This window comes from Balaenoptera borealis (assembly GCF_965194805.1).
Source record: "Balaenoptera borealis genome assembly, chromosome: 1".
NCBI lineage: Eukaryota > Metazoa > Chordata > Mammalia > Artiodactyla > Balaenopteridae > Balaenoptera > Balaenoptera borealis.
Window position 1 is genome coordinate 24,084,871 of NC_138860.1, and position 144,179 is coordinate 24,229,049.

The 144,179-nt window shown below is 46.4% G+C and overlaps 1 protein-coding gene and 2 pseudogenes across 3 annotated transcripts; all 3 read right to left on the reverse strand.

The window, feature by feature from the left end:
* Positions 1 to 367: 367 nt before the first annotated feature.
* LOC309629341 (isopentenyl-diphosphate Delta-isomerase 1 pseudogene) lies at positions 368 to 18,133 on the reverse strand (annotated as a pseudogene). Its single transcript, XR_014249515.1, has 2 exons — positions 16,347 to 18,133; positions 368 to 16,037 (listed from the first exon to the last, which is right to left on the reverse strand). The product of XR_014249515.1 is annotated as an isopentenyl-diphosphate Delta-isomerase 1 pseudogene (transcript).
* A 12,136-nt stretch (positions 18,134 to 30,269) lies between these two features.
* Positions 30,270 to 72,365, reverse strand: PARP1 (poly(ADP-ribose) polymerase 1). Its single transcript, XM_082391197.1, has 23 exons — positions 72,064 to 72,365; positions 67,460 to 67,625; positions 59,714 to 59,829; positions 58,188 to 58,402; positions 56,480 to 56,579; positions 54,509 to 54,625; positions 53,702 to 53,878; positions 51,109 to 51,253; positions 49,321 to 49,461; positions 48,389 to 48,631; positions 48,017 to 48,085; positions 47,695 to 47,827; positions 45,619 to 45,814; positions 41,422 to 41,550; positions 38,298 to 38,381; positions 36,707 to 36,829; positions 36,020 to 36,148; positions 34,426 to 34,524; positions 33,774 to 33,926; positions 32,675 to 32,802; positions 31,830 to 31,891; positions 31,136 to 31,250; positions 30,270 to 30,835 (listed from the first exon to the last, which is right to left on the reverse strand). Exons 1-23 carry the CDS (start codon positions 72,181 to 72,183, stop codon positions 30,754 to 30,756), a joined length of 3,042 nt encoding a protein of 1,013 aa, XP_082247323.1. The 5' UTR covers positions 72,184 to 72,365; the 3' UTR covers positions 30,270 to 30,753.
* Positions 72,366 to 132,485: 60,120 nt separating this feature from the next.
* LOC309629349 (cytochrome c oxidase subunit NDUFA4 pseudogene) lies at positions 132,486 to 136,691 on the reverse strand (annotated as a pseudogene). Its single transcript has one exon. The product of its transcript is annotated as a cytochrome c oxidase subunit NDUFA4 pseudogene (transcript).
* Positions 136,692 to 144,179: the final 7,488 nt, after the last annotated feature.

The window sequence follows — 144,179 nt, forward strand, 5'->3', positions numbered from 1 at the left end:
ACCACTCTGGTGGGGGATGTTGATAAAAGGGGAAGCCATGCCGTGGGATGCGAGTATATAAGAAACCTCCTTCCCTCCCATTCAATTTCGCTACTAAAATTGTTCTAAAAAAATAAAGTCTAAAAACACACAAACAAAAAACTATGAGTATAAACCGCTGGAGTCCTGTGAGTCCTTTCAGCAATCAAACATGTAAGGTGTTTAAAGCATAATTAGCCCAGCCTCCCCACTGGCCTGGCCAAGATATCCTCAGAGCTGCAGTGCAGTTGGAAGCTCCTCCTATGAGATGCTCCTTCCCTTCCCTTCCCTTGCCTTCCTTCCCTTCCCTTCCTTTCCCTTCCCTTCCCTTCCCTTCCCTTCCCTTCCCTTCCCTTCCCTTCCCTTGCCTTCCCTTGCCTTCCCTTGCCTTCCCTTGCCTTCCCTTGCCTTCCCTTGCCTTCCCTTGCCTTCCCTTCCCTTGCCTTCCCTTCCCTTGCCTTCCCTTCCTTTCCCTTCTCTTTTATAAGTGTCAGACCTGCAATCTGGTCTGAGGCTCTCCCCACATCCTCATGATCCCTCTCTGCTATATCTTTCAAAAGTGTTTCCCCAAATAAATCTTCTGCATATCTGATTCTATCCTGGCATCTACTTCTCAGAGAGCCTGAACTGGAACAGTAGGTATTAGGAAATGGTCTGGAAAAGCAGGTGGTACAATGGATTTTGAACTGGATAACTCATCACCCGGCTGGCAGGGACTATCCCAAGCCAAGTGGAAGGTGGAGCATAATGCCTGCCACGTGGTGACTGAAGATTCCACCTGTGGTGTCCTGGCAAATATCCCGGGGCAGGGGAACACACCTTTGCTGGTGCCATGATTCAGGCATTGAAAGAAAAGGGGAAAATAGTGCTTATGAGGACAGTGGAGTTGGCTGGTTATTACTAAACTGCACTGATGTCCTGTATAGGAATAATGAAAAAAAAAAAGAGTTATCAAACACCTAAACACTAAGTGGAGAGCCAGAGGGCCTCTTTGGTAGCTTATAAGGAGGCCTTTATCACCTCCTTGAAGCGTGAACACAGCTAAGGGGTAAGAGCAGGACTTAATAGCTTGAGCTCCAGAGACATTTAATCTCTCAGCCAAGGCAGGTTTGTTACGCCAAGGTTAGAGTCCTAGCTGAGAAAACCTGAGGTCCTTTGACAGTGACACATGGAAAGGAGACTTTTAGGGGCATGCCCCTTAGGATCCGGCTCTGCAGACTCTCCGGAGCCCTCAGAGTTGCAGAGGTGCCCAGCCCTCCTTTAAGAGCTAGCACTCCTCCCATGCAGGAAGACACTGCAGAATCTTCTCTCTGACAAAGCATAAGTTTCCCACTCAGGAGTGATGGGAATGATGCATGGCCTATTGAAAATAACAGAGGCCAGATGGCAGTGCTTAATCATGGGAGAGCAGGGGGCTGCATTTGCCATAAAAACTGGCAAGGTTGAAGGGACAGCCAAGGGGAGCTGACCCACAGGGACATGTGGAAATGGAAATAATTAATAGGACATGGTGTCTCTAGGGGCAAAATAGATGGGTAGCCAACAAAGCAGGTAATTAATATCTACGATCAAGACAAGATTGGAGGAGTAGGAGCGGGAGGGCAGTCACCCTAATGAAAAGCCTTGATGCCTTGCTCATTTCCCAGACCTGAGCCAAATTTCAGATCTGGAACTCATTGATTGAAGAGCTGGCCAGGTCCCTAGGAGGGAGCGCCCTGGAGCAGTGTGGCAAGTGTACACTGCAATGATTCCTAGTTGTTCCTCAAAGGGACCTATATATTCAGGTGACTGTACACTGAGGAAAGGAAACCCAGATGTTTCAAGGACTATCGAACACATATCTGAGTTTGATAGTCATAGGCCTGAAGTCATCATCAACCTCCTTTAAAGTTGGGGTATATGGGGTAGAGGCAGGAAGTCATAAACGGAGTCCTGGCTTCCAGTAAGTCCAGTGGGTCTGTGGACTCACTTGGTGATCATTTCCTCAGTCCCTGAGAGTAGAACTTGGCAGTTAGAGGATCCCCCTCATTGGGTCCTCGGCCTGTGGGATAAGAAGAGCTACTGTAGTGGGGAAGGTTAAAAGGGTAAGTGGAGCCTCTGAAACTACCCTCTGTTTCCCCCCACAGGATATGAAATCAAAACCAAAATCAAATCCTGGGGGAGAGGATGGTGAAGATTGTGCCACCATCAAAGATCTGAAAGATCTTAAGGATGTCAAGTCTCAGATTTGATTCTTTTTAATCTAAGTTTAATAGAGACCGGTTTTTCAGTACTTGTAAAATCATTCAGCCACACTTTCATGTCCATGTCAGTTCAACAAACTGATTCAAAAAAATTACCTCAACATGTAAGGAGAAAAGTCTGTGTGATCATTTTAAACCACGAAGTTATCTTGATTACACCATTGGCTCCTTTTCTCAAGAGTCCTCTAGTTCTTCCTTGGACACATAACAATAGCTCTTAATCCCACAGGGATAGGAATCCAAAGCTACATTCTTCCTCACAAACAAAATGTACCCAATTTCACCCCAAATATCATCAGATTGAGCCTTGTAGTGAATTTGCATTAAAAAATTATCGTGTTCTGGGGAAATCTGTGCCATGGGAATTGTTAATTCAGCTTTTAAAGACCTCTGTGCTGCCCTTCTTAGTCCAATTGCATCATTTTCTTCAAGTTCTCCTTTATGACTTAATGGATAACTACAAGTGTTGGTAAAACAACCTGGAAAGGAAATTTTAGCATCTGACCTCTGCTGTAGCAGTAGCTTATTTTCTGTGTTGAAGACGATGACACTTAAGGCTCAATGCAATAGTCTTTTCTCAATGTTTTCATTCAAGTCACAATTCATTTTGGTTCTAGGTCCAATTTTGTTGTAATTTTCATGGATAAGAACATACATCGCTGCCAGAAATGAAAACTGTTGCTCATCAAAATTGTCAATATTTATTTCAGGCATTGTTAGCACATGTCTGTTCTGTCCTGAATATCCTTGCTCCTCCAGGACCTGCAGGTCACTGTTGATTGGCTCAAAGGTAACTCCTACCCAAGATTTTCTTTCTCGCACTTTGCCGCAGGTGATTGGTTCAAGGATGGGAAACTGAATCAGTGATTCTCTCCTGTAGGGATTGCTGAATGGGATCCATAAGAGTGGACTTAGTCACTTTCCAAATGGTTACACAGTAGAGCACAAATTTGTCCTTTTCTCTGTCTATGTTTTCTGTCTTGTGGCTAGAAAAAGCCTGTCCACAGAGAAAAGAAAGTGGTGGACTCACAGGAGGCTCAGAGAGAAGAGAGGGATTGAACACCAGCAGTGTTCCCAGGCCACTTTCCACTGCTTTGCTTCTGAGGCCTGGCTGCACTCCCGCCCTGGGGTTCTTCGCAACCCAATGCCTCACTATCCTGTATTTCTATGCTGTAGTTAAACTAAACTGCATATGAGCGAAGGATGAGAGGCAAAGAAGGAAAATGAGAACAGCTTAATTTATTTGATGGGTGAATGTTGGCCTTTATTTTTATGTCTGTGAATAATTTGCACCACAACAAATTTTTAGATTTTTTTTTAAAAATTGAAGCATGACATACATTTACTAAAATGCACATCTTAAATATATAACATCTTGACAATTTTTTTCTTTTTAAATCAACTTTATTGAAGTAAAGTTTATATATAATAATATGTACCCATTTTAAGTGTATAGTTTGAGTTTTGACACCTGTGTATACATCATCAAAGTTAAGATGCACAACATTTTCTTTTTTTTTTCAGCTGTGCTGCTCACATGCAGGATCTTAGTTCCCCGACCAGGGATTGAACCCATGCCCCCTGCAGTAGAAGCGTGGAGCCCTAACCACTGCACCGCCAGGGAATTCCCAAGATACACAACATTTTCATCATTAAAAAGTTCCCTCATACTCCTTTGCAGTCAATCCCACCCCTTCCAATGCTAGGCAACCACTGATCTGCTTTCTGTCACTATATAGTTGTTTTACCTGTTCTAGAATTTTATATAAAAAGATATGTATATATATAATAGATATATAAATATAAATATATGAATACTTTTGGGAGCCCAGATTATTTAGCTCAGCAATAATGTTTCTGAAATTCATCCATGTTGTTGCATGTATTGGTAATTTGCTCCTTTTTATTGCTGAGTAGTATTCCATTGTATGGATATACCACAGTTTGCTTATCTATTTGCATATAGATACACATTTGGATTGTTTCCAGTTTTGGAGTATTATGAATAAAGCTGCCATAAATATGTCTGTTCAAGTCTTTTTTGTGGTCATGTGTTTTCATTTCTCTTGGGTAAATACCTAGGAGTAGAGTGTCTGATAGGTGTGCATTTAACTTTATAAGAACCTGCCAAATAATTTTCCAAAGTGATTATGCCATTTGATGTTCCTACCAGCAATGTATGAGGGTTCCAATTGCTCTGTATCCTTGTCAGCACTTGGTATTGTCATTTTTTTCTAGCTAATTTTGTTTTTTTTTTTTTTACAGAGGTATAGTTGATTTACAGTACTGTGTTAGTTTTAGGAGTACAGCACAGTGACTCAGTATTTTTGCAGATTATATTCCATTATAGTTTACCGTATTTTATTTTATTTTTAAAAATTATTTATTTTTATTTATTTTCTTTTTGGCTGCGTGGGGGCTTTCTCTAGTTGTGGCGAGCAGGGGATACTCTTCGTTGCAGTGCACGGGTTTCTCATTGCAGTGGCTTCTCCTGTTGCGGAGCATGGGCTCTAGGCATGTGAGCTTCAGTAGTTGTGGCTCGTGGGCTAAGTAGTTGTGGCTCATGGGCTCTAGCACACAGCCTCAGTAGTTGCAGTGCATGGGCTTAGTTGCTCTGTGACCGGAGCAACTTCCTGGACCAGGGCTCAAACCCGTGTCCCCTGCATTGGTAGGCGGATTCTTAACCATTGCACCACCAGGGAAGCTCTACAGTATTTTCTTAATTTCATTTTAGAGTCAGTGCTTTATCAAAAATAAAAGGATTAGATGAGGTTGACTATGGAATAAGGATTCCATATGTGTTTCTGTACATAAAATATCAACATTATATTTATTGCATGGTACATATTCATACTTATATACAAACATTCACACCAAACACAGTGCAGGCAAAAGAGATAGAATGGTTAGTTCTACCTGGTGATCTAAACTACGGAAATGCTTCAAACTAGTGAGGTTGCCTGAACTGAGGTGAGATAGAAAAGGCCACATGAGCATCTAATTGGATGAGATTTACCCTGGAAGGTGAGGGTATTGTCATTTTTTTGATTTGCTGTTGTTGCCGTTCTGCTTCTTTTGGGGTCAAAGAACATACTCTATATTGTTTCATGTGAGACTTGTTTTACGCCCAGGATATGGACTATCTTGGTGAATGTTACATTTGCACTTGAGCAGAATGTATATTTTGCAATTGTTAGGTGGAGTGTTCTATAAATAACAGTTAGGTCAAGTTGACTGATAATGTTCAAATCTGTGCCTGTTGATTTTCTCTCTACTTAATCTATCAGTTGCTGAGAGAGAATTGTTGAAATGTGCAACTGTAATTGTGGATTTGTTTATTTCTCATTTCAGTTGTGTAATTTTTGGTTTCCTGCATTTTGAACCTCATTTACTAAGTATACACATACTTAGGATTCTTCTTGATGAATCGTCCTTTTTGTCATTATGAAAATTTAAAAAAAATCTCTGGTAGTACTCCTTATTCTGGAGTTTACTTTATCTGATATTAATTTAGATTGCTTATGATTAGTGTTTGTATTTTTTCATTCATTTATTCTTAATCTGTGTCAAAGTACATTTCTTTAGACAGTGTACAGTTTGCTCTTGCTCTTTCATTTTATTATTTTTTTAATTAATTAATTAATTAATTAATTTTAAAATGTATTTTTGGCTGCTTTGGGTCTTCGCTGCTGCATGCGGGCTTTCCCTAGTTGCATCAAGCGGGGGCTACTCCTTGTTGCAGTGGGCGGGCTTCTCACTGTGGTGGCTTCTCTTGTTGTGGAGCACGGGCTCTAGGCATGCAGGCTTCAGTAGTTGTGGCTCGTGGGCTCTAGAGTGCGGGCTCAGTAGTTGTGGCACATGGGCTTATTTGCTCCGTGGAATGTGGAATATTCCCAGACCAGGGATCGAACCCATGTCCCCTGCATTGGCAGGTGGATTCTTAACCACTGTGCCACCAGGGAAGTCCTTGGTCTTGCTCTTTTAATCAGTCTGCCTTTAGTTGAAATGTTTAGATTATTTGTATTAATGTAATTATCAGTACGGTTGAATTTTAGTCTGCCACTTGCTAGTTCTTTTTCGTCACTTATTCTTTGTTTTTGTTTTCTTTTTCTGTTGCCTTCTTTTGATTATTTTTAGGGTTCCATTTTTTTCTTCTCTATTGACTTATTAGCTATACCTCTTTTTTATTTCTTTTTCTTCTTTTCTAAAAAACTTCACGCTAGGATTTATAATATGAAACTTTAATTTACCTCATATCTTTAAATATTGATAGCCTACTTTACATATAGTAACTTTTAATAGTATACCTCCACTTTCCCCTACAACCTTTATCCTACTGCTGTAATACATTTTATTTCTGTATATCTTTTAAAGCCCAAAATATATGTTGATTTTTCTTTAAATAATCAATTGTCTTTTAAAGAGTTTAAAAAGTATTTTGTATTTATCCATGTATTTACCATTTCAGCCACTCTTTTTTTAAAAATTTATTTATTTTATTTTTTGGCTGTGTTGGGTCTTCATTGACACGCAGGCTTTTCTCTGGTTGCAGTGAGCGGGGAGCTACTCTTTCTTGTGATGCACGGGCTTCTCATTGTGGTGGCTTCTCTTGTTGCGGAGCACGGGCTCTAGTCACATGGGCTTCAGTAGTTGTGGCTCACGGGCTCAGTAGTTGTGGCTCACGGGCTCTAGAGCGCAGGCTCAGTAGTTGTGGCGCATGGGCTTAGTTGCTTCACTGCATGTGGGATCTTCCTGGACCAGGGATTGAACCTGTGACCCCTGCATTGGCAGACGGATTCTTAACCACTGCACCACCAGGGAAGCCCAGCAGCTCTTAATTTCTTTGTGCAGCTCTGATTTTTCTATTTGGTATCATTTTCCTTCACCCTGAGGCACTCTTTTGAAAACATTTCTTAATAATGCAGTTCTGCTGGAAATGACCCTCTCAGCTTTTGCTTATCTGAAAATATCTTTATTTCATTAGACTGGGAAGTATTTTTCATTTAGCACTTTCAAGACGGCATTCTTTTTTTTTTTTTTTAACATCTTTATTGGAGTATAATTGCTTTACAATGGTGTGTTAGTTTCTGCTTTATAACAAAGTGAATCAGTTATACAAGATGGCATTCTTTTTTTTCTAGCTTGCTTTGTTGCTGATAAAAACTGTTTGTTCCCCTATATGTAACATGTCTTTTTTCTTCTTGTCTGCTTTTAAGATCTTTATCACTAGTTTTCAGCAATTTGATTATAATGTCCTTTGGCATGTTGTTTGTTTGTGTTTTTCCTGCTTCAGGTTCATTGAGCCTTTTGGATCTCTGGGTTTATGGTTTACCAAATTTGGAAAAGTTTTGGCTACTATTTTTAAAAATATTTTATGTTTCCTGCCCTCCACCTCAGACTCCAATTATACATATATTAGACTGTGTGATATTGGGACAGAGGCCACTAAGTTTCTGTTCATGTTTTCAGTTATTTCTCTCTCTGTGTTTTAATTTGGATAGTTTTATTGGGTAGTGTCTTCAAGTGAACTGATATTTTCTTCAGCAGACATTGCATTTTTGAGCTCTAGAAATTCAGTTTGGTTGCTTTTTATGTTTCCCATTTTTCTCTGCATTATGTCTCTGTTTTTCATTAAATCTTTACACATATTTGTAATAGCTTTTTAAATGTCCTTGTTTAATTCATTTGCCTCTGTCATTTGTGGGTCTATTTCTACTGACTGATTTTTCTCCAGGGATTATGAGTCACATATTCTTGTCTCTTTGCATGTCCAGTAATTTTTATTGGATGCCGGTCATTGTAAATATTATATTGTTGAATGTATGGGTTTTTGTTTTCCTTTAAAAAATGCTGAATTTTGTTTCAATAAGCAGTTATATAACTTGTGGGTTCGTCTGATCCTTTCAAGTCTTATTTTTAAGCTCCATTAGGGTGGCTCTAGAGAAATCTTTACTTTAGGGCAGGGTTTTTCAACCTTGGTAATTTTGACATTTTGGATTAAATAATTCTTTGTTATGGGACTGCCCTGTGTATTGTAGGATGTTTAGTAGCATCCCTGGCCTCTACCTTCCAGATACCAGTAGAAACTTCCTAGTCATGACAACAAAAGTTTTCTCCAGATATTGTGAAACGTCCACTGGGGAGCAAAATTACTCCTGGGTGAGAATCACTGCTCTAGGGCTATTTTAGCTCTACTCTTTTTTTTTTTTTAATTTTATTTATTTATTTTTGGCTGCATTGGGTCTTCATTGCTGCGTGTGGGCTTTCTCTAGTAGCGGTGAGTGGGGACTACTCTTTGTTGCAGTGCACGGGCGTCTCATTGTGGTGGCTTCTCTTGTGGAGCACGGGCTCTAGGCATGCGGGCTTCAGTAGTTGCAGCACACAAGCCCTAGTGTGCACAGGCTTCAGTAGCTGTGGCTCATGGGCTCAGTAGTTGCAGCCTGCAGGCTCTAGTGTGAGTGGGCTTCAGTAGTTATGGTGTTTGGGCTCAGTAGTTGTGGCTTGCAGGCTCTAGAGCTCAGGCTCAGTAATTGTGGCGCACAGGCTTAGTTGTTCCGCAGCATGTGGGATCCTCCTAGACCAGGGATCGAACCCATGTCCTCTGCATTGGCAGGCGGATTCTTAACCACTGCACCACCAGGGAAGTCCTAGCTCTACTCTTAAGGTGTGACCTTTTGGGGATCTCTATTAAATATCTCAGGTGTTTAATCAATACTTTTCACTCTGATTGGTTGGAAGTTGACATAAACTGAATGTTTGCTTCTCCCCCAAATTCAAATGTTGAAACTGAATCCCCAGTGTGATAGTATTTGGAGGTGGGGCCTTTGGGGGGTGATATGCTCATGAGGGTGGAGCTCTCATGAATGGGATTGGTGCCCTTGTAAAAGAGACCCTAGAGAGCTCTCCTGCCCCTTCTACCATGTGAGGATATAGAGAGAATTCAGCCATCTGTGAACCAGGAAGCAGGCTCTCACCAGATACTGAATCTGCTGGCACATTGACCTTGGACTTCCCATCTTCTAGCACTGTGAAAAACAAATTTCTGTTGTTTATAAGCCACCAAATCTATGACATTTTGTTATAGCAGCATGAACAGACTAAGACAGAACTCAAGCATCTCTCAGCTGAGTGTGAGCTCTGGTAATTGTCCAACTTACATTTCCTCATGGTTATTTTTTGCCTGACTTTGTAGAATTTCATGTTAGATATACACAGCTTAGTCTCCCACACGAGATTCAAAGGGATCCTGTGCAGATTTATTGGGCTCTTTCTCTGGGCTCCTTTCTCTCTGTTACTCTGCCTTGCAAATTCCAGCCATCATAGCCTCCTGAAACCAATCCGTCCTTCAGCTCAATGAAACTCTCTTCTTCCACGACAACAGTCTGGGAAATATCCCCAGGCAGAAAGCCTACATGATCCTTGTACTCATTTCATTCCTTTCCCTTCTCAAGGATCACAGTTTTGTGTTGCGCAATGTCTAAGAACATTTGTTTAGTTTGTTTTTCCCAGTTTCCTTACAGCAAGAGAGCATGTATGGTATCTGTTACTCTGTCATGGCTGGAAACAGAAATCTTCCTCAATAATTACAATTTTAAACATTTCATCTACTTAACATGCCTTGCAGATGTTAACCTTCCTTCCTTTGGCTCTTTAGTACTTATGTTTTCTAAACACTCAGTTAGTGAATCATACAAAGTGGACAACTCAAGGAAACATACTTTGTTTTCTTTGAGACCACCTTTTACAAAATGTGTTAGATCTCTATTTTGCTTTTGGGTAATCACAGTCATCCTTGAATAAATACTGACCATATCCATTATTCACTGTGCCCAAGGTAGATACACCTGCTTTCAAATCAGCAGGTAAGCTGGACAGTCTCAGTTTATCAATATAGTAAAATGATGATCTTCCATCTGGGTTCCTTTGTAATTCAGAACTGAAGCTTTTAAGTGGACATTCGTAGTAGAATTAAGTAAATTATGTATTATTTTGTAATACATTTGATTATCAAATTATGAGAACCCTTCTCTCATTCTCCATGCAGGCTTAGGGCCTCTCCTCCTTCAGGTAGCCTTCTCAGCCAGCCTCTCCAGGAGACTAGCCAGGTTTCTTACACGGTGCCTCAGGGCTTCCAAGAACACAGAAGCAGAAGCTACCGGTCTCTTCAGGCTCAGGTCCAGAACTGGTCCAGCATCACTTTTGCAGTATTCTATTTGTTAAAGCAAGCCATGGGTCAAGTCAGATGCAAGATAAAGGGCGTACATACTGGGAGGCATGTTTCACTGGGAGCCATCAATACAACAGCCTACTACTACCACCTTGGACAAGTGACTTTACCTCCATGCACCTCATTTCCTCATGCTAAATGATGGTTACAATTTAACCCACCTTATTGGATTGTAATGAAAGTGGAAAATTAAGAAACTTAAGGCATCTCACACAGCACTGGGCTTAAACCTGCTATAAATGGTGGCTGATTGTGTTATTCAGTGTACAGGACTCCTCTATGGTCTCATATGTTTTAGATAATCACCTGACACTCTTGCCCCCTGAATAAATACTACTGAGGGAAAGATAGTAATTTTGGATCCAGATGATGCTGGTACATTGTCACAGAAGCTCTTGATTTTTCTATTTTACATTAAGCCAATTTACATTTTACATTAAATACACTTACATCCATCATCTTACTATTATCACCACTTTATAGATAAAAGTGAAAGGTTTAGTAACTTGCCCCAAATCACATCCATTTTCACTCACGGAGCATTTACTGAGCATCTGCTAATTACAAGGCACTGAGAATAACTCAGTCCCTGCCTGCTAGAGGTTTTCAATCTAGTGAGGGAGTTAGGCAGAACGTGATAAACGTAGGAGACAATGGGTGTAGTGCAGGGTTGGGGGTGTATTTGGGGTCAGGAAAGGCTCCCAGAGAGGATGATGCTTGGGCTGAGTTTTAAAGGATAATTTACCCAGTCAGTGCAAGTGGGAAGTTCACTCCAGCCTAAGGAAAGAGGTGTGAAACGGCACGGCTCATAAGTGCTGGCCCAGGATGTCAGGTCAGGGCTTCTGATCTCTAGCGTGTATCTGTGTGCCACACCAAATGTCAATTTTTGGGAAAAGAGCCAAGGTCGTGTAAAAATGAGTGTCATAATCTAGAAATGATTCTGTTTTGCCACATGTGCATAGCATCTGGAGAGTGAGAAAGCGAGAGAGAGAGAGAGAGAGAGAGAGAGAGAAAGAGAGAGGGAGTACGAGGGAAAGAGGGAGAGAGAATATCCAATTCAGAATAAAACTGGCTGAACTTAAAATGGTCTCTTAGTCTTAAATAAGCTTCAAGTAACCTATATCCTTGTTAACTCATTTACTCATTCATTCATTCAGCCAGAGTGTCCTCAGTCCTGCCTTGATGTCGGGCACTTATTTGCTTAGAGCTGAGAGTGCAAAGTTGAATCAGACGGTGGCCACTACTCTCAAGAATCATAGAACAGGGTGAAGAGCATCATTGCCTGAGGCAGATTGACACTTCAGAGTCCCCAACAATGTGGGCATTTCTGTCAATCCAAAAGCGTTATAAAAAAAAAAAAGAGCTCAGAAGACTACGTGAACAGACTTCAAAATATATTGTAGGTTGATTTGAAGGTGGTGGATTTTAAGAAATTCCTCCCAGAAAAGTAGGATGCAAAATTGTATATACAGTAGGGTTACAACTCAAACATTGTCTATGGGGACTTCCTTGGTGGTCCCAGTGATTAAGACTCTGTGCTTCCTCTGCAGCGGGCAGATCCCTGGTTGGGGAAATAAGATCCCACATGCCGCTTGGCACGGCCAAAAATAAATAAATAAATAAAATAATAAATAAATAAATAAAGTAAAGCTAACTTGGTATGGATGATGTCTCAAATGTATTAAATAATATTATTAAAAATTTTTATATAGAAAAAAGACAGGAAAGAAATATACGGAAATGTCAATAGTAGGTAACTTTGGTTATTTGGTTATTATTTGATAATTATTGGTTATTACTTTGTTCTTTTTTCTGGCTTACCTGATTTTAGGCCTTAGACTATTTTGCATGCTTGTGATAATTGTTAATTTGCATTTATATAATAACTAGTAGTTACCATTTAAGAATACCCACTACATACCAGTCACTGGTTAACACTACCTGAATTTTTCTCAGGTAATTCTCACAACCTACTGAGAGAAGCACCATTATTATCATCATTTTGCTTATGTACCAAGAGTTTACAAAACTTTCCAGGATCACATTGCTAGCAAGTGGCAGTTAGGCAGCTTATGCTCTTCATCACTGAGCGACTATGACAGCTTCAATTTCTCAGCGACAGGAGCACCTAGCTTCAGAAAGGCTCTCTTTCAGCTAAGCTTCTGCGTGGTGCCTGTTACTAATTAAAAAATATAAGAACTGCTAACTTTGAAAAGAGTGGCACAGAGATTGTATTAGTCACTCTCAAGCTTTTTCATACATTTTTTTTTCTGTTTGAATGAAATACTTCTTATTTTTCAAATGAAAAACAATTAGTCACCCATCAAATGCTACTGCGTCGATAATGTGCTTGTCTCTGGATCATAATAATAGGAATTATTTAGACTGCAGCAACTGCCAGGCATCTATGACTGAGAATTTAATGACCCACCACAATGTCATTAAATCCCTCCGCATTTTCTATGCCCAAATAAATTCTCTGTAAATTTCAAGATCCAAATCCTATATTTCCACGGTCCCTTCCAGAATCACTCCAGCCACTCTGTTCATTTTCCTTTCTCTGTGCTCCAAAGACACAATAGCCCTGACCTAACAATTTGCTTCTTGATCATATATAGTCCCTAATTTATTCAGCCAGTATTCACTGTATGCATCTTATGCGCACCCAATAGAGTGCTCTCAATTGTTTTTTTTGAGAGCAAACCTTGTACTTTGGTTGCAAGTGTTCTTGGATTTATTGTGTCACCTCCATGAGCAAACATGGAGTGGGTATTTAATAACTCTTTTTGCATTCACTGCCTCCAGCCCCGGTCCTAGAACAGGTTCTTTCTCCTACTACCTTAGCTCTTTAATTCTAGTCCTTCCCCTGGGCCTCTGTGTTCAGCAAACCATATTACCTCTCTGTTAATCATCAGCATTTTTAAGTTCTCAAAGTTATTCAGCACCTCCTCTTAATTTCTTCCTGTATCATTCTAATTCCTCTTCCAAAGCATAATCTCCTACCGAACGATGTATATGGGTTTTGTCTACATTTAGCTCTTGGTTTTTATTCGCCTTTCTTCCTCTGCCTTCCTGTTCTGTTTCGTTGGTTCCTTAGATGTTGCTGTTCCTTTAGGGGAAACACACACACACACACACACACACACACACACACACACACACACTAAGCTTTCCCTCCAATGAGGAAAATCTTTTCAAAGTCCTTTATGTATTGAGTCCTTTATATATTGAGAATTCTTAACTGTATCAGTTATGATCTTTGTAACAGCCTCACTCGAATGGCTTTAAACAATAAAGAAATGGTATTGTCTCAGGCAGTGAGACTCCTGGAGGAGGGGCAGCCTCAGGCTGGTGGGTGTGCAGTTTGGCGAGGTTAGCAGGGCCTGGGGCCCTTCTCTCTCCTTGCTCTGCCTTCCTCAGCATATCACCTTGTACTCGAGAGGGCTCTTCTCGTGGGGACTGATGATTACATCACATCTAGGCATCCAGACATCAGAGTGCCCAGGGGGAGGAGCCCCCTCTTCTACTTCTTAACAGTGAGGACGTCTTTTCCAAAAGCTCTTGGCAGACTTCTTCTTATGCCTCATTGCCCCGAATTGGGTCACATGCTCCTTCCTTGATGTGCCAGCAAGGGGAACGGGACCCCCGTAGTTGGCTTAGACCAGTGGTGTCAGTTATCAGCCAGGTGCCACGTGTATGTGGAATACCCTGGGGAGCTTTAAAAATCACTGATCCCTGATGCCCAGCCCCTCACTGTCCACTTTAATTGTTCTGGGCTGTATCCTTGGCATAGGGATTTTTAAACATCTTCCGAGGTGGTACTAATGTGTAGCCAAGATTGAGGACCACTGGCTTAGACTCCTCAGGATTTACCCTGAGCTAAGTGGGGAGAGTTGGGGAGAAGTAGATATCAGAAAAAAAAAATGGGCCAGGAAGGAGGGGAATGATTGTTGGGCTGGCAAAAAATAGTGTCTGCCTTGCCCATTCACCTCCTTTGAAAGCAAAGTATGTCCATTCATTCTTTCATTGATTTATTTCTTCTTTCAACAAACATTTATTGGGCTCCCACAATGATCAGGAGATGAGAAATCAAAGGGCACTGTTGAAGAATGAGAAAAAGTTATATATCAAATAAAATAGGAAAGTATACCTCCTCTGGGTGGATACAACCCCACAAGGCATGGAGCTTGATTCAGGAAGAGCAGGCTGGATTTCAGCCCTCCATTACCCACTTAGCTGGGCATCCTTGTGCAGTGTACAAACTCATTAACTGCACATGGAGGACTGAAGAAGCCAAAGATAAACCAGACTTAGGTCCTACCTGCCAGGACCTCAGACTAGAAGAGTGAAACACACAAGTAAATATACCAACTGCTTTTGATAGTTTATCAAGTTTATAAGGAGTGGCCAAACAAGGTAGAAGGCATCTAAAAGTTCTATCATTAGATTACATTTTTATGGCTTTTCAGGAGACGCATGCTTTTAATTTGGTCTATTTTCTTTAATTTTTAAAATTTTTATTTTATTTATTTTTGGCTGTGTTGGGTCTTCGTTGCTGCATGCGGGCTTTCTCTAGTTGCGGCGAGCGGGGCTACTCTTCGTTGAGGTGCACGGGCTTCTCATTGTGGTGGCTTCTCTTGTTGCGGAGCACGGGCTCTAGGCACGCGGGCTTCAGTAGTTGTGGCTCGCGGGCTCTAGAGCACAGGCTCAGTAGTTGTGGCGCACGGGCTTAGTTGCTCCGCGGCACGTGGGATCTTCCCGGACCAGGGCTCTAACCTGTGTCCCCTGCATTGGCAGGCGGATTCTTAACCACTGCGCCACCAGGGGAGCCCTGGTTTATTTTCTAAGTAGGAGAGTGACTATAGGTGCACACCCTAATATAAGGCCATCTTGCATGGCAGTAATTCATTATGAGGTTATTTGTCTTTAGAAACATTTTTCTTAAAAAAAAAAAAAAAAAGCCAGCACAATTCTTCACATAACTTTCCTCTGTTCTGAGAGTACCGTGCGTGCATTTTTAGCCAATGAGAGCAGACTGTGCTGTGCACCCTGAGCCTATGAGCACGAGCCTCCTGTAGCACAAGCTCTCAGCAGTGAGTATCTCTGCATTCTCTTTGGTTGGGTGAGTTCTGCAAAGGGTGATGTCATTCCTCTGTGGCCTTTCTTTTTGCATCAATTTTGTTTCTGGCAAGTAATCCTGACCCACAATGGCTGGCTTTAGAAGTAACAGGGCTGGACCCGTTTCAAAGTAGCAAAGGAAAAGTGTCATATTGGATTTCAGTAAGGACTAAAGGGGCCTTCAAGGCAGCAGTCCAGGAAAGGAGGACCAACAGGTGAGAAAGGATTGGTGGGAGTCCTCTGACTTGATGAAGGAAACCATAAACATCGCTGCAGACCAAGGCGATTGGCTGACAGGAGGAAACTATGGCTGAAGAAAGTCCATGATGTCAGGGAATTTGGAGAGAAAGGACCAGCAATTCACAGTTGCTAATGCCCTAAACACAAGCGGGGACTTCCACCAGCAGGGACCACTCTTAGAACTGATTTGCCTGGCATTCTTTTTTTTAATTTTATTTATTTATTTATTTATGGCTGTGTTGGGTCTTCGTTTCTGTGCGAGGGCTTTCTCCAGTTGCGGCAAGCAGGGGCCACTCTTCATCGTGGTGCACGGGCCTCTCACTATCGCGGCCTCTCTTGTTGTGGAGCACAGGCTCCAGACGCGCAGGCTCAGTAATTGTGGCTCATGGGCCCAGTTGCTCCGCGGCATGTGGGATCCTCCCAGACCAGGGCCCGAACCCGTGTCCCCTGCATTGGCAGGCAGATTCTCAACCACTGCGCCACCAGGGAAGCCCCCTTGCCTGGCATTCTTATTTCCAGAAGTGCTACACGTAATATACACTGGAGCTGATACTTTCAGCGCAGCAAGAAATAGTTCACTAGTTAACAGGGGTCTTAAAAAAAAAAAAAGAAAAGAGGCAGGGCATAGACAAGCTAAGTTTTGATAGGGACTGAGGAGCTGGGAAGGAAATCTGAAAAAACGCAGGCCACCAGCCACATAGGCGGAAGCTCAGGTAGCAGATTTTGGCTCAGTACAAGTCAATGTTTAAAAAAATGAACTGAGTGAGCTTATGAGGTAGGAATACTGGAAGTATTCAAGTAGTGTTGGTTTGACCAACACTCAAGGATGTTGTGGAAAGGATTTCTACCTAGGTTAGGAGGCTGGGCTAGATCCGGGGTTCTTAAACCTTTTATGGTCAGGTGCCTCCGAGAACCTGAAGAAAGGTAAGGACCTTTGTTTTCCTCTGAAAATTCACATGTCCATTGAACTGATTATGTACAGCTGCATTATAAATCACTCCCAAGAACTTAGTGGCTTATTATCTCACAGCTTCTGTGGGTCAGGGATTCAGAAGCAGCTTAGCTGGGTGATTCTGGCTCATGAGGTTAAAGTCGAGAGGTCGACCAGAGCTGCAATCATCTAACACAGTGGCTCTCACCTGGGGGTGACTTTGCCCCCCGGGGACATTTGGCAATGTCTGGAGACATCTTTGATTATCACTAAGAGCGTGTTGTGTGTGCTATTGGCATCTAGTGAGTGGAGGTCAGAGATGTTGTTAAACCTCGCATAGCACACAAGAGAGCTCTCCACACAGAAATGATCCCCAAATGTCAATAGTGTTGAAGCTGAGAAGCCCTGGTCCACAGGCCTGACTGGGTTTGGAGGAGCCCCTTCTGAGGTTGTGTCACTCTTGTGTCTGGTGAGGGCTGCGCTGTCTGAACAACATGGCGGCTGGCTTCCCCCAGGCGAACAGAGAGATGTCAAGGAGGGCCTGTATGAAGCGCCTTTATGACTGTTTTTCTGGAAGTCTCTGAATACAGCCTACAAGGAAGGGGAGAGTAGTTAACTTTCACTGTTTGAGGGGAGAATTATCAAAGAATTTGTGGGCATATCTTAAAATCAACACACCCACATACAACAAAATTTTACATGTCAAAGTTGAGGTTTCACACATTCCGCAGCCCCTCCACGGGAATCCCTAAAGTTAAAAACCCCTCAGACTCCTTCCAACTCCAACACATACAATCTAACAACCCGTGATCAGGAAATCTGCAAGGACAGGTGAAACTGGCAAAACAACAAAACAAAACAAAACAAAAAAACCCTCAGTATTCTACACCCCCCAGCCATAGTTCAAGCTCCTGTTTTCACATTATGCCTTTTCTTACCTCCTTCTGGGTTTTCAGTCCAAGGTCCTTAAAATTTACTGTGTTACCGTCCATTTCATTCTAAATATACTGTCACTCGATTTCATTCTAAAGCAGAACAGAGGTGCTGGGCCACTGGCATTTACAGATAGGAGAGTTGAGACTCCATTTCAAGAGAAAGCTGGGCTGGGATTTCAAGACCTTCCTCCCATGAGACATAAAACAAGTAGGACTATTAACGTTGCAAGTAAAGGTAGCTCTCATTGTCTATCAGAGAAAGTGAAGGACAGCGGGTTAAGTGATGCACTCAGGTCCATTCACGGATTTCCTGACACCTTAATTCCAGTCCATTAATTTATTTGCTTTCCATTAAATATGAGCAACTTCCAAGAGAGTGGTTCCAAGAGAATAAGAAAGATTCCTTCGAATAAGAAAGAACAGAATAAAAAAAAAAAAAAAAAGAAAGAACAGAATATATATATTTTTTACTAGATTTTTAAAAGATTTTCTGCAAAATCATTTCTTGGTAACAATTTTCTGTTTTCAGAACGGAGAGGCTTACAGGCTTCTGGATATAAAATGGCATTCTCAACCCAGTGCTTTGATAGATCAAAGGGGGGAAAACTCTAATATACTTGGTTGCCTGCCCTTGAAATACCTCAGCTGAGCCCCTTGGGGCAAAATATCAGTGGAGCAAAGGGGTTTTAACAACAGGGTCCAGGTGTTGTTCCTGGCCTGGAAATGCTGCCGATTTTGCTTCTTGCTGCCCCTTTGATCACCTTTGGAACAGTCAGGCTCAGGCACTGCGGTTTCCTCAGAGATCTGAGTTTTAATGGGAGGTGCTGGCAAAACCAGATCTGTGGGAGGGGGCCTCCCTTTGTTGCAGGAAGGGGACCCCTTCCAGGGCCCGAGGGTGGGCTCTTGTCTAACGTTCAGAGAGGAATTGTCCGAGGAGACACACGTGCTGACAAAGCGAGAGACTTTATTGGGAAGGGGCGCCCGGGCGGAGAGCAGCAGGGTGAGGGACCGCAGGAGACCTGTTCTGCCACGTGGCTTGCAGCCTTGGGTTTCATGGTGATGGGATTAGTTTCGGGTTGTCTCTGGCCAATCACTCTGACTCAGGGTCCTTTCCGGTGGGGCGCACAACCGCTCAGCCAAGATGGATTCCAGCGAGGAGGATTCTGGGAGGCTGGTAAGACATGTGGACAGGTGTCTCCTCTCTCCTTTTGACCTTTCCCGATTCTTCTGGTTGGTAGTGGCTTGTTAGTTCTGTGTTCCTAACCAGGATCTCCTGTTGTAAAATAACTCATGCAAATTGTTGCTGTCTTTGCCTGGCCCGGGTGGGCGGTTTCAGTCAGTGTTTCCCCTAACACCTTCACAGGCCCTCTTGGGATGGAAGTGGACAGCGTTTGTGGCATGAAGCACCATGGAAAATGGACAAGGAGCCCACTCCTCGGGCACCAGATCCCACCTGTTGATCTCTTGTACACGGGAAGTTAAGCCTCTGTGTGTCCTCGCCACGGGGGCACCCGCTGCTCCCCAACTGAATTGCGGGCACAATTCATCACCAAGCCCTGCAGGGCCCGGCAGGTTAACCGGACACACAGCATGGTAAAGGGGGCGGTCCCCATTGTTTCATATACTTCCTGAAATCTGTAGGATGATTGATAGATAAGTTGGCAGTGTTTCATGCATGCCGTAAAGAAATGACAACTACAAAGAGACACTGTCAACCTAGTTGAAAGTACCTATGGTCTTGAGTTTTGTATAAAAGCCAATCAGAAAGAAATATTTAGTTTTTTCTCTTAAAAGTTACAAAAAAAATATGGAGTGAGATTTTAAAAAATTAATTCTTTTCCTCTATTTTTAAATGAAAGACAGTTGTTTCAACGTGTTGATTTTTTCTTTGAAGCACTTAGAATAGAACCAGGCAAATAAAACATACTACATTGTGTTTGTTAAATAAATGAGTAAACAATGAAGGCAACATAGACAAAAGATGACGTACTAGGAAGAAGTATCTTTGACCTCTAAAAATTCAACAAGTTACTATCTGGGTTTTAAACCAGCCTTCCTGAGCTTCACTTAGGACGTGGGATTTATAATGTGAAGGGGAGTTTTGCTGGGGACTCCACTCTGGACTTGCCGCTGCTCAGGTCCAGAGTCCTCTGGGTCAGGACCACCGGCCCCCCCACCCGGCAGTCTTCCCCCCTCTGCAGGAGGCCTTGACCGGCCGCCCCCTTCTACCCCTTAGAGGGCTGAGGGGGGTCATCCAGACCTCCCTGCTTCCCTCTTTCTTGCTGCTATCAAAGGCAAGCATGCAGACCGGTTTCCATTTCAAGAGTTTTCCTGCTAATCATTACGGGAGCAGGTAACTGCTAACAGTCAGGGCCGATGTGGGGAAGTTCCCGAGGTTCCAGAACCTTACCAAGGGCTTACCTCCCCTCCACAGTTCCTCTCTCCCTTATCCTTTTTTTTTTTTTTAATTTATTTATTTTATTTATTTATTTTTGGCTGTGTTGGGTCTTTGTTGCTGCGTGCAGGCTTTCTCTAGTTGTGGCGAGCGGGGGCTACTCTTTGTTGTGGTGCGTGGGCTTCTCATTGTGGTGGCTTCTCTTGTTGCGGAGCACGGGCTCTAGGCACATGGGCTTCAGTAGTTGTGGCATGCGGGCTTCAGTAGCTGTGGCTCGCGGGCTCTAGAGCACAGGCTCGGTAGTTGTGGCGCACGGGCTTAGTTGCTCCGTGGCATGTGGGATCTTCCCGGACCAGGGCTCAAACCCGTGTCCCCTGTATTGGCAGGAGGATTCTTAACCACTGTGCCACCAGGGAAGCCCTCTCCCTTATCCTTAATCAGCCGGCAGAGCTCACCGATCCTCTCCCCTTGGAGTCCACCTTTGACCACGTGGACATTTTCCTCTGTAAAACGCAACTTCCCAGCCAGAAAAGTGCAGAAAAAGGAGTGCCCCTTTGTCTCTCCCCAGTGGGCAGTTATAACCCACCCGGGGGGGTGAGGCCTGGAAAACGTTTTCTTAGAAAACAAGGCCTGCGGGCAGTCCTGCAGGCCTGTGCTCTGGGAGTGAAGGCCCGAGCATCTTGGAGGTGAACAGCCCTGGCTGGGTGCCTGAGGAGCTGGCCTTGTAGGGGAGGCACCAGAAAGCCACCCACAGGTGCCCGCACACCTCAGCCACAGTGCCTGCTGTCTCGGGCTGAGGGCACCCAGGCTCTGTCAAGGGGAAAACGTAGAAAAGACTTAGGGGACCCAGGACCAGTGCTTATCTGTGGTAAAGAGCAGGGGTAATGAGAGTGTGACAGGAAGGTTGACTTCCCAACTATATTAAAAAGATTTATTGTTTTTATTACCTGATTATAAAGGCTTATTTTGGGAAAATGTGAAAAACCCCAAAGATAAAAATTACCTGTAAGTCTACCACGTAGAGACTGCTACTTTTACATTTTGGGGTTTTCTTCTCAATCCTTTTTTTTCTAGGCATGCATATTTTCATTTTTTCTTATAGAACTGCATCATGTTGTAGAATATAGCTTTAAAAAATTTAATTTGTGAATTAAATTTTAAATCTAATTTCAATTTTAATGAGATGAATATATGTAGATAGTGTGATAAGCAAGTGAAATGTTTAAAGGCAAGTTTGTTTTAAAGTGAAATGTCTTTAAGCAAGTTGAAATGTTTAAAATTGGCAGAGGTGGCTGAGAGGAGGGAGTGTTGGGGGCTGGGGGGATGGGAAGTGCTCACTGTTGACTCTCAGGGGACTTTCCGAAGCCATGTGGTCCCTGCTGCTGTGGTTACACAAGTCACAACTATATCAGGCACTGATGTAAGTACGCCACACCTCTAACTCGTAGAAACTAAAGAGATAAAAATTACCCCAAGCCCTGAGAACAACTCCATGAGTAGGTACCGTGATCCCTACCTACAGATGAGGAATATGAGGCCCAGAGAGGTTTAGTAACCTGTCCGAGGTCACTTCAAGCCCAGGCAGTGTGGCTGGAGACCATGCTCTCCTCCCCTGGGCTTGGGCTGTGGGCTCACCACGCCAGGCCCCCTGCCCTTCAAGCTACAGGGGTTCAGAACAGTCACAGTAACCTCCTACGTTTGGGCAAATCCAGTGCTTGCTTCATTTCAGGCATCAGTGGCTCCATCCCTCTTGTCCCCTCATGCAGAGAGCAGGCTCAGATGCTCCCTTTGCCTAACCTGCTTCGTTAGTCTCTATGGCTTCTCTCTGCCTCATTTCTCCAAGCAGGAGCCACACCAGCAGGGAGCAGACTGTGTCTGGCCTCACACAATCATCATACATTTCACTGTTCATTGGCCCTTTTCCCAGAGAGGCCCTGGTGGCACTCTGTAGGGATGTGAGGGTGAGCTTGTCAGATATCAGGGTACCTGGATGAGTACGCAAGCCCCAGAAGGAGAGGGCCAGCCCAGCAGAAACGTGACAGTCGGGAACACAGGCAGGGAATTCGGGCCCAAGAGCCTGCACTTGGGTCCCCTTGGTGCACATGCTGGGGTGGGGAACAGTCGTCCACTTGTCTGGCTCACGAAAAGAGGAAGGCTTACGATAAAGTTACAGAGGCCTTGGGAGTCCAAAGGAAGGAAACAGAGGGGATCTGGATCTGTGGGAAACAGGAAGTGGGAAGTAGAAAGTCAGGAGCTGAGGTCTTCTCTTCCCTTTTAGGTGTGGGTCCTGTGACTCCTCTGGAACTCTGCTGGGCACCTACCTTCCCTTTCATAACTTCCACTAGCTCTTCATGCAGAGTCCAAGTTTGTTCCCAGATCCACGTCTGCATGATGACATCTCAGCTCTAGTTTTCACCACTGAGGGGCAAGAGGTTATCATTATTATTTAATCGACTGCTATTTCAAAATCAACTTCACTAAGGTGTAACTTAATAACAATAAGATACATCTGTTTAAAGTGTGCAACTCAGTGACTTTGACACCGCAGTCAAGATACATAACATTTCCATCACCTGAAAAGGATCCCGTGGAGGAGCAATCATTTTTTCCTTTGTACAAATTACTGAACACATTGGGCATCAGTTGCTGGCCTTGGGTTAGGTGAAGGGGGTTGTCACTTGGTCCACCCATTCAGCAGGATTTGTGTAGGGGTCAGGCAATGAAAGGCATGTGTAGAATAGTCATCTACTAGCGGTATGACCTTGGACAAGTCACTTAGCCTCACTCTGCCTGTTTCCCATCTGTAGACCATGGATAATATCTACCTCACAGGGTTGGCATGAGGATGAAATTAAACAGTGTGCAAGAGGATGTTAGGATTGAAGTTCAGGTGGAGATTCCAAAATACAAAGTGCAAAGGAAACAGTCTGAGAAGAGTTTTATGACTCTTAGAACCTTCAGCCAGGTCGGGGATATAAAGGAAATCAGCGTGTGGAAGGGGAGCATCTTGTAAGAAGGCTATCTTAGAAGAAAGCTGTGCCGAGAGCCCATCCTCCTCCCCCAGGAAGGGGAAGTGGGTGGCTTGTCTCCTCGGAAGGTTTATCTGGAACCCCTCTGCTGGGGGCTTGGCGGACTGGGGTCCGTCTCCCACCAGGTAAAGATAGGACAGATTGAGTGCTTTGCAGGAGAGGTTGGGGAGTGCCACTGCAGTGGGATTGGCCAAGCTCCTAGAGACGGTCAGGGCAGGGGATGGTGGGGGACCGGGCAAGTGCAGCGGGGGGTCCTCTCGGGGCCTGTCCAGTGGGGCTGCCTGTGTGTGGGGAGGAGCCTGGCAGCAGGAAGCTGGAGGTGAGCGTCTGATTGCTAAGCCTGCCCAGGCGACCACAATAGACACGCACCCGGGGACCCCCTGCAAAGACAAAGAATGCACCCTAAGAAAGAGCCAGTGTCACATACCTGCCAGAGCCAGACTAAGCAGGTGCCAGCTTAGGGGAGACCTTTCCCAGCCCTCAGCCTTTGCTCCCCTTCACCTCCCTGGGGCCCTGAAACTGGCCAGAAACTCAGACAGGAAGAGGAGAGGCCGACAAATAGAGAACAACTGTGTCCCTTTCCCGCCACAGGCCTCCAGGCTGAAGTAGGCCCAATGGAGCCAAGGAAGGGAGAAATGGTAACGCGAAACCAAGTCCGGAGATTTGATTCTTATCTTGGACTCGGCATTCCAATTGCTGAGTTGAAACGGTTTGAATCTTGGAGTCACCATGGGGTGTAAAAGACCATCTGTCTTTATAGAGGGAAGCGTCAGAGGGCCTGCCTGCAGAATTTTCTTCCGGTGGCAGCAGAAAGCTTCCTTCACTGAACAATTTTAAAAGGGCAGTGGGAGAAAAAGAAATGGTTCTGATCACAAGCTGTGCTTGTTCAGTGTAATGTAGATAAGGTGTGTTTTGTTTGGCAGGGGCGTTAGGTGTGTTTTTGCAGTAGTTGCCACAAGCCAGGGCCTGCCAGGAGAAGGTCCCTGCACTGGGGATAATTTGGGGGTTAACCAAGGAGACCAGGCTGCAGTTCACCGGGTTCAATGCAGCTCTTGGTGCCTGTGGCCCACAGGCCCTTGTCCCTAGGGAGTCACTAACCCTTCCCTGGGAGATCTCCTCAGATTGTCACAGCCAGTTGGAGCTGTTTCCAGTGGCTGCCCCACCCCAAGAAGGAATGGAATCACCACTAGTACAATTGAAATCCAGTATCTGCTCAGATGAAGGATTTCAGCTCCAGACGAGCAGGGCAGGACCATCCTCTGGGCAAGGACACTGGGGTTCACAGCAAAAACAAAAATAAAGCTAAGGAGGAAAAGAAAAACTTGGTGGTCCCAGGGGTTTCTAACCATGACCTCCGTAGTGTCATCGAAGCCTGTCTTTGTCTGTGAGATGAACACTAAGTACTGCCATTTAAACTATTCTGGGCAACTGTGTCTATTTTCATGATGGTCTGCATCTTTCTTCACGAAAATCACAGAATGTTAGAGCAGCTGAGTGAGCCTTAGTGATTCTCCACAGCTGCAGTTCTGGAAAAGCCTTGCGTTCACAGACTGCTGAGAATCTGGTGGGTTCTATGGACCCACTGCCCAGAAAAAAGTGTGCCTGGGCCTCAACTCCCTTCCCATATACTTCCCAGGGACGGACATGCGCTCGGCCACCATTCTTGACCCCCTTGGTCCTTGCTGGTAGAGCCCACTTCCCTCTAAACAGGCTGAAAATACCAGATATTCCGTGTCTAACCTCCCTTATAGCTGTGTCCCAACCCTTGCCAATGAGACTGGTCTACTAGGAGCAACGGAGAAAAGTCTGTCTTTCTGGTAAAAAGAGAAGGATGAGGGGGCAACCCTCTCCTTTGGATGTTGATGTTAGGAGCCCAGCTGCCATCCTGCAACCGTGAAGGGAAAGCCAAGAGAAATACAGAGCGGAATTACCCAGTCCTGCCACTGACCGCTTCTTGACAGAGATTACATATGTCCTTATGGTTGGAGCAGCTGTTAGTTGGGCTTTCCTTTTCTTGTCGCTGAAAGCAGCCGTTGACACAGAGGATTTCCTGATGACCATCCAGCATCTTCTAAGAGTTCACAGGCCCAGCTTAGGAAGCCATGAACTAGAGTCTGGTCTCATCATTCTAGCAATGTCTTCTCAGGTCCTCAACTTCCTCCAGTGACCAAGCATCAGCCCACAGAGAGGCAAAGGCAGGCCGGATCACAGATCTCCAAGCCACACTGGGCTGTCTCTTAATTTTCTGAGGGAATTTGTATGCAAGGCAGTCTTCGTATATGGGGGATGATGCGTAAGAAACATCGGGCTGGAAAATACAGGTTCTCAACCTGCTCGATTCCAACCTTTGTTGGGAACTTGGGACAGTCTCACCTCTCTGACACTGTTTCCACATCTGCTACTTCAGGCTACCTTGTCTTAAGGGACTGTATGTGAAATTGCCAAAGTAGGTTCTTGTTTGCATCTGTGGTTAATTTCTTCCTGATCAGTCCATCCACGGCATCAAAATGCAGCCCATCAACCAGAAGTGGTTCCAGAGATGAACCAGGAAGCTAAGGCTTTCTTCTTTCATTTGGACCAAGAGAGCAGCCAGGGGTAAGTGTGCCCAGGGCAGGAGCTGGTGTCATCACCTGCTTCTCACCGTCCTCCTGGCTTGTCCCCAGCACCTCGCAGGCTGGACTGCCTGCTGGCTCTACAGTTTGGGGTCTTGTTGGTTTTCAGAGAAACAAAATCCTTTAAAAATTATATTTCTGGAATGCCTGTAAAGCGCTAGGCAGACACACAGATCACAACAACTCAAAGCTTTGTTATTGGCTCCAAACCAAAGTTGCACACTGGCTTATTCAAATCTAAAAAGCCTAGCCTGGTCTCTGGGTGAGCACCACACGGCTAAAATTAGCCTGGCCATCTGCTGAGACAGCAGCTGGGCTATTCTGAGCCCCAGCAGGCCTGGCTGGAAGTGGGGCTGGGCCTGGGGGGAACACTGTTGGAGAGTCTGTCCCTTTACAGTTAAGGTGGGTGACGGGGAGGGACGGGAAGATGAAGCCACACTGAGGGGAGGCCAGTGTCACTGCGAGGTTTCACAGGAGATTGAAAACGTGGGCATAAGGTCACCTTTACAGTCTTGGGCTCTTCCTCCTGACTGTCCCACGGCTCCCAACGAGCACAGGATTTGTTTTCTTTGTCCTGGTCCCTGGTTTCTCATGTTTTACCTGGAGCTTCCTGTTTTGACTCATACCCCAGCAAAGGCATTCTCTAGGATTTCAGCAATAATGGCCAAGATTTACTGAGGGCATATCAAGGTCAGGAAGCACGCTAAATACTTTACAGGAATTAGCACACATTCTCAGAGCAACTCAGAGGTAGGTACCAAAAGATTGCAGGGATTCAGAATGGCTTGATTCATCTTTCTGCGGTGAAGAGAAAGAGCCCTGGTTGAAAGGGCTCAGATGACCCTGGGAATACAGGGGCTCTCTCCTTTGGGCCCTTCCCCAAAGCTGAGCCCAACATCGGTTCTCTAGAGGGGGCAACAGTATCCCTCAGAGTTCAGGATCCACTGAACTACGTGCGGGGTGGGGAGCTTGGGGTTACAAATGTAACCTATACTGACATTTATAGACACTTCATAAACAAGAGTCCAGTTTTATATTTATAGCCATTCTAACCCAACATCTCAAATCCTGGACTCAGGCCAGTTAGGCCAGTTGTCTCCAGCCCCCTATCCGGTTGCTTCAACCATTTCTATACTTGGCCATAAAGCCACAGTTGTTACCTGTAGCTTCCTTCTTCAACTGTCCATTGCCTATTTCTTCTGCCCTCAGCCAGAACTGTAGCTGATCAGTTTTTGACCTGGTGAAGTGCCCAAACCTTCGTTCCTGCGGGTCTGAGTCCTCAAAAGCCCTGCCACTGTCATGAGCTGCTGACTTCCACTGACCAGCCCCCATGGACGCGGTGATGCTGAAAAGCACCTGGGTTGCAGACACCGTCCTCCCGCCTCTACGGTCCAGCATCCCGATTTCCCACTTGGTAATCAGTCACTCCAGCCAGTAGAGGAACCCCTTTCTCTGCTTGTGGGGATGGTGGCCTTTCAGGAGCCCCAAACAGCCAGGTGGCGGCCTTATCTTCCAATTCATTGGAACCACTGTTGTGGCCCCCAGGGAAGCATGTCTCCCTCAGGACCTTGGACTTCCAAACCAGCAGAGCTCCAGGGGAAGTCATATGTGCCAAGAGCCAGGAGCTACTCCCACGCCACCCCTTGCTTCCCAGACCATAGACTGGTCTCTGATCTTAAGCATATACTGGGATTGGGATTGACACATACACATGACTATATAGAAAATAGATAACGAAGGACCTACTGTATAGCACAGGGAACTCTACTCAATATTCTGTAATGGCCTATATGGGAAAAGAATCTAAAAAGAGTGGATATATGTATAACAGATTCACTGCACTGTACACGTGAAAACTAATACAGTGTTGTAAGTCAACTCTACCCCAATAAAAATTATAAAGAAGAAAAAAAGCATATTCTGGGGCCTAGAAGCTCGAGCCCCATCCCCTCAGGGTGCTGCCTCACAGCCGAAACGTCAGAAGCCATTCCGCCTTCAGTCAGGCCGCTTCCGAGGGACGGCGACTGTGGCAAAACACGGGGACTCACGGGCACGAGGCCACTGCTGCACGCACCACCTGTGCTGGGATGAGCCCCTCGCCCAGAAGCAAGGCTGTGCACACAGCATGGTGGTGGAGCGGGGCTAAAGTCCGGGTGTCCCCATCGCCAGCACCGCCCACCAGTCGGCAACCTCATACCTGAGGAAAACGTTTGCAGGCCCTGTTTTCTTTTTACTTTTCAAAACGAGTCTCCCCAAATCTACCGGCTTATAACCTAGATCCTGGCTTGGCTCTGCTCTCTTAAGCCAGAGAAACGGGCAAACTGAGGCTGCTGTCCCATCTTCCAGGCAGAGGTTCAAAAATGGCTATTAACCCCCAGTAAGTCACAATATAAAAGGCCTTGTCTGAAGTGGTAGAAACACTATTCCTTAAAAAAAACAACTCCCGATCTTTGGGGAGTTGAAACACAGAATTGAAGGGGAAGGGAAGTGAGGCCCCTTTGGAAATGTGAAATCCTTAAAGTAGCCGGGTGACAAGGAGCCCAACAGGTTGGAGATAACCGCTCCTGATATTCAGATCTCCGTGGAGAGAAGACACGAGGTGCCTGGAGCACCTTACACGAGGTCTAAGGGCTTTCAGCGTGAACACTGAACACACGGAGCACACGCTCTGCACACGCCACGGGCTTCACTCAGGGGACTCCCTAAAAGCACAGTGCTTTGGGGTTCACCCCAGAGCAAAGTTCCAGTCATGCCACTACAGCAGCTTCACAGGAGTCCTCCGGGCTGTCGGAGGAACTGTTCTCAGTCTCCAAGAGAGAGCGGCAAGAGAGAAGAGCCAATGCCAAACCCACTGGCTAACACATCGGATCAGTGGAGGGGTGCTTCTGCTCAGAAAGTTTATAAACCTCGGGCGTGCACTACACGGTGTGGAACGGTGTGGACTGAAACGTGAGCCACGTGCTGCCTTGGGCAGACGCGGCTGTCGTGCAAGGGCATTTCCAAGCCAAGGCAGGAGGGCTGGCAGCTCCCAGGAGAGGCCAATGGCAGTACCTCGTCTGACCGGGCACCCTGTGCTTCTGTATGATTTAGATTTTAAACTAACTGCGCACATTTTCGCTGCTACCCGGAATTTTTACAAAGTGAAGAAAGAAAACCAAAATATGAATACTGAATCATAACATGGCAGGTTCCCTCTTTTACAAGAAAAATACGGCATCAGAGATGTGAATCTCTCTTTAAGAAAGAAATCAGTTTTGATTACAGAGAACCTATTAAGCAATCACTCCAACCTAAAAATACTGTCTAATCAGGTGGGGGTAATTGCCTTTCTCTGTGCTGATAAAAAAGGCGAAGAATACAGAATATTCAGGATCTATGGAGCCTGAGAGAATTACTGAATGGCTGGCTGATCGGGAGAGGGGCCCTCAGGTCAATGGTGCTAAGGATTTTCATCAAAATTTAAGGACACTGAAAAAACACAGAGACTGTTATCAAGTTGATTTGTCCGTATCTGAAATCTGACACCCTAACTTGGGTTTGTGTGGCCCTCAAAGTTTGCTGACTGCAGAAAGTCACAAACATGCCTATGACGGGACACAGCCACAGTTCATAAACTGCACCTGCCATTATAATCACTAAAATGTAGCTCAGCTCAGAGAAAATGTGTTTTTCTTCTTTCCTGTCTAGAATGATGTCTGTCTTTTGTTTCTCTGACCAAAGATTCCGGTGCAACTTTGGGTTTGAGACAACAGCTCATTCTGCTGCCTTCTCTTGCCTGTGACTCTACCTTCTGGCCCACACTTCCTGTTCTCCTCTGTAAAAGGTCAAAAGTGTCATAAGATACCATCCTGGCTTTCAGGGAACTTAAATGTAAATATTTAATAAGCACCACACTCAAATATACAGTAGTAGTATGAGGCAATATAGTATATGTAAAATAGTATCCCACAGAATAGAACAACATGCTGATATGTGTTTTATCACCACTAAGTATCTGATAAACTGAAGAAAAAGAAGAATGCCCTCCTATGCTTGGTCTTCTGTCACTCAGACAGGGCATTCCTACTGGGCACTGCCATTTGTTGCCTGGCACATTCTGTGGTTTCATAGATACGGGTACAAACAATCCCCCTACAGTCTTTGTGGACCTTGCACTGTGAAGATGAAAAGATCTGCACTCAGAATGAGACCAGACACACAATACACAAGTACAGAAGCCATTTCAATTTTAATTCAGAATTACTATTAGCCCTTTGGTATTTTGGTGATATAGTTTTAAGTTAGAAGACAAAATTGTTGAGAGGGAAGTTGAGAATTTCAAATGCAACTTAAAATTACTACACTACATATTCTGAGAGCTGCCACGTTCCAGCGTCTCTAGAAAAGGAAAGCACTTTTCGTTTCTAAGTATGAGAAATTGTTCATGTTCCTCCCTTTGGTCTCCTCACACTCCTCACCAAACACCACCAACAAAAAGCTAAAAGGATGACAACAAATGCAAAATAAAAAAGGAAATTTAAATAGTATGAAATTAGTTTTTATTTTAACCTCAAAATAAATGCTTAACATTTTTCCAAAACTAAAGATGAACACTTAGAAATAAGGGTGGAAGATTATTTTTTCCTTCCCTGGGGAAACCAGTAAGGCAGACGTTCTAACGTGGCTTGCAAGGTTCTTTCATTGGACTAGTCTAGACACACAGAAAAACCCTCCCCAACTTTTCCTCTATTGTTAGGTGTACCTACCAGGGTTATGGCTGGCAGGAGAAAAACCCAAAGCAACCCCCCGCCCCGCGCCCCACCCCCCCCAGCAACACAAACAAGGGATTTGAAAAGTTGGGAGAATCATTTAACATGTGACCTAGTGTCGTATAAAATCCCTTCTAAGGAGGTTTAGTGAAGGTACTATCCCTCGGCAACTCAGCTGAAGTTTCTGCCTGGTCAGTCGGTGCAAAGCACGTCAGGCGAATTCACACCGCAGTCTCTGGGCTGCCACGCCTCACAGCTCACCACAGGGATGTCTTAAAGTTGAACTTCAGCTTCAGCAGATACTTCAGACTGACCTGAGCAATATCATAGACAATGTACCTGGAGGGGAAGCACGTCAAGGTACAAACGGTTCCACGCGGAGAGTGCGCTTGCTGGCCCTAAGCCGGCCTACTGGCCACACCCTGCAAACCCTCACGGGGTGGCGGCGGCGGTTGGGGGGGGGGGTGGTCAGGTCTCTCACCCCGACCAGGGAGACCACTGAGAGGAAGTCTTCACCATGAGACACACCACAGGATAGTCTCTAGCCAGCCCACCCCAGGTTAACTGGCTGCGTTATCAGTGACTCCACAGCCCCAGAACATTCCTTTGGGCTCACACAGCACACTCGCAAAAGGATACTCGTTATACAGTAGACAGGTGTCGTTAACACCAGATGAAATCCCGGACCCAAGAGGAACCTCTACACCGTCCATAGTAATACTAGCTGAAGGGTCAGGGGTAGTTTTGCCTAAACCTGCAAAACAGAAGGCAGAAGTGATATGATTTGTGGCAACAGATGTTGAAAATGCTCCAGTGAGATGAGATCTATGTGTTCATGTAAAAGACACACAAATCCCATCCCGTACTGCATCATCCTTCTTCCAGACATAAAGCTGTAGGTACGTTATCAAGTTCCAGGGTAGCAGCCTTAACTGATTTTCATAAGCATAGTAGTGCCCCTGCCCCTCTTTCTGTTGAGCAGAATTCCAAAGCCCTCGCTTCAGCTAGGCAGTAGGAGGTCCTAATCATCACAGGCTACGAGCTGCATCAATTCAAGAAGCTCCAGGTACCACTATGCCACCAGAGGTCCCTCAGTGCTGAAGCTAACAGTCAGGTTAAAACCCAGAGCCAGTGCCCCTGGTTACTGGAGCTCCAAACAGGACCCTTCCATGGCATTTGCGATACTAGTGGCAGCCACAGTCTTTTTTTTTTTTTTTTTAAGGAACCTGTAATAGCTAGCCACAGGAACTGTGGCTTTGGAGGAAAGAAAGCCCCCTCCCTGCGCCATCCAGGGTGCCTGGGGCTGCAGCAGCAAGCTTCTGAAACACATTACCTTTGACACTGTGCCTGCCCTTGGGTAACTTGCTGATATGCGAAGCGTGCTTCAGTTCATACCTATTTAAGAGAAGACAGGTTCAGAAGAGCCCCCAAGGTCACTGGGCTCTCAGACCAACAGTATGACTAGCCGAGCAAGGCCACGGGAGCTGCTGAGATAAACACTCAGAGAACCCAGTCCGCCTTCCTTGCTAGGAACTCCCTCCTTCTCTGGTTCTAGAAACTGACGGCGCAGCCCCTTTTGAATGGTTTATGCCCATGATCACGGCCATGGGGCCGCTTTCAGGAAAGGGCCTGTTTAGAGCTGTGGTGTGGCTGGCCGTTCTGGAGGTTTCTGTCCAGCTCATGAACCTGGGACCCCTCCTGGTCTGTTCCATAACCCCACTCTCTTTGGGTTATGGTTGATAGGACCAAGGTGGACAATCAATCCAAGCTGGGCCAATCAGACTTTCTCTGCAGGGAATCTGGAACTGGGATTGAGATGCCAGTTCAATCTGAGTTGGTCTCAGACAGAAAATGTACACATCAGCAGGGGGACAGGGGCCGTGAGGTGGCCATCCTTTGTGCAAGTCAACCTCTCTGTTTCGCAGTCCACAGAAAGAATGGACACTGCCAGTTCCTGAGGCCTGGCTGCATTCCTGTCCTTGGGCTTGTGAGGTGTTCCTGTATCTTGTTTGCTTAACATGCACTGGCGTCTGATACCCACTGCCTAACTGGTGGGTCCTCTTAATCACGGTGGGGAATTTTCAGGATCAACCCCCAGCCAAGGGAAGCTCTCCTTCCTACAGCTCACCCCATCCACCCCCATCAAGTGCCACCAGCCCCAAAGCCAGGGTTACTCACATGTTTCCAAGGGCAACTTCTCCCAACAGGATTAAGCCTATTGGGTCTCCCTGGGATGTGTGGCAGTAGTTGGCACTCTTAGAGACCATGTCGGCGAAATAGATCCCCTTACCGAACATGTAGCCCGTCTGGAGGGATGGAAAAGGGACAGCTGAAAACCTTCTCAGGGGAAGTTAGCAGCACCACCTACTGACTGCGTGTCCCCACTTCCCACAGCGCCCCCGGCAGGCGGTAGAGGCCCATGCTCAGGAGCAGGCTGTTCAGACCCCAGCTCTGCCGGGTACCCAGGGGCTGGGAGAAGTTACCTAATCTCTCTGGACCCCACTTCCTTCTCTGAACTGGGGAAAAGCACCCCAGGGGGCTGCTGTGAAAATTAAATGAGTTAATAACAGCTTCTTAGACCAGGGCCTGGCACATGTGAACACCCAGTAAACATGGCTATTATATTTATTCCTTTTTGTAAGTGAAAAACGAGGTTCAGAGAGGTTAGGGTGTTTGCTACCTACCACACAGCACTCATGAGTCCGGTCATTAAGCCTCTTTGCTCCCCTCTTTTTACAAGTACAAAACGAGGGGCTTGGAAGACGAGGGGCTTGGAAGACTATTCTTAAGTCCCTGCCTGGTGGGTCACGTCTATAACCCAGCAGGTGACACAGCAATCGCTCAGGTCTGGGTCAGGCTCTACTCATTTATCAGCACATTTCACCGAGGCATATGCTGAAGCTCAAGGAGGTCCCCCGCCGGGAGGTGGCAGAGGCAGGTCTGAACTCAGCCTGGCCTGCGGCCAAAGTCTGCTCTCTGTCAGTCAACACACCCAATTAGCATTCAAAGCAGGGCCTGGACACTTTACTTCTTTTGTTCCAGAAACTGTGCTTGATACGTGCGCAGCTATGCTCTTGATAGTGAGGGTCAGGAGAGGGACATCTGGCAACATTCACCTTATCAACCATGGCTACACCTACATCTTTAAACAAGGCCCCTTATTCACCGGGGCATGTGCACTTCTCACGCAAGTACCCACAAAGCTCTGGTGGAGACAGCAGCAGAAACAGGCACTGCCCACCCCTCTCTCCCCACAGCTCCCGGGCCAGGCACGTACCACAGGTGCTTCAGGTGGGGCTATCCGGAGACCTTGGGACAGGATGCCAGCGAAGTTGGTGGTCCTGGACCCGTGCCACAGCAACCTTCGGTTATGCAGCTGCTTAAACGGCTTGTAACGCTGGCTCTCTCCTTCACGCTCTATCTTAAAGATCTGGTCGGAGTATTGAATAAAGGAGAGAGGCCAGGAGGAGCCACTTGTCACTCTGGTTAACTGAAAGATCTGACTAGACACAGGAGAACCGACCAGCTGTCCCCAGAGCTGGAACACGTTAAGGCCTTTTGCAGTATGTAAGGTGCTTCAATCAGGCTGGGACGGAGCAACGCTGCTAGTCAAGGTCCCATTTAGCAGAGACTAGCTATTAAAATTAATGCTACGTGTAGATGCACACTTGAGGCTCTTTTGGATCTCTGATAACAGTTCTGATTGCAAAACTAGGCTTTGGGGTAGGAAATGTCTTTTAAAAACAGAATAAAAAGCCAACCCCAAACCATAGGACTATGAACTTTTGTGTTCTACAAACAACTGAGTCACTTCCTCTGGTGATTTAAAGCAAAGTTAACTGCTCCTTTCTATCCAGGCCCAGGTTGGAGGAATGAGCAGGGAAGAGCTGGCAGGACACAAAGGGGGCGGAGGGAGGAGGGAGCCTTACATCGACGACTTCCAAGTCATATGCGTTGTGTGTGGTCGCGTGAGTGTTCTTAACATACTTCCTAATGATCTCAGCCTCTTCAGAATCTTTGTCCACCACCTAGAAGAAAGGCGTCTGGAAATTAGAGCAAGGGAGACCCCAAGAGAGCCGCACAGAGGCAGGAGGAGCAATCACAGGCTCAGCTGATGCACAGGTAATAAACGGCCCACGTGGAGCCCGGGCGGGACAGAGCCAGCAGAGCCAGCCTGTGTTCCGAGCCCTACCACGCTTGCTCCGGGGCAGGCGCCAGGCCAGTGCCCCCACTTCCCCAGGCATCGGCTTCTGCATCACCTATTTGGATGAGCCCAGTGTTCCTTCCGCCTTAAAACCCTGTGCTTTGGGATATCAGGAAAGCTAGAAACACGGGGCTCACTGTCTGGGAACAGGGAACCTCTAGAACAAGTTGCTGGCTCCCAGGTAACGGTCCAGCTCACCATGAGTTAAAACACCGGGGCCAGGAGACACCCTGCAGTCAAGACTTGCAATGAAGAGCAGCAGGGACCCGACAGACTACAGGGCTTTTGATGATGGGGATGAATGCTCCATCTCTTCTGAATCCTCAGGGCCATGCACATCATGGCTCAGAGCAAACACCCACCAAATAACCATCAAATAATGCAATCTCTGCCTAAATAAATGAGTGTGTTATGGGAAATACTACGTGTGTTCTCTTACATTTTCATATTCTTATCCAAAGTTAAGAGAATTCAGGAATTCTGGTCTTCCTCATTGCCTCTTAATTAAACGGCTTCAGAATCATAAATGGAGAGAATAACAATCCCTTCATGAGGAACCAGGCCATTTGGTGTCCTACCCTGCACACACCCACAGACTGATACTTTGTCCTAAGCACGAAGCAAAGACTCTTCTAGTGACGTAAACACACAACACCAGGCTCAACAGATCCTAGTGCACTTGAACCTCCTAACACTGCAGGGAAGGACACAGGGGCTGAGGAAGTGAGAGGCACACGGGAGATGTGAGACTAGGCTCAAGGCCAGGGTAAGCTCGGAGCTGAGGCAAAAATTTCTCCACCGGGTGGCCTAGGCAGGGTGATTGCTGCCCAAGCCTCCAGCACACCCAAGTTCAAGGACTATGTGCACCAACAGAGCCACTTCGACTCCAGACGACATGAACCCAGGCACCATAGTTTTATTACAGCTGCCATCAGGCGCTTCTACGTCTGAAGTAGGATACCAGTAACAGACCTTGCAGAGTTCACACCTCAACAACCTCCAAAAACAGAGACCCTCTCTAGATTAAGGGGAAAAACAAAACTTTAAGGCCCCACAAAAACAGGTCTTTACACTAAGTTGAGGCCTTGACTTGGAAGCCTGCCTCGCAAACAAGGTGCTTCTTTACAGGTGAAATGCTCTGAGGTTCTCAGAGTACCACAAGCAGCAACACCTGGGAACCTGTTAGGACGGTCAATCCTCGGACCCCAGCCATCTGTTTCAACAAGCTCTCCAGGAGATCCTGACGCACATTCAAGTTTGGGGACCACTGCTCTTGGGACGAAGGGTTTGGATGCTTCAGAAAGGGCAGGCCCTGTTACCATAATGTCAGTTTTGAGCTTCTCATAGTTGACATCGATGGGGTCCTTGCTGCTGTCATCAGAACCACCCCTGAGCAGACTGTAGGCCACCTCGATGTCCAGCAGGTTGTCCAGCATTTCCACCTTGGCCTGGAGGAACACAAGAAAAACCCTGAGCTAAGGACCAAGGTGAGGGAGAAAGACTCACCCAGGTAACGTCCAACACAGACAGTGAAGAGGTGCCTCCTAGCTGCTCAGGGGCAGCCCGTCATCCGTTCACAGTGAACACTCCTAAGGATTTCTGGAACGCTAAGGAGGCTGGCTCCCTGGGGGAGAAGAGGCAGAAGCCACACGGTGATGGTAAGAACGGTCTTTCCTCTTGCACGCACTGGTTGACAGGTGGGGACTGATCACCGGCTCCCTTATGAAGCAGGCAGGGGAGGCAGGGAGGAAGACGCGCCCCCTCTCATAAGGCTCCTTTCCCCCAGATTGACGTGGTCCAGCAAGGGCAGGAAAAGCCAACCGTTCTACCCTTGGGCGGGCTCCCAGTACGGGTAGAAACCCCACTTCAAAACGAGGGCCCAGTGGTGGGCCTCCGGCACTGGCCGCTGCCTTCAGGAATCAGGACACGGAGGGGCAGTGGCACGCGAGCGACACCCAGCCCTGCGGAGCCCGGGGCCCGGGGCCCCTGCTGAGCGTCGGTGCTACCTGCACGCTGTCTGGGCTGCTCAGGAGCGGAGGCTTCTTCATCCCGAAGTCGTGGGGGATCAGCGTGTAGAAGCGATTGGAGAGATCCAGGATCTGGGAGTCGCTGCTGCCCTGGGACACTGCCTTCAGGAGAGGGGACAGAGGGAACAGACTGAAGCAGCACTGAGTCCCCAGCACCTGGCTGGGCTTTCTCCTCTGGAAGCTGGGTGCTGCAGCCGAGTCCCGAGGCAGCCTGCGGTGCGCACGGGCCAGGAAACCTCCTCCCTGGGGTGCCACCCAACTGGGCGGTGGCAGGATCTCGTCCTCAAACTGTGCGGCTTGGCACACACAGGGCTTCTCGTACACAACTTCACTTGTACAGAGAGCTGTGTAGTTATAGACACACACCGCTCCGCAAAACGTCACCTGCGGCATCTAGGTGGTGGGCTCACGGCTTTCAACTTTTTGTACGTTTGTAAACATTTCGTAATAAAATGCTGAAAGGGAGAAAAAACCCCACTGCTATCAAATTCAGCCAGGCCCCTTTGGCCACTGACCTTCATCTGTAAGGTGGGGAATTCGTCTTTGGTGCCCCCGGAGGGCCAGGGCCAGGCACAGAAAGGCGAGCCCCTCCCTGTGCTGCAATGCCAGTCAGTGCTCTATGCAGAAGGTGCTCAGCAAGTGCACAAAGCGCTGGAGGAGCTGCACCAGTCACTGCATACTTGGCAGGCACCCTAGGGGCCCACAGGACGGTAAAGGGGCAGCGACTCGGCACCCTGCAGGCACGAAGCTCCAAGCCTGCTTCTCACTGTGACACGGGCTTGTCCACACCATAAACCTCTGCCTGTGCTGCAGTCTGCTCTGTGCTATGGGCAAAGGACACCACCCCAGCCCCTCCACCTGAGCATTCTGGAACAGGAAAGAGCCTGGGCTGAGGAAAGCCTTTCAGGTCTCAGGCAGTGGGTAACGAGGAAAGGGGTCACTGCTCAGGACCGGCTGTAACCAGATTTAATTGCTACATTTCAGGGCCTCCTCTCCAGCACCAGCCAGAGCCCATCTCCCCGGTCCCACTTCAGCTTCCTGTGTGCTTTTCTTCTTTCACACGCCACTCCCAAATACAAGTGGAACCCTCCAGCACCTTCAGGGCAGAGGCTTAAATCAGGCTCCGGGGACTGGGGGACGTTGGAGATGCTCAGCAAATTGATGGTGAATGAACATAAATGAAAGAAAGACAACATTTAACTTCCTATTTGATGATTTCCTAGTAACTGCAAAGTAAACTCAGCTTCTCTTAAGGACACACAAAATAAAATCAGAACATTTTTATGAGGCAGGAGAATGAAATTCCTCATTAGGTGTATAGGGAGTTTACTGCATAGCTGATAACTGAAAACACCGCTAATTCATTAGTATTGCGACCATCTTTTTGCAAGTGGCAGGCACTTGTCATACTTGTTGAATTGAAAACATCTAAATCATCATGAATCAGTACGTCTATTTCAGGTAACCTTGAGTAAATGTACTGCTGCATGCTCTCCACCGCCCCCTGCCACGACAGGCCAGCCAGGAGACCCCCCCGGGCAGATGGAGGAGAGGTTGGACCCTCGCTTACCTGCTGGACCTCACTAAGGATGGAGTACGCAGCCTGGATCTGCCTTTTGCTCAGCTTCCCCAAGGGCATCTTCTGAAGGTCAATCTGAGGAGACAGGGGTATTTTTCCCTTTGAAAGCACTGTGCAGCGAGATGACGGGAGAGCCAGACCAAGCAGCAGCCCAGGCCTCCTGGGCCCTTACAGAAGCAGTCACAAGTCCTTCCGGTCCTCCCGGGGAGACCCGGTGACCCAGCTCCACAGGCTCTGCAGCCTCGCCCCCAGTGCAGGGGACAGGAGTCTGTGAGGGAAGATTCCGGCTCACTGCATTTACGGCAGGGATAAGCCAAGCAGGGCTCGCCCACCCCTGCACTCAGCCTGAAACAGCCCCACGCTTAGCCTGAAACAGCCCCACGCTTCTGGAAGAAGGTGACACAGCAGGACTCCCATCTAATTCCAAAGTGAGGACGAAGGTGCACCCTCCCTGGGGTCTCAGAGCCAAGGCCATTCCCACCCGGAAACTAAGAACCATAAAGCAGTGAAAATGATTTTTAAAAGGACACACTCCTGAACACACATGCTTATACCAAATCAACAGTGTGCCCTTCCAGTCAGTCACCCCACAGGTTAAACACCTGTCCCTACGACAGTGCTGCTCGCAATACCCTGGGAACCAGCATCCAGGGAGGCGGCAAGCGGGCTGCTGCGGCAGAAGCATGAACTCTGGGGGCCGAGGTCTGGTCGCCAGCTAGCGAGCGAGGCACCCGCTCCCTGTGGCAGTGACCTGCCCGAACGCTGGCTCGGCCCCTCTCCCGCCTCAGTGCCGCATGGGGCCCCTCACTCTGAAACCTGAGCCACTGTCTCCAGGATTGTTCCCAGTGGACCCTCTGAGCTCCCGGCCCCAGGACTGCACCTTGCCCATCTTGACATCTCCAGCACCTGCAGGGCCTGGAACAAAGACTGAGCTGGACAAGCACTTGAGAGATGAGACCACTATGCCGATTAAATGAAATAGGATGTGAAAGTGCTCACAGCCCATCAGGAACCAATCAGGGGCCAGTGGTGACAGCGTCCAATGACGACAAGCTATGGCACGTCAGCGTCTCTGTACCCTCCGTGCTGTCCATCCCCAGGGGAGAGCCGGTTTCTGGGAGGAGTTAAACAGTTGGCGCTCAGTCCGGGGAAGAAGGTGGATAACGTACTTTGAGCCAAGACCACAGTAAAATAAAAGAACAGAGTGACCTTAGCATGGACCGTGAGTTGGCTCGAAAGCAATTCTAAAGAAGGAACTCCGGAAGATGCTCTGACCAAGGGCAGTGTGACCAGAGGGAGAGCACATGCTCTGAGGGGAGCGATTTCCCTGAGCTGTCTCATTTTGGTGTTTATTTAAAAAAAGACCTGGTCTCTCTAACCGACACCCTCAACACACACACAAAGGCCGCAAGAACAGGAACAGGGCTCAGCCAACACAAGCTGCCTCCACTCCCGACTGTGGGCTGGGGGCAGGGGCTCCACAGCAGCTGCGTTTGGGGAGAAAGTGAAAAGTGGGAGAGATGCCCTGGGCTCAGGGCCCTGAGAGCCACAGCTGCAGCCAGCGGGAGCCTTCTAGAGATGCAGCCCGGACCCTGGATACAGCACACACCCTCCCAGCCTCGGCTGCGACTCTGCTCTGGGCTCAGGACTCACCTGCCTCACAGGGAGCGCTCAGTTCCCCTGGGTACCATGTTTACTCATCTACCTGGCCACCCAATCCCACGTACAGCCCATCAGCCTGGGAGTGGGCGCCCCACCCTCCACATTCTCAACACAGCCTGCCTTCCAGCAGCAGCCCCCTGGCCCTCTGCTTCCTGCTAATCAACTAGTTCCCTGTCTTGAGTGTAAAACAAGCTAAAAAAAAAAAAATGTCATTTTCACAGAAAGAGACTGGGTCTGATCACAGTTGAGAAATTCTATGAATCACAGATAAGCCACAGCACAGGAAGCCGGAAATGACACGTGGGACATTTCTTTTGAAACGTTAATGAGACGAAGATGCCTCCTGCCCTCCTCCCCGCCTCCCCGCACATCTCTCTGCCAGCATTCCTGGTGAGCCCACCCACAAGCTGTTCAAACTAGTCAGACCTCCCAGACAGAAGTCGGGTTGTTTATCTGTTTGAACAAGACGTCCGTACAAGCCCTGGCTATCTTCACACCCATTAGGGGTTTCCTAGGAGGTGACCCAACACTCTGTTTTCTAACAGCAGTGGAGCCTGAGCAGTCCTGCCAGGCTGAGCTCCAGACAGGGAGATACGGGCTGAGGAAGAGAGGCTGCCAGTGGTTTATACCACCCAGATTTGTCCCGCCCCCCTCCAAGGCTGCCTGGAGCCTCTGGGAAGGCCCTGGGAAGAAGCAGGGAGGGAGCAAGCGGCGAAGGGGCGTAATGCCCGAGGCCGATCTGCAATTCTTGCTCTCTCTGCTGGTCCCTGCTTGTTTTTCAGAGCAGCCTGAAGCTTCTGGGCTCGGTGGCTGGAGAAGAGGGGAGAGTCTGTTTGCCAGCCAGATACCAGCAGCGCCTGGATGACCTCTGTGGGAATTGCCCCTTGGGTCAGCACTCAAGAGCTCTGATGCCAGAGGCAGCAAGAACAAGGGGCCCTTCTGCACTCATTTCCCAGGGAAACAAACTGAAAACGCCTGGCCTTGGCCAGGGTCCCCGCCACTTTTCCTGGACAAAAACATTTCCATCACCCCCATCCCACCCAGCCCAATCTCTTCTTAAAAACAGCTGGTATGAATTTTATCTGATGAACCAAGTGCCAGAAGCTCTCTGCACTTCTGTCAGTGCTGGTTACAGCAGTTCTTTTACTGTAAGTGGGCCGTGTCTTGGACTTCCCATGACAGCTCCAGGTGGCCCGCTTGGTTGGGCCACAAAAGACCATGTCCACACTCCATCATGGCAACAAGGGGAAAAGTGCAAGTGGGTCTAGGGACCCAGGGGACAACACACCATCTATTTCACAGCAGGCCAACGATCTGCAAAAGAGCAAGCACCCCGGGCCTCAGAGCTCCTGCATGTCTCAGGCTGAAGACCAGCCACCAAACTCGTTGCCAACTCGGCACTCAAATCATCAACCCCAGCAAACGCTCACAAATAAAACGAAAGTGCAGTAACCTCATACTCCACCATGGCTTTCTTCATACTTTCCACATCAAAGATCATCTTAATGAGGTCCTGCACTGGCTTGGGGAGCTTGGACTTGGTGCCAGGGTTTACCGTCAACTTCTTTACTGCCTCTTCATCCTTTAGGGAAAAAGAAAATCAGGAAGGGACACAATTAAACAACCCAAGCAAAGTGGTGGTGGTGTTTGGCAGAGAAAGGACACAGGACGGAGTGCCACCAGCCAAAAAAAAAAGCTGTTAATCAAAAAGGTTTGGCATTAGTTGCCAGGAGAAGCATATATGAGTGTGTACAGGATCAGATACTTCCTGTGCACCCCTCCAAGTCCTCTTGGCTGCTCCAGATTCTTATTCTAGACGCCACTGAAGCATCCAGCTCTGTACAGGCAGACCCGCAGACACCCACACTCCCCTCATGCCCTCACCTCCTCCCTCACTGCCTCCCATGCCGGGGCTGCTGGTGCCCTGGGACTGGGAACCTGCCCGGGGCCCACTCATGCCCAACCTGGAAGTGCTGGGCAGCTATAAGGGTGATCTTGGACCCAGGGGACACTGGACTGATGGACAAATCTTGTCTCCTTTCTTCTCTTGCCCTGCCTCCCCCAAGACTGAATCCACACAGCCTTCTCTATAGTGCCAGAGGACCAAGCTAACAGTCCGACTTCCTGCCAGGCAGCTTGACAGTGTTAAAGCGCATCCTAGCATCAACCCTCCCAAGTCTGCACCTCTCACCCCTGTTCCCTGGGATTGCTCTTCCTAATATTCTACTAGCACAGGCCTTTACCCCTGCCATCTGGGGAATCCAGGCTGAGCCAAGACCCGGCTATACGGAAAACGCCTTAACCCTTCTCACTTTTGAACCCACAAGGGCAGGGACTATGACCATCACGGTGTCCCTAACAGCTAACGGTGTTTGGTATTTGTTTTGCATGAAGGTAACTGGCATTGGGCCTTGAGCTTGGAATCTGCTTGGCTTAACAAAGCTGCAGAGAGGAACCTGTGTGCTAGTGTTCAGGGCTGCTGCTGTCAGGGGCACAATACATCTACTCTTAATGCTGAAACACAAGTTTTCAACACAAGTCTTAAATGCATTCTTATCCTCTAGCTCAGTGGTCCCCAATCTTTTTGGCACCAGGGACCGGTTTTGTGGAAGACAATTTTTCCACGGACTGGGGGTGGGGGGATGGTTTCAGGATGATTCAAGCGCGTTACATTTATTGTGCACTTTATTTCTATTGTTAGTACACTGTAATATATAATGAAATAATTATACAACTCACCATAATGCAGAATCAGTGGGAGCCCTGAGCTTGATTTCACTTGCCACTCATTGATAGGGTTTTGATACGAGTCTGCAAGCAACTGATTTATTATTATGGTCTCTGGGCAGTCAAACCTCTCTGCTAATGATAATCTGTATTTGCAGCCGCTCCCCAGCGATATCATCACCGCCTCAGTTCCACCTCAGATCATCGCGCGTTAAGGAGCGCGCAACCTAGATCCCTCGCATGCGCAGTTCACAGTAGGGTTCGCGCTCCTATGAGAATCTAACGCTGTCGCTGATTTGATAGGGTGGAGCTCAGGCGGTAACGCGAGCGATGGGGAGCGGCTGTAAATAGAGATGAAGCTTGGCTCCCTCGCCTGACGCTTACCTCCTGCTGTGCGGCCCGGTTCCTAGTAGGTACTGGTCCGTGGCCCAGGGACTGGGGACCCCTGCTCTAGTTATAACTTCATTGAAGGCAAACTATCAGTATGTTAAAAAGCCTTATTTAAATACATATACTCTGTGACCTGGTAGCTCAATCTCTAATGATAACAAGCACAGAGATAAGTATATCAGCATCATCATAGCAAATACCTGGAAATAATCTAAATATCTAATTGGGGCATGGGAGAGTGTTGTTTGGTAAATTACAAATAACGGCCACCCACAGGATGGAATTCTATACAGACTTAAGAAATGATGCTCTAGTTCAGTGCAGTTTAATACAGTAGTCACTGGTTTTGACATGTGACCACTCTGAATTGAGCTGTGTTGTAAGAGCTAAAAATATACCAGCTATCAAATATTCAGTTAAAAAAAAAAAGGTACAAATATCTCAATGATATTAATATATCAAAATGATAGTATTTTGGACATTCTGGGTTAAATACATAACTAGTATTAATTTCATTGTTTCATTTTGCTTTTTAAAATGCAGCTACTAGAATATTTAAAATTGCCTAAGTGGCTGCCTATCTCTCTCTGTTGGACAGCATTGCTCTAGAAGACATGAGGAAATGCTCCTAGAACAGTAAGGCCAAAAGCTGGTGGTGGCAACACAGTATGTAAGGAAAGACTCCAGTGTTACAGTGGAGAAAAGTAGCTGTGAGGTGAAAGAAGTATATAAAGACATATACCATGATTTTAATTCTTTGTGCCTCTGTCTTTCTCAAAATTTTCTAAAACAAATACAGTTGACCCTTGAGCAACTCAGGGACTAAGGGCATTAACCTTCTGTGCAGTCGAAAATCCGAGAATAACAGAGTTGGTCCTCCATATTCCTGGCTTCTCCCTATCCTCAGTGCTGCATCTGTGGATTCAACCAACCACAGATTGTGTGGAACTGTAGTATTTGCTAATGAAAAAAATTCCACATATAAGTGGACCCATGCAGTTCAAACCTGTGTTGTTCAACTGTATATATTTTTGAAATGGGAAAAATAAACTCAGTAGGGGGCACTGCTGAGTTAGACCAAGTCTGTGCAACTCTAAACTCCAAGTTCTCCACCTCAACATTATATAAGAGCTAATTTCTATTTTTAATGGTGGAGCTCATGACACTCTCTATAAACTAAAGAATTCCCCCTTTAAGACATGTTAGGGCTCAAAAATTTGGAATTAAATCTATACCATCTACAAATCTCTTTCTTTCTGCAAAATAAGCGTGCACCACCCCCCATTATAAAAGCAGTAAGTTTTCATATAAAAACAAGGTGCGACTTCCCTGGTGGCACAATGGTTAAGAATTTGCCTGCCAATGCAGGGGACACGGGTTTGATCCCTGGTCCGGGAAGATCCCGCGTGCCGCGGACCAACTAAGCCCGTGGGCCACAACCACTGAGCCTGCGCTCTAGAGCCTGCGAGCCACAACTACTGAAGCCCACGTGCTGCAACTACTGAAGCCTGTGCACCTAGAGCCCGTGCTCTGCAACAAGAGAACCCACCTCAATGAGAAGCCCGCCCACCGCAAAGAAGAGTAGCCCCCGCTCGCTGCAGCTAGAGAAAGCCCACGTGCAGCAACGAAGACCCAACACAGCCAAAAATAAAAATAAATAAAATAAAATAAAAACAAGGTAAGCATTTTGTCAAAACCAATGGCCACAAGTATCAGCCAAGAGACAACGGAAGGCTGTCTGGTAATATATAGGCAGATGGTCAAGCAACAAATATAAATAATGGGAAATTATTAGGAAATAATTTGGGACTAAAAACTGGGACCTACTGGAGCACGTCAAATCACTATAATTCTATCTTGATGATAAAGCAAGTCACGTGATCTATGATTCAACATAGCTTCAGATAAGAAACCACCTGGAATCTGTGAATTACTCCCTGTTGTGTTTAGGGAGCAACTTCAAAGACTGTTCCTCCTTGACAGTCTTACAAATGCTCACACTGTTCTCATCTAAGCGCCATCTCATATTTCACGGTGTAGATTCTATTCATGAAAGGGTGCTGGACTTTATGAAATGCCTTTTCTATGTTTACTAGGATGACTGTGTGGCTTCTGTCCTTTATTCTATTCATGTTGTATTACATTGACTTGACTTGCACGTTGAACCAACCTTGCATTCCTGGGATAAATCCCACTCAGTCATGGTGCATAAATCCTCATGTGCTGCTAGATTCAGTTTGTTAGTATTTTGTTGAGGATTTTGCATCTATATTTATAAGGATATTGGACTGGAGTTTTCTCGTGATGTCTTTGTTCGTCTTTGGTATCAGGATAATACTGGTCTCACATAATGATTTGAAGAGTGTTCCCTCTTCTTCTCTCTTTTTGAAAAGTTTATGAAGCACCAGTATTAATTCTTTAAACATTTGACAGGATTCACCAATGATGCCATCTGATCCATGGCATGTTTTTAAAAGAACAGTGTCCCTTCCTTTTACCAGAACTAGAAGGTGTAAGAGCATTAAGTGATTACCTGGCCATAGTCAATCTCCAGAGGGTAGAACTTTTTGGGATATTTTGTGAAGTTTTTGGAGTGCCAGGCATTCCCGGTTTTCTCTTCATATAATTTCGTAAACTGCTCAATGGCATCCTCCTTGGATGGCATCTGCTCCAGTTTGTTACTACCAATTACCGTGCCCACGCGGCCCCAGGACCTGAATATCCAATACCTGTGGGAGGAGAGGAGGAACATCAGATACAAATTCATGGGTCAGCCTGTTGTATTTCAGAATGAGTTTCCCTTCCCTGCCATTCCCCTTGAGGGAGAAACAACTGCAAACACCCCAAAATGATGGTGACTGACAAAGAGGAACAAAAGGAACTGGTATTACAATGAAGGACCTTTATTTTACTCTTATTAAACTGAGCGTTGTAAGTTTAAAGTAATTAAAAAATGCCCTTCCAAATCATATTGGCAAATGGGCTATAAAAAGTACCAAAGAGCAGGTTAACCTTGGATCTGGCAGCCTAAATTGAGGAGTAAATCCTGAGGCCTACGGACCTTCACGTAAGAACATCCAATTCTCTTCCCCAAAGAAACACGGCAAGTAACACTTGGAAGTCATGCGCTCAAGGTGATGCAACCATCAACGACATGTATTAAAAATAATGAAGAACCTTTGGCTCAGATCAGAGGCTGAGATGTGATGAAATGGGAGGGGGTGGGCCACTGGCCTGCAGGGTCAGCCACCTACAGACCCAGCTAGCATCTTCAGTTTCTATCTCAATCTAGGGCCAAGTCTTGGGTACCCTGCGGGCTGTGCTGCCTAGCTTTGGGCGAGGTCATTTTTCTTAGTGGAAATCATGCATAAGTTAAATTTTACATCACAATAAACACAGATATATCGGAAACCCTGAAAGATTCGGATGCATTTTAAAAATAAAACCAGAGATTTCAAAGAAGACTTGGGGCTTCCTGCTGTTTTTTTGGGCTACTGCCCAGAGAAATACAAATTCATTCTCTGCTGGGTTATTTCCCTCTGGAAATGTTTGGAAGACACCACGCTGACCTATCCTGAAAAAAACCTTCTGACTCTAACAGCCCACATTGTCCTTTCCCTCTAAAAACCAATAAATCTAGGCCACCAGAATAACGCCCATGTCCAAAATCACCATTAGAATTTGCTTGCTGGAGGTGGACAATTCTGTTCTCATTTGCCTGGTGTTTAACACACTCTGGCACTCAGCACATTTCCACAAAAACCCTATCCCTTCTCCTGCACTCCAATACACATCTAGCTTTTGGAAGGTATGTTTTACAAGCAAGATACCCTACTTTGACCTTCAAATCTCCAACAAGAGTAGGTAGTAAACTAAACGACACAGGATTTTATTTCTTCAGAAATTTTAAGTAGCCACACAGATACTGTGTGCTCTTTTAAGGGTCACTTCTGACATTCACATTTTCAATGCAAGGTTTGGTGAGAAGCTGAAGGGATGTGAAGAGCCTGAGCCTGCCACTGCCTACAACCTGCGGCTGGCCAAGATGCACCGGGCGCTGACTGTATCCCCCGGGGGCTGCCACTCTCACAGGGGTTTGCCTTTTAACGAGGAAAGCTTTTTCGATCTCCTAGAGTTCCAATGTGTAAATTGTTTTCATTTGCTAAAAAGGAAAGGTCAGTTTAATATATGAAAGGGCTTTCCCCCCCGCCCTTAGAACTTAACACACCTTCCCCACTTACGTACAGCTCCTGTTCTGTGCTGGCTGCAATGAGGGCCCATCGACTTGGCAGAGAACCGCCCCTACTAGAAAAGTGTGCGTGGCCAAGCCAGCCCAGCCCCTCAGCACCCCAGAACTGGCTCTTACCTGCCTCCACTATGTTCAAAATAAAACATACAAACAGATGCAAACCGTAGCGCCTTTAGTAACTGGGGAGCCCGAGGTAACGCTGATGAGTGAGGACAGAAAGGCTGTCCGGGGCGAGGGCCTCTTCCCTCCCTCACTGCAGGCCTCATGACGCCCCCACGCCCTTCATGAGGCGGCTGCCTCCCCAGGAGCACTGAGAGCCTCTCAGCACAGCTCTGCTGGCCACTCCCGCCCCCGGCGCACCTGCTCTCTCTGTCGTCCTCCAGGAGCTGCAGCTTGTAATAGGAGTTGGTTCCCTTAACGATGTCCACCAGGCCGAGGGTGGCGCTGAAGACCTTCCCGCCTTTCTCCAGGACGTGTGCGCTGTGTTCCAGACCTGTCACGGACAGAGCTCCTGTGACGATTCCCACAGGGAGAAGGGGGTCTGCAGGTTCCCCACAAGACGTGTGCGCTCTCAGGACCGGGGAGCCTTGAGGCTGGGGGGCGAGGCGCGGCCCTGTCCCACGCGGTTTCCCTCACCCAACGGGGTGCCCACAGCTCACTCTGCTCACTCCCGCTTCCTTACCAGAATCAGGGTCGACAGCTGCTCCTCCTTTAAGAGTCAATTTCATTCTCTTTTCAGATTTGTTGGTACCTTGGAAGGGGATAGGGAAATGCAAACATTAAATTAAAAATAAATAAAAAGTAAGGGGAAGGTGGCAGGCAGGGCGAGTGGGTCACCTTCACCTGTGTCAGATGCCAACATGGCATCTGTACGCTGCCTCGCACCACCCTGCGCCCAGGGAAAACGAATGAGAAAACTGGTGTGGGCAGCGTTCAACAGACCATTCGGGCGCCAACGGAGAGGCTGTGCGCAGGCGGACCTGGCCAGCCTGGCAGAGGCCACGGCCCCCGGCGGGATGGGGCCACGGCAGGGCGGGGCAGCTCGGGGCCTCACCTTCCTCCTTGACGGGGCCCTTGCTCTTCTTGGAGAGCACAGCCCCCGACTTCCCTTTTGGGGCCACGGCTTCAACAGGCTCCGCCTTCACCTCGGCCCCCCAGGGGGACAAGAGGTGGGTTGAGAGCAACTCCTGAAGGCTCTTGGTCGAGGCGGAGATGTCCTGGAGGAAATCCTCAGACACGACGCGGACGTTAGCTTCTTTTACTTCCTCCATCTTTTTATTCATCTTGTCTACCTCCTCTGTTCAAATCGGAGGGAAAGAACTTTGAAATCTCAAATCACTACACAGTTATTACTTGCTGGGTACTTCCCAACCCTCGTCACCCACAGCTCTCCTCTCCTTCAAGATCTAGTGCTTGGGGCCTTGGTTCATTTCGACAATCGTCTCTCACCAGCAACATCCCCCTTTTTCTAAGGTGTGATGAGTGAGAGCTGCTTTCTCCAAACCCTTCTACAGAACGAGATGTTAACAGGTATTACACAGAGAAACGAAGTCAGATTCACATGGGAAGAGCGGTGCACTGTTTTCTGGCCTTGGAGACTTACAGTGGTCGTCGGCATATTAAGCCTGCAAAGAAACCTGTTCACCTTTGTTTAACTCTGCATTTTCCAAACCTGCTTAAGCTGCGAACTTTTTGTCTGGAGGCAAACCTACCAACATCTTGTGAACAAGGTGAGAAGAGTAGGCTACAGTCTTTACTTGGGAGTTTTAGATACGTGAATATAGACCACAACACGGAGCAGCAATGCCAAGTACAAGTGCCCACATCCCTTTACAGAGAACCTGAACAATGCCAGCGATGATAAGAGACACATTTTTGGGGTCCCTCTGTGTGTCAGACACTGCGCTCGGCACTTCACCTCATTTAATTCTCAACACAACCACAAAAGACAGGGATCCCTCTGGTTCACAGGCAGATTGAACTCACTTTTGGTACTGATGCACAGGGAGGCCTTGTTGGCGGTCCCCGTCAACTTCCCCCCGAGTTTCTCGATGGTGGCCTTCACTTCGTCCTTGTTCTGGGACAGTTTCCCAAGAGTCAGGATCTTCATGTTGGATAACGGCTTGTCTGGGATGGGAGAAAAGGATCACTAGGCAGGGCTGCTGCCCGGGGTGGAGGCTGGGAGCAGGAGACCAGGCGGCAGCTCCCAGGGAAAAGCCAGACCGGCTGCAAGGCCCCCAAATGGCCTCAGCACCCTCTTTGATCAGGGAGAAAGGGATCTCCTTGAGGAGAAGTCTACGTAAACAGAAGAAAAGAGTTAAGAGTAGCAGGAAAGCAGAGGACAGGACAGCAACCTGTACCCAGTCCTCAGCACTGAAAGGACCGGCCAGGGAGAAGCCCTGCACTGACACTTCTCCACAGCAGGCCTCGAGCAGAGGCGGCCGGGGGCGCCCTGGGTCTGCTCCACAGACAGACGAGGAAGGACCAGGAGGCTGGCCAGAGGGTGGGACGCCGGGGTCGTGTGAACTCCCAATTCCTTCTGTCATTCTGTTCCCACCCCATGCCTAAAAGCAAACTACAGTTCTCACAGGATGCTTATTAATCAACCCCATTAAAAAAACTAGCCTTGGGGACTTCCCTGGCAGTCCAGGGGTTAGGGCTCCGCGCTTCCACTGCAGGGGGCACGGGTTCGATCCCTGGTTGGGGAGCTAAGACCCTGCATGCCGCACAGCGTGGCCAAAAAAAATTAAAATAAAATAAAATAAAATAAAATAAAAAAGTAGCCTTGTCCACGGCAGTCACTGAAAGCTTTGGTCAGCTTGACCACACTGAGCTGAGAGAACTGATTCAGGCACCAAGAACCCTGGCATTTTAGGTATTTAGCACTGACCACAGCCAGAAAGACCTGGGTCAGGGGTGTGCCTTCTGTTTGTTGCAAACGGGAACACACAGAGCTGGTTACACATTTCCACAAGAGATGCTGTGGGGAGGAGTCCTTTTTAAGCTGTCCCTGTGAGGGAGAACAACTAGGGATACCCGTAGGGTTTAACTGAAAGTTGGCCGAGGTCTCCGCAGGGAACGGAATCACTTAGCTGTGAACTGCAAGTGAGGGGAAAGCAGAAGGGACCCTCAGGGCAGGGCCCGGACGTCGACCCCGCCTGGCCCACCACACTTGCTCTTGGACCCAGGCCGCAAGCAGCAGGGTGGACTCGGGATGACCGCCCACACGTCCCCTCCCCAGAGGATGGAGGGAGGTCACTGCTGGGCTCACGTTCACGGAAGAATCCTCATCCTCCGGCCAGCACACGGTGGCCGTAACCATTAGACTACGCCACATGTCCCTGAGTAAACAAAGACAGCAGTATCTTCTGCCACACAAACACAGACTCATCTCACGGTCTTTGCTGGTGTGGAGTATTTCTCGCTGACACTGATCACAACACGTACGGCAGGTCTCTGCAGGCGACAGAGACCCAGCACCACATCAGGCTCCGGATGACCGGTGAGAGCGGTGCTGCGCGGAAGCACGAACGCTGCTCTGCTGCGTAGCGCAGTCAGGCAGGAGGGTCTGAACGCCCCTCGCAGGTAACTGTCTCCCTGGCCTTTCTCAGAAGCCCCCTCCCCAACCTACCTCCTCCTGCTGGGGGTGGGATGGGGAGAACAAGGGCAGAGCTTCCCCCCAGGATCAGCCAGCAAAGAACCCAGACACCCTCTCCACCCTAAGCTCAGGGCCCCAGTCCCCGCCCCCCGCCCGAGGCTGGCCCGGAGCTGCACCTGGGGGAGTGGAGTTCACAGTGGCGGGCGCTGAGGCTGCAGAGGGCAGGGGTGCTGCCGCCAGCGGGGCGCTGGTCTCTGGGGGGAATATACGGTCCTGCTTTCTGATCTTCAATTTCTTGAGGTAAGAGATTTCTCGGAATTCCTAAGGAGTGTAAGTTTTAGTTAAGAAACCAGTTCTCCCTTGAAATAACCACCCGATAGAGAAAAGAACTTAAGAATGTTTTTCTTCTTACGATAAAGAATAACACAAAATAGGAAAATTTGAGGCTTTTGGTATGAAACACAGTATTACTGCTGATATGGTGCTTATTTGCGGTACTTCTACATTTATAATACAGCTGGTATTGTGATGTTTGAAGAGAAAAAATATTTTCCTTAAAAAAACAAAAACAAAACAAACAAAAAAACCCAGTTGATAATCTGGTCAGGGAACCACTGCTGGAACCTGATTACAACCCCCAGGCCTCATTCTGGAGTTGTTCCCCTCAAGAATGAAGAGGCCTCTTCCTGGGGTCGTATGTCCATTCCATGACCAAAAGCCCCCCCAGACTCCTCAGAGCCTGGGAGAGAGATTATGACCCGAAAGGAAATCAGGGCAATTCCCTTCCCTTCCTAGAAGAAAGGACCGTGAATGCAGGGAGCCCATCAACAGTCAGTGTTCAATATTAACTCTGCCGCCAGCACGGTCCACCTGCATTCCAGGCGATTCACAATGGGCTGTGCTCTAAGTGGTCACTCAATAAACATCACATACACCAGGCTCAGGGACCAGGTCCCTACCCTCCTAAGCCTTCTTCCCATCAAGAAACAGCCCCTCCCTGCTAGATCCATGGTCAACGACTGCCTGCTGGATAAAACGTATGCTGGGCATCTAACACAGTGCCACACATCACAGTGAGTTTAGAAGAAGTTTCTGCCTTTGAGAAAGAAGCTCAGCCTTGACCGACAGTCAGATATACGAAGGCAACTTCTACATAGGAGCTAGCTTCTAAACCAGAGGCGTGCTGAAGCGATGCAATACTGGGAATGCTGGGAGGGCTCCTCGGAGGCAGTGACCTGCCAAGTCAGGGGCAGGGAGAGGGAGGGAGGGAGGGAGGGAGGGAGGGAGGGAGGGAGGGGGGGAGAGAGGGGGAGAGAGAGAGAGAGAGAGAGAGAGAGAGAGAGAGAGAGAGAGAGAGTGAGTGTGTGTGTGTGTGTGTGTGTGTGTGTGTGTGTGTATGTGTAGGGGTGGTGTGAGTGGTATGTGAGGAGAAAAAAGGTGGCAGAAAGAGGGGTTGCAGAAGGTAGCTGGAGCCAGATCATGGAGGGCTTTGGGGGAGGGGAGTTCAAGCTAAGGAGATGACCGTGATTCTGTGATCCAAGCCCCTGGGGGCAGCACAGTACCTACCCATGGTCTGTAAATCCATGAATTTGCATGGGCAGCAAGCACTGTCCACCTGACAAAATGTCTTGCACCTGTAGGTACCGTTTTAAAATAACCCTTTAAAAATACACATAGATGCAGTGCAACTGACATATAAAATACTAAATAGTTCATATCACGATCTTACTTTTTCCTAACCTAAGATATTAAAAGGGATACAAATACCACAAACGGGCCTCTAACTATGGCATTCTCAGAAAAACTGGGAAAATATTTCTAGAAGAAATGGGGAATCACTCTAAGGTTTTAAGGGTGGGGAAAGGACAAGGTCAGACTTGTTGTAGAGCAACCGAGCAAGCAGAAGTATAGAGATACGTATACAGTAATTATGGTAGTGAACAGAGAAGGCAAGGAAAGAATGAGTGGAAGGGGCAAGCGGGAAAGTGGAGTTCAGCTCTGGATGCTGAGGTGGTAGTGCCACCAGGACCCACAAGCAACAATTATGGAGCGCTTACTATGTGCCACTGGTCCAAATGCTCAACCACCCGGGGAGAAGGCACGGGCGATGAGGGAACTTGACGGACATCAAATCCCAAGCCCAGGGAGTCCACGACAGCCCCCAGGTGGTGGGGCGCCAGCTCGCACCGAGTCTGAGGGCACGGGGGAGTCCTTCCAGCAGCAAGCCCCCCAAGACACTGCTGGCTCCCCCAACAGCGCGGCTCCTAACAAGGTCCCCCAACTGAGGTTTTTTACATTCTGAGAATTCAAGAGAGAGAGAGAGATCAACAGGAGACGTGAACTCTGGACCCAACTCCCCATCTAGCTCCAAGGCAAGGAACTGTCTTGCTCTGAGAAACACTCTCCCATCATAAAGGCAGGAATTACCATTTGTTCACCACCATGTCCCTTGTGCCCAGAACAGTGCCTGGCAGGGGGTAGGCACTTGATAAACAGAAATAAAAGTAATTCACAGTCTTTGCAAGCAAGATTTTACACCAGTTGGACAAACCTGTGCTCCAGTTGGAAGTGCTTTGGTACTACATCTGTGTAGTTTGTAAATGTACAGAATCAAGGACATAATTCTATAATCTGATTATGACGATGGCCTCGATGTAAAGGTCTGAGAAACTCTGCTCTGCAGTCGTGGTGACCTGGCGTGTGGACAAGCCCAGAAGACGGGACCAGGTTTTTCTGCAAATATATCCCAGGATCCACACCCCCACTTACCTTTGGGGTCACCCAGTCCTTCCGGTTGGGCGTCTGTGTCTTGACCATACACTTGGTCCAGGCAGTGACATCCCCGGTACAGTAATAGGCATCGCTCTTGAAGACCAGCTGGCCTGAGCATTCCTCGCAGGGAAGGAGGGCACCGAACACCATGCCGTCGGCCACTCGGTCCAAGATCTGAAGCCAGTGAAGAAGAGAAGCAAGTCAAGGAGGAAAGGAGCAGCTACAGGAGAGGACATTTACCAATGTGGGATGAAGAATCTGCATGGACTCCACTCGCTAAAAAAGAAGGGAGGGACTGCCCTGAGGTTCCTAACATTCCCTGGAGAAGGTGGTTTACAGTTGGAGCTTGCATTTTTGTGCTTTATGAGACCTTAGTTCCATGCCTGAGGGGTTCCTGCAGCTCCCCTTTCCCTCGGTGACTTAGAAATAAAGGGAGAACCCAGAACATCCACTGTTTCTGCGCCAGAGGGAAGGCAGGGCAGGGCCTGCAGGGGGAGACAGCCCTCGCAGCCCTCAGGGAGTCTGTGAGACGAAGGCAGCAGAGAGGGCTCCTCGGGCCAAAGTTTGTGGCATGAACACACGAGGCAGATGTGCAGCCCACCTCGGTCCTTGAGCGCCTGCCCCTTCCTGCCCCCGCAAACGGCGACCTCGATGGCGATGACCATGCAACATGACTATGGAATTTCACTCCCAATTAATACCAGCAGGTGTTCACCCGGAGGGCCTCCCACACTCCACCGGGACAGTCACCACGCACGGCCTGGCCGCTCGGCTCCCGGTGCCCGTAACACAAAGGCAGCTCACCGCCGACTCCCCGGAGGGCACTTGTTGCTTGTTGAAGATGAGCAGCTCTTTCAGGTCATTCGTCGAACACGCTTTCTTTAGCTCGTCCTTGATGTTCCAGATCAGGTTGTTCTGGGCCTGTGCACGAGAGCCAGCAGCTGAGAGACCAGCCCTTCTCAAAGGAAGAAACCCAACTGGAGGAATACTCCACCCTGGCTCGCTTCTGCCTCTAGTCACAGCCCTGCGCTCAGCTGAGCTGCCCCGGGGCTGCCGCATCCCCAGGACTGTGCTCCCAGCTCGCGGCCGCGGTGTCGACCTGGGGCGCGGGTGCTCAGGGAGGGCCGAGGCAGGTGGGGAGGCCACGGCCCAGGCGCCGGGGTCCCCGGAACCAGCCCCCCAGAGACAAATCCCAGGACACACAGGAACGCGCCCGAAGCACCAGGTTCATCTGCCCCAGCACCTGGCCCCCAAGGGAGGAAGGGGCGGCTCCTCGACAACCTGAAAGCGAGCAGCAGGGGCAATCCCCAAACACCTCCCACCTCCTCAATCCTCAGAATCGCGGAGGAACAGACTTAAGCTCCTCTGAAGACGGAACTTTAAACCTCAGTGGTAATATTCATGCAGCGCCTACTCTGCGTGGGACACTTTTCACGCCATCGCACGCACTCTCACGACCACCTTGGCCAGCAAGGCAGTAGCCTCCCGACGTCAGAGGCAGGGCAGGGAAGAGCTTCCTCCTGTCTGAGGGTGGTGGGCGAGTTACTCACGACTCAGTCTCAGACCCCACCACCTCTGCAAAACATGAAAATGCCGGCCCTCTCTGCACCGAGCGAGGAGGAGTTTAACTCGCTTGACAACAACTGTCATCACACACACGCGCCCTTTCCCAGCCTCTGTAAGGGCCTCTCAATAACATCCTTGCCTGCAGCGCCACGTGCTGGGCCACTGGTGACGGAGATGAGGGAGCACAAGGCAAAAGTCTAAGGGTATAAGGTTAGATCAGAGAAGCAGAACTATCTCATCTGCGTGACCAAGGATGGGAGGCCAGCACAAATGGGTGTGCCAGGGTGGGGGCCATGGGCAGCGTTCCCAGCTTCTGACCTTCTTTTTACCTCTGACAACTCTGGAGACAGGGAAGATGGGCACGAAGGGCAAATGCAAAAGAGCACCCCAGCTCCACTGCAGCTGGGGTTGGCACCAAACTGACACATTTTTAATTGAAGGACAACCACACCGAATCTGTGATTCTTATCAAGCAGCTGGAACCACACCAGAACATGCTTCTAATGTTTTACACCACCGGCAAAAACGGAATACTCATGTAAGAGCGCAGCAGAGGGCTCATGGAAATCACATTCCCAAGAAGAGACTGACTGCTCTCCCCTAGTTTCCCGAACACTTACCTTTCTCTGGTTAACAATTTTTACTTCGTTTCGACACACACGTAACCAACACAGTGACAAATTTCTCTGGTCTATGACCGCTGATCTAACAGGCAGTTTGCTCCTCTTAATACATGCCTTTTATTATTATTTTTTTTAACAAGAGATTTTCATTAAAAAACATGGAACTTCATCTCTTCCAGCCATTGTCTGTGCCAAGAACCTGTGGCATCCTTGAATTCAATACGCAGTTTCCAACGTGCTACAGGCCCGGGAGGCACAGTGACGCACAGTGTGGCTGAAGCATGACGTGCCCACCCCAGCGTGAGGCCGCCGAGCGGGAAGCGACAGCTCAGCTCCTGCCGAGCCCGCCTACTGCTGCTCTGGCGCCTAGAGCCCACTGTGGGTGCTTTCGCATAAGAACTGTTGCTTTGGGAGGAGGGAAGAAAACCTGGGGGAAAAGCCAGGCTATTTAACAACAGCTATCAAGTTGGGAATTTTTAAGGCTCTCATTAAAGCAGGACACACGCACCTCCTTGAACTTTCTTCCCAGAATGAGGAAGAGAGTTGAGACTGAATGGCGAGAGGAGACGCCCAGCTCGGGACTCACCTTGAGGGCCTTTTCAAGCTTACTCTCCTTGTCTTTTTCTTTTCTAGATTTCTTCTTGGCCACTTCCTCCATTCCATCCACCTCGTCGCCTTTTCTCTTTCTGAAAGACAGGAAGGATGTAAGGGAAAGAACCAGAGCCATTAAAGCCCTGAAAGCCAACAGCTCTGGCGACACAGCATCCTAAGGCCATTCTCCTGCGGCTCAGCCAGGCGCTGCCCACTGAGGAGCTGGCCCTCTGCTCAGGCAGTGTCTGTGGCTGACGTCATCCATTTCAGGAAGCACAGCTGCCAGGAGGGGCCAGCGGTCCCTCCAGGGCCTTGGAACAACCCGGCGCAGCACAGATGAGATGGTCTGGAAGGTTCTGGCAGGGACTGTGCCAGAGGTAAGACCACAGCTGAGGGCAGGGACTGCAGAAAGACAAAGCACCAGTGCCAGGCGCTGAGCCTTTCAATCTAAGACACAGGGCTGCTCCTGAGGCCAAGAGGCTGTTCTCAGACCGGGGAGGCTGTGCTGCCACTTAAAGCCCAACAAGAAGCGGTGGTCTAGGCGCTGCCAACCAGTCTGCCTCAGCCGGGTCAGCAAACGCTGCCGACCAAGTTCAGCAGCATCACTCCTGACCTAAGAGAGGGCACTGAGGGTCATCAGTAGGCCCTAGAAACAGGGCAGGTCAGCCACGGTGGTTAATACTCACTTTCAGCCATCACACAGGCCTGAGATCAAACCCTTGCATTTTTCCTCATCCGTAAAAACAGGGAAAAGAATACCATCTACTCTGTAGGATCGTGGTGATGGTTAAATGAAATATCCTCTGTAAAAGGCTTACCATAGTGCCCGGCACACCAAAAGTGCTCAACCAATTCTGGTTGTTACAGCATAAATGTGAGCTTGTTCACTCCTACACCTACACCCCATGTCAAAGCACCCTGAGGCTTTTTAAATCTGTGGGTCCGACTTTCCAGTTTTCTTTCACATTCCAGAGCCACGTGTGCGGTGCAATAAACTTGTGCGTTTTGAACTGAAATACTGCGCGACGGCCGCTTGATGATGGGGAGGTGGGGTCACCCCGACCCTACACTGTCCAAGGAGCACAGTGTACACCACAGCCCTGCCACGCCCCCCCTCAGTGGGCTCGTCACCAAGCAACTAGACTGCGGCCGAGGGACCAGCAGAGGGAACACAGGAAGGAAGTGTCCACAGGATCAACATAGACCTAAAGGTTAGCACCGTATGAAACCCACACCATTCTGAACTCTCAACCAGATAACTTATCGACTGCCCACCACCCCCCTATTTAAAAATAGTCAAGATTCTCCCAGCGCCGTTCTCAAGAGAGACCCAGACACACAGGGACACATCCACACACGAGGACATGAGGGGGATGTGAAAGTGGGTCATGCAGGGGTCAGAGGAAAGGTGGTGGTGGACTCCCGCTTAGGGGAACGCTCAGACGGAGCAGGGGGAAGTGGGACGTGCTCTCTGCCTGTCCATGGAGGTCAGATGCGGGACAGGGAACAGACCACCAGGAGCGGCAGGAACCCGCACTGCAGGCCCCCCAGTCCTTCCCTGCTCTGTCCCCCGCCGCCTCAGCTGGGGAAGGGGCGGAGCTCCGCTGCCCCCCCAGCTTTCTGACGGGCAGCAAGGCGAACACAGGAGCGATATGGACTCTGGGCCTGTGTGAAGCCTCCACCCTGCCAGCTCCTGCACCCACCCTTCACTCTTGATGCCCGGGAGCTGCTTCTTCAGGGCTTCTTTGTCCTCTGCGGTGAGGAGGCTGAAGCCCTTGAGCTGGCTCGCGCTGTACTCAGGCCGGAAGCCCAGCTCCTCCCTGTTCTGAACAAAGCAGTTCGGGTGGTACCAGCGGTCGATCATGCCTAGCTGGGGCTTCTCAGGGTCCAGCATCTTCTTGGACAGGCGCACCTGGCCCTGTAGGAGAATCCACATGTGTTACCGAAGACAGACAAGGAAGGATGGTCAAACATCGGGGGGCCAGGGGTGACCAGGTCCACACCGAAGGCAATGGGAGGGGTGCTGGGAGGTTTTGGCTCTTTTATGCCACCAAGGATTGTGTTACCCTCAAGCCTCAGCACCCCATTTAAGAAGGGGTTAAGTCCAACCAGCTACCCACCTACCTAGCTGCCTGTGCAAGTGAGGAAGTAACAGCATTACCCTGAGGACGTTCTGCTGACCTGGTGCAGACCTAAGAACAACGCCTGGGTTGCTATATTGCAGGCTCAGAAGGAGCCAGTGCAGGCCCCAATTCTAGCAGGGACTTTCTGCAATCCCCCCACCCAGACTCTTCAGTCTCTTTACACATATGAAGACCCCCTAAAATGCAGTAATAAACTATCTATAAGCTAGAATCTAGTCCTGCCATCCTCCCCAGGTTTACAATTCCCAGGCCTGACATTCCGAGTGAGTTTCACGCCTGTGAGCCCAGACTGGAAACCTCGGAACAAGGAGCACTGACACTACTCCACTTCAGGCCAAGCAACACTCAGCAGCACGCAGCCTCAGGCGTTCCCTTTGGAACCTTAACTTTTGCCTCAAATTCTTGTGGTTGACGGTAGCTGGAAAAGATCTAGCAATTTCACGTTTTTCCTTTCTAAACACCCACTGACTCACCTCAATTTCCTGTATGATACCAAGGAGGTAGAAACCTTTAATCGATGCCTTGAATTAATCAACCAGCATGTTTACCTAAGATCAAAGCATCTTGGGTAATGAGGCTAAAGGGCACAGGCCAACCCCTCCACCTGTGTCCCTGCTACTCAGATAGCCGTCATTCTGCCAGACCAGCTGTCATTCTTCAGGGATCAGAGTTGGTAGGGAAGGGTGGTTAATGAAGTTCCTGATTAAGGGGAAGAAACCTGGAGGCTCATACCAGGGAACAAACACACTCCTTAAACTTAATCCTACCATAAAACACAGCTTTCCCCCAGCCACTACAGAGCCCAGGAGAGAGCCCTTGTGTAAATGTTTTTCAAACTCTCCCAGGTCTCCTAAAAGCAGGTGCAGAGACGTACATGGACTGGACCATGAATAATCAGGGCCAGACCTGCCTGGAAGAAAAGTCACTGTCATCTCCTGTCTCTACTAAGATCTTCACTTTATTTTTTAACCACTAGTGTTGAGCCAGCACCTAAAGCCCCTATTTTTTCTTTTCTTTTGAGATATCCAATGACATCCAACACAAGAAATCCAGAAAGTCAGACAGGTGAAGTCCAAAGCTCTCACCTTTTCAATCTTCTCCATGCAGCCCTTGCACGTGCTTCTGTTGGACTTGGCGTACTCTGCCGCAAAGTCACCCAGTGTCTTCTCCGTCTTGCTGCCAACTCCACCTTGGCCTTTGCCTGAAGCATGAAACACAGCCACGCTCATTTCAGCAGCCTCCACGCAGCTCCAAGGAGCCCCTGTCCTCCTCCTCTACCTCTTGGGATTCCTCTACCAGGACACCTTGTGTTCTGGGTGACCACAGCTGGTCCATCTCATCTACACTTGTTTCAACCACTGTGGTTGGTTAACAGAGCTTCTTTTCTGGCAATAAAATAAAAAAATTTCTCAGACAGCCTCCTGGAAACAGCACAATGTTAGCTGGTGGTGGTCTCACTGTCCCCCTCTCTCTATTTCCTCTGTAGCCCCCTTCTTCACTTTGGAAAGAACTTAAGTGCTTACTATGAAAACCTTGTACCATACTAAATTCCAACACTGCCTTCTAATTTCCATTACACTTTCATTATCAAAGTTGAGTGTTGAGTTAAAGGGACTATCTTGATATAGGAACAGATAAAAGTATATGTAAGAATTAAATATGTGGAGCTACAAGGATATATTGTACAACACGGGGAATATAACCAATATTTTATAAATATAAATGTAATATATTACATGAGTCACTCTATTGTACACCTGTAATTTATATACTATTGTACATCAACTATACTTCAATAAAAAAAACAAAAACAAGAGAGCTGACAAAAAACAACAAAAAACCAAAAAAACCTCCATAATCAAGAGAAAAAAAAAATTAAATATGTGGTAAGGTGGCATTCCTAATTAGCGGGGAAAGATTGAATCATTCAATAAAGAATCTTGGGGAAAAATGGCCAACCATTTGGGACAAAAACTAGATTCTTTTCTTATATAAAAATAAACTCCAAGACTGAATGTTTCTCTCCTAAGATCAGGAATAAAGCAAGGCTGTCTTCTCTTACCACAGACAACACCGTACTAGAGGCTCTAATACGTGCAGTAGGCAAGAAAAAGAAACAAAACGCGTAAGTGTAGAAAAGAACAAGTAAAGCCATCTCTATTTGTAGATGACATGATTGTAACTGGGATTAGTCTTAAGAATCTACAAAAAAGCTACTAGCACTATTAAGTGAATTTAGCAAATTTGCAGAGCACAAGGTCAATATAAAACATTTCTATATATTAGCAATAAACATACTGGAAAAAGAAATTTTTAACCACACTAAAGAAAAGCACACTACTATTTAAACAGCATTAAAATACACAGAATACTTAGATAAATTTAATAAGACAATAAGACATACAAGATCTCTCTCTACACTGAATCTACAAGATTTTGCTGAAATTAAAGAAGAACTGAGTATCACGTTTATGGACCGAAAGACTCTATTTACTAAGATGTCAATAATCCCCAATTTGATCTACAGATTTGATGCAATGCCAATCAAAATCCTAGCAAGCTTTTCTGAGGGAGAAATTGACAAGTTTACCACAAAATTTGTAAGGCGACGACAAAGGACCTAGAAAGGTCAAAATACCATTGAAAAAAAACAAATTTAGGGGGCTTCCCTGGTGGCACAGTGGTTGAGAATCTGCCTGCCAATGCAGGGGACACGAGTTCGAGCCCTGGTCTGGGAAGATTCCACATGCCGTGGAGCAACTTGGCCCGTGAGCCACAATTACTGAGCCTGTGTGTCTGGAGCCTGTGCTCCGCAACAAGAGAGGCCGCGATAGTGAGAGGCCCGCGCACCTCGATGAAGAGTGGTCCCTGCTTGCCACAACTAGAGAAAGCCCTCGCACAGAAACGAAGACCCAACACAGCCATAAATAAAATAAATAAATAAAATTAAAGAAACAAAAAACAAAAAACAAATTTAGAGGAATTACACTATAAGACTTCATGACTTACTCTAAGGTTACAATCATTAAGACAGTGGAGTAGTATAAGTCAATGGAACCAAATAGAGACCAGATACAGACCTATCATCAACTGATTTTGATAAGGAAGCCAAAGTCTTTTCAATAAATGGTGCTGGAACAAAATAACAGCCACGTGGGAAAAAAAACAAAAAACGTGTGCCTCACACCTAACACAAAAGTTAATTTAAGATAAATAAAATTAAATAATTTAAGATAAGCTAAAACTACAAAACTCCCAGTAGTTCTGGAGTATATCCTTCAATGACCTTAAAGAGTAGGCAAAGATTTCTTAGGAGACAGAAAGTACTACCCAAAAAAGGAGAACAAAACCCACAAAAAAACAACAAATTGGACTTCATCAAAACGAAAAACTATTGCTCTTCAGAAAATGTCAGTAGGGCTTCCCTGGTGGCGCAGTGGTTAAGAATCCGCCTGCCAATGCAGGGGACACGGGTTTGAGCCCTGGTCTGGGAAGATCCCACATGCCGTGGAGCAACTAAGCCCATGCGCCACAACTACTGAGCCTGCGCTCTAGAGCCCGAGAGCCTCAACTACTGAGCCTGCGAGCCACAACTACTGAAGACCACGCGCCTAGAGCCCCTGCTCCGCAACAAGAGAAGCCACTGCAATGAGAAGCCTGCGCACCGCAATGAAGAGTAGCCCCCACTGGCTGCAACTAGAGAAAGCCCGCGCGCAGCAACGAAGACCCAATGCAGCCAAAAATAAATAAATTAAAAAAAAAAAGTCAGTAAATAAATGAAAAGACAAACCTCTGACTGGGAGAAGGTATTTGCATTATTTATATCTAATAGAGGACACGCACCTAGAATATTCTAAGAACTCTTACAACTCAATAATAAAGACATGCAAATTAAAACCATGATATCACTACATACTTATTGGAATGGCTAATATCAAAAAGAGTGACCATACCAAGTGCTGATGAGGATGTGGAGGAACTCTCAAACAGTGCTGGTGGCAACGTAAAATGGTACAACCGCTTTGGAAAACTGTTTGGCACTTTCTTTAAAAGGCTGAACGTACATCTAACGTATGATCTACCACTCCATTCCTAGGTATATACCCAAGAGAAATGAGAGCACATGTACGTACAGAGCTTGTACACAAGTGTTCATAGCAGCTGTATTTGTAATGGCCCTAATCTGTCAACAACTTAAAAGTTACCAACAGGAGAATGGATAAACCAAGTGTGATATACTAAAAGACTACTCCTCAGTAATAAAAAAAGAACTGATGAGACAACCTGGATAAGTCTCACAGACATTATGCTGAGCGAAAGCAGCTTACAAGAGAAAAAGATATTATTCCTTTTTCCCTGAAACTCTAAATCACACAAAATTAATCCAAAGGGATAGAAATCAGAACAGTGGTTACCTTGCTGAGGGGGAGGATGACTCGGAAGGGCATAAGGGACCTTGCTGGGGGTGGCGGGTACAGAAATTTGATGGGGTGAATATTAGATGTGTGTATGCATTTGTCAAAACTCACTGAACTGTACACGTAAAGTCTGTGCATATAACTGTATGTACATTATTTTTAAAATTCCGGATGAAAGATTTCAAAATACCAAAAACAGATACTTTATTCAAAATACCAAAAACAGATACTTTAAGTGAGAAAACAGATATGACAACAAGAACATTTAGTCAAAGATGAAGCTTCAATACGATGAAACAGAAAATAAACCTATCTAAAAGAAAAATGTCAAACCAGGAAAAATATCTGCAAAACATGAGACCAAGAATTAGTATCTTTTGTACTTCACTAAGGAAAAGAAAAATACCCTAAGAGAAAAATGAGGAAAAGACACACACAACTATTAAAGTAACACAAATGACTGATCAACACGTGACAAAATGTTCCATGTCACTAGGAGCAAAATAAAAAGGAATGAGAATACTTAGGGATGGTGTGGAAGTGGAGAAATGGGTACATCTCATATTGTTGGTACAAGTGGAACTGATACAACCTTTCTGAAAGGCAAGTTGGCACACACACAGAAGGCCTTCAAATACTTCATCTCTTTCAGCAGTATTTCCCCCTCTTGGAATTAAAGAAAAAAATGGACAGGTGCCCAGGATATACCAGAAATCTGCGGCAGCTCTATGTGTAATAGAGCCAAATGGTTTAAAGTCTAGTTTCAAAAGCAAGAGAGTCTGGACTTGAATCTCAGCTTGAGCATTTACCACCAGCGTAACCTTGGGCCACTTACCTAACCTCTAGGTGTCTCAGCTCCTCAACTGGAAAAACTGGTAAAGGGCTGGGGCAAGGATTCAATGAAATTAATATATGTCAAATACTTGAATGATGCACAAAATTTAGCAAGACCTCAAGAAATGAATACTACGTACCTTTAACAATAATGATGGAAATCTGTAACTTTTAACATGAAGAGTAAATATTAAGTTGTAAAATGCAATAGGTAGGTACAGGGAAATACAAATCAAGATCGCAGTGAAATACCACTTCAAATCATTAGGAAGAGTATTACTAAAAAAAAAAAAAATCCTGAAAAACCAACCCCCCGCCCCCACCTGCCAAAATCCAGGAAATAAAAGTGTTGATACGGATGTGGAGAAATCAGAACCCCATGTATTACTGGTGGGGATGTATAATCCCGCAGCTGCTGTGGCAAATAGTACTGCAGTTTACACAAAAAATTGAATATAGAATAACCATACGATCCAGCAATTCCACTTCTGGGTATATACACAGGAGGACAGAAGGCAGGGTCTGGAACAGATATTTGTATACCAATGTGCGCCTATCACCAAAAGGCAGAAACAACACACGTGTCCATCAACGAATGAATGGATAAACAAAATCTGGTATGGCCATGTAACAGAATATTATTCAGCCTTAAAAAGGAAGGAAATTCTGACACACACCACATGAATGAACCCTGAAGACATTATGTGGAGTGAAATAAGTCAGACACAAACGGACAAATATAGTATAAGCCAAACACAAAAGGACAAATACTGTATGATTCCACCCATATGAGGTACTTAGTAATTAGAAGTAGTCAAATTCACAGAGAAATAAGAGTGGTTGTCAGAGACTGGGGGGAGGTAAATGAGGAATTACTGTTTAATGGGTATGGAGTATTAGTTTGGGAAGATTGCAAAGTTTTGGAGATGAATGGTGGTGATGACTGCATAACAACGTGAATGCACTTAATACCACTGAAACGTACACTTAAAAATGGTTAAGATGGTAAATATTGTGTTATGTATACTTTATCACAAGAAAAGGTGACTGAACATTAAAAAAAGTTAATACTTAAGGTAGAATCCCACTTCTGCAGGAATGAAAACACACAAACACACACGCATCAATATTTGAATAGAAAATAATTTTCTAATAAGACACCTGCAACATTAATGATAGTTCTTTCTGAATTACAGGATCTGGGACGATTTAACTTTTTGTTCTCATCAACAGCCTGGAGTCACAACAACAGGTTAAACTGGGTCAGTTCACAGCAAGGCAGAGAAATGAGAATGCAGTCTCAGGAGATCTCCTTCAAATGGGGACAAAAAAAAAAAAAAACTGTTTAAAATTTAAAGGCATCTCAGCAAGTTTGCGGATGCTGACAAACTGACCAAGGCCTATATGGAGAGGCAGAGGACCCAGAATAGCCAATACAATATTGAAGAGGAACAAAGTCAGGGGACTGACACTGCCTGACTGCAAGACTTGCTATAAAGCTATATAATCAAGACAGTGTGGTACTGGTGAAATACACAAATTGATAAATATGCCAGAATACAGCCCAGGAGTACACCCACACAGATACAATCAACTGATGTTTGAGGAGCAAAGGCAACACAGTGGAGAACAGCCTTTTCAACAAGTGGTGCGGGGACAACTGGGCATCCGCGTGCAAAAAAAAAAAATTTAATCTAGACAACAGATTAAACCTGTCGCAAATATAAACTCAAAATGGATCACAGACTTAAATGTATCGATAAAACACAAAACTATAAAACTCCTAGAAGATAACACAGGAGAAAATCTAGATTACCTTGGGTATGGTGATGACTTTTTAGACACAATACCAGACCTAGTACATTAAAGAAATAATTGAGAAGCTAGACTTTATTAAAATCAAAAATGTCAAAAAAAAAAAAATCAAAAATGTCTACTCTGTGAAAGACAGTGCCAAGAGAATGAAAAAGACAAGCCACAGACCGGGAGAAAATACTTGCAGCAAAAGACACATCTGATCAAGGACTGTTGTCCAAACTATATGAGGAACTCAGTAAAACGAACCTGACTAAAATTGGGAAAATATCTGAACAGACCCTTTACCAAAGAACATATACAGATGGCAAATAGACATGTGAAAAGATGCTCAACATCATATGGTACTAAGGAACTGCAAATTAAAATGAGATATCACTACGAACATTTTAGATTGCCAAAATCCAAAACATTGGTAAAAAATGCTGGTAAGAACGTGGAGTAACAGGAACTCTCATCCATTGCTGGTGGTAATGTAAACGGTTTGGCCACTTTAGAAGACAGCTCGCAGTCTAAACACACTCTTACCATACAATCCAGCAATTGTGTGCCTTGGTATTTACCCAAATGAGTTGAAAACTTAGGTCTACCCAAAACCCTGCACATGGATGTTTATAGCAGTTTTATTCATAATTGCCAAAACTTGGAAGCACCCACGGTGTCCTTAAATAGGTGAATGGACAAACTGTGGTACCTCCAGACAATGGAATATTATTCAGTGCCCAAAAGAAGTAAGTTATTGAGCTGTGAAAAGATATGCAGGAACCTTAAATGCATTATTACTAAATGAAATAATCCAATTTGAAAAGGTTGCATACTGTTTGATTTTAACTATGTGACATTCTAGAAAAGATGAAACTATGCAGATAGGAAAAATGTCAGTGGTTGGGAGAGGGAAGGATTAACAGGTGGAACACAGAGGAATTTTATAAGAGAGTGGAAATACTCTGTACAACGTTATAATGATTGATATATGTCATTATACATTTGCCCAAACCCATATAAGACGTACAACACCACGAGTGATTACTAATATAAACTATGGACTTTGGGTGATGATGTATCAGCACAGGTTCAGTGACTGTAACAAATGGACCATCTGCTGGGGGATGTTGATGGTGGCGGAGGTCATGCCTCTGTGGGTACATGGGAACTCTCTGTACTTTCTGCTTAATTTTGCTGTGAACCTAAAACTACTTTAAAAACAAGGTCTAGGGCTTCCCTGGTGGCGCAGTGGTTGAGAATCTGCCTGCCAATGCAGGGGACACGGGTTCGAGCCCTGGTCTGGGAAGATCCCACATGCCGCGGAGCGGCTGGGCCCATGAGCCACAATTACTGAGCTTGCGCGTCTGGAGCCTGTGCTCTGCAACAAGAGAGGCCGCGATAATGAGAGGCCCCCGCTTGCCACAACTAGAGAGAGCCCTCGCACAGAAACGAAGACCCAACATAGCCATAAATAAATAAATTTTAAAAATTAAAAAAAAAAAAAAAGTTTATAAAAAAATAAAAATAAAACAAATAAATAAAAACAAGGTCTATTAAAGACAACAACTGCAACAAATTCAAAGGCTACATTTCAAGCATCTGGAGAAATAATATCCTGCACCAAACAGAACACTGGGTCACTGAGGCGCTGCTGAAATAACAGAGGGGTAAGCTGAAGGACCTTTCCTTTGCTCCCACAGAAAAGCTCCCCCTCCCCCCGACAACCCAGGAAGCTTCCGGGGTTGGGGCGACCCCCGCACCTCCCCGGTGTGCACGCACCCGTCACTCCTCCAGCCTCGGCCGTCTTCTTGACCTTCTGCTGGTCGTCCCAGCGGAGCTCGGAGAACCCATCCACCTCGACGTCAGGGTGCCGTATGGAGTGGCCGACCTTCCAGAAGCAGGAGAAGTGGTACCAGTGCGGGACCTTCCCATCGAACATGGGCGACTAGAGGGGCGGAACCAGAGGAGGAAAAGAGCAGTGAGTCTCAGGCCCGGCCCTCAGCACCTGGCATCCTAGCCCCCGCCTGCTTACCTGTAAACCAAGGGCAGCCTCCTCTCCACTCCCCGACGTCGCAGGGGAAAAGCTGCAAACGGATGGGCAATCAGCACCCACCCCTCAGCTATGAAAGCTGCTGCGCCTGCTGCCGAGCCCGCCGTGGGGACAGGGACCAGGACGTCCCTCGGGACTGACCGGCGTTTCCGCTAAGAGTTCAGCGTACTGTTACCAAAGCCGCGGGCCACGCTTCAGTCACAGGCTCAGCCCAGAGCTCAGTGAGGGCACAGGAGACTCAAGTCCTGCGTCCTGCACGCCTACACGCGGACAGGCCCCACCTCCAGGCCCGGCCGCCAGGCCCAAAGGGCTCTGTGCACTTAGAACAATGCGGAACAAGTCCCAGCTCAGGCGCCAGGCCGAGCAAATGTGTCAGAGAAGTGTCACGCCGGCAGCGAGCCACGCAGATGTGCGTGCGATGGAGAACTTCTACGAGGGAGAGTGAGAGGGACGTGGGGGGGGGTCACCTCACCCCCAGCAGCTGGGAGGTCCCTCCTGCCCCTCACCAGCCACCAGGGGACACCCTGCAGTTGCCTCTGGGGAACCAGCGCCCTTATTTCACAGTTGCATGGGGGTGGGGGTCAGACAGGCAGCAAGCGACTCAGCCTCAACTTGAAACAGTGACCACGGTTGGTTCTTTCCACTACACTGCTCGGCAGGAAGAGGTACTTAAAAATAGACAAACGGTCTGACCGGAGCAAGAGAGGCCCCAAACATCTGCTTTGATAGAACATAAATCTAAATGTCAAGCAGATGGCATAAAACAGCATTAAAAATAAATACCATGCAGAACTTGCAGGATGGAGTCGTGCGGACAGGGGAAGTACTCTGAAAAAGCAGTGACAAGATCTCCCAACTGGCCCTCTCCTACTAGGTGAGCGGCCTCTCTCTGGATTTAATATACGGTATTAAATAAAGTGTAGGGTTAATAAGGCTGGGGCACAAGGACTCTTCAGCATCAAGCAGCTTGGGTTTACAGCAGCACCGGCCGTTCGCTGGGCCCAGAATGTGCCCCAGCCCTACCTGGGGCGAACGGCACTTCCTCAGGTCCCATGACACCCCTTCCCATGGCCCCCCAGAGTCAAGATCCATTTGGGTTATTATCTGATCAATGTCTGTGTCCTGCGTCAGGTTAGAAGCTCCCAGAGAGGCACGATGCCTGTCTTGCTAGCAACCGGCAACGCCCGCTCACGGCAGGCACTCAAACAGTGTCTGTGGAGTGCCCCAAGTCTGGAGGGAAGAGGGAAGAAAGGTGGGATGGAGGAACTCCTGCCGTGGAAAAGACGCTCCCTCCAAACCTAAGACAGCTCTCCCCACCCCCAACCAGACAACAAACGGCATTTCAGAGAGTAGACTTGTGCCCTGGCTCTCAAACTTTCACCAAGGCAGCCGACACATCGTTAAGCGTCTGGACGTCTTGCTACAACATCTGTGGTGGCCTCGACCTGGGTCTTCCTGCCCTGGGACCCCTGTCTAAGCCTGCTCTAAGAGCAAAGGGGGGCACGTGGCTCAGTGCCTTTGCCCCCCACTGGAACTCATGGCCGTGACATTTCTTCCTGGCTCTGCTGGGGCCTGACACTTGCCCCTTAAACTTCGGTCTGGGTGCCATGCCCCCAACCACTGGCGCACTGCCAGGCACCAGAGAGGAGGCCTGCACAAGGGTGTACTCACAGCACAGGCGTGGGGGACTGTTAGGGCTCCCGTCCTCCCCCAAAAGAGGAAAGACCCCTTAACCAAGGAAAGGCTTTATTTACTTTAGAACTCAGGACTGAGAATGATACAGCCGGAAGGGAACTGGACCAAGGGCACAAGACGACTGGCTCCACTCGGCAGCTACCAGGCTCGAGCAAGCAGCAGAATCCTTGGCTGTACACTCAGCAAACATGAGCGCCTACCACACACCGGGGTCCTCACCCAGCCACTCTCGTCTGTTTCCAGAGAAACAGGCCATAAAAGGAGGGAATGACCACTATAACGAAGAAAGTCACCATGCAGTTTGCTGCAGGCCCTCCCAAGAACACCAACAAGTCAAAAGGCTGGAAGGTCCAGTTCATCCCCTCGAGGCTGCCCCAGGGCATGCCAGCTAAAGTATCAGGTATTTGATACTCAGAGAACAATCCTCCCATACAAAATGTAAAAGAAGGTATTTAAATCCAAGGGAAGTGGGGCGGGGCGGGGCGGGGCGGGCAGGCGGGGAAGAATGGCTTCTTTCTTTCTGGCCTTCGCCAGCGCAGCCTACAAGACCAATGTTACATTCTGAGTTAAAACTCCACCCCCAACGACAGAGAAAACCACACTTAATTTTAATAATAATTTCCTTCACTATCGCAGAGGGAGGATCCAGAATGTTAGACTTTCTTGCCACCTGGACTCCGATAGAGAGAGCCAACCCACCTCTTCATTCCTCACCAGTGTCCTCGTCTCCACACACTGGCTGGACTGAGGTTTTCTGTCTCTTTCCCAATAGAACAGGGTCATCTTGGCTGTCCGGTGAAGGCTATGCATGTCCCTTTCTCAGACTAACATTTTAAAATGCATGATAAAATACATAGGCTCACAAAGGAAATCAACTATATTGAAATAATTATCAAAACATTTAAAACATTTACTGGGATACAGTCATCTACAAGCTTTAAAGCATTAAATAACAAAACACAGTACCCACTTTAGTAACTACTGTGATCTTGTAGCGATGTGTGTAAATGGTTATTTTAAGAAATCCCCAACAACTGTAAAGTGACGTGAAAATAACAGTAACTACTACTGATGACAAAAATCACAGGTACTGCTAATGCGCCTTTGCTTTGCAGGTTACATTCATAATTGTAGGAAGTAATGAATTGTAACTTAAGTCTAGTGAAGATAGGGATGCATATTTTTTCTCACTGAAACTCATGGACCTCTTGAGTTCTATCTGCCATCCCACAGACTCCAGGTTAAGAGCCCCGGCAATAATGGCAACTTCATACGATCGGCGGCCCAAACATTAGGGTGAAAAGATGCTCTGCGGGAGATATAGCGCCTCAAATGGTAGGCCTTGCCCACTTCTCCATCCTCAACTTCCTGCCACTTCTGTGGTGAGCTCCCATCTTGGGCACATCATGCCTAGGGCAGAGCTCCATCAGGTGGCACCCACCCCTGTACAGCAATGTTTACCAGTCATCACCCCTTTAACCAAACTGGAAGCTCCCAGGGGTGGAGTCTCTCCTTGTGCCCCTAGTACCTAACACAGTGCCCAGAACCTAGCAGCTGCTCAGCGAGTGTTTACTGAACGAATAAGTATTGTGTGCCAGGTACTGAGCTAGGTGGCCCTGCGGATGATTCCAAGATGACAACCTCAGTCCCTGCCATAGTATGAAATGAGACAGCCTGAGTACACTATGGTACCCACTCCCCTCCACCCAGTAACTGCTGCAAATCCAGCAGTACCATCCGGTCATTCATAAAACACATACTGCCTCACCGCCCGGAGGGAAAAGGAAAATCAAGTTACCTTGACCATGAGCACTAAGCTTGGATAAAAGCTTTCTATTGGGGGTGGGGAAGACAGGGCAGGTGGGAACCCTGATTAGGCAGGCAGACAGGAGGCAGGAACCTCCAGACACACTACCTCACTCCAACACCCCTCCCGCCATCTGGCAAGCCTCAGGGACCACCGGAGGGAAATCCCGAATCTGTCAAGAAGCCCCGTTGAGGAACCCCAGGAGCCACTCTTACTCAAACCAGATAGCTGCAAAGGCATCAGGAGGACGTGTCTGTGAACTTGGAAAGTTTGAGGAAAATGTTAAACCATAAATTAAGCCAAAAGTGAATGCACTGTACTGAAATGACACCAACTTGCACAGTTTTGCATAATTTAAAAAAAATGAGAGTGAGCGGGTGTTGAAATGATAGCCAAAAATAGATTAAAAAAAAGAAAGAAAACCCTCACTTGCCAGTCGCCACCATCAATGTAGGACAAAAATCTTCCAGAATAAGGTAGGTCAAAACCAGACTAGCTTCAAAAGACCACGCGTACGTTTTCTTCCCAAGGCGAATGGCAATAAAACAAACCCAGAAATGAGGACAGAAGCGGCTGCTTATTTTTACAAAGTAAAAGGCATCACCAGCTCCTGACCGTATTTCCCGGGCTTTTGCTGCAAGATCAGCAAAACCTTCCAGAAGGGTCCACCCGGCGGGCCATACACGGGACGAGAGGAAGCAGCTGCGCCCGCAGGCCCCGCGCGGGCTCGGAGGGGCGGGCCCGGCCTGCAGCTCCCGACCAGCCCTCCCCCCACCCTCCCCGGACGCGCGGAAGCCCCAGTCTCGCACAAAGCGGCCTCTCCGCCCGCACCTGCACCATGATGGCCATCCGGAGCGAGTCCTTGGGGATGCTCTCGCTGCATTTCTTGCAAGAGGCGCGCCCGCTCTTGGCGTACTCGACCCGGTAGAGCTTGTCCGATGACTCCGCCATCCTCCTCCTCGAGCTGCTGCAGCTCCGGGAGCCCGACGCCGCTACCTGGAGACCCGCTGCTGCTATCGCCGCCTCGCCCGCCGGTCCGCTCCCCGCTGGCGCCCGAGCGTCTAGAGACGCAGCCGCCGCCGCCTCCGAGCACGCCGCGTAGGCCAGCCACCGCTCCGGATAGATTGCTGATGCCTGGCGGCGGGCACGCCCCGGCGCCCGCGCTCACGGGGCGGGGCCGCCGGCGCGCGCGCCCCCTGCCGGCAGTGGGGCGGCGTTTCCCCTGCGCCTGAGGCTTCGGGAGCTCAACCCTGGCTGCTGCGAACCGAAGCCGGGCTTATCCAGCGCCTGTAGCTCTTTGAAGGACGAAGCGCCACCCCTTTAACCATTTGCCCCCAGGAGGGCTTACATGCTCTCACAATTAATTCCACCCTCGTCCCTTTTTAATATGTGTATCCTCTCTCCCCTGAGGGCGGACAGGTCTGGAAGGCGCTGTGCTGGCTCGGGAATGTGGTTGATCTGCCAAAGAGAGGTCAACCTGGGCTGGCCCTCGGCGGACGTTCTAACTGCAGTCCGCAGACCGTTGGGACCCAATTACTAACTGAAATCTAGCATCGCCTTCATTATGAATTTTAATGCATGGATACAGATTCCGGGAGTCTTAGCAATACCTGACTTTGTCAGCAATAGTTACCACAGGTGCTTTCGTATCACTTTACGATTGTTGGAGAGAACTCAGTATTAAGCTCATCGCTACTTAAATTGCGGTAGTTAAGAGACCTGCTGTGGGGCTTCCCTGGTGGCGCAGTGGTTGAGAATCTGCCTGCCAGTGCAGGGGACACGGGTTCGAGCCCTGGTCTGGGAAGATCCCACATGCCGCGGAGCAACTAGGCCCGTGCGCCACAACTACTGAGCCTGCGCGTCTGGAGCCTGTGCTCCGCAACAAGAGAGGCCGCGATAGTGAGAGGCCCGCGCACCGCGATGAAGAGTGGCCCCCGCTTGCCACAACTAGAGAAAGCCCTCGCACAGAAACGAAGACCCAACACTGCCAAAAATAAATAAATAAATTAAAAACAAAACAAAACAAAAAACCTTTCAAAAGCTTCTCATCACACTTGGAATAAAAGCCAGAATTCTTCCTGTGGTTGAATCTGAGCCCTGTCTGCTACCCTGACTTCATGGCCACCCTCTCCTGAGGGCTCCAGCTGCCCCAGCCACACCGGCTTCCTGCCTGTTCCTCAAACGCCACAAATTCACTCCCACCTTGGAGATTCGGAGATCTGCATTTACGTTTCCTGGAACAGTCGTTACCAGTGAGTGCAGGGCTCACTCCCTCTCTTCGTTCAGCTTCTGCTCACACATCACTGTGATGATCCCAGCTAAGATGCTTCGTCTGCATGCCATCTTCAACTTCTTGCCCTGCTTGTGTTCTTCTTTGCACTTATTACTCCTAAGCATATTTCATACACATGTATATGTTTATTGTCTGTCTCTTTCACCAAAATGTAAGCTCCACCAGGGCAGGGTTTTTTTTTTGTTGTTGTTAGCTTCTGCTTTATAACAAAGTGAATCAGTTATACATATACAATATGTTCCCATATCTCTTCCCTCTTGCATCTCCCTCCCTCCCACCCTCCCCATCCCACCCCTCTAGGTGGTCACAAAGCACCGAGCTGATCTCCCTGTGCTATGCAGCTGCTTCCCACTAGCTATCTATTTTACATTTGGTAGTGTATATATGTCCATGACACTCTCTCACCCTGTCACGTCTCACCCCACCCCCTCCCCATATCCTCAAGTCCATTCTCTAGTAGGTCTGTGTCTTTATTCCCGTCTTGCCACTAGGTTCTTCATGGCCTTTTTTTTTTTTTTTTCTCCTTAGATTCCGTATATATGTGTTAGCATACTGTATTTGTTTTTCTCTTTCTGACTTACTTCACTCTGTATGACAGACTCTAACTCCATCCACCTCATTACAAATACCTCCATTTCATTTCTTTTTATGGCTGAGTAATATTCCGTTGTATATATGTGCCACATCTTCTTTATCCATTCATCTGTCGATGGACATTTAGGTTGCTTCCATGTCCTGGCTATTGTAAATAGAGCTGCAATGAACATTTTGGTACATGACACTTTTTGAACTATGGTTTTCTCAGGGTATATGCAGGGCAGGGGTTTTTATCAGTTTTGCATGTAGTAATATTCTCAGTGCCTGGAACAGTGCCAAGCACTGAAAATATTTTGCTGAATGAATGAATGAATCCACATTTGGCACTTCCTCTGCACAGCCCACCTGCTTAATAATAAGGTTCCTTCACACTTATATAGATTTTCGTGTTTTACAATGGGCCTTCCCAAACATTATTTTGTTTGCTTGTCATTATAATGCTGTAAAATAGTTTTCTTTTTTCAAAAAACTAATAAACTATTATATTTACTTAGAAGCATTCAGGCTGTCACAAAACCGTTACAACTCCCCCGACCCCTAATTACAGAGTAGAATTCAGTAACAGAACAATTATTTCGTATAAGCTGCATGAAAGACAACTGAAAAAATGACAGTGCCCCTATATAATTAATTTGTCCTGTGCACCTACAAGAACCTGCTTTGAATTCCCATGCTGGGTCACAACCTGTATACAATACCAGGTAAGGTTAGTGTCCTCGGAAAATATCACCAGGACAGGGTTGTACAAAAAATTATTTGGGAATTCTTGTTAACAATAACCCCCCACCCCAAAAAGGGGCAGTTTAAAAGAAAATCTTACCCAGCTTTACATTTCAATTTTTTTTTTTAATTTAAAAGGAATGAAAAAAAAAAATGAATTGTGTCCAGGGAGGTTAAATGCTTAATAGACAAGAAAAAAAATGCTGCCCTAGAACCACTTCATTCATCATCATCATCTTCAACTTTGTTGTCTTTATCTTCCTCTTCCTCATCTTTCCTTCTTTCTCTTTCTCCTCTACCTTTTTATTCTTGTCTGGATCAGCCTTGACAGCCTCCTTTTTTTTTTTTTTTGCCACATCAGCTTTCCTTTGGCTCAGGATGCAGCAAGATCCTTTCGGTACTTTTCCTTCCTCTGAACAGCCTTCTTTTCAGGCTGCCTGCTGTCCTCAGCACTGTCACTCACATCTCTCCCAGTTTCTTTGCATCATTGCCAATAGACAGACCAGGATCTCCTGTGGTTTGGGGGTGGTACTCAGAAGACGAGAAAGAGGCCAAAGGAGGCTTTTTGGGTGGTTGAAATCCCTGAACTTCTTTTGGTTTCCATTTTGGGAGGAATAAAAGTTTTCATTTCTGTTTTATAAGGGGCCTTGTCCACTCTTGACATTTCTCCAATTTCCTTTCTCTTTGGCAGACAAGGCTTTCCACCTTTCCAAGCACTTTAAAGAACGTCTTGAGAAGTTGACCGAAGCATCTGGATGGTTTTTCCTGAGCTCCTCCCAGCAAGTTTACCCAGAGTGCCTATGATGCCATTTGGCCTCAGGCTTTTTAGGACCTCCTCTGCCCGTGTTTAGTTATTTTTCCTCAGGGAGGCACAGAGCTGCTCGGCGCCCCTTGCTCTCACTTGCCTCGGCAGTGTCTCTAGGTATTTTTAATCCCCGTTTTCACGTAAGAACATGAACCCGACAGGTCTGGAGACTTGCTCATCCCTTGGGCATTTAAGCCTTGTCCGCTGCCTCTCCTAACTCTTTCCTCTCCCTCCCTCTGCCATTGTCTTCACCACCTCGCCCCGCAGCATTATTCTTCTCACCCTCTTTCAACATGTCCATTGCCAAAGTTATCTTTTTTAAAAACAAGTTTGGTCATGACTTCTACCCTGCTCAAACCCCTCTGTTGAATCCCTGTATTAAAACTTTCTGATTATATGTGACAGAAACCCGGCTTGAAAAAAGATAGGCCAAAAGGGGGATTTGGGGAGGGGGTATACTGGGGTATCTACAGAACAGAAGGAAGAATTAACCAGACCATGGGAAGGACTAAATGCAGATGGACAGCAGAGGTGGTGGGATCTAGGGACTGAGATGCCTCTGGGACTCTGTCTGCTTCTTGTCTCTGCTTCTCCAGAGCATCTATCTCATAGGAGACCGGCTTCTGCCACATACGGCAGAGATCAAGGCCACCGATGTCTCTTGACCTCTCTTTTTTTATGGCTCCTACCACGAGGAGGAGGGTCTTTTTTCCTCTGTTTTGCATAAGACATTCCAGTTGAGAATTCTGATGAAACCATTGTGGGTCAGATGCCCACCCCTGGACCAATGAACAGGGACCCAGAGGTACAGTCATGTAAGAACATGGGGGCTTTCCTAAAGCCTTGTGGATGGGGTGAGGGATGTCCCCAGAGAAAGAAGGGGCTAGGCGGACAATAGTCACTCCACTTTGCCGAACCAGACCCAGACAGCTGGTGGCCTGAAGGCCACATTCGGCCTACGACATTGTCTTGAATAGGCTTAAAATTGTTTTGAACTATTTGTCAACATTTCAAAACCTGGATATTTCTCATAAAAGCCTGGATTTCAGCATATTCCTTGAAAATGTTGAAATGTGGGATCACTGGGCCCTTACATTCTCACGTGGCAACAATTGGCTGGAGCTGAATGGAGGTTGCTCTTTTAAATGGGGTATTCAATTGTTGCTGTCCTCTGACCTCTTGCTACTTCTCTGTTGTAGTTATCTATTGCTGCATAATCAACCACTCAAAACTAAGAGGTGAAAAACAATAAAAGTCATTTATGATCATTACCTGTCACGTTTCCGGGGGTTTGCTGGGTTCAGCCAGGTGGGGCTCACCCAGGGTCTCAGGTGGTCGCAGTCAGAGGGGGATGAGGCTGAAGTCTTCTCAGAGGCTTCCTTTGGTGGCTGCAGCTGGCTCCTGGCTGAGATGTCAGCTGGGGCTCTCAGCTGAAACACCTCCACGTGGCCTGGGCTCCCTCTCAGCGTGGCAGCTGCCCTCCCCTCTCAGGGCAGACTCAATCCTGTGCTCAGTGCTCTGGGTTCACTTTTTAAGTTACATGCTTTCATTTTCAGGTAAGAAAACGAGGACACAGAGAGATGAATGGATGTGCTTAAGGTCACCTGGTATTCAAGCCAGGAAGAGAACTGAACCTCTGCCTTTTCCCTCTCAGTTTACAGGTTAAGCTGCTGTCTCCTCCATCCTTCTCTCTGTGCTGAAAGCTCTGTTGTCTTAGGCCCTTCCTCGTACTGCAGCCAGCTGTGGCCAGAGCTGGCCCCTCGCTAGGTTTCAGCTCTTCCTTAGCAGAGACTCTGTTTTGCCCAACTCTTTTTCTCTATGCCAGCTTGATGCCTGGCATTTAGTAGCCCTCAGAAGATGTTTATTTAATCAGATCCCTGTTTTTCAAGCACCCTCAATTTTCTCTTAGTTGTCTAGCCAGCTCCAAAGGAACCCCAGTTCCTGGTGTGTGTGGGGATGGGCAACGGAGTAGGAGCAAGGAAATGTGTCCCCACCTGCTCACCACCTCTCAGGACCTCCAGAGATGCCTGAGGAGCCCCTGAGGCCACATATTGTTGTCTTGTGGGGGAAGGGTGTGTGTGTGTGAGGGACTGAGCTTAAGGGATTTATTGTGGTTTTCCTTTGATAAAACTAAACAACAAAAACAAACAACAAATTAACTAATACAGGCATAAATAGAATAAAGAGTGAAAGCCTTTAATCAATCCCTCCCTGTTCCTGTTCCCACACTTCGGAGGTCATCACTCATCACTGTTTACAGTTCCTCCTATATCCTGCCAGATTCTTTCTCTATACACACACACACACACACACACACACACGCACACACATGAGATCATATTATGTACGTATTGTACTCTACATTTTTTTTAATATCCCAGAGATACTTCTTTCAATGGCTGCAGGCAAATTTATAAAATAGATGAACCATACTTTTGTTGGTTTGTTTGGAGAGATGACAATGTTATTTATATTTATTTTATCTATACTGAGTTTTCATATTTCACACATGATATACAAACACATTCTTTCTGTAAAATATTTAGACCTGTGTTCAATACAGCAGCCACTAGCCGCATGTGACTACCGAGCACCTGAAATGCAGTGCGTTGGAATTGAGATGTGTTGTACGTGTAAATGCACATTGGATTTTGGAGACTTAGTATGAAAAAAATAAAGTAAAATATCTCATTAGTAATGGTTTATATTGATTACATGTTGAAATGATACTATTTTGGAATATTGGGTTAAATAAAGTATATTATTAAAATTAATTTTATGTTTCTTTTTCTAAAGTGTGGCTAGTAGTCACAGGGAACTATAGTCAATGTTCTGTGATAAACCATAATGGAAAAGAAATTTTAAAAGAATGTATACAGTATATGTATAGCTGAATCACTTTGCTGTACAGCAGAAATTAACACAACATTTTAAATCAACTATATTTCAATAAAACAATAAAATGTGGCTAGTAGAAAATTAAAAATTGCATACGTGTCTTGCATTATATTTCTTTTGGGCAGAGTTGATTTAGAGAATACAAACATGTACAGAACAAAAGATGAAAGTTCTACTTCATCATCAAACCTCCTTCCCTCCCTGAGTTGTCACTTATTTTTATCTTTTTTCCAATGTGTATTTAAGGCTATATACTTTATCCTGAGTTATGTTTTTGCTATATTTTTCAGATTTTGTATGTATATTGTGCTTTTGTTTGTTTTTGAAAAAGTTTATTCTCTTATTTTCCATAAATACTTTAATTGCAAATAGAGTTGCTTTAAATTAAACAAGTAATACAAGACTTTTAAAATAAAGACAGTGAACTCTTCCTGTTTTTCCACAACCCTGATCCTTCTCCAGAATGCATTGTTTTGGATATTGGCATTGCCACCTACCAAATTAAAGACAGAAGTAGAAATGCTAATATCTGAATAATAGGAATCCCAGAAAGAGAAGAATGGAAATGGAGAGAAGGAAATATTTCAAGAAATAATGCAACAAGGTCCTACTGTATAGCACAGGGAACTATATTCAATATCCTGTGAGAAACCATAATGGAAAAGAATATTTAAAAAAAAGAACGTCTATATGTGTATAATTGAGTCACTTTGCTGTACAACAGAGATTGGCACAGCATTGTAAATCAACTCTACTTCAATAAAAAAAATAAAATTAAAGAAAGGAAAAAAGACATAATGAAGGTAATTCCTCAAAATTAAAAAAAAAAAAAAAGGCAACAAACATGAAAGACATTCAGTTGCAAGATCCACAGAATTCCAGAGAGAAAAGAAAAGGAAAAACCCACCCATAGACTCATACAGAAGTGTAAGAATACCAAAAATAAAGAGAAAATTGTAAAAACCTTTGTAAAGAAAGAGAAGATCACACAAAGAAACAAGAATCAATTTGCCATCAGATTTTCCAACAGCAAAATGGTGTAGTATTGATCAGAGAGAGACTTCAGAGGGAAAGCTTTCTTTCATAGGAGAAGATACGGACATCAAGATTAACTAGCAAATTAACACATTCACCATAAACCGTAGACGTTAGTCAGACCTTATGAGGAAAAAGAGACAAAATAGGGAGAAAACAGGCAAGGCCTCAGAGGGCTTCCCACATTTTGATCACACAAAAAAAGAAGGCAAGAACACAGAGAGAGTTGAGGTGTCAGTGGAAGTGGAAACTGCACATCCTGATGGGCCTGGCAAAGGAACCCTCTTGTGATAATACTACTATACTTAAAAACCCACATGCTAGTGAAAAAACCACCAATTTGAAGGAGCCACCCATGATTTAGTGTGCTTCAACTTGGAGAAACATCTGAGGTAGAGTTTGGGGAGGGTCTGAACACAGACAGAGATGTGAGGACATAGAGAAAGAACGTGAGTTATGTTTTAAAAGTATCAGTCTATATGATCAAGAGAGCTTCCGTAAAAGAAAACACTGATAAGTTGTACTTCATCAAAATTTAAAACTTGTGCTTTTCAAATGACACTATTAAGACGCCAAAGAAACAAGTTATAGAATATATTTGCAACACGTGTATCTGACGAGGAATTTGAAATCAGACTATATATCAATAAAAAGCTTCTATATGTTAATATAAACAAGCAAGCAACCTAATACAGATGAGCAAAAGACTTGAATAGACATCTCAGGAAAGCAGATGTATGGATGGGACTTCCTTGGTGGCACAGTGGTTAAGAATCTGACTGCCAATGCAGGGGACACAGGTTCGAGCCCTGGTCCGGGAAGACTCCACATGCTGCGGAGCTACTGAGCCCGTGCGCCACAACTACTGAGCCTGCACTCTAGAGCCAGTGAGCCACAACTACAGAAGCCCGCGCACCTAGAGCCCGTGCTGCGCAACAGGAGAAGCCACTGAAATGAGAAGCCCGCGCACCGCAACAAAGAGTAGCCCCTGCTCGCTGCAACTAGAGGAAGCCTGAGCGCAGCAAAGAAGACCCAATGCAGCCTAAATAAATAAATAACTTAATTAATTAATTAAAAAAAAAGAAAATGTGTGGATGTCTTATAAGCACATGTGAGGAACTCAGGAGCATGAGTCAGCAGGAAGTGCAAATTAAAATCATAATGAGATACTATTTCATACCCAACGGAACAGCTACTATTAAAAAGGCTGACAATTCCAAGTGTTGGTGAGGATGTAGAGGAAGTGGAGCTCCTCTACATTGCTGGTGGGATTATAAAGGGAACAACTACTTTGGAGAACTCTTTGACGGTTCCTTATAAATTATATATGTACATCTATGGCATGATCCAGGAATACCATTCCTATATTCTCAAGAATAATGAAAACATGTGCCATAAAAAGACTGAAAGAATCATATCAACTTTATTTACAGTAGCCAAACACTAGAAACCACCCAACACCCTTCAATAGGTTAATAGATAACAAATTATACTATATTCTTACAAAGGACTATGCCTCAGCAGTAAAAAGCAATAAACTACTGATAACAATAAAGACAAATATTAAAAACATCATATTGAGTAAAAGAAGCCAACTACAAAGTATTAATACTATATGATTCTGGTGATAGAAATCAGAACAGTAATTGCAGCAGGAGTGGGTGGGCAGGTATTGACTGGAAGGGGCATGTGGCATCTTTCTGGGGTGATGGAAATGTTTTGCATCTTGTTTTGAGTTTTAATAACTTGGGGGTTTACAGCTGCTGAAACTCACCAAACTGAACACTTAAGATCTGTGTAGTTTATTGTGTGTAAATTATACTTTGATTTTTAAAATTAATTAATTAATTAATTAGGTCTCGTTGGGACTTAGTTGTGGCAGATGGCTTCTTAGTTGTGGCATGGGAACTCTTAGCTGTGGCATGCATGTGGGATCTAGTTCCCGGACCAGGGATTGAACCTGGGCCCCTGCATTGGGAGCCCAGAGTCTTAACCACTGAGCCACCAGGGAAGTCCCTACCTTGATTTTTTAAAAAATGGTTATTCTTTTAAAAAAAGACTAAATAAAAAATTAAAATGCTCACAACTGAATGATAGTGAAAACATTTTGTTTCAGAGTTGTGGAATCCAGCAAGATTGACCTTCTAAGGGCAATTTATAGTCTTAAATACTTATATTAGAAAAGAAGAAAGCCTCAAAACGAGTGAGCTAATGTCCATATTTAAGAAGTGATAATAAATGTCCATCAACAGATGAATGGATAAAGAAGATGGGGTATATATAACAGTGGAATATTACTCAGCCATAAAAAAGAATGAAAAAATGCCATTTGCAGCAACATGGATGGACCTAGAGATTACCACACTAAGTAAAGTAAGTCAGACAGAGAAAGACAAATATATGATATCGCTTATATGTGGAATCTAAAAATGATACAAATGAACTTATTTACAAAACAGAAATAGAGTCACAGAAGTAGAAAACAAACTTATGTTACCAGGGAGGAAAGAGAGGGAGGGATAAATTGGGAGATTGGGATTGACATATACACACTACTATATATAAAATAGGTAACTAATAAGGACCTACTGTATAGCACAGGGAAGTCTACTCAATACTCTGTAATGACCTATATGGGAAAAGAATCTAAAAGAGTGGATATATGTATGTGTATAACTGATTCACCTCACTGTACAGCAGAAACTAACACAGCATTGTAAATCAACTATACTCCAATAAAGATTTTTAAAAAGTAATAATAAACAACAAGGATTTACTGTATAGTACAGGGTGCTAGATTCAATATCTTATAATATCCTATAATGGAAAAGAATTGAAAAAAAATAATATATATATCTGAACTGCTTTGCTGTACACCTGAAACTTACATAATATTGTAAATCAACTGTACTTCAATTTAAAAAAATAGGTAAAAAAAGGGAAGTGACAAAAAACAATAGAATAAACTCAAGGTAAGTATAAAGACAGAGTAAAATAAACAAGAGCAGAAATCAGTGATCAGTGAAATAAAAAATGAAGGTAAAATAGAAAATATCAGCTAGCCAAAAGTTGGTTTTTTTAAATTTATTTTAACTGTGATGAAATACACATAACATTTACCATCTTAATCATTTTTAAGCATATGAACCATTTTTAAGAGAATGTATTAGATGTGGATGGACCTAGAGAGTATCATACTTACTGCATGAAGTAAGTAAGAGAAAAGCAAATATCATATAATAATGCATATATGTGGAATCTAGAAAAATGGTATAGATGATCTTATTTGCAAAGCACAAATAGAGACACATGTAGAGAACAAATGTATGGATACTAAAGGGAAAGAGGTGGGGGGAGAGGAATTGGGAGACTGGTATTGACACATATACATTATTGATACTATGTATAAAATAGACAACTGATGGGAACATAATGTACAGCACAGGGAACTCTACCTAATGCACTGTGGTAAGCTAAATGGGAAGGAAGTCCAAAGGGAGGGGATATCTGTATGTGTATGACTGATTCATTTTGTTGTGCAGTGGAGGCTAACACAACACTGTAAAGCAACCACACTCCAATAAAAATTAATAAAAAAAAGAGAATGTATTCAGCTGTAGTGTTAAATTCATGTTGTTGTGCAATCAATCTCCAGATCTCTTGCCGTCTTGTAAAACTGAAAAGTCTATACCCATTAAACAACAACTTCCCATTTGTTACTCCCTCTAGCCCTCTAGCCCCTGGCAACTACCATGCTACTTTCTGTCTCTGTGAATTGGAGGTATGTTCTAGGTACCTCATATAAGTGTGGAATCATATAGTATTTGTCCTTTTGTGTCTGGCTTATTTCACTCAGCATATTGTCCTCAAGGTTCAACCTTGTTGTAATGTAGTATGTGTCAGAATTTCCTTCATTTTTAAGACTGAATAATATACCGTTGTATGTATATACTACATTTTGTTGATCTGTCCATGGACACTTGGGTTGCTTCCTCCTTTTGGCTATTGTGAATAATGCTGCTATGAACATGGGTGTACAAATATCTGTTCAAGGTCTTATGTTCAATTATTTTGGGTATATACCCAGAATATATATTGATATTTTGGGTATATATGGTAATTCTATTTTAAAAAATTTGAGGAACAACCATACTGTTTTTCACAGCAGCTGTACCATTTTACATTCTCATCAACAATGCTTAAGGATTTCAATTTCTCCACATCCTCATCAACACTTGTTATTTTCTGTGGGGTTTTTTTTTTTTTTATAGTAGTCATCCTAAAGGGTGTGAGATGGTATCTCAATGTGGTTTTGATTTGTATTTCCCTAAATGATTAGTAATGTTGAGCATCCTTTAATATGTTTGTCAGCATTTGTATGTCTGCAGAAATGTCTTCAAGTCCTTTGCCCATTTTATAGTTGAGTTGTTTTCTTACTGTTGAGTTGTAAGACTTCTATATATATTTTGAATATTATCTCCCTTATTAGATATATGATTTGCAAATATTTTCTCCCTTTCTATAGGTTTCCAACTCTGTTGGATGTGTCCTCAATGCACAGAAGTTTTTAATTTTGATGTAGTCTAATTTATCTCTTTTTACTTTTGTTGCCTGTGCTTTTGGTCATAACCAAAAAATCATTCTTAAATCCAGTTTCATGAAGCTTTTCCCCTATGTTTTCTCTGAAGAGTTTTATAGTTTTTGCTCTTATGGTTAGGCCTGTGATCCATTTTGAGTTAATTTTTGTATATGGTATAAGGTAAGGGTTCAACTTTATTCTTTTGCATGTGGATATCCAGCATCATGTGTTGAAGAGACTGTTCTTTTCCCATTGAATGGTCTTGACATCCTTGTTGAAAATCATTGGGCCATACATGTGAGGATTTATTTGTGGGCTCTATATTCTATTCTTTGCTCTGTATGTCTGCTTTCAAGCTGGTACCACACAGTTTTGATTACTGTAGCTTTGTAATACGTATTGAAATCAAGAAGTGTGAGAACTTCAACTTTATTCTTCTTTTTCATAAGTTGTTTTTTAAAAAATCAAACACTCTGTCAGAATTGATTAAGAGATGAAAGAAGACACACAGAAACACAATTAAAATTTTTTTTAATTTAAATTTTTGATTTTTCTGTTGAAGTATGGTTGATTTATAATGTTTCAGGTGTACAGAAAAGTGATTCAATTATATATATACATATATATATCTATTCCTTTTCAGATTCTTTTCCATTGTAGGTTATTATAAGATATTGAATATAGTTCCCTGTGCTATAGTAGGTCCTTGTTGTTTAGATATTTTGTATATAGTGGTGTGGATTTTGACTGCAAAGGGGGCCCAAAGCCCACCCAGGGATTTCCTATCAAGCAAGCGAGGCAGAGGTTGCACATATGCACTTGGTTCCCATTCCACTAGTCACATGTCATGTTAGGTACAAGGGAGGTGGGGATGCAGTCTAGCCTGGGTCCCAAAAGAAGGCCGGAACAGATTTCTGTGGACAACTGGCAGTGTCCGCTACAGTTTCGTTCTGAATCATTCTTCTTAGTACGAAGTGGCCATTGCATCTAAAAAGCTGGGTCTTCAGTTCTGGGAAAATATTTTCCCCATCATTGCTTTGACTATTTACCTTTTTCCATTTTGGAAATATCCTCTCAATTGCAAAACTTTCTGTTTATTTCCTTAACCTGTTGCAGGTTGGTGAGAGATTTTCTTAGCTCAGTTTCCCAGCTCACTAATGAGTGCTTCAGCTGTGTCCTCTGTGCTCTCCACTCCACCTTTTATTGGCTTTTTTATTTTAGCCATTACATGTTTTACTTTCTAGTATCTCTAGTTGGTGTTTTTATGGATATACTCTTGCATTTATTGCTTTTTTAATAGTGTTTCTTTAGGTGTTAGTTCTTCTGCTAAGTTTGGTACTTATAGACCCCAGGAAGGGTCCCCCCAAAAAAACACAAGTGGTAAAACGTTGAAGTTGTATAATCATGAGATTAATAAAAGGACTGCTCTGAGCCTTTCAACTATAGCCAGCTGGTGGCAATTGTCCTCTCTGGCTTACATATTGATAGGGCAGTTTCGGGTCCTGCAACTGCCTGGGATTTCTGGACAGCAGCAGCATTTCTAGGAATCTCCTCTTTTGTCAGTCTGATCCAGAAATCTGGATTTGAAGAATACTTGGGACAGAGGGATCCAACCTCTGCCTTCCACTTCTGAAGAGGGTCTCTTGCCATTTCCTTACCTGACTGCTCTTTCCTCCATGCCCCCAACCTCCATCTCCTCCAAAGATTAAGATTTATCTTGCCCCTATTAGAGAATCAAGGCATGGGGAAGAAGGGCACCATGACCAATCACCTGAACTCTGAGCCAGAGCTGTCACTGGGTTTTCCTGTGTGTGGCTTTCGTAGTGTTGGCAGTCTTCAAACGTTTAATGGTTCTTGGTCATCTGCTGATTTGTGTATTTGAGGTTACATATATGTTCATCTCCGGTTTTGTCTTCCATGGCCCATGACTGGTGATTTTGTGTGTGGGAAGCAGGTGGGGGAGGTGAGGGTGGGTGCATGCTCCTGCGATGGGGGTGCTCATGGGTTGTCTTCTGCCTTCAGGAGTTCCCACACCCCTCCTGGGGTCAGCAGAAGCCTGGAGCCATGAGAGTCTCTCCAGTCCCCACATCTACCCTAGATGTGCCCTCATAGCCTTGACTAATGCCCCTGAACCCCTCTTCCTCCTCTCAGCTGTTGTCTGGGTGTGCAGCTTTCCTTACCCACTGTATGGCTGTTAGCATAACTGACGCCATCTTGGGCACTTACAGTTTCTCCTGTCCTTCTGCTGATCCTACTCAGGACTGTACTGTGCAGTGAATCACTTCTCTGTTGTCAAGGGCTTCTCAGTTAATAGATATTGTTTAATAATCATTAGGACCAGGTAGCCTCTATGCTCTGTTATTCCCCAGACAATGACGAAAACCTTCGCTGATATATTCCTGGCGCCCGCGAGACTAGTTACCCATTTGTAAATCTTGACTTAGGAATGCATGTCCTGTGTCCAAGCACCTACCTCCGTTCTCTAGGTTCACTATAAAATTGTCCCAGGTGCAGAGTGCAGCTGCAAATGCTTCCTGATTGTCGTCTGCCCGGTCCTGATCCCACCCTGTGAGTAGGTGACCCTATAATATGGAGCTGCCGGCCTCATTCTTTTAGTCTTAAGATGCCTTCTCAGCTCGGTGGGCATTTGTCATTCCCTCCAGCCTCCAACACCCAGTCCTGCCCCTGCGGCAACTTCTCCTGCGGTGTCATCTGCGGGTCTCCCCACACATCCTACCCTACCTGCTCTCTACCATTCAGGATTTCCTGAGGTATTGGTCCACTGTGTATTGTAAGGCCTGGGATGCCACATGCTGCTTTGCCATCTTTGGGCCTCACAGGGCCCAACCCTGAGTTCCCCGGCTCTCACCAGTGTGTCCCCCGCCAGACAAGAACGGCTCCCCACTAGCTAGTTCCTCTATCAGTTGGACCAGCAGTACCCCACCCACCTGAACCTCGTTGATTGGAAAAAATGCACAATCTACAAGTTGCGAATTATGTTTTATTTGCTGCATTACTGAGGACTCAAGCCCAGGAGGCAGCCAGCCTCCCTCAGATAGCTCTGAGGGCCTGTTCGAAAGAGACAAGGGAGGAGCCAGGATATATAGGGGGTTTTGAAAAAAAACAAAACAAAAAACAAAAAAACAGGTAGTTGAACATCAAAAGATTACTGCTGGGACTTCCCTGGTGGTGCAGTGATTAGAATCTGCCGCCCAATGCAGGGGACACGGGTTCGAACCCTGGTCCATGAAGATCCCACATGCCGCCAAGCAACTAAGCCTGTGTGGCACAACTACTGAGCCGACGAGCCACAACTACTGAAGCCTGCACGCCTAGAGCCCGTGCTCCTCAACAAGAGAAGCCACCGCAATGAGAAGCCCGCGTACCGCAGCGAAGAGTAGCCCCCGCTCGCTGCAACTAGAGAAAGCCCACGTGCAGCAATGAAGACCCAATGCAGCCAAAAACAAACAAACAAACAAACAAATAAATAAAAAGATTACTGTTAATTAAAGAAAAACCAGACATCTCAAATTAATGAATTTAGTACTTTTCTATGTTTGGGAAGATGCAAGAGTCGGAGCTTAATGAAATTATGCCTTTGATATGCGCCTTAATTCTCTAGGGCCAGTATCCTGTTTTTCTCCATCTTGAATCCCCTCAGGGTGCACCATCAGGGGTGGTTGCAGTGGCTGAGGACTTGAAGGCTACAACATCCTTGTTTACTGAAACGGCAGGCGATATTCTTTGTCCACAGCCTCACCCTAAGGGGTTTCACCTTCCTGACAGTCTGAAAATTTGCTCAGATAAGCCAATCACATTCTCCCGTGGGAACCAAAGGTCTCCCCACCTTCTTGTCACTACAAAGCCTGCCTCTGACAGTCACTGCTTGTTCATTCTGCTCCCGAGTGCAGCCCCGGCGTGGCCCTTCCTGGTGTGGGGTGTCCTCCACCCCGGGCTGTGATGTAGGTGATTAATAAACTGCTGTCGTCCTCATCTGCCCAGTGTCAGCTGTCACGTGTTTAGCCATCTCATACTGTTTAAGGCAGGGGATCCCTCCTTCACCAATCGGGTGATGAGGAGGTGATCAGAACACACCGATAGTGGGGGCTTCCCTGGTGGCGCAGTGGTTGAGAATCTGCCTGCTAATGCAGGGGACACGGGTTCGAGCCCTGGTCTGGGAAGATCCCACATGCCGCGGAGCAACTAGGCCCGTGAGCCACAACTACTGAGCCTGCGCGTCTGGAGCCCGTGCTCCGCAACAAGAGAGGCCGCGATAGTGAGAGGCCCGCGGACCGCGATGAAGAGTGGCCCCCACTCGCCTCAACTAGAGAAAGCCCTCGCACAGAAACGAAGACCCAACACAGCAAAAATAAGTAAATAAATAAATTAAAAGGTAACTTACCATTTAAAAAAAAAAAAAAAGAATACACCGACAGCACGCTTTCTTGTTTTCCTGTGCTATTATGGGCTTATTCATTACTTTAAAATATTTCTTCTCCAACTTCATGGATTTGGGGTGGGATGGATATTAGATGACATGCACTCAGTCTGTCTCCCCTTAATTCACTTGGCTTTTATAAAAACCTAGGTTGCCTACTGTTTTTTTGTTGTTTTTTTGGTTTAAAAATAATGCTGCCATTTTCACCTTTACACGTGTGTCTTTGTACACCCCTGCTATGATTTCTGAGATGAATTCCTGTAAGTGGAATGATGAAATAAACATTTTTAGAGACTCTGGCAAATTGCTGTTCAAGGAGGCTGTACTGCTTTATACTTCCTCTAGCAGTGCTTGAGACTAACAATATCCACTGGAAATTGGGAAAGTGTGGGGAAATGCACAATCCCTTAAATTCTGAGAATATAATGACTTCCTGGATTTGCTTGTAATGATGTTACTGAAGAACAACATACAGTGACGTGCACACGTCTTGAGCGAACAGTTTGATGAATTTTACTGAGTGAATGTACCTGCATGATCACCACCCAATTCAGGATACAGAACATTCGCAGCCCCTTACAAGCATCATGCCCTTTCCCCGCTGTCACCTCCCACCAACCACTGCTCAGCTCCTATCTTTATAGTTTTGCTTGCTTTTAAGCTTCATGCAAATGGGCACATACACTCTGTGTTCTTTTGTGCTTGCCTTCTTTTGCTTACCATTACATCTGTTAAGATTCACCCCATGGTTGTGTGTGCTTGCACTTTGTTCATCAGATTGCCATGTACTATTCCACCGGGTGACCACACCTCGATGTACTTCTGTTCTTTTGTTGATGGATATTTAGGATATTTTTGGCTGGTTCAAATCTCATTACCATCCACTGGAATGTACATATCTTTTGGTGCTCTTATCGGGTTTTAATATTATTTTTATTTAAATAGTGTTTGATTGCCAGTAAGGTTGAATATCTTTTTTATATTCGTTGGCTGTTTCAATTTCTTCTTCTGTGAATTTCTTGTTCTACCTTTTGCCCATTAAAAAATATTCCCCACCTTGTTTACTCTAAGAGTCATAGTTCTTTTTAAATGATATAAACATGTCTTACTTTATTTCCCTGTTTGTTCTTAACTTCCAAATGCTCTTTACCATACGTTATGTTGCCTGGTTTATTAACAGAGTGAGACTAGAGGAAAATAATGCTCTTGCATGATGAGGGAAGACAGAAATGATGGTGGGAGACTGGGGTGGGCGGTTGAAGCCAGGGGTCTGTGCAGAGTGAGAGGCGGAGAAGGGCTGTTTCCATGGCTGCCTCCACCACACGTGGCCTCACCATCCTTTTCTTGTCTTCTTTTTTAAAAAGCCACAATATAAACAGCCTTGTTGTTTTTCCTGATTATATAAGTAATACTTGCAGCCTGTAGAAGCAAAGCAAAGCCACATGACTTCGAGGATGAGAAATGATGCAAGACTCCTGCTCTGTTAACGTCTTGATGGCTACCCCAGAAGGAGGTGCCCTCGGGCAGGCCCTCTGTGCATCTGGTTCTTGTTCACTGCTGGGTCCCTGGCGCCTGGAGCAGTGCCTGGCATAAATGCGGCGACGTGGATGACTTCAGAGCTCCCCCTCATTTTGAAGACTTCCTCCTAAGCCTCGCGCAAGAGGAAGACGTGTAGTTTGAGCTGAAGGAGCACCTTGAGCCCAGAGCCCTCGTGGGGGCCCCTGGTGGGGGACAGGGAATCTCCATGAGAGACTAATTGTTTAGTTTAATATACAGTCCACAGTCGTGCTGTAACCGGTACCCCTCCCCATCAGTCTGAGCCCTGGCATCTTCGGGGCCCTCAAGGCCATTGTTGCTGTGGACCTCGGATGGAACCATTTCAATCAGTCAGAGAAGTTTTGATGAGTGGGTGGAGAGGTTGGGGTCTGCATTTTTCTCCCAAGAGTCTCCCTGGGCCTCTGCAGTTTTGTTCTCTCCCACCCCCCAGTACCAGATCTGCACACCAAGGAGTCCTAGGCAGGGAACACTTGGAGGCCTCACCTCAAAAAGGGGTAATGGGGGGCTCTGGACTTTTTGAGTGATTGGCAACACTTAACACAGATTATTCCAAAGGGACACCTGGGTCAGGCAATTTAGAAAAAACAACTTCTCTAGAAGTGAACGAATGAATGAATGGAAGGCAGCCCCCCTACAGTGACCCTCATCGTGCCAATCGCATTTCCTACTAAACTGTAAATCCTTTGAGGACTGGCACTTGCTCCTTGAGAGTCTTACTCATATTATACCCGCGGTGCCCTGTGAATGAATGAATGAATGAATGAGTGAGTGAACAACACAGCTCTCCTACTTGGCAACAGAGGTAGGCTTTAACACATGAATTCTTTTGTATTCTTTACCCTTAGCCTCGCATCTGCACATGGTGGGCACCTAGTGAACATTTGCTGAATGAATGAATCAATGATTGAATACATATATAAATATGTAAAAAAAGTTTTTTTGACTTGCCTTTAAAGAAGTGAGGGCAAGTCCAACAGGGCCTGGTGAAAAGCAGAGCCCCCCAGAGGAGGACACAGTTCAGCCGGCGGGTTTGAGCCCTGGCCTGTGCCCGTCTCCTGAGCGCATTTCTCACAAAGCAAATAAGCCTCGTTATTTTGAACCACGAGGCTGACATAAAGAAACTCACAATTGCCTCAGAAAATTATGTTCCCTGCTAAGCCCACGCAATTGTCTTGGACGCTGATTTTCTGTCAAGAACGGGACTTTGTTGGGATGAACTGAAATATTCTAGAAAGATGAAGATCAAAGCTTGGCCTGTAGGTCTGGGGCCGATGCAGGAACTTAAGCGCTGGCAGCAAGCTCATTTCTCGAGTGAGAGCAAAGCCACGTATAATGTATATTTTCATTCCCTTGTTTCTAGTTTGAAGATCTCTGTCCCTGTTCTCTTAGTGACTAAGCCGATCTTATTTTACTCCTTTGTTCTTTTACAAAACATATAAAGGAGGAAAGGGAAGAAATTAAAGTTAGGGGTAGCTTCCCAATTCAAGAGGGTAATAGCTTCCCCAAGTCACAGTTACATTACGATGCAGTTGGGAATCTTTGTGTTTATGAAACAGAGCTGCTTTGGAAATCATTGCGTAATTCTCATCAGAGTGCAGATTTCCTAACCGCATTCACACAGAGGCGCCTTTCAACTGTTATGATTTATTGTTCAATAACTATTTTTTTTAAAAAATAGCATCAAAATCAGTGATTCTCCTTTCTGTACAATTTCAGAGGGCAGAAAATTTAGTTAGAACTAAATACACACAAATAATTTAATGTTTTAAGATTTGGTTGTTTGAATTACAGTAGAACACTATTGTAGTGTGATTTGTTATTTGACTTACTGAGAAATAACTGAGTGGAATTTAATTCCCTGGAATACATTAATAGCAGCCCAACAGCCCCACTCTCCACCCCCAGACTTTTTAAACAGGGAGGGATCTTGGAGTTGTGTCTGGTCTCCTGGATTTACAGCTGAGGCCAGAGGTAATGTGATTTCCCAAAGGTCACCCAGCTAGTGAGGGCAGAGTGGAGAGAGCATAGCTGTTCCAGCCAGGCTTTCCCCACTCTGCCCCAGTAAGGAACAAGATTAATTTATATGAGTCGAGGGCTAGTGTTCTGGAAAGAAGCATTCTCTTATTGTGAGACAAAGGTGTGGACAAGGGTATAAAGAAGCAGCAGTGAGCAAACCAGTGATGATGGAGACTCAGGAAGCCAGGTCAACCTCAAGACAGGCTTGGTCACCTGGATTATACCATAGATGGGGCATGGAGGGCAAGGCCCCTCTCCAGACCCAGGGACAGTGCCCTGGAGACACAACCAAAGAGGGCTTCTCTCAAAGCTGCCCAGAGTCTAAACTCATGGACTCTCCTTAACCATGTGCTGAATCCTGTTTTATAATAATCTGCTCACATAGCTGGCTTTCCCTTCTAACCTGTGAATCCTTGAGGAAAAAGGCAGTATCTGGCTCATTTTTGAAATTCTACCTAGCACAGTGACTGGCACAAAGAGAACTCAACAAATATTTGCAAAATAAATGAACAACGGTGACTGCCCCATTTAGAGCCAATCCCAGTGCAGAATAAAATCACAACCAGCCATTGCCTAATAAAGTTGAACTTGTTCATCCCTCTGACCCATAATTCCATTGCTAGAAAAATACTTGCCCATGAGCATCAGGAAGACTAGAACATTACAAAAATGTTGGTAGTAGGATTCTTCAGAACAGTCCCAAATGGAAACCACCCATCTTTCAATGGAATACTATACAGCAATGTAACTGAATGAATTACAGCCTACGTATCAATATATATGAACCTCAAAAACACAATGCTGAGTGAAAAAAGTCAGAGAATAATTCATTTAGACTGCATCCATTTATATAAAATTCAAAACAGTGGGAAACTAAACAATATATTGTTTAACAATATATTGCACACATATGTTATGATACATTAAAGAAAAGCAAGGAAATGATTAACACATATTCAATAGTGGTTATTTCTGGGAAGATAGAGGGAAACACAACTCAGAGAGCTTCAAAGTTATTGGTGTAATTCTATTTATCAAGCTGGATGATGAGTACATGACTATTATTATTCTTTAAAAGGGTTACACATAATGTACACATTCACATAGTTCATAATAAACAATTTCAAACAACACACCACCGCCAAACAAACCTAGATGGAAGCTCTCCATAACACTTTTGACCCAGTCTGTCCACAGAGGTGGGAAGGAACCTGTTGGGGAGCCCACGGCCCTTGAACAGTCTGACTCTACCTGTAGTGGGTTTGTCTGCTGGGGTTTGAAACCCTATCCATTTCAGTGCCTGTCTGTTGAGTGCTGTCCCTCTGATTGCAGGGGTCTGTCTGTAGCGTAAACAAGGACATGGAGGGGCAGGTGTCCTTGGCCCAGGGGGAACCGGATATCACCCCATAGGACCACTTCGAGCATCCTTAAGGAGGAAAGAAAGGCCAAGAATGTGCTTAGAAAATCTTTCCCATCAGGAGTGAGGAAGAATCCTTCCCTCTTAACAGTGATGGTGGTGGGTTTGGGGATGCTCATGGGTTCATTGTACATTTATGAGTCCCAGCTTTTTATTAAATAAGTATGAGGCAAAGCTATCTCTTATTCCTTCCTTTTTTTCTCTTGAAAATATTGCCTATATACCATGAAAACGTCCCCAAAGCCCAGTGTAGTAGACTCTGGGGGTGCTCCCAGCACATTCCCTCATCTCCTCTATTCAGCATGCGCCCACCTCCATTCCAGTAGCTGGGAGCTGCTCTGGTTGACGACTAGAAATACCCCAGCTCCCTTGCCCTGGGGGTGGGATCATTCCGAAGCTCCCAGGGTTTCCCATCCGGATTAAGCTTCAATTGCCCTCAGAGGGAACCTAAAGCAGCCTATTTTGGTGATGGTCCCTCTTCTGTTTCACTTCTTGTCCACCTCCCTCCCACTCTGCAATAAACCACCACCCAAATCCTTGTGTCAGGTTTGCTTCTGAGGGAACCCAAACCAAGGCACTCTGGAAAGAGGGACTCTCTCCCTCTTCACTCTATCGTCGGGACAAGCACAGAAAGCATTGAGGTTATGAGTGTATGCCCTCATCCTATGACTGACGGTTCCAAAGAGTTGCCTCTTTATAGGTGGACAGCCATTCGTCCTGGTTTGCATAGGACAGTCCAACTTATACCTGCAGTGCTGGTGTCCATCTGGTTTGGCATTTCTCTTGGAAGACACTGTCCTGGCTTGGATGATAAATGGTATGGTCACCCCACTTCCAGGATACCTGTGCTTGGCAGGAGGAGTGTGATCTAATTGGACCATAGGCTGTTAGAGCTGGAAGGGATTTTGGATTCATCTAGTATAAGCTGCTTGCTTACAGATGAGGCAGTGGAGGCCTTAGGCACTAGGAAAACTGCTCATGGTCAGGCATTTAGCAGCAGAGCCAGCCCTGAGGCCAGGTCACCCTCTGTGTGGAACAACCCTAATCTTCCCTTCCCTGGACCTACTGCCAGGGCCTTCCAAGAAGGCTGTAAGTCACCTTTGCTACATTGACCTTATTGTGGAGCCAAAGCAATCTTTGCTCTGAAAATCTGGCTATGTACTAAATCTTTGATATTAGGAAGTCTGACTAGGGCTTGGGGAGTTCATTCCATAGCCTGGAAATAGGTTGTCCTACTGTCCACTAGATGGTGTCCAATACACACCCCCTACACATGCATCACTGGAACTGCACAACTAAGCCTGATGTTGATGAAAGAAAGATCTAATCCACCCCAGTTTGGTCATCTTGTTTTGTTTCCTGGCAGAATGCTCTAGAAGAGATGTGGGGGCTGGCAGGAGAGGAGGAAGATGTGCCTTTAGACAATCTCTCTGGATGAACGGTTGCAGGACGTGAGGCAGAGGGCTGTCGGAGCCATGCTGGTGAGAGGGCACGCTGGCCTGGACCATGGCTGTGCGTGACGCGGATGGAGAGCAGTGGATGGGTCTGGAGGCAGGAAAGACAGGCCTCAATGAAAGGTTGGATCTAGCACTCCCTGAATTCCCTAGTTTCAATCTCTCCTTCTGTAAGCTGGCAGAGGGGTTGGCTTATCAGTGTTGGCATTTCCAGTGCAGCGCAGATACTCAAAATATGGAGGCTTTTTGGAAACTAATGAATAAAACCGCTAAGATTTATTGAGTGCTTATGGGAGCCCTTCTAAGCACTTTACATGTATGAATTTCCTTTATTCCCCCTCAAATACACATCTTGGGCCCCTGTCCAGATCAAAACCTCTGGGACTGATGGGCCTGAGCCAGTGTTTTTTGTTTTTTGGTTTTTAATTAATTAATTAATTTATTTATTTTTGGCTGTGTTGGGTCTTCATTTCTGTGTGAGGGCTTTCTCTAGCTGCGGCAAGCAGGGGCCACTCTTCATCGTGGTGCGCAGGCCTTTCACTGTCGTGGCCTCTCTTGTGGCGGGGCACAGGCTCCAGATGCACAGGCTCAGTAGTTGTGGCTCACGGGCTTAGTTGCTCCGCGGCATGTGGGATCTTCCCAGACCAGGGCTCGAACCCGTGTCCCCTGCATTGGCAGGCAGATTCTCAACCACTGCGCCACCAGGGAAGCCCCTGAGCCAGTGTTTTTTGAAAGATCTCCCCATGTGATCCTCATACACTTCTGGCTCTGGTGGGAGAAGGAGCTGAGGCCCAGGCAGGCTTGCCCTGTGAGGGGATCTGGGGTTCCCACCTGGCAGAGCTGCCGGTCAAGTTTTCCCAGGGGCCTCAGGCCTCGCGTCTCTCTTCCACTTTGACCTTCTCCTCGCTTTAATCTGCCACACACCTCACGTGCTTTCTTTCCTCCTTTCTCCCGTTCTTCTCCACAGAACACCTCCAGGCCCTGCTCAGTCTCTCTCTCTGTCCCTTATCCCTCCTGTGAATCATGCACAGCCCTGGAGCACATCTGTGGTGTTGGCCCTGGTCCCCCCGGGTGAGAAGCCCTGTCCACTCGGTGCCCTCCAGAGGGGCCGTCCTTGCAGCTTCCATCCTGCCCTCCTTGCAGGGGCAGCGTCTGGCCTCCACCTCAGGCCCACAGCCCTCCTCACCCCTTCTTCCTGCCAGCCGTCCTCAGGTCTGCAGCGGCCCCAGCACCAGTAACCTCCACTGAACATGCCCTCCCCTCCTGCCTGTGCTGTGCTCAGAGCACAGAGGGGCGGAGGGCCTGGCGTCACAGAGGCCTGAGGACGTGGCAGCGGCAAAGGCCTTGCTGTGCTGCTCCCTCCCCAACGAAAGTGAGTCGGGGGCTTCCCTGGGGGCGCAGTGGCTAAGAATCCGCCCGCCAATGCAGGGGACACGGGTTCGAGCCCTGGTCCGGGAAGATCCCACATGCCGCGGAGCAACTAAGCCCGTGCGCCACAACTGCTGAGCCCACGTGCCACAACTACTGAAGCCCACGCGCCTAGAGCCTGTGCTCCGCAACAAGAGAAGCCACCGCAATGAGAAGCCTGCACACCGCAATGAAGAGTAGCCCCTGCTCGCCGCAACTAGAGAAAGCCCGTGCGCAGGAACGAAGACCCAACACAGCCAAAAATAAATAAATAAAATAAATTAAAACAAAACAAAACAAAACAAAGTGAGCCGGGGCTGTATTTAGTTCAACAACCATTCATCCGGTACCTACTGCACACCAGGCCCCCAGCTAGGCCTTGGGGTTACCAAGGTAAGACACCCTCCTCCCACCCAAGCACCTCACTTCTGTTCACAGATGCAGACACAAAACATCTGTTACGGGACACCTGGTGGAGAGAAGGTGCCCATGCATTGGTCACAGGGAAAAGGGGGATGTTAATCGAGGCTGTGGGAGTCTGAGAAAGCCTCCAGGGAAGGTTGTTGCCCCTTAAAACTTTGCTCAAGTGTCACATCCCCCCAGAAAACCTCAAGCCCCATTGGGAAGACCCCTAGGTTGATTTAAGAGCCCTGCCTCTGGGCTCCCAGCACCCCCATGGCAGTTACTACACCATATGAAGAGCTGTGATTCCCAGGGTCCCTCTGCGTGAGCAGCTTCAGGCTGGAACCATGTCTCCACTTCCCACCCCAGAAACCAGGGCCTGGCACACAGTAGGTGCTATGTATTTGCTTGTTGAATGAATAGGAGGTGCCATCTGAGCTGGGCCTTTGCGGATGGGGAGGATTTAGAGGATGAGAGTGGGGGTGAGGGCTCAGGGAGCAGGAGGTGAGGTCAGGAAGCACGGCAAGAGGCCCAGCTACTTCGGTGCCCCCTTCTCTGCCCCCTTCTCCGGTTACTATCTGGGGCATCTGAACATCGGGGACTCCCCCCGCCACTCTGCCTCCAGCCAAGCTTTGCAAGGCCAACCTTCTCCCTTAGAGCCCGGGGCACTCGCCCAGGGTCTACACCCCTGTCCCCTTGTTCTCTGGCCTTAAAGGGGGAGGTGGGTGGCGGGATTGACACCCCTTCAACCGGGGGTGGCCCATCCTCTCTCTCCCTCCCCAGCAGCTGTAGCTGAGCCTGTTGGTCTCATCTCTGGGTGAACTTTAGAATCACCAGAGAAGCTTTTTAAAAACACCCATGCTTTATTTGATTGGTCTGCGGTGGGACTGGGGGAGCGTCGTTTTTAAAGGCCCTCAGGCGATTCTAACGCACAAATGCACTAAGCCAGCCCCCAGCTGGGGCAGGACACCCCCCCCACCGCCCCCGCCTTCCGCAGGGCCTCTCCCCGCTCTGCTGCTCCAAGCCTCCTTCCCAGCAGTTTTATCTCAAGCAGCACATCCCAGAGCCCTCTCGGCACCGAATTATACCCATCCCAGCAGACTGCTGCCGTGTGAATTACTGAGGCCGGAGCTGTAAAGGCATCTCCTGGTAAAGAAATTAAAGTGCTCAATCATTCGGCTGAGAGCCAAGGCCAGAGAGATTCTCAGCCCCTAGAGAGAAAGACAGGGGGGTGCGTGAGCACAGGGAAGGGGAGAGCCTCCTTTGAGGCGGAGGAGACAGAAGGCAGTGTGCTGCGGGCATGTGCCACAGCCAGCAAGGAGAGCCCCCCCTGCCTGACTTTCCTCTTTGGAAGGCTGGCACCCAAGACCCCTGTCTGGGGTGTGGAGGCCACAGTCAGGCAGGAGCTACCGCTAGAGGGTTGGGTGAGCTGGGCGTGGAGACCTCTCAGGGCGGGCAGTGTGACGTTAACCAGATAAAAAATGGGGTGTTTCAAATGCCACCTCCCATAGCAGCCCTTCAGGGACTGAGCCAGACATTTCCTTCCTAAGAAATAAGGATATGGCCTCCCAGCCCCCAGGACACGGACAATTGGGACTTCCAGAGGCTGGAAGCCCTCAGTCACTCTTTATTTACACCCCGCTGAGTGATACCCCAACTGCAGCTATGGCTTTGGGCAGAGGATAGGGACGTGATGTTAAGGGCTTGGCTCCTCAGCCTGGGGCCCAAGCTGTGGCCCCCACTGGGGACTCAATGCTGCTGTCTTGACAATTTCGGAGTCACAAGCTCATGACAGAGGTGTGGGAGTCCCTGTGAGGCAAAGGGGGAGCAAGGAGGGTGGTGCTGGCCTTTCTGCTCTTACTGAGACACATCTTTAAAGATGGCTCTCCTTCTCCTTCAGCAAGTGTCTGGGCCTTTGTCCAGGAACTCTCAGTGGGGACATCAGCTACGGACCGCAGATTCCTCCCACGTGGCCATCCTGTCTGTGGGATCTCACAGGCGTGTGATGAGAGAGCTGGTCAGGCATGGTGGTGGGGAGCCAGGTCTGTGCTTGGTCTGTTTCCTCGATCACAGTTGGTTCCCCGGGCAGCAGTTCATCATCTGTGCCCTGGGCGGGGGATCCTTCCCGCTCACCAGACAGTCAGATGCCCAAACACAGGGCCTCAAGCCAGCAGCAGCATCCTAATGCCCCAGGGGTAGCCCCTTTTGGGGTCCCCAGCTCTGATTCTGGATAGCCCAGAGAAGGCAGTGGTAATCCCAACACAAACCGGAGTTGTATCTTGGTGGAGGGATTTCCATAACACCTGTAACAGAGCAACTGCTTGGTTAGATAGCCCTTGCTTGGCACTCTTAAAATTTCACAGCACACATGCTGAGGTTTGGATTGACTAATTGTTAAATTGAGTCCCTACTCTGACTGGACATATTTAAGAGGTTTTTTTCACATAAGTGAAAGTGAAAAATATATAGCCACCTATAAATGAGGAAGCGGGTTGTCCACATCTTCTGGTTAAGAATTTGACTCTGCCCTGCACATCCTGGAATTGCACAGAGGGCAGTGGGGGCCTGGAGGGTGTGGTTGGGTTGCTCCCTGTTCAGGAACCTGACACCTGAGGAAGGATTACCTATGTGCCCATCAGAAGGGAGGCTGGAATGGCGAACATGGTATCGACCATGGGAGGGTGCAGAGCCAGGGGAACACAGCCTGGGGTGAGGGTCTTGGGCTGCTGGGCTACCAGGCTGCTGGCAGAGCCTATTTATCCCTCGCCCAGAGGCTGTCATCAATTTCCAATTAGCTGGAGGCTTGGCGGGCAGCTGCGGGCTCCAGACTCCACCATATTAATGAAAGCACCGGCCCTGCTGGAGACAGCGCTGAACAAGGATGGAAGTCTAATTAGGTTATCCCAGTAGAGGGACATCCAAGCTTTGGTTTGGGGCTGTCAGCTTACCTCTGGCAGGGCTGGGAATTTCCTCGGGCTCTGAGGGTGAACTCTGCCCGACATCTTCCTCTGGGCTGGGGTGCCAGGGGTGGGAGATTTTTACCCCTGGAGCTGAGCCTCAGGGCTCTGCGTCTTCCTTCCAGAGCGGCAAGCAGGAGCTTAGCACAAAGCTGTGGGGTTTTCTGTCATCTAGGGCTTGTAGCAGGGAGGAACACTGGGGTCCCAGGGCCCTCCCTGGGTGGGGGGCTGCACTGACTGTCCGTGTATAGACGAGGCAGGGGGACCCAGGAATGGCTGGCCCCTCAGAGTGATGGGGACGGCTCAGAATCCATGATGGTAAGTCTGACCAGCCTCAGGCCCCGGCTCTTAGACAGAACCCAGCCTATTTGCAGTAACAGGAAAGGAGGGAACGCTGACTGGTGGTTACAAGCTTCAGAGCAGTTGCTGGGGAGTCTGTGGGAAGCAACCCACTCCCTTCTGCAGAGACAGAGCCCCCGGGGAGTATCAGCTTCCCTTGTTGATTTGCTCTAGTCTATCAGATGCAAACAGGTTTTCATAAAACTCAAGGAGACATCTGCTGAGAAAATTAATTCAATGGGCGATGAAGTGTTTCTCTGGGGAGCCTCCATGCTTGTTCTTTCCTCCTCCCTCCCCCTTGGCTGCTCAGAGGGGTCTGAGGTGTTGATGGAGCCCAGTCTGGGAGCCCTTGTAGCCCAAGGCTCAGATAGCCCAGGCTCAGGACCAGCCCCTTGTCTTTTTGCCTGGATCCTTGGGAAGGTGGAAACAACTAGATGCCTTGACAGGGAACCTAGCAGAGGTGGTGGGCATGCGGCTTGTCCTGACTCACACTTGACACCCAGGTCACTACCTTCATGACCATCATAAACCCTCCCATCTCTGAGTGTCCAGCACTAGGCGAGGAGAAAAGGAGATGTGGAAGAAGGAGAAGAATGGGTGGCAGAATTGAATGAACACTTCTTCAGTGAAGTCTCAAGGCTGAAGAGTCAAGGACTTGGGTTACATTCACAAGATGTGAATCCTGTGAATCAGGTTCCTTGGCTCCAGCACGTAAGGTTCTGAGAGGAGCTGGAGAGAGCGGCCTTCCCAGGAGCCCTGTTAGGTGAGCTGTTGAGACACCATATCCATCTCTAGATGCAAGACAAAGTAGAAGGGTCCCAGGCAGGTGAAGTCCATGGCAGAATAGGGACATAGAAGGAGGGGTCCCTCATCAGACCCCATGCTTTCTGCCCTCGTTGCCTGATTTCAGTGGTTCTCAATCTTTACATCCTAGAAGAACCTTGAAGAGGAGGTCTAGAAATGAAGATTTCCAGGCCCCACTCCCAGAATTCTGATTAAGGAGGTCTGGGGTGGGACCCAGGAATCTGCATTTTAACCTAGGGGGTCAATAGGACCACACTTGGAGAAGCACTACCTCAGTCCAGCAAAATGAATAAACTTCAGCAAAAGTTTCCAGTTGCTTTAAATCCTCAGAGAGGCTCAAATTAATTAACAAGCATTTTCTGAGAGCCTATAACTATAGTCTCAAATCAGGGCTGGCCTCATGGGTGATAGCACATGGGTGGTACAGGGGTCCACAGGCAGAAGGGCTCCCACGCTTTCGGTTTAATGCTCTGTAGTGGCTGCCCTTGAAATGCTGAGTAATTTTGTGAGTTTGTGCTTTTGTAAGTGAAGTCCAATGGGACAGTGGATCATGACAGGGCCTTGGAGCCCGGGTTCACAGCTGCTGCCCCTGGAGGATGGGTCCTCACCATCGTAGGCCCCGCCCTACTCCACGACCACTGTCACCAGCTTTCCCAGCATGGGTCTGGGTGGAGATGGGGACCGTCAGGGTCTGGCTCCCTGGCCCCAAGGTGTCGGGGTGCAGCATGGTCCTCTGCCCCCACCCCGCCGGCTCGCAGCGCCCCCTGGTGTCTGGAGGCCGCAGGACAGCGTGGTCCAGCCTCTCCCTCACCCCACCCCCGGGTCCTGGTGCCAGGTAGGGGGAGTGAGGGTCTACACATTCTGGGGGTCGCCCCTCTGCTGTGGGTTGGGCCCGTGGGAACAGGAGACGCCTCCCTCAACTTTCCCAGCCCTGGTTTCCTGACCTCCAAGAGATTACAGCTCCCTGACTTCAATGGAAAAGAAGGTTATTGAACACCTTTCACCCCAAGTGTCATTTAATTTTCCTGGTTATATCCTGGTGCCTAGGACGCTGGCACGTGGGCAGTACTCAAAAAAGATCCAGGGAGTGAATGAATGGATGGATAAACTCTTTGAGGTAAATATTATATTCTCTCCATTTTACAGGTAAGACCCTGAGGTTTAAGGAGGGCAAACAATTCGCTGGAGGTGGAGAACAAGCACGTGACAGAAATGAGATTTGAGTGCAGGTCAAAATTCCAAAGCCTTTGCTCTTTCACCATCTCACAGGTGTGAAGCCATGGTCCAGTACCCACCCAGTGCCATTTGCCTATGAGCTGGAGTTGCTCCTGGCATGGTCTTCTGGTTGTCCAAGGGGGAGGGGGATTGTGAGCCCAGTGTGAGATCTGTCATTGGATTTTCACCAGTTCTGCTCCCCATGGACCAAGGAGGGAGCGAGGGTGAAGAGCTATACTCACTAAAATTCGCTGATTCAATGGAATCAATTAGGATTCTTCCAGTTGCTTCAAACAGAAACCTCAACTCAAAATGACCTAGACAATATTATTACTTCATGTAATAGAAAAGTTTACAGCTAATCAGACTCTCAGGCTGGTTGATTCCAGGGCTCTTTCTGTCTCTTAGTGTGCCAGCCTCAATGTTGGCAGCTCCAGATGGGACGTGTGGATGCAATCACTGGGACTGGATTAGACCATTCATTTGGGTGGAATGGGTGTCAGGGCGTCAACTATGATGTTCCCACATCATCAGTGCACAGGCAGTCCTGCTTCAGGACCTCTCTGGAAAACATTCCAGAAAGAGACTGTTGTTCCTGCACTGCCACAGACCACTGCCCAGCCTGGGCAGCCTGAGGAGTCCAGCATATCAGCCACACCAGCAGTGGCAGCATGGGAAGTAGCAGCAGAGTTAATGGGGACACATAGTCCCAGAAGTAGCAGCAGCGCACCTTCACGATACTTGGTAGTCAGCCAAGGGGCCAACAGTAGCCATTGCTGGAGGGGCCTGCACCAGGAGAGCAGGAGAGGAACGGAAAGTGGCAGTTGGCACATGACAGCCAGGACTTGTTCCGTAGTACACTTGAGGTGCCCCTGGAGAGCAGCAGAAATAACGGGTTTCTGAAGATGGCTGGCATCTGAGCATGACAGATGGGACAGAGCAAGCTAGCAGAGCTCGGCTTTTCTTGCTGAAGTGACCCTATGGCCTCCAGACACTGGTTATGTGTACAACGCCTGCGAGGGCCCCCACCATGCAGGCTCTCTCCCAGCTATGCCTGGGAAGGGGTTATCACAGCCGGGACACACAGCCAGGAGAGACCTTGACCAAACCCTTCTCTTTGTGTGTGCCAATGGTCACCTAATGTTACTGCTGGCTGTGGTGCCATGAGATTGGGAGATTTTTCTCTCCTCATCTTTCCCCTCTCCTTTCCACCCCCTTCCCTTTTTCTTTGTCTTTCTTTCTTTCTTTTTTTTTTGTCTTTGCATTTTTCTATACTGCTAAATTTCAAAAATGTTTCATAGAATTTTCTGAATACGTATTATATCTCATGGTCCCAAACTAAAAAATACACTTACAAGGTAATCAGTAATGTCTTCATTATAGATCCATCTGCCCTGTTTCCCTTCAGAGCCCCCTCTTTTCCGTGATAATATCTTTTGATTTATCCTATATTATAACAACTTATGTATACTTCTAGAGTTTCTTTATGCATATACAAGTAAATGAAAAAAATGTTTTTATTTTCTCCCTTTTTTATACGTACATGCTGTTCTGTAGCTTACCTTTTCACCTAACAATATATCTCAGAGGTCTTTATCAGTACAAAGAACATCCTCGGTGTTTGTATAGTTGCCCTTTGTGATAGAACACGATAGTGTCATGATTTTTAAAAACAGTGTCCTATTGATAGGCCTTTACGTTGTTTCCAGACTTTTGCTATTCCAAATGATGTTTCAGTAAAAAGCCTCGTACATACATTATGTGGTATATGCACAAGTATTCCTGTAGGATACAGCCCTAGAAGTGTAATTGCTAGGTCAAAGGGTATATGAAGTTGTAATTTTTATTAATTTGGCCAATTACCCTCTGTAAGCATTGTATTAATGTATACTGTCGAGAGTGACTTTTCCCCACAGTTTTGCCAACAGAATTTGTTATCAAATTTTTGGAATTTTGTCAATCTGATAGGTGATGTGTATCTCAGTATGGTTTTTAAATCTTCTTTATTGAACTAAATTTTCATACAATAAAATGGACTCATTTTAATTGTATACTTCAAAGAGTTTTGACAAACGTATATACCTGAGGAACCAACACCCCCAATTAAGATATAGAACATTTTCATTGTTCCAAAAGCTTCATTCATGCCTCTTTTTTAAAAAAATTTATTTTATTGAAGTATAGTTGATTTACAATTTTGTGCTAATTTATACTGTACAGCAAAGTGATTCAGTTATACATATATATACATTCTTTTTCATATTCTTTTCCATTATGGTTTATCATAGGATACTGAATATAGTTCCTTGTGCTATACAGTAGGACCTTGTTGTTTATCCATTCTGTATATAATAGTTTACATCTGCTAGTCCCAAACTCCCAATCCATCCCTCCCCCACCCCCTCTCCCCCAGACAACCATGAGTCTGTTCTCTGTGTCTGTGAGTCTGTTTCATAGATAAGTTCACTTGTGTCATATTTTAGATTCCACATATAAGTGATATCATATGGTATTTGTCTCTCTGACTTACTTCACTTAGTATGATAATCTCTAGGTCCATCTGTGTTGCTGCAGATGGCATTATTTCATTCTTTTTTATGGCTGAGTAGTATTCCATTGTACATATGCATCACATCTTCTTTATTCATCTGTCGATGGACATTTAGGTTGTTTTCATGTCTTGGCTACTATAAATAGTGCTGCAATGAACACTGGGGTGCATTCATGCCTCTTTTTAATCAACACCTTCTCCATGCCTTCCCAGGAAACCACTGCTCTGAAAGTTATCACTATAAATTAGTGATGATAAATAAATGCATTAATTAGTTTTTAATTAATTAATCAATTAGTTTTTCCTGTTCTAGAATTTCATAGAAATGGAATCATACAATGTGTATTGTCTTATAACTGGCTTCTTTTGCTCAGCACAGTTCTGAGGTTCATCCACAATGTTTCATGTATCAACAGTTCAGTCTATTTTCTTGCAGAGTATTAGTCCATTGAATAAATATGCCACATTTTTTTGGTTGTGGTTTTTTTTTTTAATAAATTTATTTTTTTTTGGCTGCGTTGGGTCTTCGTTGCTGTGCACGGGCTTTCTCTAGTTGCGGCGAGCTCTTTATTGCGGAGCATGGCCTCTAGGCGCCTGGGCTCAGTAGTTGTGGCTCACGGGCTTAGTTGCTCCGCAGCACGTGGGATCTTCCCAGACCAGGGATCGAACCAGTGTCCCCTGCATTGGCAGGTGGATTCTTAACCACTGCACCACCAGGGAAGTTCCAGTTGTGTTGTTTTTCATTGAGATGTTGGTGAACATTTGAGTTGTTTACAGTTTGGGACAATTATGGGTAAAGCAGCTATGAACATTCATGTACAAATAAATCTTTTTGTGTTTATATGTTTTCATTTCTTTTCAGTAAAGAAAAGGAAGTGGAATTTCTGAGTAATATAAAACATGTATGTGTAACTTGTTACGAAACTAGCCAACTGCTTTCCAAAGTAGTTGTACCACTTTATATTCCCATCAGTAAAGTATAAGAGTTCTAATAGCTTCACATTTTCATCAACACTTTGTAGTCTTTTAACTTTTAGCCATTCTAGTGGGTATATGGTAGTATCTAATCATAGATTTAATTTTCATTTCCCTGATGATTAACGATGAGCCTCTTTTCATGTGCTTATTGGCCATTTGTATCTTTCGTGACGTATCTTTTCAAATCTCTTTCTCATTTTTTATTGAGTTGTCTTCTTGAGTTATGAGTTCTTTATATATTTCTCAGTGAGGATTTAATTTGCATTCTTTTATTTTGTATGAAATTGAGCATCCTTTCACATGCTTAGGACCCATTAGTATTTCTTTTTCTGTGAACTTTGTATTAATATCCTTTGTCCAATTTTCTATTGAGGTGTGAGTCTTTGTTTTACTGACTTCTAGGAGGCCTGTATACATTAGGTGGATTAACCCTTTGTCTGAGATAGGAATTGCAATTACTTCCCCTAGTTTGTGGTTTGCCTTTGATTTAGCTTATGGTGTTCTCTGCCATGCAGAAGATTTTTATGTATTTAAATTTGCCAATCTTTTTTTCTATGGCTCTTGGATTTTGAGTCATAGTTAGAAGGACCTTTCTCATTCCAAGTTTACGATGGAAGTCCACCACGCTCTCTTCTCTCATGTCTTAGCCCAGGTGATCTAGAGAACAGAGTATGAGGCAAAGATATACAAATGCTTTATTAGGAGATGCGATCCCAGAGCAGCAAGAGAGAGGGTAAAAGGGGTTTGAGGAAGGTAGTCAGGAAGGCATGAACAAGGTAGTAGGTCATCAAGCAGGCCATGCCTTCACAAGAAATATAGTAGTTTGCTTCCAAACAGGTCTTCTGCTGCCATGCTTCAGAAAAGCCCCTTGGAGGTGGAAGGGAGAGAAATTATCCACTGGCTCCTTCCTGACTCTTGTCTCTCATTGGTGTGTCCCTTGACCGATGAATGGATAAAGAAGATGTGGCACATATACACAGCGGAATATTACTCCGCCATAAAAAGAAAGGAAATTGAATTATTTGTAGTGAGGTGGATGGACCTAGAGTCTGTCATACAGAGTGAAGTAAGTCAGAAAGAGAAAAACAAATACTGTATGCTAACACATATATATGGAATCTAAAAAAAAAAATAAATGGTTCTGAAGAACCTAGGGGCAGGACAGGAATAAAGACACAGATGTAGAGAATGGACTTGAGGACACGCAGAGGGGGAAGGGTAAGCTGGGATGAAGTGAGAGTGGCACAGACTTATATACACTACCAAATGTAAAATAGATGGCTAGTGGGAAGCAGCCGCATAGCACAGGGAGATCAGCTCCGTGCTTTGTGACCACCTAGAGGGGTGGGATAGGGAGGGAGGGAGGGAGGCTCAAGAGGGAGGGGATATGGGGATATATGTATACATACAGCTGATTCACTTTGTTATACAGCAGAAACTAAACAACAATGTAAAGCAATTATACTCCAATAAAGATGTGAAAAAAAAAGTGGTGGTATTGATTGCTCTGGACTTCCGGGTTGTGGCCTTTCTGGGCAGTCAAGTCTCACACCTCACAGCCCCAAGCTCCATCTAAATCTGGAAGTGGCGTGAGGAGTCAGAGGCTCTGTGGGTTTGACTGCGTTGGCCGTGTTCTCAGTGCTGTGTTTCCTGCTGTGGTGTCACTGTGGAGGCTATCCCAGAGCCAGACCCCTACTGAAAGCAGATAAGGTAGTGGGTCCCCAGAGAAAGAGAACCAGGCATGGCTTTCTTGGCATAAGAGAAGCCATTTTTTGGCTTAAGTCATTTTGTGATCTAAGCCTGGCCACCAGGCTTGCCCTTGAACAGGTCTCAGTAATTAATGGTCTAAGGGAAGTGAGGGAATACATAAACAAAGGAAAAGCAGTCAAGAAACAATAGTTCAGGGAAAAAACCAGAGTTCTACATCCTCCTCAAGTGATTTACATAACAATATGATACATATCTTTGAGTTCTGCAGGAACTAAGACCCCCCCCCCCAACCCAGGTGGAGAATGGAATGACCTTTTCTGATCCTCGTGACTTCAATCAACTAAAGCTTGGACTCTGGCAACCTGTACCCCAATTCTATGCTGCATTCGCCTCTGCTCAAGCTCCTTTGTGAATTTGCATGTTCCCTTAGCTTAAAGCTTCCCCAGTTTTGCCATTGGGGAGACACTGCTTTGGGAATGGTCCCTGGTGCTCCCCTTACTTGCTGCGAGTAGTAAGTCCTTCCATCTTCCCATCTTGGTTGTGTCTTTTGGCTTAACACCCACCAAGAGGTGAACTCAGTCTTTTGGGTAACATCCTGGAGACTGCGATAGTGATGGTGCCAGGGAACAAGGCTATGGTATCAGTGGCCAGTGTTCTCCACAGAGCCAGTAGCCCAAACCTGGGGGGTGAATGAACTGGGCTCAGTGTAATTTTATGGTTCCTTCTCTTCTTTTATTTCAACATTTAATCTATTTGGAATTTGTCCTGGTCTTATGCTGTCGTGTGGCATGACTCCTATTAATTATTTTTTCCACATGACTACCTAGTTTTCCCTACTCCATTTATTGAATAGTTCATCTCCTCTCCCATCGACTGAGGGCCTTTTTGTTATATACAAAATTTCTATATTTGGGGGCCCGTTAAAAATGTTCACTTCTGTTCCATTGGTCCGTCTGAGTTGTTTTAATTATTGAAGTTTTACCATATGTTTTAATATCTGGGAGGCCTCATCACCTGTCACTGCTTTTTTTCCTCAGCATTTTCCTAGATATTCCTGTTCATTTTTTCATATAAACTTTATAATTAGCTTGTCTGGTTAAAAAAAATAGTATTTTTTGGTATTTTTAATGGATTGCCTCAAATTTGTAAATTAAATTTTGGAGAACTGATTTTTTTATTGAGTCTTCTTATCCAAAAAAATGGCATAATATTCCATTGGTAATGAAACAGGAGGGAAAGGGGCAGGGCACAACCTTGAAAAGAATGACATAGCTGTTGAAGATACAACATAACCTGATTAGAACCAACTAGGTCCAAGATGGCGGAAGAATAGACTTCCACTAGATCTTGAGCCTCATTATATGCTCATTGTAATATCAGTATATCAGCATGCTAAGTAACACACCCACAGGCACCATGACAGTTCGGAGGCTGACCATTAAATGCAAAAAAGTGGGTGGTGGCCCAATTCCTGGAAATCGCCACCCCTTCCCCAAAATAGTTGGAATAATCCTCCCACTCGTTAGCCTATGAAATTACCCAGCCCATAAAAACATAACCACCCCACATTTCAGGGCCTCTTGCCTTCTGAGGTGGCCCACACTCTGTCTGTGGAGTGTGTCTCTCCCAGGGCCATTCTCGCCTTTTGAGATGGACCTCATTCTGTCTATGGAATGTGTATCTCTCTAAATAAATCCACTTCTTACCTATCACTTTGTCTCCCACTGAATTCTTTCTGTGATGAGCTTCATTAAGTCCTGAGACCAGGTATGTGATCTCAATTAAAGGACAGTGGGTTCAAGTCCCAATCTGAGTTGTGCCATTTCAGTTTCAGCCTTCCTTTGTGTCCTTCCATTTGTTTTAAGGTCTTGCCCAACTCTTGTTCCATTCATTTCTAGTTGTTAGCAGGTAGTAGGATTTTTTCCTACATTTTTTTGCCTGAATTTGAAAAAAAAAAAGTTGAACATGCAAACTTTTTAATTAAAAGTAGAAATCATTCATCTGTAAAAAGAAAAGGAAAGGAGGGGAAAAAGTACATTTTTAAAAACAAAAACCAAAGCTGGAGTCTCAGGCAGGCTAAGTTCTGGTGACTAAAAATGCTGATGAGGTCCCCCCTCCCTCCCCTCACAGTGGGCTTGGCCCCAGGGCTATGGGTGAGTGCTCAGCCTGGAAGGGAAGGGTGGGGAGAGGGTTGCAGCTTCCTCCCACTCAGCTACTTTGGAGTCTATACTTGCCTGAGGTTATTCCCAGGGCAGAGAATCCACTTCAGCCCAACTCCTAATCTAAACAGCCTCTCCTCCCTGGAGAATAAACACACTTGCATTCTCTCTCACTTGTTGAGGACCTCCTCCTTGCTCAGCCAGACTCCTCTCCCTTGATGGTGGGAAGGCTCAGGCAGGGGCTCACATCAGACTTTGCCCTGGAATCCATTTTTACTATCTGTGCATCAGAGCGTGAACCAATAACTTGGCCTGCTCTGTACCAATCACAAAGAAGCTGTTTTTGCCAGCCAGTGTGTTAGGGCGGTGATCTGCGGGGAGATGGCAGGAAGCAGGGAGAAGAAAGCCTGGGAGGTGGCCTGTCCTGGGGTTAGTCCTGCCCTCTGGGACCACACAGCAAGTCAGCGCTCACTCTACAAGACCACTGTTCCCGTGTCCTCTCTCAGTGTCTTCTCTTCTTCAGGCCAAACGTCATGGTAGAATCAGGGGAAGCTCTCTGACTGCATGTCATGTAAAGTCTCTCATTTAATGTTTTCATGAAACGGAAGTTTCTTCCCATGATTGGCTTACATACATTGTCGAGTCAGCTTTGTTTTACCTTGTACGTTCTTTTTTTTTTTTTTTTTGGCTGTGCCGCGAAGCTTGTGGGATCTTAGTTCCCTGACCAGCCATCGAACCCATGCCCCCTGCAGTGGAAGCACAGAATCTTAACCACTGGACCGCCAGGGAAGTCCTACCTTGTCTGTTCTTCATTACAATATTTTGATTTATGTTTATTTATAAAAATATTTATATATTAAATTTTATTTAAAGGTAGCTTGGTGAATATTCATATCTAATGATTTTGTTGCAGGAAGGAAGACCTCTTCCAGGGCCCGAGAGTGGGCTCTTGTGTAACACTCAGAAATGAATTGTCCGAGGAGACACATGTGCTGACAAAGCAAAGGACTTTATTGGGAAGGGGCACTGGGGCAGAGATCAGCAGGGTAAGGGACCGCAGGGGAACTGCTCCGCCACGTGGCTCTCAGTCTCGGGTTTTATGGTGACGAGGTTAGTTTCTGGGTTGTCTCTGGCCAGTCATCTTGCTTGGTCCATATTTGGTCTGACTCAGGGTCTTTCCTGGTGGCACACGCATCTCTCAGCCAAGATGGATTCCAACAAGAAGGATTCTGAGGGACTTCTTTGGTGGCACAGTGGTTAAGAATCAGCCTGCCAATGCAGGGGACACGGGTTCGAGCCCTGGTCTGGGAAGATCCCACGTGCTGTGGAGCAACTAAGCCCGTGTGCCACAACTACTGAGCCTGCGCTCTAGAGACCCTGAGCCACAACTACTGAGCCCACATGCCACAACTAACGAAGCCCACGTGCCTAGAGCCCGTGCTCGGCAACAAGAGAAGCCACCAGCCCCTGCTCGCCACAACTAGAGAAAGCCTGTGTGCAACGAAGACCCAACGCAGCCAAAAATAAAAAGATGAATAAATAAATACATCTAAAAAAAAAAGAAGGATTCTGAGAGGTTGGTAGGACATATTATGGGCTGGCGTCTTCTGCCTCCTTTTGGACCCTCCCGAATTCTCCCGATTCCTTCACCATGTTCCTTAGAGGGAACCTCCCGTTGTGAGGCAAGTCAGGCAAGGGGCTATCATCATTCCTGGCCAAGATGGGTGGTTTTGGTCAAAGGTTCCCTAACAACTTTGTGCTTTAAAGAAAGGTTGAAGCAGTCTTATCTGGGAAGGGTGAGGCAGGAATTGGGAGATGGAGAGGTGAGGCTCTGGGGGCCTTGGGGCTGTCTTTGGACAGCTCTTTAGAATAATGTAACTCTTGCTTCCTCCCTCCCCTGTGCTCATCCCATCTCCCAGTGAGCAGCAGAATCCCAGCCCAGGCCTGGAGAAGACCTACCCACCCCACAGGCTCCCTGAACCTTTCATTTGATAAACTGTTCTATGTAAAACTCTCAAACCCTTCTCTGCCCCAGTCATATTACCTCACCTTTTCCTCCATTCTCTTTCTCTTGGGTTTGGACAGGCTTTAAGAGTAGGAGTAAATAAAGCGTGTGAGTTAACTAATTAGGGATCTGGTGGGGGCAGAGGCGGAGTCATTGATTCACCTACACTGGTTCAGAGTCTAATCAAATAACTGTTAAAGGAAAAGAGTTTACTGTGCTCTGCCCCAGGATACCAAACAAACATGCCTGTCTTTCCAAATAATCCTCAAATGAGGGAATGTTTCAGCTAGGTTGCCTATGGCCACAGGTAATAAAAGACATAGCTCAACTCGCTTAAACAATAAGGACAGCTATTGTCTTGCATACTCAAGTCCTAGAGCGGGGTCAGTGTCAGGGTGGACACCTTCCAGAGCCTCTGGCTCTGTTTCTCTGCAAGCCTCTCACTCAGCCCTCCTCTGGGTGCTGGATTCATCTTCAGGCTGGTGCAAGATGGCAGCCCAAATTCAGCCTCGTGGTCAAATAGGAGAATTTTCACAGGAGGAACGTGAAGCTAACTTCCCAGAAGCCGTCACCTCATTGGTTTAAATTAGGTCACATGCCCTTGCTGGAACCACTCACTTCAAGGGAGATGCGAGTACCCGGAGACTAATTAGACCAGCTCCTAAAGCTGGTGATAGTTTAACTTCCCCTGAAGCTCGTGGGCTGCATGGGATGAACATGATACTGGAACTCAGAACTCAGAACTTGGAGTTCTTTTAGGAGGGAGGGCTGGGCAACCAGAGATGGTTCTAGATCCTTCCCATTCTTGGTTACCTTCTTCTGAGTCTTTTGTTGAAATTGACCTTGAATGATGAGAACAACTTGAATACACAGAGAGGAAAGGGGAGAAGGGAACTGTTATGTGAACATGGAAGGATTTCTTAGGAAGTCAGTGGCTCTGTCCATTGGAGGGGGTGGGCTGATCTGTGGAAATGACCCTCTGACAACTGGATAAGCATGAGTCATCTGGTTATTCCACCCTGAGAAACATAAACAACATGACTATCCAAGACCATTAGTCTCATCTACTATTTACCCAATGGCCTCCTTAATTCAATTTCTCAAGTAGATTTTCTTACCAAGAAGACAATGTTCAGAGAGGATAGTGTAGGTTCTCCAATCTTGTCAATTAAAGGTTAAATGTCATGTCTCTCATTCTAAATTAATAAATAGTCATTCTGGTTCCTCAAGTCATTTCTTTGGAACTTCAGTTTGCTAAGGCCTGATCATCCCTGGTGAATTGAGGACATTTGAGCCTCCTGAACTGAATAACCAGACCATATGTTAAAATACCTAGATAAGTGTAGGTGTGGAATATTATCATGATTGTGATTGTGACTGCTGGTATTAGGTTCTGGGTGATCATAAAAGAGAGACAACAAGATGAGCGGACCCATCCTAATAATAATTTCCTGTTTTTAATCTGACTACACAGACCTGGTTGGCCAAGATGGCAAATGATAAGTTTACAGGTAATAAGACTGTCCAGGAGACATTTGGACATTTTCTGTACACGTTTCAAAAGAGCAGGATGGGAGCTTCGGTAACCTAGAGTCCATGGAACTCTGTCCTGTGTCCTGGCCCCATAGGGATTAGCTTAGCTGCCTTGGAGGGCAACCATGGTTGTAGAAAAACTTTACTATTGTATACACCCTTAATTAGTAAGTCAGTGAACACTGATAAATGTTATGTGGACACCATGAGGAGGTATGAAAATAATAGCATGAATATACAACCATTACATTATCAGAAATACTGGGTTTGACAGAAAAAACAAACTTTCTTGAAAACAGAAATTCGATTTGCTGATATAACAGGGTTGCTGTCACTTTAGGCACAAGTAGATCCAGTTGCTCAAACAAAGTTCTCGGGGACTGTCTCTCTTTCCATCTGGCCTAGCTTACCCCTGCTTGTGCTACTTCATCGCAGGCACCGTGACTGCTGGTTGCCCTGGACTCACGTCCTCCTGGCTTGGTGACTCCAGATGAAGGAGAGTCTCTCCCAGTGTTCATAAATTCATCTCAGGGAAGCCTATGTTTGGCTCTAATTAGGTCACATGTCCCTTTCCAAACCAATTGCTATGGCAGGAGGATAAGTTACAATGATTGACCCAGTCTGGGTCAGCTCTACCCGTCCATATGGGCTTCTGGTAGGGGATATGTTTTGCCATTATCATCCAAAATCCTTTTGCATCCCTGTGTAGTTGTTTGCAGGGGATATCAGGCTAGGGATGTAGGAAGCCTGACAGTGTAGGAGCCTGCATTCCAGATGTTTACAAGCTCTGTCTTTGGCTGGGGGGAGGGGAGAACTGATTAGCATCTGGTTTCATTTCCCACTCATTGAGGAACTTGCTGGGAAGGGGCAGTTTGAGAAGAACTAATGGGACTGCCCTTAGAATTTTGGTTCTGTGCTAAGGGAGACTAAAGCCCATTTGTGTAGAGTGTATGAATTATGACTCAGTACCAGCTCATGAGGGCTGCCAGCATCCTAATATGCAGGCCATCTTATCCTATCTACATTAATATATTTGGTTGCCTAATTTGCAGGTACATAAAACCGACAACCAGTTTGGGGTGGGGGATGACCCGCCGTCCCAGACACCCACCTAGAAGTTAAGGTACGTGTGGCCTTTTACCCCAACTCCAAAGAAAGGTGTGTGTTTTACATCAAAAGTGTTAGTTTAGATAATTTTATACTGGGTAATCTTTGTTGAGTTGAATAATCCTGTAACAAATATAAGTAATTTGAAAAGCTGCCTCTGGTTCGTTTCCACTAATTACCTCAAAGCTGGTGACTGTAACGGGGTTCCTGTAGGTTGGCCTACACCAGGCGCACCCCGTTTTGCCTCAGGCTGGGGCCCACATTACAACCACTTGGCCCCTTGAGGGAGTGAAGAGGAGGAGAAAGGTCCCCTCAGCAGGGCTGTGGTTCACCCCCAGCACTGCTGGTGCCCACGCTCCCCTCCCAGGAGGCCCAGCCACACAAAGGCCAGGGTTGTCTCTCTGCTTCTGCTGGAGGCTGAGGGCAAAGCTCCTCCCACACCTGCTTCCACACAACTGGCTGAGGACAGTCTGTAATTCCAACAGTTTTTTATTACTCTGCAGAGGTTGCTCAGAAGAGTGGGAGGCATTTAGAACACCTGCCCCGTTTGGCTTCAAGGCAGTCCTTAGAGGAGGGTGGAAGGGCTGTCATTTCAGATCTGAGACCCTGAGGGTGGGGACAGAGCCACGGTCCCACAGTCAGGTCTGGGCTGTGGCTGCACTGGATCCCTGAGCCATCCCAGGCTCATTACCGCCCAACCACCAGGGCGGGAGAAGTCCCACCTGCAGCAGACAGCCTTTTGCAGAAGGATCTTAGCTGAGAGAAGTTTTTGAAAAGTAGAAAATAGCCTCCGGGCCTTGGCTTTGGCTGTGCCCACCGCTCAGCGTAGGGGCCCAGGCGGGGAGTCTCCTTGAGATCATTAGGAGCACTTCTGGCACTGGACCCCCTTAGCTCCTCCTAAAGAGGGCGAATAGCAGATGGTGAATTGCAGAGGGACAGAGACATGTACATTTCAGCTCCGAGAATCCCTTTTTCTGTTTTCAGTAGTGTTAGGACTTCCAGAAGAGGGCAGCACACTTTAGGGCTTATTGGATCAGCCACTTTTGCTTCTCCCTTGCTAGCTTTTAGGCCTACAGAGCATTTACCTTAATAATAGTCATAATAATCCTAATACCAGCAGTTTGCCTGTGCGAGGGGCCTTTGCTTTTCGAGCAGGCTCACACCCATCATCTTGTTTGAACAAGCCTGGTAATCCTCTCTGAAGTGTCTCCAGGGCATCTGGCACCAGCACTTCTGAGGCCCTTTGAGGCCCAGGAACCTGGGGGTGAGGTGGGGAGCGGGTGTGTAATTTGACGAGGGTAGAATCTTCCCTGGAACTCTCAACCCCAGTCCCCAGTGCAGGGCCTCCTGGCTGACGGATGGCAGCTTAACAGGCCAAGATGTATCTTTCTTCTTAGGCCCTGCAATCCTTCAGAGTTGTGCGGTTTCTGCTTCACATTTTGTTAGATGACGTATCTGCTCCGGGGGCTGGGCGCTATCAGCACGCAAGGCTGGCTGTGCGGTGCCTACTGGGACAGTGTCGGCAAGGACTCCGGGCCGGTGGGGAAGAGAAGGCGAGGGGTCAGGGCTGCCCACCCACCTGCCTACCGTCACTCTGCACTGCAGATTGGACAACCCTGGAGATGGGTGGGCAGAGAAACACCAGATTGGAATACTCTTTTTTGGGGGCTGTGCCACGTGGCCTGTAGGATCTCAGTTCCCCAACCAGAGATTGAACCCAAGGCCAGGGAAGTGAAAGCCCGGAATCCTAACCGCTAGGTCGCCAGGGAGCTCCCAAATTGGAATACTGTTGAGCCAGGCCTGGGCCAGGCCCTGACTCTGGGGCCGCCAGGCTCTTAAAGATAAGTCAAATAAACAAGTTCAGTTAGAAGGAGTAGAGGAAACTGGTGGAGAAATTCTTTAAGTGCCTTTTTAAAAAGCAGGTGAGTGTAGGTGGTTAGGCAGGCAAGTGAGCAGGAAACAGTGACAGGTTCAAATAAGGTGGCACTCCCCCCAGTGACAGTTGGAATTCATGCTTAGGAATCACAAAAAGAGGCTGTCAGGCACGTGGGGACAAAGGCATGCCTTTCCTGGGAGGAGAAGGGCAAGATTCGAAGGTGGGTGGGGAAGAAATACAAGTGATTCTCAAAGCCTGTGCAGAGATACCCCCGTTGTATGCATCCCTTGCAAATGAACTTGAGACCTTGGTTCCCACCTGTCCTGGACCCTGGGGAAAGTCCTAGAGGTGATCGGGAGCTTCTTTGGAGCACAGCCTGGCTGGGAGGGGGAGTAACTTTTAAGGAGTGGGGTGGGTAACCCTGTGTCTGTTCAGGGGGCAGTGGCAGCTCATGCAACCTGTCAGTGTAAACTGAGCAGTCAGCTGGGCTGAGAAGTTTTCCCACAGAATTTCTCTGCTGGGTCAGCCAGGGCCCCATCCAGGTTCTGTTCTGGTTTCCCATTTGACAGAACAACCCCCGCAGGCAGAGAGGCAGATGACCATAGGCTTGGTTTACTAACAGTTACACCCCTGTATCTACAGCTCTGGTGCCCCCCTCATCAGGCGCAGCTGAATGGTGCCAGGAGCGCTCACTTAGGAGTCCAACTAGGTGGGCTGAAGCCTCAACCCCACCACTCCAGAGGCTGGTCCCTCCTCTCTGAGCCTTGGCGGTTCAGGTAGAGCTAGAGAACAGTGAGTCATCCCTCCCTCTCTCTGCAGCACCTTTAAGGGAGACGAACTAAAAATGTCTCCCTGCCCAACTCTCCTTCCCAGCATTAGAGCTTTGGGAAAGGCATAAAATACCTGAAGTTTCTTGGACAAGCTGTTATTACGTTTCCTTCGTCAAGTTCAGGTCTGTAAAGCACGTGAAATTAAAGACAGCAGTAACAACGTGCACTGAGAGGTTTTTTGCTTTCAGGGCACTGCTACCCCTATTACCTCATTTGAAACAATCACATGATTCCACAGGTATTTATGGGGGAGGGAGTAGGCAGCTCTGGAGCTTTACTTGGTCCCAGGCACTTGTGCTGGTGCTTCACCTGTGTTCTCGTTGCATCTTTGCAGCCTCACACCTGGTCACCTGGACACCTGGACGCTTGGCATCAGGCGCCCAATTTGTCAGGTGAAGAAAATGAGATTCAGGGAGATTAAATGCACTTGCTTGCTTCACCGCTGGTCCTTTTTTCTGCTGCTTTTGTTGCGAAGAGGCAGATAGAAATGAATCAATGCTAAATTAAGGCCATCTGCCCATGACAACCCTGTAGACTCCTTGACCCCTGCGGTTCTGACCTGAAGCTGCGGCACGTGTGAAGAATCACAACAACAGGCTGTAAATAATTTAAGAGGATTGCACCCTGTACTCAAATCTCTTGAAGGGCATTGAAGAGGAGCCAATTTGTAATTCCCAGCTGTACCTCTAGCGACTCCTTTCTTGGCTCCCTAATTCCACCCCAGATTCTCCTGGGCTCCGCGTTCAACACCCCCTCCCGGCCCTCTACTCTCACCCAGCCCAGATGGCTTTTTCTCCCCTCTTCTCTTCTCTGTTTTGTATTCTTCTTATCACTTAGACTTTTAAATTTTATACTCGCTGAAAGAGGTCTTTCAGATTTAGATTTATGGCCTGTGTAACTGTGCATACACAAAAAGGCAAATATAAATGAAAAAAATGTACTAAGGTATGTTCCAGGCATTGGGGCTCCCCTGGTGGTCCAGTGGTTAAGACTCTGTGCTTCCACTGCAAGGGGCACGGGTTCGATCCCTGGTTGGAGAACTGAGATCCCCATGCTGCACGGCACAGCTGAAAAATTAAAATTTGAAAAAAAAAAGAAGATATGTTCCAGGCAATGACAACTATGTCATCATTGCCATCTGCTGACAGCAATTGTAAGACATTCTCATGTCAGACTTAAACCCCTGTGACCCACCACCTTGCTGAAGAAACAGAATCATTCCCAACACTATTGGAGGCCTCTGTGTCCACCTCCGTGACCACGTCTCTGTCCTTTCCACCCCAGAGGCAGCCATTCTCCTGGATTTTTTGTGTTTATCATGCCCTTGTTTTCCTTACAGTTTACCAAATATGTAACCTACACAATACATTGTTTGGTCGTGTTTTTGATCTGCTTCATAAATGGAATCATATCATATATATTCTTGAGTGACTTGCTTTTTCATTTTATTTTATTTATTTTTAAAATATTTGTTTATTTTGGCTGCACTGGGTCTTAGTTGCAGCACGCAGGATCTTCCTTGTGGCATGCAGGATCTTTAGTTGTGGCATACGGAGGTCTTTTAGTTGCGGCATGTTGACTTCTTAGTTGCGGCATGCAGACTCTTAGTTGCAGCATGCATGTGGGATCTAGTTCCCTGACCAGGGATTGAACTCAGGCCCCCTGCATTGGGAGCGCGGAGTCTTACCCACTGGACCACCAGGGAAGTCCCTTCATTTTATTTTAAGACAGCCATATTGAGATATAATTCACATACCATACACACAATTCACCCATTTAAAGTACACATTTTAATGGTTTTAGTATATTCACAGATATATGCATCCATCACCACAGTCAATTTTAGAGCATTTTCATCACTTCAGAAATAAACTCTAGTTATCACTCTCCTTTCTCCCCAGCCCCAGCCCCAGCCTCAGTTCTAAGCAACCACTAATCTACTTCCTGTCTCTAGGACAGAAAAAATAGGACTTGCCTATTCTGGCCTTTCGTAATATGTGGTCTTTTGTGACTGGCTTCTCTCACTTAGTGTGATGTTTTCAAGATTCATCCATATCACAGCATGTATCAGTACTTCATTCCTTTTTATCATGAAATAATATTTCATGGCATGGATATGCCACATTTTGTTTATCTATTAGTCCGTTGATGGAGACTTGCTTTTTCTTTTTAATAAATTTATTTATTTTTACTTTTGCCTGTGTTGGGTCTTCATTGCTGCACACAGGCTTTCTCTAGTTGTGGTGAGCGGAGGCTTCTCTTCGTTGCAGTGCGTGGGCTTCTCATTGCGGTGGCTTCTCTTGTTGCGGAGCATGGGCTCTAGGTGCACGGGCTCAGTAGTTGTGGTGCACGGGCTTGGTTGCTCTGTGGCATGTGGGATCTTCCTGGACCAGGGCTCGAACCCGTGTCCCCTACATTGGCAGGCGGATTCTTAACCACTGTGCCACCAGGGAAGGCTGACTTGCTCTTTTATTTTATTATTTATTTATTTATTTTATAAGTTTATTTATTTATTTATTTATGGCTGCATTGGGTCTCATTGCTGCGCACGGACTTTTTCTAGTTGTGGCGAGCAGGGGCTACTCTTCGTTGCGGTGTGCGGGCTTCTCATCGCGGTGGCTTCTCTTTGTTGCGGAGCACAGGCTCTAGGCACGCAGGCTTCAGTAGTTGTGGCTCACGGGCTCTAGAGCACAGGCTCAGTAGTTGTGGCACACGGGCTTAGTTGTTCCATGGCATGTGGAATCTTCCCGGACCAGGGATTGAACCCGTGTCCCCTGCATTGGCAGGCGGACTCTTAACCACTGTGCCACCAGGGAGGTCCCTGACTTGCTTTTTTAAATTGAACATTATGTGAGATTTATCCACACAAATGTGTAAAGATGTTATTAATTTCCATTGTAGTCCATATAGTCTGTGCATAGGATGAACATTGAAGCTGTTTCTAGTGCTTTGCTATTATAGATTATTTTGCTCTAAAGATTCTTGTGGTTTCTCCCGGAACACATATGTGAAGGCTTCTCTAGGGTATAAACCTTGGAGTGGAACTACTGGCTGATAGAACCTTCTATGATGATGGAAATGTTCAATTCTGTGTCCTGCACTGACCAGCTCAGTGACTGGTAGCCACATGTGGCTCTTGAACACTTGAAATGTGGCTCATGTAGCTGAGGGGTTGAATTTTAAACTTTTTAAACTCATTTAAATTTAAATAGCCATTTATGGCTCGTGACTGCTGTATTGGAGGAGCAGCTGTCTAGATAGACTTTCTTATTCTATTGCCAGCAAATGCTGCTGGTCCTTCCTTCCTACCCTGAATATACTGAGGGAATGAACATGAGTTTTGTTCTTGCTAATCTGTGGACTGGACTGAATATCTAGGTTCAGGGACATTCAAGGGGAAGGAAAGGAAGAGGAGGAAGAGGAGGAAGAAGAGGGGTAGTGGTGGTAGTCCCTAACCTTCAGACTGTGACTTCAGCCCTAGCCCTGGGGAGCCAAAGCCAGAGAGGAGTTGAGGCCGGGGACACTCACGTGGTTCTGCCGAGCGGGGGTGTGAGGTGGGCTCTGCTTCACTGCACATTGGGGTCTCAGACACGGCTGACATCACAGAATCCACTCCAAGGTCACAATAGGCTGTGGAGCATGGGATTTCAAACAGAAGAGAGCACCCCACTCTGAGATTGCAGGCTTCTCTTGTTATTTAGTTAAGCTGGGATGAAAGAGCTGGAAAGGGTTCTTTAGGGACAAATGCTTGAGACCTGATCCCCTTTGCAGCTTCCTGTTCTGGCATCAGAGGTCACTGTGTCCTTGGTCTCAGATGTCACAGTACCGAGATCTCCAGCCCTCGTCACTGTGTCTCCCTGATTGTATCTGGGTTGCTCTTTCCACCACCTTAGACATGATGTCACCTCTGTATCATGTGCTGGGGACACTGTTTGGCTTTGAAGTTCCTAAGAAAGAGCCAACCCTGATGGATCTCTCTTTTTTAAAAAATTTTTATTGGAGTCTAGTTGATTTACAATGTTGTGTTAGTTTCTTCTGTACAGAGAAGTGAATCAGTTATACATATACATATATCCACTCTTCTTTAGATTCTTTTCCCATACAGATCATTACAGAGTATTGAGTAGATTTCCCTGTTGGTGGGAGTGTAAATTGGTGCAGCCACTGTGGAGAACAGTAAGGAAATTCCTTTAAAAACTAAAAATAGAGCTACCATATGGTCCAACAATCCCACTCCTGGGCATATATCCTGAGAAAACCATAATTCGAAAGGGTACATGCACCCCAGTGTTCACTGCAGCACTATTTACAATAGCCAGGACATGCAAGCAACCTGATGGATCTCTTTCTTGCAGAACTTGAGCTAACTGTAGCCAGTCTCCTTGTGATTGTGTAACGTCCCAGATGCCTCTGTGGAGGGACCACGGTGAACGCTTTTTTGAGGGAGTGGCTGTGTTCTCTGTCTCCTGGGCTGCTCCAACCTTTTTTCTTTTTGTTACCTTGAGTGGGGCCACCGCACTGGCTAAGGGCTGGAGGGAAGATGATTTGGGGGTTGACTTGTCCCTCTCCTACTCCCTCTTTCATCTATCTATCTATTTATTTATATTGAAGTATAGTTGATTTACAATGTTGTGTTAGTTTCAGGTGTACAGAAAAGTGACTCAGTTACATATATACATATATTTTTCCTTTTTCATATTCTTTTCTATTATGGTTTATTACAGGATACTGAATATAGTTCCCTGTGCTGAACTACCCAACTCCCTTTCACATCACCTGCCCTGTCCTGGGGGTGGCAGATGTTCCTCCTCCTGGGGGTTCTGTCCTTCCCGCTTCTTTCCCTTCTTTCCTTCCAAGCCTGTGGCTGTCAGGAGTGGCCTGTGGTCGCCATCCAGACACGGTTATCCACACGTCACATCAACTCTTTTGCTGATCTGGATAGAGTGGCCCTCAAACACAGGTGTCCTTGATAACCTCCCTCTGACATTGTGGTCGCTGCGTCTTCCTGGACATACTGGTCACGCCCACTGCATGACCACGTTCATCCTCTGTGACCCTCGGAGACCTGCTGTGATACACGTCCCTTATCCCTCAGCCCCCAACAGCTGCTGTCCAGGGCAGGGCATGGATCCCCCCACAAGGCCTCCACTGCAGGGAACAGGCCAACCCTTGGAGGGCAAATGGGTATTTTTCCTTCTCTTTCTGCAGGTTGACTTGATCTCTCTCTTCCCATCTACCCCATCTCCCAGGGCCTCTCTGGGCTGCCTTTCCGGCCCCTTCTCAGATTTCTCCTGCAGCACAGAAAGCCTAGGCGTCAGTCTTGAGTCAGACCCTTCATAGAGGATGATGATTTCAATTAGCAACCCCAAGGCTCTCTCTGGGGCTTGGGGAGGGGGCTCTGTGAAGACTCCCATCACTTTCAGTGGAAATTTATTCAAACCCAGGTGACTTTGACCTAAAACTTAAGGTCTCCTCATTGCCCTCACTGCGCCTGTACTTACGGAGCCCTGCGGTACGCTCAGTGCCAGGCTGAGAGGGAAGAAAGGGAGAGGGAGCTTGAGGGAAAAAAAGATCGCTTCTGATCTTGAGAACTTTCCATCTAGCTGGGGACCCTAGACTAACACACAATAAAAGAATAGGAATAAGAATAACCTCCTCTGTTTGTTTAGCGCTTGGTCGTTTGCTGAGTGTATTCACATGATTCAGCTTGTCTCAGCCATTCCCCAGGACGTGCCCCTAATGGCCCAAGCTCAGGACGGCAGAGGGTGGTGATTTGTTCTCAGGGGTCTGTGGTGTAGCCCCGTGTGGCTTGTGTGCAGGTTTAAAATCTGAAGTCTGGTGTCCTCTTAAATCGTCATGAGGATTTCTCATTCTACTCCATACTAAGTCTGTGTTGACACAAATGTAACAACAACATGCTAAATGATTGTCCTCGGAGTGAAACAGAGGCACCTGTTGATCCTGCAGTCAGAGAGACAGGGACACCTGCACCTAACCTCAGCCCAGCCGGTGGGGGGTGGGGTGGGGGGGTGCTTACTGCTGTTGAGATGCCACGGAGATAGTGCAGGTGATCCGTAGAGGCTCCCTGGGTGAAGTACGATCCCTCTCCTGTGAGCAGTGAGGAGGGGCCAGCCTAGTTCCCTGGCTCCGGAGTGGTAGGGCTGCCACTTCATTCCAGCTCTTTGGACGCTCCTGATCCAAGGCTTGTGCAACCGGCCTGACCAGCAGGGAGCCAGGGGTTCAAAACAGGAGCACTCTTCCTCTTTCTGCCCAGCCGTGGGAGTACAGCAGGGAGGTTTTTTTTGCCGAGAGATGGGCGGTAAGTGGCTTTTTCTTCCATGGTTAGAGCAAGTTGCAAAGACAAAGAACAAGCCCTCAGTAATTTAGTTTTGATCATCTTGGGAGTTGCCAGTGGACTTTTGGAGGCCTGAGTGACAGCTGCAGAAGGGCACCCTGCCCCACTTCCCTCCCACCAGCTCTGGTCTCCTGATTTTATCCATTTTAGTTAACCCCCAGCCTCCGAAACACCTTGGGAGAGCCTTCCGTGGGGCCTGCAGGTCCTGATGCCCCAGCTACACTGGCTTGGACCCATGACTTCTTCCGGTATGCTCTCAAGCCAAGGATCTGTAGAGGCCCTCTTACCATCCTCTGCTTAGCCCACTCACCTAACTCACCTTCACTCCCCATGCCCTCCATAAAACATTTTCGACCAGGGATCGAACCTGCACCCCCTGCAGTGGTCTTAACCACTGGCCCACCAGGGAAGTCTCATGCCCTCTGTAAAGTGTAACCACCCAGAACCCACCAGAGCCCTGCACACTTTTGCCTCCATACTTGACATGTTTTTTGTTTTTTTTTTTAATATTTATTTATTTCTTTGGCTGCATCAAGTCTTAGTTGCGCACGCAGGATCTTCGTTGCGGCATGCGGGATCTTTCGTTGTGGTGCGCGGGCTTCTCTCCAGTTGTGGCATGTGGGCTCAGTAGTTGTGACGCGTGGACTCTAGAGCGCACGGGCTTAGTTGCCCCACGGCATGTGGGATCTCAGTTCCCCGACCAGGGATCAAACCCTTGTCCCCTGCATTGCAAGGAGGATTCTTAACCACTGGACCACCAGGGAAGTCCCGACCTGTATTTTTTACCCAGAATCAGTTGTTCCCAAACCTGATTGTGATTTGTTATTGCACTTAATGTAATTTAATTAATATCATGTAAACTGGTAAAATCTGAGTGCAAAAGGTTTTTCTGGAAAATTAACCTAAATGCTTTGGAAGGATTTAATAAAGGCAAATCATACAAAAAACATTTTAGATGTAGATGAGAGAAAAAGATAGGGGGAAAGATACTGAAGAGCCAGGATTCTGAACTCAGGTTGCCTCACAAGCATCTTTACCACTTCCCCTCACTTTAAGGAAATGGAGACTGGAAATCCTCAGGGATAAATCATGGACATGCTTCCTGTGAGAAAGAGGACTCATAACTCCCAGCGGCAGATCTACAAGCACAGCCTTGACTCCACAGTAAAAGAATGGAGGAATATTTATGTGATGTACATAAAAATAACATGTTTAAGGGACACTTCATTTTAAGTGATTTCACTCTTTGTTTTGATTAACACACCGGCTTCCAGGTTTGAAAGTGCTGGATAAGGGGGCTCTGACACACTGCATTATGGGAGGATGGCGGGGTGCTGCCTTGCCAGACGGCTGGAATTCAGAGAATGAGGCCCTTGGGAGCCTGTGGAATCAGTGGTACTTGGACTAAGTCCTAAAGGAAGGTCAGCTCTGGGGCCACCATTGTCATAGAGCCGCCTTCCTTTTCTTCCTGGTCCTCATTGTGAAGGGTCTACTCCTCCCACTCAGGCATGAGCAGCATCAAAGCAGGGATAGATGTGGTTTTGCCCCCCATTGTGTCTCCATAGTGCCTGGCACACAGGCTCTCAACTAGCATTGGCCCATGAATGAATAAATGAAAGGGTCTCATGAACACCAGAGAGGTTCCTAGGTCACCTGCGTGTGTTTTAAGAGGGACTTGGGCTTCCCTGGTGGCACAGTGGTTAAGAATCCTCCTGCTAATGCAGGGGACATGGGTTTGAGCCCTGGTCCGGGAAGATCCTACATGCCGCGGAGCAACTAAGCCCATGTGCCACAACTACTGAGCCTGCGTGACACAACTACTGAAGCTCACGTGCCTAGAGCATGTGCTCTGCAACAAGAGAAGCCACTGCAATGAGAAGCCTGCCCACCACAAGGAAGAGTAGCCCCCACTCACCGCAACTAGAGAAAGCCCGTGCGCAACAACAAAGAGCCAACACAGTCAAAAATAAATAAATAAATAAAAAATAAATTAAAAAAAAAAAAGAGGGACTTAATTTTTTTTTAGAGCAGTTTTAGGTTCACAGCAAAATTGAGAGGAAGATACGAAGAGTTCCCACATACACCTGCCACCACACAGGCTTAGCCTCCCCATTATCTACATCCCCAGCAGAGTGATACGTGTGTCACAACTGATGAACCTATATCGACACATCATCATCACCCAAAGTCCATAGTTTACATCAGGGTTCATTCCTGGTGTTGTATATTCTATGGGTTTGGACAAATGTATAATGACATGTATCCATCTGTATAGTATCATATAGAGTGTTTTCACTGCCTTAAAAATTCTCTGTGCTCTGCCTATTTATCCCTCCTTCCCCCAACTTCTGACCACCTGTGATCTTTTTACTGTCTCCATAGTTTTGCCTTCCCCAGAATGTCATAGAGTTTGAATCATACAGTATGCAGCCTCTTCAGATTGTCTCTTTAACTTAGTAATATACAGTTAAGATTCCTCCATGTCCTTTCATAGCTTGATAGCGCCTTTTTTTTTTAAGCATTGAATAATATTCCATTGTCTAGATGTACTACAGTTTAGTTATCCATTCACCTACTGAAGGGCACTTTTGTTGCTTCCAAGTTTTAACAATTATAAATAAACAGCTTTACAGTGCTATAAACAGTGTACAGGTTTTTGTGTGGACGTAAGTTTTCAACTCATTTGTGTAAATACCAAGGAGCACGATTGCTGGATCATATGGTAAGAGTATGTTTAGTTTTGTAAAAAACTGCCAAGCTGTCTTCCAAAGTGGCTGTACCACTTTGCATTCCCACCAGCAGTGAATGAGAGAGTTCCTGTTATTTTTACATTCTCGCCAGCATTGGATGTTGTCAGGGTTCCAGGTATTGGCCATTCTAATAGGTATGTAGTACTGTCTCATTATTACTTTAATTTATACTTCCCTGATGGCATGTGATGTAGAGCATCTTTTCACATGCCCGTTTGCCATCTGTTTATCTTCTTCGGTGAGGTGTGGTTACCTGTGTTTTAATGAGTCCAAATCTTAATCTTCTGAAGGTAGAACAAGAAGGAATGTTCTGAGAACTCTCCCTTGGAGCTACCTGGAAACTGCCTGATGAAGTGGAATAGTCACTGATGTTTACTTTACCTGTCCTGTTTCACTTATCACATCGGGCACCCACACTGCCCCCGACTTAGCAAGTAGAGCATAGCAGCTAATACAGACCAAAGTCCCTTAGTCAATATGAAGTGTTAAACAAAAAGGTAGAACAGATATTAGGTATTAGTATATTATAGTACCAGTGGAGTCCCTGACTTTAAAAAAAGCTCATTAAAAAGTCAGCGTTAAGGTACAGCTAGACTAGGGAGCAGTTATTTGCATTATAAGAACGTCTTCACTTTGCAAATAAAGCCTTCAGAGGTGGATTAAAAAGTAGTCTTCTCTAGCAACGTTAAAAATGCAGTGTAATTTACAGTTTAAAAAATATTTTCTGAATTTAGAAGTAATTATTGGAAGGCCAAATCTGTCGGATCAATCTATGTTTGTGTGTGCTTGTATGTGTGTGGTGAGTGTGGGGTTGTTCCTGAACAGGCTTTTGGTTCATCTGATAGGGGTCATAGACTTGGCCATACACATCCAGAGCTCAGATCATGTCCCTCAGAGCTGGGTATATCTGTAAAATAGGCATAATAAAACTATGAGCAGGGTTGGGAAGATATATGTGAAGTGGGCTGAATAATGGCCTCCAAAGATATTACACCATAATCCCTGGAACCTGTAAATTTTAAATTATTTGGAAAAAGGATCTTTGCAGTTATGATTAAGTAAAAGATCTTGAGCTGGGGAGACGATTTTGAATTACCTGAGCGAGCTCTAACTATAGTCACATGTGTCCTTATTAGAGGGAGACAGAGGGAGATTTGACCACACACAAAGGAGAAGGTGATGTGAAGATGGAGGAAAGAGAGATTCTAAGATGCTGGCCTTGAAGATTGGAATGATGTGGCCACAAACCAAGGAATGCTGACTTGTGGATTCCCTCCTAGAGCCTCTGGAAGGAGTGTGGCCTTGCTGACACCTTGATTTTGGCCCAGGGACACTGATTTCAGATGTCTGGTCTCCAGAACCCTGAGAGAATGCATTTCTGTTGTTTTAAGCCACCAAGTTTGTGTAGTTTTTGATAGTAGTCATAGGAAACTTTATACAATATATAAATCAAATAGCACAGTACCTGGATGCAGAAAGTGTTTAGGAATCCAACAGATCTTGGTTTGAATTATCTCCTCATCCACTTGCTGTGTGACTTTGGAGAAATTATTTAATCTCAGTCTAAACCTTAGTTTTTTCACCTGTAAAATGGGAATAACAGCAACTGTTTCACAGGATTGTTATGATGATTAAATCAAAAAATGTACAGTGCTTAGGACGGAGCAGAATTCCCCAGCCTTGGCCCTATTTTGGGCTGGATAATTTTGTGTTGTGCTGGGCATTGCAGGATGTTTAGCAACATCCCTGACCTTTACACACTCAATGCCACAGTGGTGATGCGCAAAAGTGTTCCCAGACATCGCCACATACTCCCTGGGGGGGCAAAATTGCCCTGGTTGAGAATCCCTGGTATGGAACCTGACTCATAGAAAGTGCTCAACAGACAGTAACTATTATTATTTGCTGAATGAGTGGGTCTTTTAGGAGGGAAGTGGAGCATGGTGCTTAAGAGCATGGGCTCTGGTCTCAGACTGTCCGGGTTCTGATCCCAACTGTACCACTTAACCAGCTCTGTGACCTCAGGCACATCATTTAACATCTCCATGCCTCTGTTTCTCATCTGTAAAAAGGGAAAATAATATCTACTTCATAGGGCTACTGTAAGGATTAGATGAGATGATCCGGATACAGCATTTAGAATGGAGTCTGTCATATTGTAAACCTCAATAATAACAATAATAATAACAATTGCTACTGTTATTTACTATCTCTGAACAAGCAGTTGGGAATCAGAATGTGAACACAGCTTGGGTTGGTCTTGCCCAAGAATGAGGCAGCCCTTCCTAACTTTACCCTCAATCCCAGCTCTGCAGGAAGTCTGTGCAGCTTGCCTCCTGTCCCAGCAGCTTCTTGGGGGCCTGGTCATAGCAATTAATTGATCACTGCATTTAGAAGGAGTCTGTGTCATGGGCAGAATTTGCCCATACTACTGTTTTCATCCTGGCCTGGTCAGCCCTCTGCAGAGGTAGTGCATGGGCAGAGGGCAGTCCTGTCCTCCAGTCTTCTCATAGACAGGTGGCTCTGAGGATGCTTGAGGCCAGACATATGGCCAAGGGGGCCAGGATTCCATGTTTAATAGTGAAGATGGCATGTGATGTAACGTTCCTTGTGAGGTACTGACCCCGGCACTATATGAGTGCTGGGAACTTAAATTCCTGCTGTCTGGTACCTCAGAGCCAAATAGGAATACAGATCAAAAAGTGGCAAGTGCTCGCAGGACCCTGATCTAAATATGCTGATGGCGGAGGCACAGGTGCTTGGCATGCATCTAGGGCAGTAGGTAACCCCATTCTGGGGTGCTGGATTAATCAGGGTCTAGTTCAGCTGCAGAAAACAATAATATACAAAATAACAGAGGTAAGAAAATTTATTTCTCTCTTACTGCAAAAGCAGTCTTGAGTTAGGCAGCCCAGGGTGATAGGATGCACCATCAGCTGTTAAGCCCTAGTCCACAGCTTAATGTTCCTTAACCCCAGTCATTGTTTAAAAACTAAACTTTTTTTTTTTACTGGTAATTATATTCTTTTTTTTTTTTTTTAATAAATTTATGTATTTATTTTTGGCTGCACTGGGTCTTTGTTGCTGCACACGGGCTTTCTCTAGTTGTGGCGAGCGGGGGCTACTCTTCGTTGCGGTGTGCAGGCTTCTCATTGCGTTGGCTTCTCTTGTTGCGGAGCACGGGCTCTAGGCGCGCGGGCTTCAGTAGTTGTGGCTCGTGGGCTCTAGAGTGCAAGCTCAGTAGCTGTGGCGCACGGGCTTAGTTGCACCGCGGCATGTGGGATCTTCCTGGATCAGGGCTTGAACCCGTGTCCTTTGCATTGGCAGGCGGATTCTTAACCACTACACCACCAGGGAAGTCCCAATTATATTCTTTTTGTTGTTGTTCTTTTCTTTTTCTTTTGAATTTTATTTATTTATTTATTTTATACAGCAGGTTCTTATTAGTTATCAATTTTATACATATTGGTGTATATATGTCCATCCCAATCTCCCAATTCATCCTAAAAACTAAACCTAATTTTAACTGACTTGATCCCTATCCTAAACTTGACCCTAACTCTAACCCTAACTTCAACCCAACCCTAATCCTAACCCTACTCTAACCTGATTCCTAACCTTACCCTTCATGCTAATCCTACCCCTACCTCAAACTCAACCTGAATGCCAACTCTAGCCCCAATCTCCCTCTAATCTTAACCCTAACTGTAACCCTGCCCTAAAGTTAACCTTAACTTTAACCCTAAATCCAGTCACAACTCCAACCTTGTATTAGTCAGGTTCTCCAGAGAAACAGAACCAATTACATGTGTGTATATAAAGAAAGATGTATTTTCAGGAATTGGCTTATATGATTATGGAGGATGGCAAGTCCAACATCTGCAGGAAGAGCCAGTGTTGCAGCTCAAGTCCAAAGGTTGTCTGCTGGCAGAATTCCCTCTTGCTCAGGAAAGGTCAGTCTTATTCTATTCAGACTGTCAACTGATTAGATGAGGCCCACCCACAGTATGGAGGGCAATCTGTTTCACTCAAAGTCACAGCTTTAAACATTAATCTCATGCAAAAACACCCTTACTGGGACTTCCCTGGTGGCACAGTGGTTAAGAATCTGCCTGCCAATGCAGGGGGCACGGGTTCCATTCCTGGTCCAGGAAGATCCCACATGCCGCGGAGCAACTAAGCCCGTGTGCCACAACAACTGAGTCTGTGCTCTAGAGCCCACGAGCCACAACAACTGAGCCCACATGCTGCAACTACTGAAGCCCACATGCTCTAAGGCCTGCGTGCTGCAACTACTGAAGCCTGCGCAGTGGTTAAGAATCCGCCTGCTAATGCAGGGGACATGGGTTTGAGCCCTGGTCTGGGAAGATCCCACATGCTGCGGAGCAACTAAGCCCGTGTGCCACAACTACTGAGCCTGCATGACACAACTACTGAAGCCCATGTGCCTAGAGCCTGTGCTCCACAACAAGAGAAGCCACCGCAATGAGAAGCCCACGCACCACAACGAAGAGTAACCCCTGCTCACCACAACTAGAGAAAGCCCGCGCACAGCAACGAAGACCCAATGCAGTCCAAAATAAATAAATAAAACAAATAAAAAATTATATAAAAAAACAAAAACAAAAACACCCTTACAGACACAGACACATTCAGAGTAATGTTTAATCACATATCTGGACACCATGGCCCAGCCAAGTTGACACATAAAATTAACCATCACAAACCTCAACCCAAATCCCAGCCCTAATCCTAATCTTCTCCACAAAGAGTTCATTCTCCCTACCAAGCTGATACCTCTGCAGATAGGCTGGTTGACATGATGCAAGGGGCCCACTTGGTGGGTGGAGTGGGTGTGGACACAATGGGCCTCATGAAGGCAGCCTGCCTTGGCACAGGGGGTTAATAGCTGGCGGGGAGGGGAGTGCAGAACCACAGCAGGAACGTTATGTTCTCAGACCCAGGCCCACCAGGCAGCATGAACACTAGCGGTATTTGCTGTATAAAGTGGTGTAACTTCAGAATGCTATTTTACCACTTGGCCTTCATGTTGAGTTTAAGTACAATGGTAGCAAATTGTGCTGATTTTTATTTCATACGCTTAGATTTAATGGCTTTTGAATTCATCTTCTCAACCTATGTAAATTATCTACTGTGGCCTCAAATCCAGCACTTTTTATAAGAGAACTGTGGTGTTTTTTTTTTTTTTTTTTTTTGAGGACGGTAATTTTTGTAGGAGGATTTTATACCAGCTTCTGTTAGCACTGGCTCACTGGGCATGGACCCAATAGAAGATTCAAATGAAGAATGAAAGAGCATTAGTGAAATTCATAGGAACAAGGAACACTTTTTAGAGAGCAGAAGAAAAGCAATAGATGGCCCTGTTTTGGTACAATTCAACAAAAGTTTTTTTGGATATATGCAAAGAACTGGGATTGGCACTGCAGGAAATCAAATACAAGAGAAATGGTTACCAGGCATGGGGATGGGGAAACTGGAGAGGAGGTGGCAGGATCAACACACGAATCACTTCCCACACCCTCATTCTGTGCTTCAGTGTTTCAGTATCAGAAAGGCCTTCCTGTGCACTCTACGAAAAAAGACAACCCTCCTGTATGAGCCCGGGTCCCACGGGAAACAGACGGCACATTCCACAAGGATTTTGAAGAACATTAATGAAGAGCTGGGAGTAGGGAAAGGAAGCTAGGGATAGTGAGGCACCCAGGGGCCAGCTTCACTGAGAAGCTGTTCCCAATCCCAGGCCTGAAGAGGTAGGAGGCGGGAATGGGGGTATCAGCATCTCGTTAGAGCTGGAGTGGCCTAAGAGGCACTGTTGTCTAGAGCTGCAGTCCTGAAGGGATGCCAGGACCGAGGACAAGAGGAAGCTGAGAAGACGTTCCCAGACTTCCCTCTCCTCCCACCAATGGTGTGTTGAAACTGGCTTATACTGGTTCATCAGGGCCCACGGTAAGCATCTCTTTCCAACTCCGACATCAAGATGGCTGTTTGAAATCTCTCAAGGTGGAGTATTTACACCACAGAAAAGGGCAAATGCTACAGATCATGTTGCTTTTCCTTGGAAAGCTGGCTGATAAACATTTACTACCACACCACTGCCCCCCCACTCTCTCATCTCCTCTTTCTGCCTAAGCCAATAGGAAGGCAGAGGGCGAGGGAGTTTGGGTGAAAGAAGCCTTGAAGGCCAGCCCCTGGGGCATGGAACAGGGCTGAGAGGGAGGACGATGGGTGAATTGTATGGGAGGGAGGGACAGTAAGCAGAGAATAACCAGCACATCCCACTGTCACTTTTGATCCCTTTACCCGTTCTAATTGTTTTAAGGAACTCATCACCACCGGCCCTATTGCAGGTTCATGGTTGACCACCTGGCTCTCTCCCTAGAAGGGAAGCTCTTGGAGAAAAAGGACTTTGTTTTCTTTTCTAACATGTCTTTAGTACTTCAAACAGCAGCAGATTCTCAGTAACTTTTTTTTTTTAAGTTTCAGATTATTTATTAATCAGTGTAAACCCCAACACAATACACCAACATGATCACACATTGAGAAAGGAACTATTTCCTGGTCTAGTGTAAAATTGTGCAGATGGCTTCTGGAAGACCTTCATTCTAAGCAGCTTTCTAGTGAAACATTTCATTTAGAAGTCTGGACCTTCTTTCTTCACTTTGCTGTAATCTACATTCACTGGGTAGAACTTGTATTAATCATTGGGACCCACTTTGTTCCAGGGTTCTGGGTTAATTCTTTCTGTCCCAACTGACATCTGGATTGAACAATGCCAGGCACCAGACACACAGAGCTGCTCCAGTACCTCCTGCTGCAATACATACGAAGAGGGGGATCAAGCTAGGATGATTCTTGGTCTGACCAATGATCTGGCGGAGCATGGTTGTGACACAGGCCTCGAGTAAATAATTTTGTTGAATGAAAGAGTATAAGGCAGAATTTAAGTGGCTTAAGAGAAGTGCTGAGTTATGCAGAGGAGAGATTCCATCTAGCGTGGAGGGTGAGACACCCGTGCAACACCCAGAGAGAAAGGTCTAGCAGGCAGGTGGAGAAACAGAGGTTGGAGCTGAAGATACAACCTGATTGAGGGTTGTGTCAGGTTGAGGGCCTGTGTCAGATTGAGGGCCTGATCATGGAGGATACCAGTCTGCTGGATATCACTGGAAGAACGTCAAAGGAGGGGACAAATGCCAAAGACAAGCCAAAGGAGAGGGGAAGGGAGAACCAAGGAAGCAGACACAGAAGGTCCAGACAGGGAAACAGGCAAATGAGCATGAGGTGTGGAATTTGAGGAAGGAGCCTGTCAGAGAGAAGGAAGTGAGCGATGCCAGTAAAAATTGGCATTTAGTTAACACTCAACCCATATTTGTGTTGAATGAGGTCGAAATGAAGCCTGAGATATGTCCACTAGACTGTATAATGAGGAAATTACTTGTGACCTACACGAGTCATTTTAATAAAGAGGTGGATTCAGAAGCCAGATTCCAGTGAGTTGAGGAGTGAATGGATCACTTTAAAAATTAAGTATAATGCTACAACACAGATGAAACTTGAAAACATGCTAAGTAAAAAAAGCCAGTCACAAAAGACCATGTATTGTGTGATTGCACAACTCTGTGAATATACTAAAAACCATTGAATTGTATACTTTAAATGCGTGAATGTACTGTATGTGAATTATATGTCACTAGAACTGTTATTTAAAAATTTGTTATGCTCACACAACTCAATATCAAAAACCAAACAACCCAATCAAAAAATGGGCAGAAGACCTAAATAGACATTTCTCCAAAGAAAACACACAGATGGTCAGTAGGCACATGAAAAGATGCTCAACGTCACTATTAGAGAAATGCAAATCAAAACTACAATGAGGTATCACTTCACATTGGTCAGAATGGCCATCATCAAAATGCCTACAAATAATAAATGCTGGAGAGGGTGTGGAGAAAAGGGAACCTTCCTACACTCTTGGTGGGAACGTAAATTGGTGCAGCCAGTATGGAAAACAGTATGGAGGTTCCTTAAAAACTTAAAATAGAGTTACCATATGATCCAGCATTTTCACTTCTGGGCATATACCTGGAGAAAACTCTAATTCGAAAAGATCCGTGCACCCCAATGTTCATAGCAGCACTATTTACAATAGCCAAGACACGGAAGCAACCCAAGTGTCCATCAATAGATGAATGGATAAAGAAGATGTGATATATCTATACACATCTATCTATCTATCTACCTAAATCAGCCGTAAAAAAGAATGAAATGGACTTCCCTGGTGGTCCAGTGGTTAAGAATCTGCCTGCCAAGGCAGGGGACACGGGTTCAATCCCTGGTCTGGGAAGATCCCATGTGCCGTGGGGCAACTAAGCCAATGTGCCACAACTACTGAGCCTGTGTGCCACAACTGCTGAGCCCGTGCTCTAGAGCCCATGTGCCGCAACTACGAGCTCACGTGTTGCAGCTACTGAAGCCAGCGTGCCTAGAGCCTGTGCTCTGCAACAAGAGAAGCCACCGCAATGAGAAGCCCGCGCACCACGATGAAGAGTAGCCTCTGCTCACCACAACTAGAGAAAGCCCGCGCGCAGCAACGAAGACCCAGTGCAGCCAAAAAAAAAAAGAAGCAATGCCAAATGCAGCAACATGGATGGACCTAGAGATTATGATACTAAGTGAAGTCAGACAGAAAAACACATATCAGAAAAAAAATCATATGATATCATATGATATCACTAACATGTAGAATCTAAAATATGATATAAATGATGAATCTATTTACAAAACAGAAACATACTCACAGAGATTGACTTATGGTTACCAAAGGGGAAAGGGGGCAGGGAGTGATAAATTAGAGTTTGGGATTAGCAGATACAAACTACTATATATAAAAAAAAACAACAAGGTCCTACGGTATAGCATACGGAACTATATTCAGTATCTTGTAATAAACTATAATGGAAAAGAATATGAAAAAGAATCACTGAATCACTTTGTTGTACACCTGAAACTAACACAACATTGTAAATCAACTATACTTCAGTAAAAATAAATAAAAATTTATTATGAAATATTTTTACTTACAAATACATACCCTGTATTTCATCTGCTCTTAGACACCATCAATTGTCAGAAGCATCTTTTTTTTTTTTTTTTTTTTTTTTGGCCATGCTGCGTGGCATGCAGGATCTTAGTTCCCTGACCAGGGATCAAACCTGCGCCCCCTGCAGTGGAAGCACAGAGTTGTAACCACTGGACACTTCCCTTAACTACAGGGAAGTCCCAGAAGCAGCATTGTTTTATGCACCACAGAGAAAGATAATAGCCTACCACGTAAACTATGGCACAAGGCTATTCTAACCACATTGGTTGTGAGATGCATCCTAGTTTCAGAGAGATTACATTTTTTAAAATGTGAGCTTTAGAATCCATGAAATCAGGTACATAGCATACATGTGTGGTTGCAGAGGGGGCAGGTGTGGCTGGACATAGGCAATGTACTAAACAAGTATAAGAGTCTGAGTACCCGGGGACTCACCCTCAGTACAGTTATAGCCCTTTCTTTTTCCCCCTCCCTTCTGCTGCGGTGACCACCATCTTGGTTTTTTGGTTTTGTTTTTTTTAAATGTGGTACAATATATATAACATAAAACTTGCCATTCTAATAATTTTTAAGTGTACAGTTCAGTGGCATTAAGAACATTCTCATTGTTGTGCAACTATTACCAGTATCCACCTCCAGAACTTTTTCATCATCCCAAACTAAAGTTAAATAAACTGAGTTAAACAATACCTCCTCATTCCTCCCTTCTGCAGACCTGGTAACCACTGTTTTTACTTTCTTTCTCTATGAATTTGGCTACTCTAGGTACTTCATATAAGTAGATTAGTACAATATTTGTCCTTTGGTGACTGGCTTATTCTACTCAGCATAATGTTTTCCAGGTTCATTCATGTTGTAGCCTGTGTCCGAATTTTCTTCCTTTTAAAGGCTGAATAATATTCTACTGTATGTATGTATATACCACATCTTACTTATCCGTTCATCTGTTGATGGACATTTGGGTTGTTTCCACCTTTTGGCTATTGTGAATAGTGCTACTACGAACACTGGTGCACAAATAGCTGAGTCCCAGCTTTCTTTTGTGTATATACCTAGAAGTGGGAATTGCTGGGTCAAATGTAATTCTATGTTTAATATTTTGAGGAATTGCAAGATTGTTTTCCGCAGTGGCTGCACCATTTTACATTTTCACCAGCAATGTACAAGGGCCTCAATTTCTCCACAGCCAGCATTTGTTTTTTTGTGTGTGTGTGTGTGTATGTTTAAACAGCCATCCTAATGGGTATGACTTCCATCCTGATCTTGAGTGTGTAATTCTTTTGCTTTTCTTTATAGTTTTACTAAATATATGTACCTCTAAATAATACATTGTTCACTCTTGCAAGTATTAAAACTTTATTTCCAGAAATCACGTATTCACTGAGCATTTGTTGTGTGCAGGCACTGTGCTGGGTGCTGCAGAAACCACAATGACGGATTAGGGACTCCCTGCCTCATGGTGCTAGCAGCCTAATGAGCATGATGCTTTTCCAACAGGGAATCACATGTAGGATGCGCGCCCCCAAAGGCACTCATTGGAGAGGCTTGTTAGGGAGGTCAACCTAGTTCCTTTTGAAGGCTGAATAATATTCTACTGTGTGTATATACATACAGTTCCAGATGGGGGGGAGGGCTTCTGAGGAGATAACTTAGGAAGTTTGGTAATGTGAAGGGGAAGCAGAATCAAGAGAAGGATTTTGATTTGGGTAAAGGAAGTCTGCCCCAAAGAAGGAGCAAGGCGAGAGGGGCAGATTGAAGATGCCAGGCCCGGGCCATGCGAAGTTCCAGAAGAGGCAGGTGGGGTGGGACGTAAATACTGAATACAGGTCCCAGCGACAGTGATTCCCGCCCTTCTGCAGGGTACTTGGAGACGTGGTCTCCGGAAACACGAGGCAGGAGCTGGCTCTCGGGATTCGCAGGTGCGGCCCTGAGGCCCTGGTGCTCATCCGCCCGGCGGCCTTTGCAGGATCTCCGGGAACCCGGAAAAGGCGGATTGTGACGGAAGAAGCTCAGCTGCAGTGGGCTGAAGGGATGGAGGAGAAGGGAAGTGCCGGTGCCCGCAGTCGGGAATCTCTCACCACCGCCGAACACGACAGAGGAGCCGCTCCGCCCACCCGTGCCATCTGCCGCGTGGTCACCCTTCTGCCTCGTTCTATTGATAGGCTCCGGGAGCGTGTTCCACCTCAGCTCAAAGCAAGTTGACTCCAGTAAAAATCTTCTTCTGCAAACAGGCGGGGGGTGGGGGTGGGGTGCTGCGGGCAGAAGGGGTTCAAGCCTCCAGGTGCTCCGGCCCCTTACTTTTGACCTCCTCCCCTCCGCGGGCAATGTGCTCAGAGTGTCACGGTCGCCGGAGGAGGTGGGAGCAAGGCGGCCAGGCCGGTCCGCTGTGCTCCCGGGCCCGTGGCGGGGAGCTAGAAGGGAAGGTCAAAGGCGTCCTGCTGCTGACCAGCCCGGGACACCTGGGATGGCCAGGTGCTCAGAGGGAAAACTGCACATGCAGTATAGCTCAGTGCAGGGAGACAAGTTCAAATCCTGAATGTTACACTTCCCTGCTGTGTGACCTGTGGGAAGTTTCCTAACTTTTCTGAGCCTTGCTTGCCTCAGCTGTAAAGTGGAGATGACTGTTCTTATTTGCGGATCAGTTTGAGGACTGAAAAAGATAATGTACGTGAACTCACTAGCAGAGTTCCTGGCATATAGGAAGTACTTAATACAAAGTAATTATATATATATTTAAAAAAGTAATTATGTTCATATAATGGAATGCCACTCAGTAACAAAAAGGAATGAACTACTGATACAAGCAGCAACGCGGCAACGTGGATGGATCTCAGAACAGTTATGCTGAGTGAAAGGAGCCAGACAGAAAAAGAATACATACTGTAAGATTCCATTTATATAAAACTGCAGAAAACGCAAACTAATCTCTGGTGACAGAAAGATCAGTGGTTGCCTGTGGATGAAGGGAGGGGAGGGGAGGGATGACAAAGGACACCAAGGAAACTTTGGGGTATGTTCACTATCTTGATTGTGTTGAACGTTTCATGGGTGTGTACATGTGTCAAAACTTACCAAATTGAATACTTTAACTATGTATTGTATGTCAGTAATACCTCAATAAAGCTTTTGAAAGCCACAAAAATGTAATTATGATGACGATGGTATTGAGTTGTTTCCCATCCCCACCCTTCCCATTCCTAGATGATCACCTATCTCAAAAACAGGAGAAATTCTGCAAAGAGGGGCTGACGGGATATCATCCCCTTCCATGAAAGCATCAATAGAACTCCTCCAGGGTCCTTGCAGAGAAGAGCTTTGGAGGGAAAGGACCACAGAGAAGGTTCTAGAGGCTGCTGCGATGCACCCCCTCTCGCTGAGAACTATGGACAAAGGGAGCTGAGGGAAAGGACAACCACAGCTCCTGGCAGACGGTCCCCCCCGCCCGCCCACAGTTCAGGGGCAGGCTGTCCCGCACCACGGGGCGTCACTCCACCCTTTTGGTTTGGCGGTTGCGGGCAGACCACAGCTTCGGGAGTTCTCTGGCCTTCTTTACAGCTGTGCTTCGCTTTCTTTGTTTATGCTCTGGCATATCTGTTGTGACAGCGGCCACCCCACATTCATAGTGGCAGCCACTGCAGTCACAATTCTAAGGCAGGAGGGCATCAGAGAAGGTGGGCAGCAGAAGGGACCTAATCCAACTCAAGCCCATTTTTGCTCAGGGGAGACATTCTCAGGGCCCAGGAAGCGGGGAGCCTCTCATGGTCCACGGCTGGCTCCTTCTCCCTCTGCCAAGCAGAGGCTGAGCTGCCCAGTGCTGTGGGCCGTGCGGGGACCCTGGGCTTCTTCCTTGAAGAGGCCTGCGTGAGCCCTTCTCTTCCCGGCTGGCCACCGTTCTCCCTTCGCCGCTCTCCTTGCCAGGCTGGAAGTGCAGCTGGCCCCTTGTCAGGCTCAAGGGCTCAGCTGGGGATGCAACGTCCCTGGAGTGCTTCTGGTGTGTGTGTGTGTGTGTGTGTGTGTGTGTGTGTGAGTGTGTGTGTGTGTGTGTGTGTGTGTAGGGGTGTGGGACACAAGGAGGCTTGGAAGACTGTCACAGCCACGTTCCTAATCCCCGGAGACTGTGGGATCCTGGGCACAGAGCTTCTGCCACAGGCTCCAGGACTGAGCACGCAGGCCTGAGGGTGGCCCACAGGCTGATTTCGTCTGGTCCACACAGGCACCGGTTTTTGTTCTAATTGCATTAGTTGCCAAATGGAAAAATGGAGAGATTTTAAACAGAAATCCAGATTCCCAGCTTCTCTGATGTAATGGGAAATCTGGCATCACTACATCCACCTTGCTGAAGGACAATAGTTGTCTGGGGTTGAGTCACAGCTGCTTCTCTAATAATAGTGATAATAATAATGATGACGATGATGATGATAATAACAACTGATAATAACAATGAACACTTAGGGAGTTCTGACATGTGCCAGGCATACTTTACATGCAATTAATTTATCACTTCCCCCAGGACCAACTTCCCCTATTTAGGGTCTTGGCCCGATGCCTGCAGGCTTCAGTTTGCAAGCCCTGCTCCAGAAAAGAAGGAAGAGCTTGTAGGGAGGACCTCGGGCCCCAGTGCATCTTTCAGTCTGCTGCCCCAGACTGATGGAAGGCCACATCTCCTCACCGCTGCACCAGCCACTTTTCGAATCCATTTTAATCTCACTTCTGCCACTTGGCAGCCGCTGTCACACTTCACCCTCTACTTCCTCCCACTGCCCGCTATCACTTCCAAACACCACCAGCCTTTTTGATCTTGATTTCAGGAGGTCAGAGGAGCACCTTGATCAGGGCCAGGCCAGATATAACAGCACAGAAAGACTTGGGGAGGGTTGGGGGAGCTTGTTGGGTGTTGGTTTATTACTTCAGGGAGCCTTGGGAGGTAAAGTCTTGAGGAAATTCAATGTTGCAATGTAGACTTGATTTCAGCAAAGCATTTGATGAAATGCCTCAAGTCCTTGCAGCCAAGCTGAAGAAATGTGGGCCCGTTGATGGTGGATTAAGTGGATTTAAAAAAAAATTTTATTGGAGTATAGTTGATTTACACGTTGTGTTAGTTTCAGGTGTACAGAAAAGTGAATCAGTTATGCATATACATATATCCACTCTTTTTAGATTCTTTTCCCATACAGGTCATTACAGAGTATTGAGTTCCCTGTGCTATATGGTAGGTCCTTATTAGTTCCCTATTTTATATATAGTGGTGTGTATATGTCAATCCCAATCTCCCAATTTATCCCATTCCCCCTGGTAATCATAAGTTTGTTTTCTGGATTAAGTGGATTTTGAACTGATGGAAAACTGCACCCACACAGTCATGATTATTGGGTTGATGTCAGTGTGGGTCATGAGGCCAATGCTCACTAGAAAGGAAACAGAAAATATGTTTGCCACATGTGTAGAGGATGAAGCCCACAGCACTGAGATTAAGAGCCTTGGTTTTGGAAACAAGCAGATGCAGGTTTAAATACCGGCTCTGCCACTTCTTAGCTGTGTGACCGCAGGTAGATTTGTTACATCTCCCAGAGATGTAACTAATTTGGTTCCCTCATTTATAAAGCAGGGATCATAGCAATACCGTCTTGTGCAGTTGCTGTGAGGACGAAATGGTCTGATGCCCAGGAGACTGCTCAGTAACTGTCACTCTGATGGAGATCAAGTTCATCACGGTGCATTGCTATGGGAAATGAGGCACGAAGGCCTAATTTTTTCCCCAGTTAAAACAGGTGTGTACCCACCTCACTGGGCAAATGCTAGACTCTGTTGTCCACTGGGTCAAAGGGAGATGGCAGGTGTAGGGTCACAGGGTCTCGGCCCCCCTTGGACACTCAGGGACACAGCTGAAGCCAAGGATAATCACTAGGGGAGGAGAAGAAAAGGCGAAGCAGTTGTAAGGAAGGAAAACAAATTGGAGTTACAGGAGGAAGGGGGCAGAGAAAGGTGAGGGGGAGGGAATGAGGGAGACACAGAGGGTCTCTCTAGTCTTGCCCTTTTATGGGGGAGGTCTTACAATGTGACAAATGGGGACCTCGAGGGGGCTGGCAGTGTTCCCGAAGCTACTGCTGGGGCTGCAGAGGAAGGAGTGGATGACTGCAATAAGGGAAGCTGCCCCTGGGGGCCGCCCCTCAGACCCACTGGAAAGCAGAACTTTAACACCAAACAATTCCCAAACTCCCCACCTTGGAGGGTAGCCACTGCTTGTGCACTTCCTGCACCCTGGAGGGGGCTCTGGCTCCAGCTGAGGCCGCTGGAAGCCCATTTCTCTCCCGAGAGCCCAGGAGAGCTGTGTGCATGTTTGCTCTCATATATTACAAGGGATATTGCAAAGTAGAATCTTTGGCCTGAAGTGAGAAGTATAATTTTTCTCTGAAGCTCCAGTCTCCAAGTTCCTGACACACAGCAGATGCCCAATAAACGCTGAGAAAGGAAAAGAATAAAGCCTGAGTGGGAGTGGGCGCTAGCAGCTCAGAGGAGCTTGGAAGCCTGTTCTGATGGTGGCGAGGATGAGAGAGGTTCCCCATGTAGCCGGCCTCACCCCCGAACAGATCACACAGCCCTCTTACAATTATCAAAGTAATATGTGTGCATGGTTAAAAAAAAAAAAAATCAAGTGGTGCACAAGGCTTGTAATGAAAGCAGTAGATCCCTGCCCTTTCCTGTCCCACTCCCCAGAGGCAACACTATTAGTAAGATGACCTCCCCTCAGAGGTACTCACTGAAGCGTTAGAAATATCTAACTTCACAATAGAAAAGGGTTGGAAATGACCTAACTGTCCATCAAATGGTCAATGAATGCTATACCATGGCAGAAAAACAGTGAAGAATCTCTTTATGTACCAATTTTAAACCATCTCAGGATAGATGAAGTGCAAATAGTGAGATGCATATGTGTTTACATAACATGGTACCAGTTATGCAAAAAAGGGGAAAAATATGTATGTATCATCATTTTTATAGAGGGCTCAGGAAAGGCCTGGCACATTGGAGCAGAGAGCTAAGGGAGTGAGGAGTAACGTGTGTATGTGCACATGTATTATATACACAGAGTCATTTGTTAAGTTACGAGAGAAACTGGTTATATTTGTTGCCTCCCAGGGAAGAGAACGTGTTGGCTAGGAAATGGGTGGGAGGGATCCATTAATACTCTTTTATGTATTTTGCATGACTTCTTTATGAAAAAACATTTAAGAACCTCTTTGTGGTGGATAGAATTTAGGGTGATCCCAGTGGTCCCAGCCTCTTGGCATTCACATCTCCCATCTCCCCTCCCATGGCAAGGTGATGGGATATTACTGCCACGATTATGCTGTGTTATATAAGACTTTCTTCTTAGCAAACTGGAGCCAGAGGCTCTCCCTGGGGGCTTGATAAAGTCAGTGGCCATGTTGGAGAAGCTCCCATGGCAAAGAACTGTGAGTGGCTTCTAGGGACTTCAGGAGGACTAGAGGCCTGAGGGTGGCCGCCAGCTAACAGCCAGTAAAAAGCTGGGGCTTTCAGTCATACAACCACAAGGAAATTAATCCTGCCAGTGACCTGAATGAGTTTGGAAGATGATTTTTTCTCAGTTGAGCTTTCAGATGAGAACACAGTCCCAGCTGATGCCTTGATTTCAACCCTCTGTAGAAGATCCATGCCCAGACTCCTGACCCAGGGAAACCATGAGATAATAAATGTGTTGTCTTAAACTGTTAAGTTTATGGTGATGCAGCAATAGAAAACAAGCACACTCTTTGAGCTGTTTCTTCTAGTATTTATCTCTATATTTCTAAGTAATGTGCTTATATTTCTTTCCTTGATTTACCAAATTTAGAATTTATCTATTGAGGTCCTGATATGGCAGACAAGGATTCATCCTCTTCCCATTCCCTTCCCTCCTCTTACCCTCCCAGGATAATGGCTCCGATACTTTTAGTTAATATAAGCAGTTGGTGTATAATTATTATAACTGTGTGAATATTATTTATGGTAGAGCAAGTAATATGCAGTGATTATATTTCCTACCTTCCTTTGTTTATCCTGGGATTAATAATTATCTCATTTAAAAATTCACCTAGTGCTTTTTTGATGGTGTGCCTGCTCTGAGCACTACAGCCAGAAGTGTCTTGGCTCGGCTGCCTTAGGTGCCCAGGCCTGTGGCCCTGACTGCTCTGTGGGCTGCTTGGAGGCAAGAAACTACTTTTAATCAATGCTCATTCATCATGGCTTAGAAAGATGGGATGTTTTCAGGCCATTCTTATTGGAAAATGGCAATGAACCTTTAGAGTCAAGAGAATAAGACGACAGTTTCAGGAGGTACTGCAGCTCTCTTTTTTTCCCAAGTGTGATTTGACAAAGCAAGGTTGTTAAAGAAATTTAAAAGTATGTTTTTAAACAGAAGAACAGCAAAAATGTGTAACCCTAACTCAGGAAAACCCTGTCTCCTGTCACTGGCCTGCCCTGCTGCACTTGGGTATAGTTAGCCCCTGAATATAGCTGCATCCTGCCAGCCCAACTCCTGCTATTGGGATCAATTGAGATTTATCCCTGGGATGCTAGGATTGTTTAACATACATAAATTAACCAATGTGACACACCATGTTAACAAATTGAAGAATAAAAATCTTATGAACATATCAAGAGATGCATAATAAGCTTTTGACAAAATCAACATCTATTTATGATAAAAATTCTCAACAAAATGCATTAGAGGGAACATACTTCAACATAATAAAGCCCATATAAGACAAGCCCACATCAACCATCATACTCAATGGTGAACAGCTGAAAGCATTTTCTCTGAGATCAGGAACAAGAAAGACACAGATGCTGCTCTCACCACTTTCATTTAACATAGTATTGGAAGTCCTAGCCATAGCAATCAGACAAGAAAAAGAAATAAAAGGAATCCAAAGCAGAAGGGAAGAAGTATAACTGTCACTGTTTGTAGGTGGCATGATACTATATAAAGAAAATCCTAAAGACACCGCCAGAAAACTACTAGGACTCCTCAATGAATTT

Excerpts from the sequence above, each read along its gene's own strand:
- PARP1 (XM_082391197.1), bottom strand. The coding sequence starts at position 72,183 with ATGGCGGAGTCATCGGACAAGCTCTACCGGGTCGAGTACGCCAAGAGC. Across the intron at positions 53,879-54,508 it reads TGCCCTCCGGGGAGTCGGCG|ATCTTGGACCGAGTGGCCGA; the intron begins GTGAGCTGCCTT and ends CACTGGCTTCAG. Across the intron at positions 41,551-45,618 it reads TGGAGATTGACTATGGCCAG|GATGAAGAGGCAGTAAAGAA; the intron begins GTAATCACTTAA and ends TTTTCCCTAAAG.